The sequence below is a fragment of the Typopeltis vanoorti genome, chromosome 15 (assembly GCF_054136105.1).
Source record: "Typopeltis vanoorti isolate ZY-2024b chromosome 15, IOZ_Tvanoo_1.0, whole genome shotgun sequence".
In the NCBI taxonomy this organism is placed as follows: Eukaryota; Metazoa; Arthropoda; class Arachnida; order Uropygi; family Thelyphonidae; genus Typopeltis; species Typopeltis vanoorti.
Window position 1 is genome coordinate 40,443,983 of NC_143563.1, and position 107,929 is coordinate 40,551,911.

At 36.3% G+C, this 107,929-nt stretch overlaps 1 protein-coding gene across 5 annotated transcripts; it reads left to right on the forward strand.

Moving 5' to 3' along the window:
• Positions 1 to 28,213: 28,213 nt before the first annotated feature.
• On the forward strand, positions 28,214 to 83,012 carry LOC150098681 (uncharacterized). Of its 5 annotated transcripts, none has more exons than XM_090405176.1 (3): positions 28,214 to 28,272; positions 36,460 to 36,713; positions 80,061 to 82,568. In XM_090405176.1, exon 3 carries the CDS (start codon positions 80,268 to 80,270, stop codon positions 81,273 to 81,275), a length of 1,008 nt encoding a protein of 335 aa, XP_090261302.1. In that variant the 5' UTR covers positions 28,214 to 28,272; positions 36,460 to 36,713; positions 80,061 to 80,267; the 3' UTR covers positions 81,276 to 82,568. The 5 variants fall into 5 exon arrangements, 4 of the variants coding, with proteins under 4 accessions (XP_090261302.1, XP_090261301.1, XP_090261300.1 ...); XM_090405175.1 differs by lacking the exon at positions 28,214 to 28,272 and adding an exon at positions 28,381 to 28,598; XM_090405174.1 differs by lacking the exon at positions 28,214 to 28,272 and adding an exon at positions 28,623 to 29,115.
• Positions 83,013 to 107,929: the final 24,917 nt, after the last annotated feature.

The window sequence follows — 107,929 nt, forward strand, 5'->3', positions numbered from 1 at the left end:
GAACATAGAGGAGGGCATCAAAATTCAGCCCACTACAGTGTCTGACTATAGAAATCTAACCAAGGAGTTGGACACAAGAGGTATACAATACCATACCTTCACACTTACCTCGGAGAAAAATCTTAAAGTGGTACTCCGAGGAGTATCTGAAGACATTGAAACAGCTGAAATAGCTGATGACCTCAACATGCAAGATCTGCCTCCCATCAAAGTCAGTAGAATGTACAGATCTAACAAGACCCCTATGCCTCTAGTATTGGTAGAAATACACAACATCTATAAAGATATTTACAATTTGAAGACAATCTGTGGGCTCAAGATCTCACCAGAGCCACTTAGGAAGAGGGCCTCTTCTGGGCAATGCCATAGATGCCAAAAATTTGGTCATGGCCAGAAGTTGTGCAAAGCCCAATACAGATGTCTGAAATGTGGTGACACCCACCTGCTCCAAGCCAAAAACCACCCCGGCTAAGTGTGCTAATTGTGGTGGCCCCCACCCTGCAAATTACAGAGGATGTATATGCCACCCAAAAAACAGACAAACTGAGTTAATCAGTCAGTCTAGCTCACTGACAGAAACGAAAGCCCAAGTTCATCAGCCTCCTATTAGCTTGAACAAGATGACAGGTGTTCACCCACCATCAACTGAGCCCCCTAAGAAAATAAATCTTCAACACCAAATAAGAACATATGCTGATGTGGCCCGCCCCAAAAAAGCAATCCATGACCAGAATATGACAAATCCACATTCAAATATAACAGCCATCATCACCTCTTCTCTTGTAAATATGTTACAGGATTTCAGTAACGCAAATCCATCACTGAGCACTACAAAAAGTTTCTTGCAGCAAACACAGCTCATTTTATCTGCACTCTCCAATGCATAGGAAAAAATTTACCCCAGATTCTCTAATGATTATCTCATGGAATGCCAACGGCCTTAAAAATAAAATACTAGAAGTACAGGAATTCAATGACAGATATAATCCGGATATATTATTAATTAATGAAACTCACCTGAGACCTGCTGACAATCCTAAATTCAAAGGATATCAGCTCTACAGGAATGATAGACTGGATTACAGAGGTGGTGGCACAGCCATCCTCATCAAAAATCACATCAATCATCATTCTGTAGCCATTCCTACAACCACCAATCTCGAACTTACAGGTATCAATGTCATCACAAACTCTATCGGAAACATAAAAATATATTCTGCTTATAACCCACCATCAAAAACATTGCTGACCACAGATATGGATGCTATCCTCGGCATTAACCTGCCGGTTATTATTGCAGGAGATTTTAACGCAAAACATCACGCCTGGAGCAGTAGGTCTATAAATAGGAATGGCCGCATCCTCTATAACTACACAAGCTCAAATTGCGCAACTGTGGCTGGTCCCTCAGTGCCAACTCACCACAGTCCTACTGGCTCATCCGACGTCTTGGATATAGCTGCCCTTCAGAATGTTAACCTACAGTACTCCCTGGAATCATTGAATGAGTTATCATCAGACCACAATCCTATTCTGCTCCAACTGGGTTATCAGAGGGATCTTCCCCATTCGCCTCATACCTTCATTCCCTGGGAAAAACTATCCAAAATGCTTCCAAACTACATTGATCCCATCCCTCATATTAATTCCAAGGAAGAAATTGATTCTGCAGTCAATAAACTTACTGATCAAATCAACACAGCCACAGCATCTATCACCTCAAATTCAGTTGCCTTCAAGCCTAAACGACTACCAGATGACATAATGAACTTAATCAGGGAGAAAAATAAAGCAAGAAAAAGATACCACAACACCAGAGCACCCCAAGACAAGAAATATCTCAACAAAATGAACAGTGCAGTGAGAGATGCACTTAAAGTCCATAGAAACAAACTATGGGAAGATAAATTAGCCTCCATATCACCTGGTGATCAATCCGTTTGGAAGTTCCTGAGAAACATCAAAAACAAAAACAAATCTCTTCCTCCTCTCAAATCTGACCTGAACATTGTTTACACAGATGCAGAAAAAGCCAAAACTATAGCTAAAAATTTAGAAAAACAGTGTAGCCCTTCATACAATAATCTAAATTTCAATCATATTTACAAAGTCCACCGCCACGCATACACGTGTTAAAACGGCCTGATACCTGTACCAGCCAACTCACACCTACTTCCCCAGCTGAAATTTATGACATTATAAAGAATTTAAAGAATAAGAAAGCTCCAGGGCTTGACGACACATCCAACAAAGTTATTAAACTGCTACCCCGAAAGGCCATCGTATATCTCACAACAATAATAAATGCTATGTTCAGGTTTAAGTACTTCCCCTCTGCATGGAAGTTGGCAGACGTAGTTCCTATATACAAACCAGACAAGGATCCTCAGCAGCCTCAAAGTTATCGTCCCATAAGTCTGATATCTAATCTGGGCAAAATAGCAGAAAAAGCTATCCTTTCCAGAATTCAACTTTCAGTAAAAAAATTAAACATCCTTCCTTCAGAACAGTTTGGTTTTCGCCAATTTCACAGTACCACCCAACAAATTCACAGACTAATAGAATTCATTATCACAAGTTATAATTGGCATCAATACACCGGGGCAGTTTTTCTTGATTTAGAGAAGGCGTTTGACAAGTTATGGCACTTTGGACTACTATACAAGTTGATTTTAGCTGGCATTCCATCAGATCTAGTTCAAATTATAAAGTCATTTCTTAGTGACAGACGAATGCAAGTCAAACTAAATGATATATTATCTACCCAACGACGCATCTTGGCAGGAGTTCCTCAAGGGTCCCTTCTGGCACCGATACTTTTCACGATTTACATGGCGGACATTCCGCACAATCCAATGTCATCCATCATTGCCCTATACGCAGACGACACAGCTATACTAGCCAGATCTATTAAACCTCACCTTGTCACCAAGAAACTGCAAGAAAATCTGCAGAGATTAGAGCACTGGTTCTCGGAATGGAGACTGCAAGTAAACCCTCAGAAGAGTATTGCCATGCTCTTCACTAAAAACTCAATACTCCCCAAAGATGATATCTTCCTATTTAATACCAAGATTCCCTGGAAAGCAGAAGCCAAATATCTGGGTGTACTGCTGGACAGAAAACTAACTTTCAGTTCACATATAAAAGCCTCATGTTCAAAAGCATCAAGAGTCATTGCACAGCTTTACCCTCTTATCAATAGGAATAGCAAGCTGGATACCAAAATAAAACTGCTCCTTTATCAACTGTTGATTCGACCCATTATCACTTACGCATCCCCAGCCTGGAGTCACACCTCAAGTACAAATATCCTCAAACTACAGAAAGTGCAAAACAAATGTCTCCGCATGATATTAAACGCACCATGGTACGTCAGAAATGTCCAACTTCACCGGGATACAAATATCTCCTACATCTATTCTTCCCTGCAGTCTTCAGCAGTGAAGTTCTTCTCAGTGTCCTCTTCACATCCAAATGAATTAGTGCAACAAGCAGCAAATTATGATGAAACAGACTTCTCAAAATATAGGAGACCGAAGGCCATCCTACTTCCAAATGAAGATCTCTGAATCGCACCCACTCAGGCAGAGCTCTTAGCTCATAAACTTTTCCTCACACAGTAATCCTTATCAGATAGCAGGGAATAAAAAAGCATTTTGCTTCGCCCTTATAGTCAGCAACGTCTTGCGTCTTGCGTCATGCAGTCTTGGAACTCAGAGAAAAATTACTTTCTTACAACTGTATGCATATTAACAAATATATATATTTTGTGGGTTCTTTATACATAGTTGTTTACAGTACCATCATGATGTTGGTGATGTATTCATAGAGCCGAGCTGAATAGTGTATATTCATAAAAATGGATGAATAGATAGACAGGTTATTTAAAGAGTTCTACATGTACACACGCAACAACCCAGTTACAAAAGAAGTTCATAACAGACATCATTCTAGACCTAGTCAAGTTGTTTGACAAGAGCAACAACCATATGAGTGATATAAACAAGAAGGACCTCTGTAGTGGAATTCAATATAGTTACAGACCCTAAACCTGTTTCGCTTTTGTAAATATGGTAAGATATACACTTTTGAAATATATACCTTATATTTTAGTTTTTATTAGTTCTCCTGACTGGTTTGCCTTGTTGCAGAATGAAAAACCTCAGTTTCCAGCAGTAGACACTCTGTATTTGAGACTATAGTGGAATCCATGCTAATATTTATTGGTTGAAAAGCTTTCTAGTGATACAGATGTCAACTATTAATATATTCATATTAATAGTTATTTTATTATAATTATTTTAGTATGAGAGTAACTGGACAATAATTTCATAGTAAGTTATCTCTCTGTACTTAGCAGTATTATACATTTAAGCTGGTTTCCAGTTGTGCAGGATAAATAACATTCAAAGGGGGGGAAAAGCAGCCATCTCTCAAGCATAAAAGTTCCTGCATAGTGCCGCAGCCAAGGACATGACATTTGACCTGAAAGTGGGTTCAAATTTTATCTAAGATGGAAGGAACCCTTAACCATATCACCGTCAATATGGATAAAATACATCACTCCTCTAAACTTCGTATCCATCATATATTTCAATGTAATATCAATATAATATAATAAATGTAATTATAAATGTAATATAATGTCATGACTGGTTGGGTGGTTAATGAGAGCTTTTTGAAGTGAAAGTTGGGTTTGATGATCTGATATGAAAGTGCAGGGTTTTTCCTTCAGCCATTTGGATTTTATTTCCTACAAACTAGCTGAACAGAACATACACAATGACAGACATAATATAACTAAATTAATATGAATAACTTATGTGAAAATAAACATTTATTGGTATAAAATTTTCTATGTTCATGTAAGTGTTTTGTATTTAGTTATATTTATGTTGACTTATATTCCTATTGCGAAACTCAAATATAATACAAGCAACTGTCCGTAGCGCAATTGGAAAAATGATGGCATGTTTTGCCCTTTGATTGGACAAGGCATAAGTTCAGTTCTCATCATCACAAAAGGAATCTATATGAGAATTTTTCAATTGAAGGTGAGTTAGCTGATCTCATATGGAGGTGGCAGGATTTTTTCTCTTGGAAACTGGGGTTTCTCATCACATATACCGACAAATAGTACTAGTGGTGGTGGTGGTGGTGGGCAGTAGATGCCATTGGTGTAGGTGATAATGGTAGTGGCAGTTCATGGAGATGGAGAGTTGTAGAGTAGGTTCCCTACATTGATGAGTCTAGCCTTGTAGCTTTTGTGCTTTGGCCATAATTCTAACCAATTCTAAACTGCAGCACAATCCCTAGAACTAAGACTTGACAAACAAATTATGCAAAATCCTACATGCAACAATAACAACAAACTCAATCATTATCCCTCATTTATTAACATTAAGTCAATAGTACTTTCACAAAATGATCAATAGTGCTGTACATCTACCATGGTTGGAGAAGTTATTTATATTTATTAAATAAAAAGTATTCTGTTTGTCCAGTCTACAGTGAATCACCAGCTAGCTAAGTCTACTCACTATAGGCAAGTGTAATTGTCAAGACCTACTTAGAACATCAAAGAAATGCCATCAGGAGACCTTAAAATCTGCATTAGTCAAAATTCTCTTCATCAAATCTCTGTGGTAAAAATTCAGCAGTACTTGTGGTACTGGAATAATAAAAGGAACATTATTTGGATTTCATGGCAGAAGATAAAGCAAAAATATAATATATTTTTTATAGGAAACATTTTTATTTCTTAAAAAAAAAAAAAAAAAAAAGGCCAGCCATTTCTTTCCCAAAGAGATTAGGTGAGCCCATTTTCATACTAACTTTCTGTGTAAATTTATGGTCAATTTTGTTCAGTTATGGCAAAATCAGGAAAAGGATTCCTCTAGTTGACAACTAGAATTGCAATTATAACAGTTTTTCTTTGAGTTGCCTAGTGCTATGAATTATGCCATTTCCTCATGGCATCATGAAATATAAATTTCCATTATTTAAATTAAGGGGATATTAAATCCCACATCATTGTTTTAAAACCAAATTAGAAACTCAATGATTGGAATCAGAGCACGTAGTCCTAGTATGTAGTACAAACTCAGGCAGCTCGTAGCAAAGGTGGCAAAGTTCTGATCGCTATTCTTGGTATTTTCCATAATGTAAAAACACATTTCTTAGGAAATGTATGCTGTTATTACATTATGGTGGGAGGTCACTACCCAGACCGGTTTCAGCCTTATGAATAAGTAAAGCCGTCTCTAAAAATTCGGACGATCCCTAGGCCACTCAATTGTGGGCAAAAGACCGTCCATCTCAGCATTGGCTCCACTCAGTGATGGCCTTCCACCCACCACCACCACCACCACCACCTAGCAAAACCGCTCGTATTCCGAAGAAAAGCATTCACCGACAAAGCCCCTCACTGGGCTGTGCCGGAAAACACTTTCCCCGGAGACTCAAATTGCTCCCTTAAGGCAAAAACCTTAAGAGAGCGAACTCATATTAGCAATCTCACCGGTTTCAGCCTTATGAATAAGCAAAGCCATCCCTAAAAATTCGGACGATCCCTAGGCCACTCAATTCTTGACAAAAGACCGTCTTTCGTCCACAATTGAGTTCGCTGTCTTAAGGATTTTGCCTTATGGGAGCAATTTGAGTCTCCAGGGAAAGTGTTTTCTGGCATGGCCCAGTGAGGGGCTTTGTCGGTGAATGCTTTTCTGCCGAATATGAGTGGTTCTGCTCTGTGGTGGTGGTGGTGGTGGGTGGAAGGCCGTCACTGAGTGGAGCCAATGCTGAGATGGACGGCCTTTCGCCCACAGTTGAGTGGCCTAGGGATCGTCCGAATTTTTAGAGATGGCTTTACTTATTCATAAGGCTGAAACTGGTCTGGGTAGTGACCTCCCACCATAATGTAATAACAGCATACATTTCCTAGGAAATGTGTTTTTACATTATGGAAAATACCAAGAATAGCGATCAGAACTTTGCCACCTTTGCTACGAGCTGCCCGAGTTTGTACTACGTACTAGGACTACGTGCATTTACTCACGTTACTAGTCGCCGATACTTTTATAGTTTATTATACTATATTCGGCATGAAACTCTCTGATTCCAATCTTTGAGTTTCTAATTCGGTTTTAAAACAATGTGGGATTTAATATCCCCTTAATTTAAATAATGTATATATCGCCGAAATGAAGCCGACTGTCTCTTTATATTTAAGTATAAATTTCTATTTTCCTATTTTAAATGTTGATGTGAAAAAAAGAAAAATGCTACGAAAGAAGACAGCACTTTTTTTTTCTTTTTCTTTTTTTCTTTCTTTTTTGGCTTTGGATGGAAAAAACGCCAAGTGTTTGTTCTACACTAACCTGAAATCCTATCCATGATTTTGTTGATAACAGGACATTATAATCCCGAAGCTTGGAATGTTTGAACACAATATAATTCAATATCTATGATCCATGCTTTAAAAACATTAATCTTACCATTCTCCAATTTTGTGGGTTTATTTTTTTGAACTTTTTAAAACAATCAAAACAGTGCAATTAACATAAAATTATATCTTTTATTTTTTGCAACGATTTTAGTGCAACGTGTTTGGTGTGCTTCATTTATCGCTTCATTGATTTACAGAAGAATAACATAGTAATAGTTATTATTTTCAAAATTTTGTCACATTTCCAATGACTAATTGTGGGAAGTTACTCTATACACCGCAACCCACCATCTACAATACTTAATTTAATTCTCCATCTACACATTACGTTTATTGTAGTTATTATTATTATTATCATAAGAAACCATCATATAACAGGGTCATCTAGGAGGTCCCTTTTATCATACCATGCCTTAAACACATTCAAATTCTCTGCAGACGCCACACTCTCAGGCAAGGCATTCCAATCATTCACAATTCCATGCAAAAAAACCTGCTTCTCACTCCATTGCTCACAGCCACCTTATACAACTTTCAGGATCGCACTTCCCACTATTTTATGAAAAACCTCTTCAATGTAAATACAATAACAATCTTTACCAACTTGTACATCTATCGAAGTTGAAAGTTTATTTTCACTTGGTTAAACTATAATAAATTTAGTTTAATCCTTTATCCAAGTGTGAACAACCAAAGTTTGCGCCTGAAAATATCTTCAGGACTGAAAATGGTGTTGTACTGCCTTACTGGGGTAAGGTAGTACAACACCGGGAGGCTCGTAGCCAAGGTGGACCAAGCTAACAACACTCCTATCCCAGTATCTCCCGTAATGCAAAACACATCTCCTTGCGGATATGTATAATGTTGTGCATTATGGGATTGGCCACTACCCAGACTAGTTTCGATCTTTATTCAGGTCTCTTCAGTGGGAGCCAGGCCCAGAGGTGCAAATTCCAGGCAGAAGCAATAGCAAGGTCATCTTTACCTATAGCAGTTGCCAAAAGGTAGTACACCATCATATTCAGTCCTGAAGATATTTTCAGGTGCAAACTTTGTTTGCTCACACTTGGATAAAGGATTAAACTAAATTTATTATAGTCTAACCAAGTGAAAAATAAACTTTCAACATCTTTCTCTAAATCCAGAGTAATGTAATGAAAAAGGTGGCACACCTTTTGGCAACTCCTATAGGTAAAGATGACCTCACTATTGCTTCTGCCTGGTATCTGCACCTCTGGGCCTGGCTCCCACTGAAGAGACCTCAATAAAGGTCGAAACCAGTCTGGGTAGTGGCCAATCCCTTAATGCATAACATTATACATATCCGCAAGGAGTTGTGTTTTGCATTATGGGAGATACTGGGATAGGAGTTATGTTAGCTTGGTTCAGCTTTGCTACGAGTTTCCCGGTGTTGTACTACCTTACTCCAGTAAGTTCTGTTATTTTCACTGAAATATTAACACATTTCAGTGAATTGTACTAGCCAGTTATGCCTTTCAAACCGTGTACCAGGAAAGTTACACTTCCAAAGTCAAATCCCATGATCGGTTAATACTTAAAAGAACAAATATCTCTTCCTTGCTACTTATTTTATTATGCCACCTTGACTCTGTGTAATACTGAAATATACTAATGAAGAGGATATCATAGGTGTCACAACTGAAGAATAATGCATATCCGCAAGGAGTTGTGTTTTGCATTATGGGAGATACTGGGATAGGAGTTATGTTAGCTTGGTTCAGCTTTGCTACGAGTTTCCCGGTGTTGTACTACCTTACTCCAGTAAGTTCTGTTATTTTCACTGAAATATTAACACATTTCAGTGAATTGTACTAGCCAGTTATGCCTTTCAAACCGTGTACCAGGAAAGTTACACTTCTAAAGTCAAATCCCATGATCGGTTAATACTTAAAAGAACAAATATCTCTTCCTTGCTACTTATTTTATTATGCCACCTTGACTCTGTGTAATACTGAAATATACTAATGAAGAGGATATCATAGGTGTCACAACTGAAGAATAATGATTAAATGAAAGCCTCCTAACTATATAGTCCAGTTTGAATTTCTTCAGTGAAATTTAAAATTTTGGAAAAATTAAACTCATATACAGAATTTGGCAAGTGATGGCAAAATTCTCCTATAGATTACAGTATCATATTATCTGAATATTTAATACAGTTTGACATCCACAACTCTGAATTTCCGTTTTCCAACACCATTTACCTAGCTGGACAAGGTTTTCCTATAAGTAATAGCTTAACGCAAATCGTACAACTATGCCTTTCTTCCCACCTTTCAAGAGAAATATGAACTTCATCGCCCAGTGTGAAACTATGCCCTACTCCATTGGCGCACCTAAGGAGGAGGAGGGCATGGGGTCCTGCACCCCCCCTAAAAAAAAAGAAAAAGGAAAAACACTACAAAAATTTCCAAAAATATTTTCCTAATTAAAATTATTATTTTTTAAAAAATTTATGTTGTGTCTTATATTTCTATGCTACTTATGAATTAGCAATTACATAAAGTGGGAATACCCTATAGCACTTAGGAATCCTGGCCGCTGTGAACGCAAAGCGAATGAAGTAGTGCTCGGGCGCTACTTCGTTTGCCTGAGCCGGGCCAGAGGAGGTCACGGGTATCATGTATTGGCGATCACTGCAGATGCACAGTCATAGCTCGTATGCAATGCGTAGTGTGTATTCTCAAATCGTCTACTCAACTCGTCCCCCCCAAGATTAAATCTTTAGTGCTCCCCCCAAGATTAAATCTTGAATGCTCGACCCCCTCCAGGATTAAATCCTGTGTGCACCACTGTCCTACTCACTGAAGGTCTGAAGTGGATTGAGAAAGTTCACTTCAGTTTGAGCCCTACAGTAAGGTTTCTGGACTATGTAAAAGTAAACTAGAAAAATTAATGAAACTGATAAAAAATAGAAAAGAAATCCTTATACCAGTTATCAGAATTTCCGCCAACCTTTAATTATTTTATTTTTCTGTATGACCCACAGAAAAATAAAATAAAACAGCCGAAGGAAATACAAAGATATCCTTGGCAAATTGCACATTCCATATCACCCTGAATTAGCCTCAATGACCACCACTGTAACCTAACGCAGGATGGCCTACTTTTCAAGGTACCTCAGTCGAAAAGAAAAGCATCCTGCAGCGCCATTTCACATTCCTGCCACAAAGAATCTTTGACTCTTTTATGGGAGAGTTCAGAAATGAGAACGCAGAAGTAATGTAACCTTTAGGAGAGGATTAGATTATTTATGGTGCCATAAATGATGTTGAGAGCCTCCGTAGATTAGTCGGTATAGACTAATGCTTTTCTTCCCACCTTTGTCAGAAAGACCTGGGTCTGATTCGCACCCAAGATGTGAGGAATCTTTACCTGGTCTCTTTTGACTAATGGTGAGTTAGCCATCTCATGCTGGGATAGGGTTTTTTCACCCGGAAACTCAGTTTTTTTGTTCCCCAGAACAGCCAAACTGGTCCTGTGAATACACACATCTACTGATATGGGACACACCAGGAGGCATAGGGCTGACCACCTTATTCTGGAGACGGTTTCGAATCGTAATAGGCCATGCCTAATACGAAAATAACGGGCCACTGGGGCCTAATATACGTATAAACAGGAGGAAATGATGCTGAAATATTGCTTACTTTTAGATAATGAATTTCAGACTAGCTTGCTTAATGCCAATGCATATATTCATTATTATTAAATACTGTTCTCATTTTCCAGATATATCGTCATTATAGAGAGTAATATTTTTATCCTTTATATATATATATATATATATATATATATTATTAAGGTAGCAGGATAATAAGGTATATATATTAAGGTATTAAGGAAGCCTTAAGGTAGCAGCCCTACCATTGAACTATTCCATCGTCAGGCTAGTCCCCTGACATGGAGAACATAACCATGAGACATAACCAAAAAAGAAATTAAAAGGAACTATGAGAACTGAAAATTTTAATGTGATATACAGTGGAGTCGACAGAGACCAAAGAGCACAAGCAGGAGTCATGATTTGGATTCATAACTCCCTTTCAAAACAGTTAAAACATTATAAATTATGGAATGAAAGAATAATAGAAGCTAGAATAAAAATAGATAGAGGCTATTTAACAATAATTGGTTTATATGCCCCAGAAGAAGGAAGAGAACAGGATAATATTGATTTTTATAATCAGCTACAAAACATATATAATAAAATAAATAAAAATGATTACATAATTTTAGCAGGAGACTTAAATGCAAGAATTGGAAACACGAAAATTAATAATAATATAGGAATACATGGAGAACACACTCTAAACAGAAATGGTAAAAAATTGATTGACTTTGTAGTTTATAATAACCTAAAAATAATGAATTCCTTCTATAAACATAAAGACATACATAAATATAATTAGCCTGTGTAGCTCAGCGGATGTGGCGTTTGCATACCACCGCGCTAGGCCGCACGAAGGAAGTCTTGGTTTCGAGTCTAGTCGGCGACTAGAGGAAATTTTTCTAAGCCTTTTTTCGACCGGTTCCCGAGTTAGTCGATCTCTGGCACGGGCAAGCAGGCTTTTCCTCCCGGAAACTCGGGTTTTTCGTCCTGTAAACTCAAGAAAATCGACCGTAGAACCCACATTATTTCAGACATTAAATATATTGTGTTAGGGTTAGAGACCACGAGATGGCGGCACATTTGAGCCGTCTCTCTTCACTGCGTACCGCTTAATTAGTGATAGCCTTGGGCCATCTGTCTCTGATTGGGTACCAGTGGAGATTGAACTGCCCACTCAGTCTCCAAAAGTTAGATAGGGCTAAATGGCCTCGCCTACTCCCGTATATACGGGAATAAAAAGGCGTTAGCTGATAAATATAATTGGGCAGCAAGAGGATGGAAATCAATATTAGATTACTTCATATTAAATGAAAAGACATCAAAATTTTCACTAGATGTTGGAGTTCACATAGGATATGAAATAAGCAGTGACCACTTCCTTGTTAAAATAAAATTAAGATTACCACCTAAATGGCTACAAGTAACAAGAACAGAAAGAAAAATTGAAACATTTGTTTATAAAACTAAACTATTGAATGACACAAATGTACAATGGCTATATGAACAAAGAATTAACCAGTATCTAGATAAAATAAAACAAAATGAAGAAATAGAAATAGAATGGCTTAATATAAAAACGATACTAAATGCAGCAGCAAATGAAAGCTTAGGGAAGACCAAAAAAATTCAATAAAAGAAAAAAAACTGAAGATCTGGGATGATACAATCAAAGAAATAATCAAAAAGAAAAAAGAAGCCTATCACAAATGGTTAAGCAGTAAAAGATTAGAAGATGAAATAGAATATAAAAGAATAAGAGCCATAGCTAAAAGAGAAGTCAGAAAAAGACATAGAGAATCATGGAATAAATTTGTTTCTAATTTAGAACATGATTTATATAAAATAAGACCCAATATATATACGATTTTGAAACACCTAAATGCAGATACCAAAGAAAACATAAAATTAAACACTGAATTGAAATTAGAAGAATTTCTAAATTACTACACAGAACTGTGGACAGACAAATATTTTAAAAAAGACAACTGGCAAACAATTAACGAAAATGAAATAACTGAAGAAGAATTAGAAATCAGCCTGAAAGAAACGAGAAACGGAAAATCACCCGGAGAAGATAAGCTAGGTTCAGAACTATATAAATACGCAGGAACAAGATTCAAAGGAAGACTCTTATTATGTTTAAATAAAATTTACTCAACTGGTATCCCCCCAATAGAATGGAAAAAAGCAATTGTGATTCCTATCTTTAAGAAAGGTAATAGAGATGACCCTAAAAACTATAGAGGTATCAGTATACTAAATTCATGTTACAAAATATACAGCAGAATCTTAAATAACAAACTAATGAAATATTCCAAAAACTTTATTCTAGAGGTACAAAATGGATTTAGAAAAGGACGATCATGTATAGACCCAGCCTTCTGCCTAAAATTAATAATAGAGAAAAGAAGATAATATAATTTAGAAACACATATTGCATTTATTGACTTTGAAAAAGCATTTGACAAAGTTAAAAGAAACATGTTATTTAACATATTAAAAGAAAGACAAATACCAAATAATATCCTAAAAGCTGTCACAAGTATATATGAAAATAATCAAATACAAATAAGATTAAATCATGAGCTCTCATATACAAGAGAGATAAACCAAGGGGTCCGACAGGGATGTCCCCTCTCAGCAACTCTTTTTAATATCTACTTAAATGAAATAATAATAAAATGGAGTAAAAATTTACATCAAGGAATTAAACTTTCACCTACAGTTAACTTAAACACTCTCCTCTTTGCAGACGACCAAATAATAATTACAAATTCTGAAGATAACTTACAGAAAGCTATTTTAAATCTAAATGAGATATCCGAAGATTATGGTATGATATGATAGATACTGTGTGAATGTTGAATAGTTGTTCTTGACATGATGTTAGGGCCTCCCTCGATGAGTCTGTCGACTCCTGGAGTTTCCCGGAACAATAATAATAATATCAACGGAAAAATCAAAAACTATGGCCTTTAAAGGACAAGATCCAGCAAGAACTAAAATAGCATTAGATAACAAGATCTTAGAACAGGTGAATTCATTTAACTACCTAGGATGTATGATCACTTATGAAAATGAAAAAGATATAAACATAAAAATTGCAAAATATTTAAAAATGACAGGAGTAATTAACTCTATATTTAAACCAAACCTAGTTCAAAAACAAACCAGGCTAAATCCTTTCTTTTTTTTTCTTTTTTCTTTTATGTTAATCCAGACATTCTACAAACACTTGAAAGAATTACTGACAATTCGGCCAAGCATACCGGAAAAAAATAAAGAAAAACTCAAGAAAAAATTCTACAGGTTGAAACAACGGCAAAATATGGCGGCCAATCAGAGGACTTCCTCCCCAAGAAACAACATTGAACAACAAACAAGGGAGACAAGGAGCGACCAACCACCGACAAGCAAGAACCATGTGATTAACATATCAAGCCACACCCTGAACAACGGCGAACTCATGCTGCTGAATAGACTAAACTACTCAATAGCGCCTAAAAAGGTAAACAAACTGGATTTTATCTACCACATTGAAGGAGCCATCAGATCCTACCTAACAACATAGCAGACAAAATACGACTAGAAACCAGTAATGTCCTAAATACCAAGAAAACCATACAGAACAACCTGACTAAAACAGAATTAGCAGCAATTAAATCATTAAAAGCCAAACAAAACATAATAATAACGAAAGCTGATAAAGGCAGTGCCAGTGTTGTCCTTGACAGGTCAACATACATATTGCAAATGAACCAACTAGTAGCCGATAACAACACACATAAAATGGTAAATTATAACCCAACAAAAAGGATAAAGGACAAAACGGAAAAACTACTAAAGTCCGTCACTTCTTGGCCACCAGACACAGTTAAAAAACTCAAACCCCACTACGCCCACCCCCCCAGAATATATGGGGTTCCGAAAATACACAAACAAAATGTGCCCCATTCGACCAATAGTGGAAGGAATAGACAGTCCCAATTACCACCTAGCCAAGAAATTAGCGGCAACACTCAAGGAGTTGGTAGGTCATTCCCCCCTCCTACATAAAAAACACACAACACTTTATAAACAAAATCAAAAACATAACACTCGACAAAGACGACTTATTAGTCAGTTTTGACGTTTCTGCCCTTTTCACTAATGTCCCAATCAATGACACAATTCTCCTACTACAGAACAAATTTCCGCTCGACATTACGGCCCTCTTTGCCAACGTACTAAAGTCCGGTTACTTCGTGTGGCAAAACAAACTCTACCTACAAAAGGAAGGTACAGCCATGGGCTCACCATTATCCCCCCCAATCGCGAACTTCTACATGGAAACCTTTGAGCAAAGAGCTCTTGATTCCGCCACGCTTCGACCGACAATCTGGTTCAGATACGTTGACGACGTGTTCGCGATCTGGCCGCACGGGCGACAAACGCTAAACACATTCCTCAGCCACCTAAACAAACAACACGAACGCATACAATTTACCATCGAAATCGAAAACCAAAATTCGCTCCCTGTCCTAGACACACTAGTTACACGTCTTCCTTCAGGCAATCTATCTTTCACGGTCTACCGAAAACCTACACACACGGGCCAATACATACATGCGAACTCATACCACCACCCAGCACAAAAATATGGAGTCATAAACACCCTTAAAAATAGAGCCACAACTATTTGCTCTAACCAGCAAGCCCTGAAACAAGAACTAAAAATCATTAGTGACACATTCATAAACAATGGCTGTAACAAAAATACTGTCAATAAAATACTCTATAAAACCACAACAAAAACGAATCTAGATTACAGTAAAACCATAGCCATCCCATACATTAAAGGGTTATCAGAAAAAATCAACAGAATCCTACAACATTATAACCTCAATGCCACCTTCAAACCACCCACTAAACTTAAAACCATATTCAGCTCCACTAAGGATCCTCTCCTCCCATTAGCACATCCTGGAGTCTATTGTATCCGCTGCACCTGTAACGTACCGTACATTGGTGAAACAGGACGGACAATCCCTATACGCAAGAAAGAACACATTAGACACATTAAATATAACCATTATGGTGAAGCAGGCGTCTCAGACCATACACTTAACACCTTACACCAAATCAACTGGAAAAGCACCTGCTCCTTACACCGCACAAAAACATGGTACGAAAGAAAATTTAAAGAATCCTGCGAAATCCTGATAAACCATCCAAATATCAACAATAAAGATGGTATGAAAATTCCAAGGATCTGGATGGCACACATTCAGCCAACCTAATATGAAAGATTCAATATAAGTCAGGACTCTAGCCGATCCGCTAGTATTAGAAACCATTCCACTCCAACTGGCTGGAATGACGTTAATATATGTATATAGGAGACAACACAAATAATAGGACTCTAGCGTTGATGTATAATTTTTTTTTTTTTCACCAGAGGTCAGGCCAACAATTGTGGTAGCGGTTAGTCAGTGTCTTTAACGAACCAGTATGATTGTAGTATAGCTTGTTTCCTGTGTATATTTGTACGCTCCAGAAGATGACCTTGACATAAAGGTCGAAACGTCGAATTGTAAAATTTTAGTAATATTAAACTAAAGTTTTTATTCAAACACGGTAGTTGTCTCCATAATTTCCAAAAATGCATGGAAACCAGGCTAAAAGTATACAATACCTTAGCCCTACCGGTCTTAATATATGGAAGCGAAATCTGGACAATAAAACAAAAAGACAAACAAAGATTAACAACAGCAGAAATGAAGTTTATGAGAAAAACTGCAAAGTATACCCTATTTGATCACAAAAGAAACGAAGATATTATGAAAGAATTAAACCAAGAACCAGTAATTGAAAAAATTAAAAAATATAAACACGTTCAAAGAATGAAAACAGAAAGATTACCAAAACAAGCATTAAAGTACAAGCGATTAGGAAAAAGAAAACCAGGACGTCCTCTTAAACGATTCAACTATGACTTCTAAGGCCGGAACATACTAGGCCTAAATCCTTGATACGTATGATGATGATGATATATATATATATATACATACATATGAATATGAAGTCTTTTGTAGCTATATTCGAATTTTATTGCCTTGATTTTTTTGCCACTGAGTAGCTCGATTTAATTCAGGTCTTCCAATTTTCTTCTTGTTATTCAAACAATTGCGCACCTGTCTAAGCCAATATATATATATATATATATATATATATATATAATCAGCTAACGCCATTTTATTCCCGTATACGGGAGTAGCTATCAATATATATATATATATATATATATATTGATATATATATATATATATGACAATAAGATTAAAGAAAAAACTAAAGAAAAATGCATAAGGCAGCTAAGAAAACTTCTTAAGTTAATGCTTAATGCTGGAAATTTGATAAAAGCAATTAACACCTTGGTCATACCTGTTTTGAGATATTCAGCAGGCATTGTTGAACGAACCCAGCTAGAGTTGGAGGATTTAGACAGAAAAACTCGAAAATTAATGACAGTCCACTATGGAACTGAAATAATGGTGACTCGCAGTGACATTGATATTCCCTACCTAGGAGGCAAAAAATGTGGCAAAGGATTACTACAAGTTAAGCAAGTTGTTGAAGAAAAAAACGAAATCTGGATGATTATCTGCAGCAAACAACGGAAAACTTTCTAATTGAGGGAAGGAAAGAGGGTATATTTAAACCCATGGAGATAAAATTGGAGTACAACACCAACCAAGTAAATGAGAACTGAAAGATTGAAAAATAAGACATTGCATGGAAAGTACCTTCACAGCACTGACAGCAAATTGACCTGGAAATGGCTGAAAAATGGAGCACTAAACAAATAAACAGAGTGGGTAATTTTCATAAATTGCCATCCTTTGGCCTACCAGTCACCTTCTGTAGTTGGGTAGCCAGCTTTCTCTCTGATCATTGACTTCACATGACATTGTCGCTACTCCCACAATTCAAGCTTAGCCATCAATGCAGAAGTGCCTCAGGGCTCTATTTTTTCACTAGCACTTTTCCTCCAATACATTAATGACCTATTAGTAACCACTAATCTGATTCACAGTTAATGGTAGAACACACCATGCATCTCACTATTTGACAAACCATGTAATCAGACGTCCGAAGCTTCAAGATCATCTACGACTAGCGTCTTACTCACAGATTTCCATACCCATGCACATCAAAGAACAAGTGAACTTTTTAAAAAGTGACAACCAACAAACAGTATAAAGAAAAAATTAAAAAAAAATCAGCTAATGCCTAAGAAAAAATTTACAATTCATAAAATCATGGAAAATAAAATTCCCTAATACTGTCCAAATAAAATATCCAATTACATAACATTTCTTGCATATTAAGAAAGGAAAAATATAATTATTAATTTTGAAATAGGGAAACACGAGAAAAAAAGCCTAGAAATTCTTAAAATTTTGAGATCATTAGCTCTTTCAAAAGTAACGAAACATGGACCTGATTCATAAAGATCAACACAGACGGCTCCAAAAATCCAAATGGCAATTCCGGTAGTGGTGTATTCATCTATAACTCTCGAAATATAGAACTAAAAATAACCAACAGCATTGAATGCAACTCATACCATGGAGAATTAATAGCCATTAACACCATTTGGATAAACAAAACCCAAAGGAATTTATTTTACACAGGGTTCTTAGCAGCCCTTCAAACTATTTAAGAACTGCTACACTGGCCTCCAAGAAATCCTTATAGACATATCAAAAAACATAAACAAGCTACATAAGGATTGTGAAATAATTTGTCAATGGATTCCATTGCATGTGGGATAATATTGTTGTTGAATGGTGCGATACAAAGGGCAAAACAGCAGCTAGAGCGTATGAGCAAAAGTCGACTGAATGAACCAGCCAATAATAAAAAGTATGACAGGAAAAATAGACGTATGAGTGTGAACATGAACAAAATTAAGGATAGAGTGCTGTATGGAGACTCGTTAGTACGAAGTGTGATAGTAGAGGATTTGACAAAATCGTACTAACCTGGTGCGACCATAAAGGATGTAACTGAGTCTATTAGAGAGCAAAAGGAAAGGGTGAAAGAAATGATTGTTGTGGCAGGTACGAATGATTTGAAAGGAGACAAAATGGAAATGATAGAAGACCTGAATGAATTGTTTGAGGTAGCAAAAGAAAAGAGTGAGAGAGTTAGAAGGATTAGTCTTTTGCCACGGTATGACAATGAAATGTTTAAAAGGAGGGCCATAATTGCGAATGACTTTATGCGTGGGTTATGTATGACGAGTGGTGTGGAATTTGTGGACGTGTGAAGTGAGTTCGATGGGCGTAAGGATCTATATAAGATGGATGGCTTGCATTTGAATGGTTATGGTGTAAGAAGACTTGAGAAAATGTTGCTGAATGTGGTGGATGTGCAAATTCAGGGAAACTAGATTTATTAAGGGGGGGGGGAGTAGATATACAGTCCTTAGGGAGGCAGTTGAATGTAAGAATGAATATAATATGCCCGAGCAAATAAGGACAACAAATCAGAGTGGGATAGTTAATATAAGGCATCAAGATAGGGTTGGGGCTAATGGGGGTCTTAAATTCATATACACTAATGCTAGGAGTATTAGGAACAAGAAGGAAGAGTTTTTGGCCATGGTTGGCACTTCCAGACCACAGGTTATTGGTATTAGTGAAACATGGCTGACTGTAGATGATATAGCTAGTGGGATTGAATGTGATGTGTATAGTGTGTTCAGGAATGACAGGGAGAATAAAATGGGGGGGAGGAGTATTGTTGATGATAGCTGATGAGCTCCAGCCAAGGAGAATAGAAGTTGAATTGCAGGATAGAGAAAAGAACACATTTAAGGTCATTTGGTGTGAGATTGTGGCTAGCAGAACTAAATATACAATTGGGTGCTGCTATAGACCAGCTGATGGAAAAGATGGTGGAGATAGTATGCAGAAGCTAATAGAAGAAATGAGTGGAAGGAGGGTGATTATTAAGGGAGATTTCAACTATGGTCGCATTGATTGGAGTGAGGAGAGGACACACGGGAGGAAAGGAATTGGATTTTATGTGGTTATTAAGGGATAACTATCTGCGATAGCATGTAATCGAAAATACTAGGGGTCAGAGAGTGCTTGACCTAGTAATTACATCTGAGGATTTGGCTGTAACAAATATGACCACATTGCCACCAATCGGTGAGAGTGATCATGGGGTCTTGACTTGGGAAGTGGCTAAAGGTGTAGAATTTTCAGTTAAGACAGGGTACATGTGGAATTATCGGGCTGGAAAGTATGACAAGCTTAGGAGTTTGATTGGTTCGGTGCCATGGCATGTACAACTGCAAGGACTAGAAGTCGATAGTGCATGGGAGGTAGTTAAGAAATGTTTGCATGAAGCAATGGCTGACTGTATACCTAGAGTCCGAATAATAAATCAACTAGGGGTTAAAAGGATGAATAACACCATTAAGCTTGAGCTGCAAAAAAAGAAAGAACTATGGAGGGAATTTAAGGAGAAAGGTGACCGGCAGGCACACGAACGGTATAAAGCGCAGACCAGAAGGGTAACGAGTGTAGTAAGAAAATCAAAAAAGGATTATGAAAGAACATTGGCCATACGGGCTAAAGAGAATCCTAAACAGTTTTTTAGATATGTAGCAAGTAAAAGGAAAAACATGGCAGAATGATTTTAAAGAATGCCGATGGTAGGGAGGTAACTGAATCAGTTGATATAGTTGAGTTACTGAGTGAGCACTTTGCAAGAATATATCTTCCAGGTGGTGACATTGCAGAAACGAATGTACCCGTAGATTATACGGGAATTGTGGTGAATGAAGTGGAGGTGAGTAGTCTATTGCATAACCTCAATGTCAATACATCTGTGGGATTGGATGGTATAGCAGCTCGTGTTGTACGAGAAGCAGCTAAAGAATTGTCAGTATCCTTGACCATTTTGTTTAATTTGAGTCTCGGGTCTGGGTTAGTTCCGAGGGGGTGGAAAGAGGAGGATATAGTTCCACTGCATAAAGGTGGTTCCAAGACTGCTGTTGTAAATTGACCGATTAGCATATCAGGAATCATTGTCAAGGTCTTAGAGAAATTAGTCAAGAAAAGAATACAGGATTGGATAGATGAAAATGGGATATTATATGGGGGCCAACATTGCTTTGTGAAGGGTAGATCATTCCTCAGTAACTTGCTCACGTTTTATAACATGGTGACGGCTGAACTGGATAGAGATAATGGGTTTACAGTAATAATACTGGACCTTGCCAAGGCTTTTGATAGGGTACCACATAGAACCCTAATCAGTAAACTGGAGTAGATGGGGATAGATATAGGGTTGGTGAGATAGATAGGAGGGTGGTTGAAGGAGAGATGCCAGAGACTGGTTTATTCAGCAGTGGAGTCTAAAAGACCGCTTGTGACTAGTGGAGTGCCACAGGGCTCTGTTCTTGGACCACTACTTTTCAATTTCTTCATCAATGATATAGGAAAGGATTTGAGAGGAAGTGTTGACTTGTTTGCTGATGATGCAAAGTTGGGTAGAGCAATTATGAGTGCACAGGATGTCAAAATTTTACAGGAAGATTTGGATAGTTTGGAGGACTGGGCTAGGAAAAATGGATGTCAATTTAATCTGCCAAAGTGTAAGGTTATGTACTTTCGGGTGAAAAGAATAGCAGCAGTATATCGCATTGGTGGAACCGTACTCCAGGATATTGATGAGGCTAGGGATTTGGGAGTGTTGGTGGATAGGGAATTGAAGTTTAGGGGGAACATTGCAAAAGTGACAAATACAGCTCACCAAATCACTTGGCTTCTGAAAAATACTTAAACATGCAGAGACAAACAAGCTGTTGTTCCTCTGTATCGAGCCTTGATAAGACCCCATCTGCACTACTGTGCCCAGTTATGGGCACCAGGGTTTCTTCGTGATGGGGAGGAAGTGGAGAGGATCCAGAGACGAGTGACCAAGATGATAGCAGGTCTGTGGAATGAACCTTATGAGAATAGGTTGAAAATATGTGGGTTGCAGAAATTGGTAGATAGGCTAAGGAGGGGTGATATGATTGAGACAGTCAAATTACTGAAGGGTTTCTATAAGATTGATCTAGAAGATATTTTTGAAAATATGACTGGTGGTGGGAGGACTAGGGGCCATGAATGGAAGCTGTGCAAGAGCGTGGTTGACAAGGATGTTAGAGCTAGGTTTTTTACTTGAAGAGTGGTGAATGAGTGGAATAAGCTTCCAGAGTCTGTTGTGTGTGCTACTACCGTGAATGAGTTCAAGGCAGGGTATGCTAGATACTGTGTGAATGTCGAATAGTTGTTCTTGACATGATGTTAGGGCCTTTCTCGATGAGTCTGTCGACTCCTTGGAGTTTCCCGGAATAATAATAATAATAATAATAATAATAATAATAATAATAATAATAATAATAATAATAATAATAATAATAATATGGAGATGGATCTGCAGATGAAGTAGCAGAAATGACTTCAATATCAAGTGCTACCACAGATTTTAATTTTTTAAAAACTACTCAAAAAGGAAACGTAAAAATAATGATTTTCCAGGACATGACTCACCACTGGTATTCAGCAGAAAATCCACGCGCTACCATCAACTCCAAGTATAATTGCTGTGCCATTAACATGGTCTCTACACCATCTACAAAACCCGTAACATCAAGGAAACATCACCAATGCATTTAATAACCTGTATGAATATTTCTGAATGTAAACTTTATAATTACCCAGAAAGGATTCTTTATAAAATACATGAATTTGATCTTTATAATCTGGTGTAATAATACCATGGGGTAATTAAAAGAATGGTGAGAGGATAATCAGATCATCTTCAATGCCACCAAAATGCAGAATTGCTCTTTTTTTCTTACAAAAGCGTTCTTATTACCTATCCTTAATCATTAGGTCATGGAATTGAATTATTTTGCTTTTCTTTATCGAAAGAGCTGTTAATATCGAGGTAGTGAAGTAATGGATTGAGAATTGTGAGTTTTGGGTAGTCAGAAGGACTTTTGTACGTTATCATGTACAAAAGTCCTTTTTGCAGATGAGTTTCGAAGAGCTGGACATTTTATGTTAGTGCTTTTATCCTAAAAATACAGAGTTTTTCGAAAATATTGGCCAAACTACAACTGCACGTGAGCGTTTCTTTTTTTTTACGTTTTTTTAAATTTTATTTTATGCTTCTGACACTTCACATTGACAGACATGGAAAAACAAATAGATGAGATGATATTTGAGGAAGTGGATCATGAATTCTTCAGAGACTAGGTGAGCTGCTTAATAATAACTGGCAAGGAAAGGTGAAACTTTATGACACATTTCCCCCGCAAGCATCACAGGTGATGATGCCGATAAAATGGAGGAACAGTTTAACTCGATGATCTCTACTCCCTCAGATTTCGAAGACGTCCCCGCACGCAAGAAGCGCAAAACAACCGCGAAACCACCCAAAGATAAAGAAATGGAAGGCCCAGTTTCGGACTCCACTGTTTCTCCCAAGAAAACGTGTCTCTGATCATACTAAAAGAAAAACACCAATGGTTAGCTCTATGATCTACTATGTCCTGTTTACAAATTGATTATACGAAGGCCAAAAATGTGGATGAGGGTATCAAGATACAACCCGCCACGGTGACAGATTATAGAAAATTAACAAAGGAAATGGACGTTGGAGGTATTTAATTCCATAACCTCTCACTCAGTTCAGAAAAAATTTTTAAAGTGGTCCACCGTGGCGTCTCTGAAGACATTAATCCAGAAGAGATATCTGCTGATCTTAACTTACAGGATCTGCCTCCTCTAAAGGTTAGCAGAATGTATAGATCTGACAAGACTCCCATGCCATTTGTCCTTGTAAAGATCCACAACATATACAAAAATATTTACAAATTAAAATCAATCTGCAATCACACCAGAGTCTCTCTGGAAAAAGGCATCTTCTGGGCAATGCCACAGGCGCCAAAAGTTTGGCCACACCCAGAAACTGTGTAAAGCTGAGTTTATATGTGTGAAATGTGTGGAATAGCACCAATCCAATATCTGTTCGCAGTCGAAAACCACCCGCACTAAATGTGGCAACTGCGGTGGCACTCATCCAGCCAAATCAATCCAGCCAAATATAAGGGATGTACTGAACACCCGATGAACAGACAGCTAAACAGTCTTCCTCCTCTAGAACACGCATACCAGAGGCCCCTACACCACAGCTGGAGGCTCAGCGGCCACAACCAGAGGCCTTCAAGAAAGAGTATACCAAAGGCAAACAAGAAGTTATGCAGATGTAGCCTGTTCAAATATGTTCATACCAGAACAGAATCAGCAGACAGCACCTACAGACCTGATCGCTGTTATTACTTCATTTCTAGCAAACATGCTACAAAACTTCAGCATATCAAACCCTTTAGCAACCTCCACTAAAAGATTCCTACGCGAAACACAGGCCACCCTCACAGCACTTATAGATGAATAGAAACAAACTAATTTCAGCCTCTCTTCAGATCGTTGCATGAAATGCAAATGGCCTCAGAAACAAAATTTTAGAGCTCCAAGACCCGTAGATATCAGCCAGATGTTATTCTAATAAGCGAGATACATCTAAAACCGTCCGACAGCCCCAAAATCAGGGGATATCTCCTATACAGAACCAATCGGATAAACAATAGAGGCAGCGCACTGCCATCTACATCAAAATTATATCAAACACCATTCTGTAAAAAGCCCTCCAACCACTAACCTTGAGGTCACAGGGGTGGAAGAATTTACGAGCTCGGCTGGCAGACTGAAAATCTACTCAGCTTACAACCCACCATTAAAAACTCTACAACACTCTGATCTAAATGCCATCTTAGGCGTTAGAGAGTCCATCATTATTGCCAGAGACTTGAACTCCAAGCACCTTGCCTGGAATAGATTTCATAATAGCCATGCACCACAAGACAAAGTACTTAACAGACTAAATGGGGTAGTGAGAGATACACTCAAAGTTTACAGAGATCAATTATGGGAAGAAAAATTAGACTCTATCTCACCTACTGATTTCTTTATCTGGGGGACTACTGAGGAATATCAGAAACAAAGACAGATCTCTTCCCCCTATACTTTCTGACCAGGACTTTGTTCGCACAGACACAGACAAAGCAGAAGCCATTGCAAAAAATTTAGAAGAGCAGTGTAAACCTTCATATGATAGTTTAGACTACAGTCACTTGTATAAAATTCACAGACAGGTCACACACTCATTAAAATCCCCCCGATACCGGTGATGACCATATTGCACCCACATCACCTGCTGAAATATACGATATCATAAAAAAATTAAAGAACAGAAAAAGCTCCTGGTCCAGATGGCATCACAAATGAAATTATCAAGTTGCTGCTCTGAAAAGCTGTAGTGCATCTCACCATAATCATAAACGCAAACTTAAGGTTTCACTATTGTCCTACTACATGGAAACGGGCTGATGTAACTATACATAAGCCAGGCAAGGACCTACACCTGCCTCAAAATTATCGTACAATCAGTCTCATCTCCAACCTGGTAAGGTTGCACAGAAAGTCATCCTCTCACAACTTCAAGCTTCAGTAAATGAACTAAAGATCCTGCCTAAAGAACAATTTGGTTTTAGGCAATACTATAGTACTACCCAACAAATCCTCAGGTTGAGAGGATCCAGAGGCGAGTGACCAAGATGATGTGGAATGAACCTTATGAGAACAGGTTGAAGATTTGTGGGTTATAAAAATTGGTTGATAGGCGGAAAAGGGGTGTATGATTGAGACATTCGAATTACTGAAGGGTTCCTATAGGATTAATACAGAAGATATTTTTGAGAACAGGATTGGTGGTGGGAGGACTAGGGGCCATATATGGAAGTTGGGCAAGAGTGTGGTTAGCAGAGGTGTTAGAACTAGATATTTTACTTGGAGAGTGGTGAATGAGTGGAATAAGTTGCCAGAATCTGCTGTGGGTACTATGACTGTGAATGAGTTCAAGGCGAGGTATGATAGATATTGTGTGAATGTCGAATAGTTGCTCTTGACATGATGTTAGGGCCTCCCTCGATGAGTCTGTCGACTCCTTGGAGTTGCCCGCGATGATGATGATGATAATAATAATAATAATAATAATAATAATAATAATAATAATAATAATAATAATAATAATAATCCAGATCTCTTCGCCCACACCTTGTTACGAAAAGCTTCAAGAAAACCTTCTAAAGTTAGAGAAATGGTTCTCCAAATGAACACTTCTAGTAAATCTCGAAAAGGGCTCAGCCATTCTCCTCACGAAAAGATCGATATCTCCTGCAGGAGACGTCTTACTATTCAATACTAAAACCGCTTGGCAGACAGAAACAAAATATCTTGGTGTCGTATTCGATAAAAAAAAAAATAACTTTAACCAGCAAATTAAGACTATTTGCGCAAAGGCATCTAAAACCATTGCCCAGATCTATCCCCCTAATCAACAGGGCAAGCTAAACATCAGAAACAAATTGATTTTATACTAGCTGCTGATTAGTCCCATAGTCACTTTCGCTTCTCCAACCTGGAGCCATACCTCCAACACTAATATCCTCAAACTGCAACGTGTTCAAAATAAGTGCTTACAAATGATTGGAAACGCTCCATGGTTCGTCAGAACCAAGCAACTTCATCGAGATACAAATATTCCCTATATTTTCTCTTTCCTGCAATCGTTAGCAACAAAGTTTTTCCTAAAAACGTCCATAAACCCCAACGATCTAGTTCAGCAAGTTATATCCTACGATGCAACGGATACATTTAAACATAAAAGACCAAAACCCATTTTAATATCCTGTATCGATACATAATCTCCATGCCCATTCAGAGCAAGCAAAAGTTTTCACAAAATTCACAATGAGGGGAAAAAATTTTCCCCCATTGTAGCCGTAACGGATAACGGGGAATATGAAAATCATCTTCCTTCACCCCTAAAGTCATTAATGTCAAATGTCAAATCCTTAATCACTATAATGCAGTAATCACCAAACAGGTCTAATATATACCTGCGTCCTCTCATAGCATCAACGACTTCATGCATCTAAAAAAGGAAACGTTTCTTTCTGCTCAAGATTCTATTTTTCATTCATCTGGCTACTAATTATACCGAGCTCAACTGGATTCACCCATCATATAAATATTACTCTCGTGTTTCGTATTGTGAACTTAAAACCCCATAATTATTCTCGATATTCTCCAGAGAAGAGCAACGTGGCTCATCGATGATCCCTCCTTACAGACTCTCTATCCCACAGATGCAATGTTTCAGATCTGTATATAAGCAATTCCATGGCCATTGCTCCACTGAACTCTCAAACTTCTGCCACTGCTAATTTGGCCTGCTAAAGCAACTGAAACATCAGCTCATCATCATCCCTATGTAGTTCAACTGCATACACACTACAGCTTTTTCCTCCTTACATTATTCATTTCATCTATTTCTGTGTTGTCAAATACCTTTCCTTGTGAAGAATTCCCAACCAGTATAACCTGCAACTCTACCAGAATATTAATAAATATCTTCTTTCTCAAATCCCACCTGTATTTCCCATGCAGTACTGATGTGGTTATAGGTTCTTTGGTGTCTCAAGTACGGGATGGTCTATAAAAATAGAACAAATAAGTAATAAGTAAATATATAAATAATTTGTTTGGAGGACTGCGTAACTCTTTGGAAGTCACGCTTGCATCGTCAGCACTAGGCCGCCTGAAGATAGATAAGATTATCAACCATAGAACTTGCACTCTCGGGCAGTACTGTATAATGTTAGTGAGTACCAGTGGTAGAGGTTGTCCGCCGCACTCCCTTCCTGGATGACAGTTAAATCTCTAATAGCTTTTGGCGGGTCATCGGTCTTCTAAAGTTACGGCTGAAACGGACTCGCTTCTACCATTTTGGAATAAAATGTGTTAGCATATATATTTATTTATGGTCTGTACTAATTCTAGTTCCAATCTTAAATTTGTTTTGGTCACCCACGATGATAGATTGAACTTCATGGAGATGTCAGTGTACTTTGAAAATATTACAATAACATTTTAGGATTAGTGGCATGAGAGGGCGATACTTTCCGCTTTTCTGAAATTCATGTGTTATTGTGTTTTAGTTTCATTGTCATTAGGTAGTTTTTTTTTTTCTTTCGTTATTATATTGTGTGTGTAGTATATATATATATATATATATCCCCCCCTTTTTTTTTTTTCGTTTGTTAAAGCACTCTTAAGTAAATTTATGTCAGCTGACTAACAAAATGCATTTTTTGTTAGTCAGCTGACATAACAAAATGCTTTAAAAAAAAAAAAAAAAAAAAAAAGCTGTTTTTATTCTTCTTATTCCTGGAATAAGAATGATGATTCGGCATCACTAATTGTAACATATCATTAAAAAAAAAAATGTGGTCTGAGTTGGGGAGTTTGAGCAAGCATTTTTGTTTTCTTTTTTTTTGTGGTGAGTAGCATTATATATAATTTGTCCAGCCATATATATAAGATATTAAAACAGTTGTACTATCCAATAATATGCAGATAAATATTATTAGCCAAGAAATTATATTTTTTAATCCTTTATCCAAGTATAAGCAAACACTTGGATAAAGGATTAAAGCACGATGCAAGTGTAAACAAAGTTTGTGCATGTAGTACTTCACAACTACGTTACTTGTATATATATAGAGGCTGATGACTTCACATCATTTGCTTTAATGTCCCATAATGCAAATTACACTTCCTTTTGGAAGTGCATAAATAATGCATTTTGGTAGGATCGATGCGTTTACCGTGATCACTTTCGACCTTTCTTGGACTCAGTGGGAGCAAGACTGATGAAAGATACCAAGGTAACATAACATAACATCATTGGCCAGAAGGGTGAAGCAAGATGCTTTTATTCCCCGTTGTCTGATAAAAAAAAATGTGGTCTGAGTTGGGGAGTTTGAGCAAGCATTTTTGTTTTCTTTTTTTTTGTGGTGAGTAGCATTATATATAATTTGTCCAGCCATATATATAAGATATTAAAACAGTTGTACTATCCAATAATATGCAGATAAATATTATTAGCCAAGAAATTATATTTTTTAATCCTTTATCCAAGTATAAGCAAACACTTGGATAAAGGATTAAAGCACGATGCAAGTGTAAACAAAGTTTGTGCATGTAGTACTTCACAACTACGTTACTTGTATATATATAGAGGCTGATGACTTCACATCATTTGCTTTAATGTCCCATAATGCAAATTACACTTCCTTTTGGAAGTGCATAAATAATGCATTTTGGTAGGATCGATGCGTTTACCGTGATCACTTTCGACCTTTCTTGGACTCAGTGGGAGCAAGACTGATGAAAGATACCAAGGTAACATAACATAACATCATTGGCCAGAAGGGTGAAGCAAGATGCTTTTATTCCCCGTTGTCTGATAAGGAGGATGAATTGAAGGATAGATTTATGAGCTGAGAGCTCACCCTGGGGGGCACGGAGATTAGTCATTGTTGCAAGTATTTAGGATGGCTTTTGGCCTCTTGTATTTGAAGAGGTCAGTCTCTTCATAGTTTGCTGCTTGTTTAACTAGATCGTTGGGGTGTGTAGAGATCTTTGAGAAAAACTTTTCTGCTGTAGATAATAGGAAGGAGTAGATGTAAGGGATGTTTGTATCTCTATGCAGTTGCACGTTCCTTACAAACCACGGTGCGTCCAATATCATGCGTAAACACCTATTTTGCACTCTCTGCAGACTGAGGATGTTGGAGTTGGATGTGTGGCTCCAGGCTGGAGAGGCATATGTCAACATTGGGCGGATCGTCAACAGGTAGAGGAGCACTTTGATTCTGGTATTCAGTCTACTTTTTCTATTTATTAGAGGGTAAAGTTGTGCAATAGTTTTAGATGCTTTCGTACATAAGGCTTTGGTGTGTGGGTTGAACGTTAATCTTTTGTCCAGAATTACTCCAAGATATTTTGTTTCTGTTTGCCAGGGGATTTTGGTGTTGAAAAGATAAAGGTCCCCCATGGGAGTTGCCATTCTTCTGGTGAAAAGTATTGCTACACTCTTCTGGGGATTCACTTGTAATCTCCATTTGGAGAACCAATGTTCTAGTTGTAGTAGGTTTTCTTGCAACTTTTTAGTGACAAGATGAGGTCATTGAGATCTGGCAAGAACTGCTGTGTCGTCCGCATAAAGTGCTAAGATGGATGACATTGGGTTGTGCGGGATGTCTGCCAAATATATTGAGAATAAGATCGGAGCTAATAGGGAACCTTGAGGAACTCCCGCAGAGATCCGTCGCTGACTTGAAACTGTACCATTTATTTTGACTTGTGTCTGTCCTGGAGGTAAGATTTAATTAGGTGGACGATACTTGATGGTATACCTGCTGAAATGAGTTTGTGTAGTAATCCCAAGTGCCATATTTTGTCAAAAGCTTTCGCTATGTCAAGGAAGACTGCTCCGGTGTGCTGGTGCCAATTGTATCCGGTGGTGATATACTCAATTATCCTATAAATTTGTTGAGTAGTACTGTGATGTTGTCTGAATCCAAATTATTCCTTAGGAATGATATTTAACTCATTTACTGAGGCGTGGAGTTTAGAGAGAATGATTTTTTCAGCAATTTTGCCTAAGTTTGAGATTAGGCTGATGGGTCGATAGCTTTCAGGCCGGTGTGGATCTTTACCTGGTTTATGCACTGGGACTACATCTGCGACTTTCCAATAGCTGGGGAAATAGTTAAATCGGAACATGGCGTTGATTATGGTGGTGAGATGTACAACAGCTCTTCGGGGCAGCAGTTTTATTACTCTATTTGTTATGCCATCTGGGCCAGGGGCTTTTTTATTCTTTAGCTTCTTTAGAATTTCATAGATTTCCGCTGGTGAGGTGTTTGGAGGTATGTTGTTGCAGGTATCACTGACTTTCAGTGCATGTCTGACATGGAGGTGAATTTTATAGACATGTTTGAAGTCCAAGTTGTCATATGTAGGGCTGCATTGTTTTTTTAATGCAGAAGCCATATATTTCTTATATACAAGCAGCAAAAATGTGTATAATCTTATTATAAAATAGTCTGGATCTGAGATGCAGAATTTTTTTTTGTTACTTTTAATTGGAAAGTAAATGATAAATGCAAAGAAATTATATTCTTTTTTTAATCCTTTAACTAAGCATAAGCAAAGAGTGTTTGCATGTGAAGCATTGTCATGACTTGGCTACTGGTATATAGAAGCTGATGACTTCACATAGTTTCCTTTGTATCCCATAATGCTAAGCTCACTTCCTTTCTTCTGCATTAATTCAACTTAGGTATCTTCCCTGGATCTGGCTCCCATTGATTTGACCCTAGTAAAAGTCAAAACCAATCTGGGTAGGGATTCTCCCATAATGCATGTCATTATGCATTTCCAAAAGGAAGTGTGCTTTATATAGGTTACTAAGGCATTAATGTGAAGTTCCTCTATATGCAAGTAGCCAGTTGTGAGGATATTTCATATGCTCTGTTTAATTAAGATTGGAATAAAGGATTAAACCAGAATATCATTTCTTGACAAGTAGAATATACTTTCTACCCAAGCAAAAGAAGAAGAAGAAAAAAAACTTTCATCTTTCTCTGATCCACCGTAATTTAATATTATTATTATTATGGAACACCTCCAGGGAGTCCAAAAACTTATTGAGGGAGGGCACCTGCTCTACAACTTTCCGTCTCCACCAACTGCAATTACCTTCATCATCTACACCAATGCCATCTACCGCTGACCACCACCACTAGTATTTTCACAGACAATCACAAACATCCATGCCCACAGCAGGATTCGAATCCACAGCCTTTTGACTGGAGAGCGGATACTCTAATCACTTGGCCAATCAGGCTGGCTTAATAATAAGGTTATATACCTTTTTGCCACTTGTATGTGAGAACTGTATGACTTCTTAATCAAATTAACTTTGGTATCTTCCCTGCATTTGGCTAAAAATGATGAAATGATGAAATGAAAACCAATCTGAGTAGTGACCCTCCCTCAATGCATTGCATTATGTATTTCCAGAGAGAATTGTGCTTTTATTCTTCAGCTTCTATATACAAGTAACCTAGTCATGAAAATACTTCATATACAAACTTTCTTTTCTTACACTTGGATAAAGGATTATACAATTTTTGCATAAAATGTTGAGCCCTGAACAATATAGTGCTGTAATTTCTTGGCAAGTATAATTTATTTGCTAGTGTACAGTATGCTTTACATTGACTATGTTAAAGCATAAGCTGCCAAACATCCCTTTAAAGTTCAAATGTACTGAAAACATGCTTCTCATTTTTCCTCTTTTATTCCATCTTACTCTGCTCTCTGAAATGGCCTTCTTCACAAAGGGTTTCCCAACAATCATAGCCTTCAACTTTTCAAGAAAAATGTCCATAGGTTCCATTTTTCTGCTACATGTGGCCCTCATGGGCTGTAGGATCTACACATCTTGTGTGTACAGATTGACCTTGAAATCTATCCAGTAAAGGCATTCTGTAATAATTTTTTTTTTATTGGCAACATAATGTTACATTTCAGAGCGTGTGAGTTAGGAGATTCTTGGTAAGTGATAACCATTTTCAGTGTTTTCTTAAGAACTTTAGTTTCTGGAAATCCTCGCATATATCTTGCATGTGATTTTTTAACCTTTAATTTTGGGAAATAAAAGTGTGAGTTATATTTGAGTAAATATGGTATATGTGGAAGTACAAAGCAGGTAATTATGACAAGCTTAGGAGACAACTTGGAACTGTAGCATAGAATAACGAGTTGAGTGGTAAGGAAATAAATGCTGCTTGGGAATGACAAAGAAATACATAGCAGTATGTGAAACAAAATGTGAATATATTCTGAAGGTCAGAAGGTTGAATAAGGTAGGTGTAAAATGGATGAATGAGTGACTTAAGCATAAAATCTGGAAAAAGGCACTTTGTAGGCAGTACAAGATGAATAATGTAATAATCCGTTACATGAAGAGTATAAAAGATAAGCCAGGAGAGTGACTCAGTAAAGACAACAAAAGTGCAGTGTGAGCAGAAATGAACAAATCAGGCAAAGAAATACCATAAAGAGTTTTTTAGATATGTGGCAAGTAGAAAGAACTATTATTATGGTAAGATGATGTTAATGGATGAAAATGGTAGAATGGTAACCTGCAGAAGACATTGTTGAGGTATTCAGTGATCAATTTATAAGGGCATGTCATCCTCATTAGGATTAAATCATGAGAAACTTAATTGCGAGTGAGTGAGCAGGAGGTATTTAAGGAAATAAATAATCTTGATGCCAATAAGGCGATAGGATTTGATTACATGTTACGACATGTCTTAAGAGCATGGTGTCCCCTGTCTGTGACTTCTCACCTGCTCCTCTTTTTCCTCCACGTAGCCTCCCAGACTCAACCCTGTTTTATTCCTGACCATTCCATTCCTATACTGACCATCTACATATTGCATCCATTACCACTTCCAAAATCAACTATTCTTGCACCATATCCCCCCCCCCGCCCGACCACCCTCATTACCCTGCGTAACTTGCTTTCCTGTTGTCACACACTCTTCTCCATTAACAACCACATAAGTCTCACCTAGTCCACTCTTCTGCTTATTCACATCATCTTTGACTTCCATTGACACCTGGTTTGCATCATCAATGCCTGCACAGCATCTATATCCTTCCAACTAAACTCCTCTTTCATTGCTATAGCTGCCAGATGTCCCCTTCCAAAACTATTCAGATGCAGTTCATTGTTCTTATACAGCCTTCATTTGTCCCACACATTCACAAACTACACTCCTTTGTCTTCACATGTTTCCAGTAATATTCCATTCAAGATCTTTGCTCTCTGCTGCAACTCATCATTTTCACACCTGGGCAACACACAAACTACCCTTCCTACGACACTGTTGTCTTTCACTCTCCTCCATAATCTGCTGATATCCAATCTCACGTTTTTCCAATGCCCAATCAAAATCATTCGTTCCAACTACAACTACTAACTCCCTCGTTTACTTCTCATATCTAGTACCTCACTGTTCATTCTCTTGTTCACCTTTATGCCATACCAATCACTAGATGTTTTTCCTTCAACTGGAACTCACACATTGTCCAAATACAGTAATTAGCATAAGTGCACTGTTTCTTTCATCACCTCTACCTTGGAATGCTCTTCATCAATCATCAGTTTATTCATGTTGCCCTTTATTTTTTAACACACTTATCATATGTGTTTATTTCACTTTCACTTCATTCTTACTATATGCTCTCTGACATGTGCACTCTCACACCCTTGTCACTGTTATTCACAACACTGCTGACTTGCTTCCATCTTGATAATATTTCTGGCATTTTTTCAGAACTTTGCTTGTTTCATCATATCCCTTTGCCATTACTCTCCACTCTCAAACTTTTCACCTTCACCAAAGAATGCATCTCACATTTGCTAAATCCCATGCTCATTCATTTATCTTTATTTTAAACTTTTTGAACAAAGGCTTCTTTGCCAGTAATGTACTACTCAAAAGCCATTATGCAACAATGACTGCTACAAATATACATGTACAGTGGAGTTTTTTTGGGGATGTAGGGCACCTTTATTAACAGTAACATGATGTATGGATGCAATATCATTTTAACTTTCAACTTTTCTTACTAGCAAAAAATGCATATCAGCACCTATTCTATCCCAATGGCTTTAACAGGCCTTTAAGGCTCACAACCTTCCAAGCATGCTTGGATTTTGTAACCGAAATACGAGGATAGAATGGTCACTCCTATGCCTCGAGGTATTCTTGGCTGTATCCCTGTGTGTTCAAGGGGCCGGTTTGCCTGCTTGCGGGATGAAAAACACCAGATAAACTGGCGGAAAAAACCCTACTGCCCGCGCCCAAGACCGGCTAACTTGGCTATGGCTGAGGAAGATCCTTCAGCTCCTCACGTCTCCGACGGGAATCGAACCTAGGACACTCCTTCCCCAGGCATATGGTTGCGAAGCGCAAAGCCACTAGGCTAACCGCGCGGATTCAGCACCTATTGTTTTAGTAAAAAAAAATGGCTGTGTATATTGTGTATGTATATATATGATGATTTGTTGTATTAACTCGGAATTGGGATATGTTCATACTTTTATATACTGACTGAGATCCGAGAATTAGAACAAACAATTAAATTTATTAAATACGCAACATGTTTCATCAGAGTGGCTGACTTCTTCAGGCGTGAGAGAACATAGAAAGCCTATAAAAAACACTATAAAGAAATACTGAGTCACTATAAATTCGACTATAAACCACAGCTAACTTTGAACTGGAGCTGTAGTTCTGTGTTAAAGTTCTATTGTTAGACACCTGTACGCGTGTGGCTTCACGAGTGCGCCAATATCTGACAGCAGAGCTGAATGAGTCCAGTAAGTTGTAGCTGAGGTTACTGTTTATATGGAGAGGGTCCATGACAATTTCGTTAGACTCGACTATGCAGCGTTCTACCTCGTCATGTCATATGTAAAGGTTTGAAGTTGTTGTCCAGTTTATCTCATGTTGGTGGCCTTCATTATTTGTGTTTACTGAAAACAGGACATAGCTTGAGAGGGCACTAGCTCTGGTTCTTTTGTAAGCAATGTCTCTTCGGTGTTCTTCGAGACGTAGGAGGATGGATTTTTCCATTTGGATATAGTATGGTTTTCCGCAGTCACATGTGATTTTGTACACACCTGGGAATTATAAATTATTCGACTATAAACCACAATGCCTGTGGTTTATAGTCGAATTTATAGTTTTATAGTGACTCAATGTTTCTTTATAGTGTTTTTTATTGGCTTTCTATTTTCTCTCACACATGGAGAAGTCGGCCACTTCGATGAAACATGTTGCGTATTTAATAAATTTAATTGTTTGTTCTAATTCTCGGATCTCAGTCAGTATATAAAAGTATGAATACACACACACACACACACACACACACACACACACACACACACACACACACACACAGTATATTAAGTATACACTCTGCTTATTTATTTGACATCTATATCACACCAACACATACTCAAATAAGACTAAATATTATAAAGTAAATATAAACTTAATAATAATTATACAAAGAACTTATCTTTTCGCATTACAGATCACACAAGTCACAATGGCTTTGTTAATGAATGGACATATGGGATGTAATTTCATTATCTGTGAAGCAAGTAGCAGTGGATATTTATTTAAAGATGTATATTTTTAATGTTTAAATGTTTACATGTATCACTTCAGATAATAAATAAATAGAATATTCATTTTTTTAAGCATTTGCAAAGTGAAAAGTGGTCCATTTTACAGAAATGGAATTGAATGAGCTTCCAGCATTGATTAAATATTTCTGCATAAAGAATATGACACCAGATGAAATCAAAAAAGAGCTTGATGACTCATTAGAATTTTCTCCTACATATACTATGATTAAGAAGTGGTGTGATGAGTTTGAATCAGAAAAGAATCTATGTAAAGAAGACGACCATCAATCAGTAACACCAGCGACCACTGAAACCACAGAAATTCCTGTAAAATCAAGTGATGATTAGTGAAGTTGTATTTTCTTTAATTAAATATTATTTCAAAAAGAAAGCAATAAAGATATAATAAATATTATTGTTAACAGATTATAAAATTCAATTCACAAATGATGTGAATGGTGTTCACATACTTATTTATATTTATATATATGAACATGAAAAGCATTATTCCTTATAAATAAATGTACCAAGAAATTATATACTTGGTTTAATCCTTTATCCAAGTGTAAGCAAACAAAGAGTTTGTGCCTAAAATATTTTCAGGACTGGGGCAACTCTTGGTAAAGTTGGTATGACTTCACATCACTTGCCTTAGTTGCTTACACGTGGATTAAGGATTAAACCAAGTAAATAATTTCTTCGTATCTTTAATTTATAGTATAACTAAGTAAAAAAACTTCCAACAACCTTTCTCTAATCCAGAGTAATTTAATAATATGGTGTGACACCTTTTGGTAACTGGTATAGGAAAATATGACTTCTGTATTACTTCAGCCTTAGTATCACCTCTGGGTCTGGCTCTCACTGAAGAGACCTCAATAAAGATCGGAACTGATTGGTGACTTGATTCTGGGGATGCAGAGTTTCTGCCCACTGTAATAGATGGAAATGCTGTAGCCAGTGAAGTTTTAACTGAGGCTTGGCTGTTGCTGTTACCCCTCAGATGAGATATGACCAGATCTGCTCAGTGATGGGATGGGCCTGCCAATGGGTGGAGCCAACACAGAGTTCTTCTTCTTAGTGACAGGGTGAGCCTGTTGTTGAGTGAAAAGATCCTTTGGGTCACTCATTGTTGGGAGAATTACGAGTTTTTGGAGAGGTAACCCCACACATAATACAGGGAAACTGGTCTGGGCAGTGATCCTTCCCATAATGCATAGTATTATACATGTCCACAAGGAGATGTGCTTTGCATTATGGGATACTAAGGCAAGTGATGCATAGTCATCACCTTTACCATGAACATGAAAGAAAATGGCTTTATTTTTCATATTACTAATGCATGGAAACTACTAGAAATGAATGGAAAGCATTGTGTAAGGAAATTTTCTGTTTGAGGAGATAACAAAAAGTGCTTTATAGCTTTTGAAATATGTTGGAAGTTTTTTCCACTTGGTTAGACTATAAATTATATGTTTAGTTTAATCCTTTATCCAAGTGTTGGATAAAGGATTAAACTAAACATGAAATATTATTATTACTAGTTTGGTCTGATAAATGATGCAACCCAAATATTCTTTTTCTAGGAGAGTATACGCCAAATAATGAACGAAAGCAATTCTAATATTCTTCTATAAACTTTTTCCAGAGCAAGGTAGAGACAGAGAGAGATCAACGTGGTCTTTGTATTTGCAACTTTAACACACCAAAACTGCAAACAGTTTAAAAACAAATATTTTTATACAGTCATTATTCATCACCTGGCAACTTTTGCAGAATTAAAACATTCACATCAGGGCGATTGTAGCTCTCTCTCTCTCACCATGAACCTAACCGTCTGGTGAAGCGGATGGAATTATCACGGCACACCACAATTTCATTCATGCGTTTCGTCGGATGTGCCACTTTTTGTGACAGTTTCTTCGATTGTAACTAATCCTGCATAAGAAGGGAGGGAGAATAGCAAATATAAGGAAGAGAGAGAATCAGCATGAATAAAAGTGCTTACAGTATTGTAAAATGGATTATAAATAATTTACATCTGTGATATTATATGTGTGCTTGTGCTATAAATATATGGGGGTTGGAGTGAAGAGCACATATTCCTATAAACTCTAGGCTGAGCATAATTTAAAAAAACAACTTATGAATAGATGGAAAGGGATTTGTTTGCGAAATAAGAACTAATAAGAAACCAACTGTATACATTGCTAGCTCAGTAAATAACAATAGGGAGGGGACTTATCCTATGATCTAATAATGCTGATTAGGTGATTCATGTGGGTTGACCTGAGGAGAAATTCATCTTGTATAATTTATTATGCTTAGGTGTATTTCTTTCCCTTTTTTAATAAATTTCACTATTCAGTTTTTACTCCCTATGTGTATACTGTCCAAAGACTGGAAGCAGCTATCCCTATATAGTGAACTGTAAAAACTCGATGTAGCTTTACATCGATTTTTTACATAGGTCAAGTCCCATGAGAACTGTAAATAACCTCGTTTGTTTCTATGTATATTTTGCAAAATATTAATGTAGTTAACCCTGTGGGAAGTGAATGTATTTATCGTCAAAAACAAAGGCAATGCTTTCCCAGGGGAACTTTGTATATGTATATAGTTATATGTAAGAGATCAGGAAAAGTTGTTTACTAGTTTTGTATATAAGAGTTGCTTACTGCGCTAACACATTTAAAGATGCTATCTAAGAGTACCGCTAGGTTTAGAGAAGTTTCTGCGGCCCCGAAAGGAAAAGCAAAGTATCAAAGAGGTCCGCTAGTTTTAGAGACAAGTTTCTGTGCCCGGCAAAATACGATCTAAAGATTGCACGGAGGAAAACAAAGAGCTGGTTAAACTAAAAAGAAGATAAAAGAGTCATTCCAAATTCTTTGGGGTCTTGTGGTGCAAGGTCGCAAAATAAAAGGGACTGAGCCAAGCATAAGGGGCTTCCCGGTTCCAGTTGCTGCCAAAGAGGAGCTTCCAGCAGGCCAGAGAGACAGGGCTTCCAGACGTTGCCAAAGAAGGAAAGGCTTCCAGGCACCAGAGAGAGGGATCCCGGTTGAGAGTTGGCAGCAAGTTCAGTTTCTTGGAGGCGGCAGTTTGAGCAATTGGGGACAGCAGTTGTACCTGGCAAAATACGATCTAAAGATTGCACGTAGGAAAACAAAGAGCTGGTTAAACTAAAAAGAAGATAAAAGAGTCATGCCAAATTCTTTGGGGTTTACTACCCTTAGTGCAAGGTTGCAAAATAAAAGGGACTGAGCCAAGCATAAGGGGCTTCCCGGTTCCAGTTGCCACCAAAGAGGAGCTTCCAGACGTTGCCGAAGAAGGAAAGGCTTCCAGACGCCAGAGAGAGGGATCCCGGTTGAGAGTTGGGGGCAAGTTCAGTTTCTTGGAGGCAGCAGTTTGAGCAATTGGGGACGGTAGTCGTCCAGGCATTTTCGGCGAGCCAAAGCAGAGGAGAAAAGGTGATATAAAATACCCGAGGCAGCTTCCCTCAGAAGTTTTCTTTTTGTCGTGGGAGAACAACCCTTTGCCGAAGCTGAATGAGTACTGCAGTCCACAGCCCGCTATTTTCCCGATGAGATATTACTAAAGTCGGACCCTCCTGAGGAAGCTCAAGATCTGAGATGAAAGAATTGCCTTAGAACTTTTTGAGCAAGACTTTTGACTGAATGTGTGATACAGAGCCTTTGTAAGTTGGGAATTCTAATCAGTAAATTGCAGCATATGGGAATGGACATAGGGTTGGTGAGATGGATAGGAGGGTGGTTGACGGAGAGATATCAGAGAGTGGTTTACTCAGGAGTAGAATCCACAAGACGGCCTGTGACTAGTGGTGTACCACAAGGATCTGTTCTTGGACTACTGCTGTTTAATTTGTTCATAAATGATATAGGAAAGAATCTGAGAGGAACAGTTCATTTGTTTGCGGATGATGCGAAGTTGGGTAGGGCAATAGTGAATGCAGATGACGTCAAAATTTTGCAGGATGATTTGGATAGATTGGAGGTCTGGGCTAGGGAGAATGGATGTCAATTTAATGTGGCAAAATGTAAGGTTATGCATTTTGGGGTGAAAAGATGGGAGGCAGTTTACTGCATTGGTGGAACCGTGCTCCAGGAAATTGATGAGGCACAAGATTTAGGAGTGTTGGTGGATAAGGAATTGAAATTTAGGGGACATTGCAAAAGTGGCCAAATCAGCTCATCAAATCACTTGGTTGCTGAAGAATACGTTGACAAGCAGAGACAAGCAGGTTATTGTTCCTCTGTATCGAGCCTTGATAAGACATCATCTCGACTACTGTGCTCAGATTTGGTCACCTAGGTTTCTTCTTGATGGGGAGGAGGTGGAGAGGATCCAGAGGCGAGTGACCAAGATGATAGCAGGTCTGTGGAATGAACCGTATGAGAACAGGTTGAGGATTTGTGGGTTGCAAAAATTGGTTGATAGGCGGAGGAGGGGAGATATGATTGAGACATTCAAATTACTGAAGGGTTTCTATAAAATTAATTCAGAAGATATTTTTGAGAACAGGGCTGGTTGTGGGAGGACTAGGGGACATCCATGGAAACTGGGCAAAAGTGTGGTTAGTAAAGGTGTTAGAGCTGGGTTCTTTACTTTTAGAGTAGTGAATGAGTGGAATGCGCTCCCTGAGTCTGTGGTGGATGCTGTGACAGTGAATGAGTTTAAGGCGAGGTATGATAGATACTGTATGAATGTCGAATAGTTGTGATGAAAATGATTTGGGGCCTCCCTCGATGAGTCTAATGACTCCCTGGAGTTGCCCGTAATAATAATAATAATAAAAGTTCCATACTTTTTGTACAATTCTTCTTATAGTGCGTTATAGAAAGACATAAGAATTTGGTTAATAGCAGTAAGAAGTGTGTCATTAAGAGAATTGATTGGTATGTTGGAAGTTGATATAAAAATTGTAAAGATAACTTAGCAGAGAGTTAGCTAACCTCTTTGCAAGTAAACTAGAAGTTTAATAAGTTGAATTTTGCAAGCGGAGAGTAAATAAGATTGTGAGTTCTCTTCCTTCTTCTTCCTATCATGGAATATAGGCCATGTGGCCTGTTCCGGTCTCATGCCATCTCTTTCTTGGTCTTCCGATTCTTCTTTTTCCACTTATTTTGTATCTGTATAATATTTTTGGTAGTCTGCTGTTGTCCATTCGATTTAAATGTTCTAGCCATTTTTGTTTTACTGTCTTATGTAGTAATTAATTGGTTTGATTTTTAAGGATTGTAAGATTTCTTCATTTGTTTTGTGGTCCCACTTGGTATATCCAGCTGTTTTTCTGAGGAACTTCATTTCTGCTGTTTGAATTCGTTTTTCATCTTTCCTTTTCATGGTCCATGTTTCACTTCCGTATAGTAGAGTTGGTTTTGACAAGACATTATATAGTCTGATTCTAGTGTATTTTTGTACCAGGGATGGCTTAAATATACTATTTATTATGCCATTTACTTTGACAAAGTTTGATATTTTAGTGTCTGTCTTTTTCTTCTTCATATGATAGATCACATCCCAAGTATCTGAAAGTGTTTACTTGTTCTAGTATTTTATCATCTATCACTATTTTACTTCTTATTGGGTTTTCTCCTTTGAATGCCATTATTTTTGTTTTTTCTTTGGATATTGTCATATTATATTGCTTTGAGATATCATTTAATGATTTTAATGATCTTTATAAGTCATCTTCTGATGTAGCTAATACTATTTGATCATCTGCAAATAGTAGTGTATCTATCTTCATTTGCAGGGTCATTTGTATACCAAATGGGTTATGCTGTTTCCAGATTGTTAATATTTCATTTATATATATATATTGAAAAGCAGAGGTGAGAGGGTACATCCTTGTCGTACTCCTCTTGATATATCTTTCCATTCTGAGATGTGTTCTAATTTAACTGCTATTTTATTTCATGTATATATTTCTTGAATAGATTGTAAAAGTTGGTTTGGTATGTTTAAATTAGTTAATATTTTAAACAATTTTTGTCGACTAATTTTGTCAAACGCTTTTTCATAATCAATAAACGCCACATATGTTTCTTTTTGAAATTCTCTTCTCTTTTCTATTAATAATTTTAAAGTAAAAATTGGATCTATGCAGGATCGGTCTTTTCGGAAGCCATTTTGTTCTTCTAGTAATTTGTTTTCTACAATGCTGCTTAGTTTCTCTTTTAATATTCCTGCATATATTTTATATCCTGTATTCAGCAGGCTAATTCCCCTATAATTATTACAATTGTCTTTATTTCCTTTTTTATAGATTGGGATGACCGGTGCTTTTTTCCAAGAGTTAGGGGTTTTTCCGGACATCCAAACCATATTAAAAAATTTCAAAAGTCTTTCATTAAATTTTTCACCTGCATTTTTGTATAGTTCTATATTTATATTGTCTTCTCCTGGCGTTTTCTTATCTTTCATCTTCTTTATTATATTTTTCAGTTCTAACATTGTGATATTTTCTATTAGGTCATTCTTTGTCTTATAAAATTTTAATTCATTGTTCTCATCTGTCCAGAGATTTTGGAAATAGGTCACCCATTTTTCTAAATCTATTGTTTGTATTTTTATCTTTTCTTTTATTTCTTTATTCATGTATTTATTACTTTATAGGTTTTGGGTTGTGGCTTAAATAAATCCTTTTCTAGTTCTGTTATGAAATTGTTCCATCTTTCTTTATGTTTTTTCCTTACTTCTCGTTTTGCAATTGCACTATTTCTTTTATACTCTATTTCTGCTTCTATTGTTTTGGAATTTAGCCATTTCTGGTAACTGTCCTTTTTGGTTTTTATTATATTTTCTATTTCTTTGTTCCAGTCTCATAGGCCTCTTTTTCTAATCCATTTGTGCTTTATTCCTAAGGTTTCTGTTGCTGCTTTTGTGAGAATTTGTTTCAAATTTTCCCATTCATCTTCTATGTCACTTGATTCATGTGTGGTTTCTGTTTTTAAGTTTGTGCATTTTTGATATTGTAGTCTAACTTGAGGATCCTGTAATGAAGAAATTTTGTAGCTCGGCTGATAAGAATTTTCAATTCTATGTGTTTTTAGCCACTTTGGTTTAAAACGAATTTTTGCTTATACCATATAATGATCAAAGTTTAATTCAAAGCCTCGATATGCTCTTACATCTAAAATTAACTCTGCTAATTTAAAATTTGTGATAACGTAGTCAATTACTGATTTGTATCCTCTGGCTGACCAAGTATATTTATGTATTTCCTTGTGTTTAAACATTGAATTCATTATTCTCATATTATTATAAATGACAAAATCGCGCAATCTGCGACCATTTTGATTACATGTATCTTCGCCAAATTTACCTATGTTTGTTTTGTATTTTTTGTTTCCTATTCTGGCATTTAAATCTCCTGCTAGCAGTAAATAGTCAGTTTTGTTTGTTTTATCTATGGCAATCTGTAATTCTTTATAAAATATATTATTGTCTTCTTCTTTTCCCTCTTCTGGTGCATATGCACCAATTATTGTTATGTGGCCTCTTAATGTCTTGAGTCTAATTTCTAGTAGTCTTTCATTCAAATAGATGTAATATACAATATTGTTCTTTAGGGATTTATGTACCATAATCATTATACCTGCTTTTACTCTTTCTTCTCTTTTTACCCCACTGTAGATTTGTATATAGTTGTTTGTTTCTTTTGTACCTTTTTGTTTTTTCTTTGTTTCTGTTACTATACATATCTTTATGTTAGCTTGGTTTAGTTGTTTATCAAGTTCTTCTTTGTGTGCAATGCTTCTCACATTCCATGTTGCAATCTTCATCATGTGTTCCTTTTACCAATTTCGTTTACCGTTTCCTGGGTTGTGGTCTTTTCCCTGACAGTCCATCCGGCTTTTCTTTGCATGAAACTTGGAAGTATTTTGAATTTCCCCAGGACAGGTTACGAACCTGTCGCTGGGTAAGTCCAGTGGTAGGGCTGCTACCTAATGCCTCTGGACAGGCAGATCTAACAGCATTTACTCTGTTAGGGTGTTAAGGTTATACCGCCATACTCGGTCGCCAGTGCCTCGTTTGTACTTTTAGAACAGGATGGACCATGGGAAGGTGAGGTTGACATTTGAGTGGGAGAGGCTATGTATTGCGCTTCACCACCCCTTCCACCCCAAGATTGTGAGTTAAAGAAGTTAATTTTTGTTAAAGTAAAAAGGTTCTAATTTATGCTAAAGATTTTATAAATGGATAGAGAAAGCAAACTCCCTATTGTTTAATTCATGTATAATTGATAAATAAATGTGTTTTAATTATTTGTTAAAAGAGTGCTGCCTGATCTTTTATTTTACAACTGCACTGTTCTTAAATAAATCGGACTTGTGAGCAGGAAATAATTAAAGGCAATAAAAACGTTTAGTTACTTATGAACCATGACTGTTAAAGTAAACATTGATAAAAGAAACTTTGCTCATGAGAGGGAAGGAAATCTACCGAAAGTTTTATTTAGTCTTATGCCAATTAAATGATATATCGGTGGCACAGTTTGACAAATTTCCAGTATTCATAGACATTCAACTAGTAAATATGGAAGGTGGATAATCATAGTACGCAGTAGAGTAAATGAGAAAGGATAAGAGAGAAAAAGCGCATTAGAGTAAAGCTATAAAGAATTAGGAATAGAATAAAGATATAAAAATAAAGTTATTACATATATAAGAAAAATAATATAAACAATACGTTTACAATAGTGCAGACAGCAGAAGATATTACAGAACGACATGCCCTCCCCAACAGCTGCTATACTTCAGATGCAAGAAAAACAAGTAGCTTTATTGTATCACTGAATAAGGTACAGAGACATTTGCATTCTGTGTCATATATTTGTCAGCAAATAGTGCAATGAGAGACAACTGGGATAAAACAGCACTACCTAATGAAACATATGTTCCTCTCGCCCCACAGAAACTATGCTCCATAGACTCAAACAAAACCATTTGTTATACCACTAAACACAGTATCTAACTAAAAACAATTCTCCAATTTTTCAGTTACATGAAATAAGTGTTTGTTCAATTGCATTTGAAATTTTTCATGTCATTAAGATAGATTACAAGTGCGAGCTTCAAATAAAATTGCACTGAAAGAGTTGTAACATATGGAGATAGCAGAGTTTGTCCTTCTCGAAAATTGTTTTTCATCTCACAAAACTGACCTGGTCAGAGAATACCACAGTTCACAGATATGCAGACTATGAGAGAGGATTAATTAAACTGTCAGAGCATTAATTATATGTCTATAAAGTCCAAGTTACTTGGTCACAGCAGTTCATTGAGCCTAATATGTATGAGGAAGATGATAACATGTCTGCATTCATTTTTAAAAAATTACGGAAACAACTACCATGTCATAGTAATACTTCAGTATGATATTAACCAAAATAATCAATTGACATTTTGACTTTCATATTAAGGTCATTATCTGGAGTATACACGTATACAAAGAAATAAGCTATGTTCCAATCTACATAGTATGCTAAAGTCAAGTTTTTTGGTCAACTGTCAACACTACTGGCCTAACCTCTGCTGAAAGGAAAAAAAAAACCTACTATACCAAAGCTAGAGTCCTGTTATTTGTTAGAAATCATTTAGAGATATATTAAGCTCAATATTATTCACACATAAATTGAAACAAAAACAGTACTGATGATACTGAGGTTTTACTGTAACATGTGATAGTTGTTTCCATATTTTGTTTAAAAATTATTATTATAATTATTATTACGGGCGACTCCAGGGAGTCAGACTCATCGAGGGAGGCCCTAAATATCATGTCCACACAACTATACGACATTCTCACAGTATCTATCATACCTTGCCTTGAACTCGCTCATCGTCATAGCACCCACAACAGACTCTGGCAGCTTATTCCACTCATTTACCATTCTAAAAGTAAAGAACTCAGCTCTAACACCTCTGCTAACCATACTCTTGCCCAGCTTCCATAGGTGTCCCCTAGTTCTCCCACCACCAGTCCTGATCTCAAAAATATCCTCTGAATTAATCCTATAGGAACCCTTTAGCAATTTGAATGTCTCAATCATATCTCCCCTTTTCCACCTATCAACTAATTTATGCAACCCACAAATCTTCAACCTGTTCTCATATGGTTCATTCCATAGATCCGCTATTATCATAGTCACTCGCCTCTGGATCCTCTCCACCTCCTCCCCATCAGGAAGGAACCTAGGTGACCAAATCTGGGCACAGTAGTCGAGATGAGGTCTTATCAAGGCTTGGTACTGCTCGTCAAGGTATTTTTCAACAACCAAGTGAGTTGATGAGCTGATTTAGCTACTTTTGCAGTGTTCCCCCTAAACTTCATCTCTCTATCCACCAACACTCCCAAGTCCCTGGCCTCATCAATCTCCTGGAGTACAGTTCCACCAATGTGGTATACTGCTGCTAATCTTTTCACCCCAAAATGCATAACCTTACATTTTGTCACATTAAATTGATCCATTCTCCTTAGCCCAGAACTCCAATCTATCCTAGTCGTCCTGCAAGATTTTGACATCTTCTGCATTCACTATCGCCCTACCCAACTTTGCATCATCAGCGAACAAATGAACTGTTCCTCATAGATCCTTCCCTATATCGTTAATGAACAAATTAAACAGCAGTGGTCCAAGAACAGAACACTGTGGCACACCACTAGTGACAGGCGTCTTTTGGACTCTACTCCTGAATTAACTACTCTCTGATATCTCTCCATCAACCACCCACCTATCCATCTCACCAACCCTATATCCATTCCCATATGTTGTAGTTTACGGATTAGAATTCCATGTGGTATCCTGTCAAACGCCTTTGCCATGTCCAGCAGTATCACTGTAAACCCATTACCCTTATCCAGTTCAGCCGTCACTGTGTTATAAAACTTGAGCAAGTTACTGAGGCATGATCTACCCTTCACAAAGCCATGCTGTACCCTGTACAGTATCTCATTGTCATCAATCCATTCCTGTATTTTTCCCTTGACTACTTTCTCCAAGACCTTGCCGACTCCTGATATGCTGATCGGTCGGTAATTTGCAACAGTAGTCTTGGATCCTCCTTTATGCAGTGGAACTATTTTCCCCTCTTTCCACACCTTCAGGACTAAACCAGACCCGAGACTTAGATTAAACAACATGGTCAAGGGCACTAATAATTCTTTAGCTGCTTCACGTAAGACCTGTGCCGCTATACCATCCAATCCCACAGATGTATTCACATTAAGGTTCTGTAATAGACTATTCACCTCTACTTCATTCATCACAATTCCCGTATAAACTAATGGTTCTTTCATTTTTTCAATGTCACCACATGGATGATATACTTTTGCAAAGTGCTTGCTCGTTCAGTAACTCCACTATATCGACTGTTTCGGTGACCTCCTTACCATCGTCATTCCTTAAAATTATTTTGCCGTGTGCAGTTTTTTCTTGCTTGCAGCATATTGAAAGAACTGCTTGGGATTCTCTTTAGCTTGCATTGCTAGTTTCATTTCATAATCCGCTTTTGCTTTTTTTACCACACTTGTTACCCTTCGGGCCTGCACTTTATACCGTTCGTGTGCCTGCAGGTCACTCCTTTCTTTAAATTCCCTCCACAGTTGTTTATTTTTTTTTTTGCAGCTCAAGCTTAATGGTGTTATTCATCCACTTAACCCCTACTTGTTTTACTGTTCGGACCCTAATGAATGCACATAACCCTGTAAGTATGACAGAAAGGATACCATGTCTGAAGAGACTAAATAAAGGATGTAAAAAATTACCAGGAGCATGTTTCACGTAAATTGGAACTAACTATAACCTTTGTAAGCTGCTTTATAGCACCATTCTGGCTATGAGTAGAACTGATTTTCACAAACCAAATTTAACTTTTTTTCTTTTCTTTCTTTTTTTTTTTAAATTTTGCACATTACCACAACAATATTGCAAAGTAGGATTCAGTTAAACTTTTCAGATATACTTTTTAAAATGCAGCAACCTCTAACCTAAGAAATTTTGTTTAAGAGAAGATATTTGCTTGAATGTGATTACCATGATGAGTTTTGTGAAGGTTCTGAATAATGATGACATCATGAGCGAAATGCTTAATGCAGCATTGGACCAGTCATGATGCTACTACCTTAGTCACTCATTTCTGTATCATTTCTAGTGTTTCCACATTATGATGGGAACTAGATTTACAAATTTGAGCACCATATTCATGTGTGTTAGGAACAGTGCTTGTTACAGTGACATAATCCTCATATATTTACCTCTAGGTATGCTTCTTATCAGAGCTGAAACATGTCAAAAAACCTTCAGCATTTGTCCTTTTAACTTTGGGCCACTGTTCATTTATTACCTCTAGATCACAAATCACAATACACCTCATGAAATAGTTCCACATTTACATGACATTGTCCTATATTTGTGCTTCAAGGTGCACACCTTGCACTCATCATCAAATTCCTGATATACCCTCTTCAGGGGAATGTAGAGAATCTTATGATAGTAGTACAGGAAAAGTTACATCATTAATAACTTCCTATCAACAGTTTTTATCCAGATTAGCCTGTTATCTGTCAACATTTCAATATTATCAGATCTTATATTTCTGTCTTCTAAGGCACTTTTTACTGTATCCATCTACTTATATCTTGGTCTTCCTCTGGGTCCTTTTCCTGACATCCTGGCAAAGAGCACTTGTTTAGATAAGATTTTTTCTGCCATTCTGTTTAAGTGACCATATCACCTGATATGGTCACTTAGTCACCTGAGATAGCTCTGCTAACACATTTCTAAATGCTAACAATGTCAAGTTCTTTCCTGATATCCTTTTTTAATATGATACTGCCATTGATGCCATCTGTTCAGTCCCCTAATCTTTCTCAGGACTTGCATATGAGATTTAACTCATAGTCATTTAACTAATGACTAGGAGTTAAATCTTAGATTTATGAGTTAAAATTGGTTTGAGCACTCTTGTAAACAGCTAGTTTAGTGTTTTGACTAATCTCTCTTTCTTTCCATATAAATTTATTTAGTTGACTTCCTACCACACCAGCTTTGCTATTTCTGCTGTCTATTTTCAAATTTAATTTGCCATGTTCGCTAAAATTGTGCCTAAATAGCTGAAATGTTTTACTTATTCTCTTGGTTCTCCATCCAGGATGCAGTTGAAGTTTTTAATGCTTCTGCCTATTTTCATTGTTTTTAATGCTGATTTTCATATTAAATTTATTACAGTTGGTCAGAGAATCCTGACCAACTGTAATAAACTGTAAAACTTCAATTAATTTAGGAGTATAATGTCATCTGCATAACGTAAAGAGTTGAGATTAATATCTCCAATTCTGATATCAGGTTTAATACCACTTTCTTTCATAATGTGATTCATATAAATGAAGAATAACATTGGAGATAATGTATATCCTTGTTGCACAACATCAAACCATCTTCCTGTATCTCCTTCAAATCTAACTGCCGATTTACTACTCAAATAATGACTATGTATTGCTTGATATAATGTCTCATTTACACTATAAAGTGGAGCATTTTGAAGAGCTTTCCTCTTGGCACATTGTTATATGCCTTTCCCAGATCAACAAAACTTAAATTCAATTCCTTGTTATATTCCCAAGATTTCTCAACTGTTTGTCTTAAAGTTATAATCTGATGTTAACAATCTTTTGGCTTGAATCCAGCTTGTTCTTTCTCAAGCTTCCCTTCCATAAGTTTTCTTAGTCATTACAGAGGTATTTCCTTGCAAAGGAAATACCTCTGTAATTCTTACATTCAGTTTTATTTCCCTTTTTATAGATGGGTATTATAAGAACTTTGTTCCAATCCTCTGGAAATCATCCCTCTAACCAGGACTTCTGAATTATGCAGTGTGGCCAACTGTAAAATTTTTATACCTCACATGTTATCATTTGTTGTCAAATATCATTTACTCCAGCTGCCTTTCACCATTTCAGGTTTGTGATAGCTTTTCTACTTCAACTACAGAATATATTTCAGATGGCATTCCTGTTGAGTGTTTTCTACCACCATGCTATCACTGCTTGTTTTATTTAGCAATCTTTCAATTAATTACTTCATACATCAAGAATATATCTTCAGTTTTCATGTCCTTTTTATCACCCTAATTCTTTTTGCAATACTCTTTCCACCATTTCTGAGCTTTTACGATATCCTCCAGAATATTTTACCATCTTCCTGATATTTATTTTCTATTTTCTTAACAAAGTCTTCCAAAGTTTTGTTTAGCTAGTTTTATACAATGTTTAGCTTTCTTACATTTGTCTCTGTATTCTCTAAGAGTACAAGCTGACTTTCTTTTTGCCAGGAACTTTCAATATGCATTCTTCTTTTCTTTCACTGCCTCTTTAACTTCCAGTGTCCACCATGGAGTTCTGATTTTTCTATCATTGTAGAGATTTCCTCACCACATTACTCTGGCTGAATCAGTCAGAGTTTTCTTTAGGCTTTGCCACTGTATCTTCAAGGTTTTGTCCTTGTTTTGAAACTTCAGTTTTTTTTAGAATAATGTTTGTGTATTTGAGCCTACAGTTCACATCTGATAGCTGTTCAACTTTGATTCATTTCAAAACTTTTTTACACACCCTTTTCAATATGAAGTTGAACTTTATTCTGCTCAACACTAAATGCTGATCACCCCCTATTTCAGATCCTCAATACTGTTGTGAACCAGTGGGAAAATATCACTGTTGACAATAACATATTCAAATGAGACTTTTCTTATTCCTTCTCCCTATGTGAATTTATGTACAATTTTATGTTGGAACTAAAATGGACTGGTTAATACTAACATAAAGTATTAGTAATAACTAGTCCATGTACTGAGCAGAAATCTAGCAGGTGCTTATCATTATTATTAGTTAGTGTGCACCTTCCACTTAATAATATGAAAGTTGTAATCCAATATGCTTGTCTCAACCAAAAGTCTATTTAAATCTAGTAACAAGTTAATAGCATCACTCTTTATAACTCTTCCCAATTGCTTTATCAGACAACTGAATAATCCCTCTCAATTTATATGAAAAACGTTGACAATTAAGTAGTTAGTGGCTAAGAACAGAACATTGGCATCACATGCACAAGATTTGAATGGGAATGATTCTAAGAGGTTAGCTTTTATGTTTGATTAATGTTACAATTATTTTGTTGTAAATCTTTAAATCTGTCAGAGTAAACATGCAATAACAGACATACTACAATAGGTCTTGTGAATATAATTACTTTTGCTATAAATGCCAGCGAACACAAAGATACTATCTAGATGTTTAACACCAGATTCCCATGGAACCAAAGACACATTGCAGGAGGTACACACCATCAGGCATAAAGCTCATTGCTTTTTGCTTTAAATTCATTTGCTGCATTCACCACACTCCCAGCAATGCATTCTGCTCACCAGCTAATATCCATGCAATGACCCTGCTTACTTCTTTGCTCACACCATAATTATGTGAATTCCAAAGGTGTTTTTTTTTTCTCTCCTTTCTTTCTCCCATTCAATCAAAAAATTTCTTTCACATTTACCTAGTAACAACCTTTTATAACTTTTATTTTAATCATATCCCTTCCCCTCCTCTTTATGGAATGTTGCAAATTGCATTTCTCTTAATGAGTATTCATAACCTACATTCATTCCAAAGTCCAGTTACCAGCTTAATTAATCTTCTTTGGACTCTTTCTAATATGTCATCACCTTAAAACCAGGTGACTAAATCTGTGCACGATAACCCATATGAGACCTGATCAAAACCTTATACAATGAAACAATAACCTTATGTATGCAATAGCCTTATTGCAAGTGTGATGATTTCACAACTTGCACAGTGTGACTCATGAACTTCAAGTCCTACACCATGATCCCTTCTCTACTTCTAAATGTCCCTCTTTGTTGAGGAAATTTATAAGGAGGTAGAGAAGAGAAGAGATTTGGGATCTTGCATCCCATTGTTGTCTACCAAGTTTCAGAATCTTGCATCTTGTAACATTGAACCATTTCACTCACATGCACACTCATACAATCTATTCAAGTCATTCCATAAGATCACAGCTGTTTGACTAATCATCATTCTCCTCAGTTTTGAATCAACATAAATTATTAAAAATAAACCATGATTTATAATTTATTGCTTCTTAAAAATTGAACAAATAGTGCTATATCTCCAGTTAAACCTGTCCCAGTATACTAAACAATGGCCCCGAAACAGATCCTGTTGCACATTACTGGTAACGTTCCTCTTTTGTTGCTGCATACCACACCCCATACATAACTTATACTTGTCTGCCAGCCAGTAACCTAACAAACTCACTAGTATACTAATCCCATCTGTTCCAATTTAGTTACTAACTTGGGTATCTATCAAAAGACTTTACAAAATCAGAATAAGCCAGTGCTTTTCCAATGCAACTGTCACTTTGTTATGGTATATAAATAACCTCATAAAATATCTTTCTCTCTAAGGAACTTATGCTGACAATCACAGGGAGTACTGTAGTTATCAATCCAACTCTCACCAACCTCTCCAACACCTTAACTGCAACTCCAGATATAGAGATTACCCTATAATTTAAAGTTCCGATCTTATTACCACATTTGTGAAGTGGGACAATTTTACCTTTGTGCAATAGCACAGGTCCTAAAGAAGTGGGACCTGTGGTATTGCAAGACTTGTTAAATAGGTATGCGAATGCTGACACTAACTCCCTGAGACTTCCTCTTAAGATGTGCAGCTATAGGTCCAGTTATATAACCTTGTTGACATCAAGTTTACTTAACTCCTTGCTCTCTCACCAGTAAGTTGTCTCCCACACCCTCTACATTTGAAATTCTCGTGATTTTAACTCTGATCAGGATGAAACTGTGATGAATTCGTCACTGAATACCTGGACTATGTTCTCTGCAGCAGTTACCAATATACTATTTCATTCATTAACATAATCTTACCATGATCATGCTTCAAATTGACAAATATCAAAAAAATTGGATTAGGAATTTTCTTAGTCTGATTTGTTAATTTCTGCTCAAGCACACTTGCTGTCCCTTACTGAGTCACCTTACTAGCCACTCCTTTATATTCTTTTTACAACTGAATATTATCGTTATTCATCTTGTGCTGTCTCTGCAGTTCATTCTTCCAAATTTCATGCTTAAGTCCTACGGCTATAGTTGACATCCACCATATTTAGCCTTTTAATATTGGGAATACTTTCACACATTACATTAAAGCTGTTTAATATGTCTTGGTCAGTTCCCAAGCAGCATTTTCCTCCTTTCTGCTTAACTCTTCATTTCATGCTAAGTACATATAGTTCCAAGCTGTCTCCTAAATATTTTGATAAGCAGCCTTATAATTTCACATATATGCTTTTCTCACAGAAGTCTTCATATGGTAGGCCAACAAGATAATCAGTTCATGATCACTGTTATGATCATGATAGCTGGAGGGAAATGCAACACTCCAGTCATAATCAGGTCTGATGAAATGGCGAGATCTACGATTTCTTGATCCTTGACCTCTTTCTTTTACATATTCCCTAAGAGTGGTTTCACAAGAGATTCATTTTTCCTTATTCCCAAGATGAGAAACCTTTCCAATTTGCTTCTGCATTTCATCACTTCCCTCCACATTCTCTGGCCTATAGCAACATTCAACTAAACATTTCTTCCTCTCAATCCACATTATACCATACTACCTGTAATCCACTGCTAGTAACTCCTGTCATCACCTTATGCAGACATAATTCCCCCTGCTACGATCTGATATGTAAGAGATGATGGGTGAAGTTGCATTAACCGTTTGTCTTGGTGAAGACATGAAAGGACAAATGCAGTGTCATTCTGTGGCTAGGCAGTACATCCAGTATACTGCTGTCTTCAGCTTCTATTCAAGAACAATGTTGCCACAGAATGACACTGCATTTGTCCATATTGATTGCTCTTTAGTGGAGAAGCTTTACAATGAGTTAGCATCTGCTCGGTCTAAAGTGTTATCAAGTCACTTGCTGCTGAATCTCCTTTCGGATCTGCCCTTGAATGGGAATAATTATGGGCTTTCAAAATCAGGAAAGATTAGAACACACTTAAGATGTCATACTAATGAAAAACCATTCGAGTGTAGTATCTGCGGTATGAAATTTAAGAGAGCATCACATCTTAAAATACACTTGAGAAATCATTCTAATGAAAAACCCCAGGATTGTACAATCTGTCAAATGAAATTTCTGCACCTAAGAAATCTTAACACGCATTTAAGAATTCACTCTAATGAGAAATCCTTCGTATGTCCATTCTGTGAAAAGAAATTTTCTCAATCAGGAATTCTTAAAAGGCACAAGAATTCCCACTAATGAGAAACCATTCATGTGTTCAATCTGTGAAAAGAATTTTTCTCAATCAGGACATCTAAAAAGCCACCTAAGATCTCATACTAATGAAAAACCATTTGAGTGTACAGTATGCGGTAAGAAATTTAAATAGGCATCAATTTTTAAGGAACACCTGAAAATTCATACTAATGAAAGACCATATAATTATACCATCTGCGAAAAGAAATTTATCTCTCAGGAAGTCTTAAAAAACACATAAGAATTCATACCAATGAAAAAGCCTTTCGAATGTTCCATCTGTGAAAAGAAATTTTTTTGTTCATCAAATCTTAAAATTCACATAATTCACACAAATCCTCTCCCACTCAAATGTCAACCTCACCTTCCCATGGTCCATCCTGTTCTAAAAGTACAAACGTGGCACTGGCGACCGAGTATGGGCGGTATAACCTTAACACCCTAACAGAGTAAATGCTGTTAGATCTGCCTGTCCAGAGGCGACAGGTAGCAGCCCCTACCACTGGACTTACCCAGCGACAGGTTAGTAACCAGCACTGGGGAAATTCAAAATACTTTCAAGTTTCATGCAAAGAAAAGCCAGATGGACTGTCAGGTATAATAATATGAGAATAATGAATTCAGTGTTTAAACACAAGGAAATACATAAATATAATTTGCCAGCCAGAGGATACAAATCAGTAATTGACTACATTATCACAAATTTTAAATTAGCAGTGTTAATTTTAGACGTAAGAGCATATCGAGGCTTTGAATTAAACTCTGATCATTATATGGTATCAGCAAAAATTCGTTTTAAACCAAAGTGGCTAAAAACACATAGAATCGAAAATTCTTACCAGCCAAGCTACAAAATTTCTTCATTAAAGGATCCTCAAGTTAGACAACAATATCAGAAATGCACAAACTTAAAAACAGAAACCACACATGAATCAAGTGACATAGAAGATGAATGGGAAAATTTGAAACAAATTCTCAAAAAGCAGCGGCAGAAACCTTAGGAATAAAGCACAAATGGATTAGAAAAAGAGGATTACAAGACTGGAACAAAGAAATAGAAAATGTAATAAAAACCAAAGAGGACTTACCAGAAATGGTTAAATTCCAAAACAAAACAAAAAAAAAGAAATCAACTAACGCCTTTTACCTTAATAGGGGTAGGCGAGGCCTTTATACCCTATCTAGCTTTTGGAGACTGAGTGGGCAGTTCAATCTCCACCGGTAGCCAATCAGAGATAGCTTGCCCTTGTCTATCACTATAGCAGCCACCAATGAAGAGGCTGGCAAACAAGTGCTGCCATCTCTTGGTACCTAACCCTAACAAGATATGTCACTGTCTGAAATAATGTGGGTACTACGGTCGATTTTCTTGAGTTTACGGGACGAAAAACCCGAGTTTCCGGGAGGAAAAACCTGCTTACCTGTGCCAGAAATCGACTAACTCGGGAACCGGTCGAAGATAGGCTTAGAAAAAGTTCCTGTTCCTCCAGTCAGACTAGACTAGAACCTAGGTCTAACTTCAAGCGACCAAGCACAGAGGATGCAAGCGCCACTTCCACTGAGCTACACAGGCCTATATTCCAAAACAATAGAAGCAGAAATAGAGTATAAAAGAAATAGTGCAATTGCAAAACAAGAAATAAGAAAAAAACATAGAGAAAGATGGAACAATTTCGTAACAGAACTATAAAAGGATTTATTTAAGCCACAACCCAAAACCTATAAAGTAATAAAATACATGAATAAAGAAATAAAAGAAAAGATAAAAATACAAAGAATAGATTTAGAAAAATCGGTGACTTATATTTCCAAAATCTCTGGACAGATGAGAACAACGAATTAAAATTTTATAAGACAAAGAATGACCTAACAGAAAATATCACAATGTTAGAACTGAAAAATATAATAAAGAAGAAGAAAATAGGAAAACACCAGGAGAAGACAATATAAATATAGAACTATACAAAAATGCAGGTGAAAAATTTAATGAAAGACTTCTGAAATTTTTTAATATGGTCTGGATGTCCGAATTAACCCCTAACTCTTGGAAAAAAGCACTGGTTATCCCTATCTATAAAAAAGGAAATAAAGGCAATTGCAATAATTATAGGGCAATTAGCCTGCTGAATCTAGGTTATAAAATATATGCAGGAATATTAAAAGAGAAACTAAGCAGCATTGTAGAAGACAAATTACTAGAAGAACGAAAAGGCTGATCTATGCAGGATCAGCCTTTTCGTTTCCGAAAAGGCTGATTCTGCATAGATCCAATTTTTACTTCAAAATTATTAATAGAAAAGAGAAGAGAATTTCAAAAAGAAACACACGTGGCCTTTATTGATTATGAAAAAGCCTTTGACAAAATTAGTAGACAAAAACTGTTTAAAATATTAACTGATTTAAACATACCAAACCAACTTTTACAATCTATTCAAGAAATATATACAGTTAAATTAGAACACATCTCAGAATGGAAAGATATATCAAGAGGAGTACCTTTGACAAGGATGTACCCTCTCACCTCTGCTTTTCAATATATATATAAATGAAATATTAACAATCTGGAAATAGCATAACCCATTTGGTATACAAATGATCCCGCAAATGAAGATAGATACACCACTAGATCAAATAGTATTAGCTACATCAGAAGATGGCTTACAAAGATCACTAAAATCATTAAATTATATCTCAAAGCAATATAATATGACAACGTCTAAAGAAAAAACAAAAATAATGGCATTCAAAGGAGAAAACCCAATAAGAAGTAAAATAGTGATAGATAATAAAATACCAAGCTAACACATAGCATAGAACAAGTAAACACTTTCAGATACTTGGGATGTGATCTATCATACGAAGAAGAAAAAGACATAGACACTAAAATATCAAACTTTGTCAAAGTAAATGGCATAATAAATAATATATTTAAGCCATCCCTAGTACAAAAACATACTAGAATCAGATTATATAATGTCTTGTCAAAACCAAACTCTACTATACGGAAGCCAAACATGGACCATGAAAAGGAAAGATGAAAAACGAATTCAAACAGCAGAAATAAAGTTTCTCAGAAAAACAGCTGGATATACCAAGTGGCACCACAAAACAAATGAAGAAATCTTACAATCCCTGAAAATAAAGCAATTAATTACTACCTAAGACAGTATAAACAAAAATGGCTAGAACATTTAAATCGAATGGATAACAACAGACTACCAAAAATATTATGCAGATAAAAAATAAGTGGGAAAAGAAGATTCGGAAGACCAAGAAGGAGATGGCATGAGACCGGAACAGGCCACTTGGCCTAAATTCCATGTTAGAAAGAAGAAGGAAGAAGATTATTATTATTATTACTGATACCTCCAAGGAGTCCGAAGACTCATCATTAGAAGACAACTATCTCAACCACTACACCGAACCTCTACTACGAATCATCTCCATCAACGCCATCTACCGTCCACATCCACCACAATTAGGCAAATTCTTTATCCATCGATGTTTTCATTTTATTTATGTTATTTTATTTACAGACAAAAATATTTGTGGACGATAGATGGCGATGTTCATACACAGTGGACAGTTCCGTGTAGGATTAAGTGGTAGAAACTTGGCCATATAGATTGAAGTCTCCTACCGCTTTTGAAGTGTTGCATAAAAATACTTTAAATTCAGATTCGTTTAGTATATGTAAACATGCATATACAGACCACAGCATTCCAGGGTATCAAACGTGTCCACTAGCGATTATCATTTGATGTTCGAGAATATATTCAAAACTATACAGTATATCAGATTCCAATACTTGTGAGTTTGAGTATTTGAATCTGGTATGAGTATTATTATTATGTGACACCTCCAGGGAGTCCAAAGATTCATCCACGGAGAGTGTGCCAACAGCATCGAACGATTGATCTCCTTCCAACTACTAACCGCGCTCCAACTTGCTTAACTTTTTATTTTATTATTATTATTATTATTTTTTTTTTTTTTTTTTGCGTGAGCCATCAGTAGCAGAGGCTCGGCCAATCGCCCAACCTTTCAGTATTATTATTTGACACCCCCAGGGAGTCCAAAGACTTATCGAGGGAGAGTGTGCCAACAGCATCGAACGATTGGTATGAGTAAGTATCTTTGATGGTTTGCTTTTCAAATATTTTATTATTATTAAAAAAAAAGAAAAGAAACATTCTGAATATATTCTCGAGGGCCAGATGAACATTAGCAAATTGATTTGGTATTGGAGAAGTGGTAGAAAGCAAAATGAAGAAATGGGTGAACATAAAAATTACACTCTGTAGAGGCAGCATGGTTTTGTGAAGTAATTTATTATTATTGGCTGCTCCATGGAGTCTTCTGACTCATTGTGAAGGTCCTAAACATGCCAAGAGCTATCCAACATTTGTGCAGTAACTTAGATACTTTGCTTTGACCTCATTCGCAGTCATAGCAACCACAACAGATTCTGGCAACCTATTCCACTCGTTCACCACCTCCAAGCAAAAAATCTAGTCCTTACATCTCTTCTGACTACACTCTTGCTCATTTTCCAAGGATGGCCTCCAGTTCTTCCATCACCAGACCTGTTCTGAAAAATTTCCTCTGTATTAATCTTGTAAAAACCCTTAAGTAATATGTATGTCTCAATCATATCACCCATTTTCCACCAATTTCTGAAACCCACAAATCTTCAAACTCCATAAGGTTCATTCCATAGACCTGCTACCATCCTGGTTGCTCGCCTCTAGATCCTGCCCTCATCGCCAAGTGACCTGATCTGCATGCAGTAGTCAAGATGGGATCTTACCAAGGCTTGAGGTAATAACCTGCTTGTCACCTAGGAAGGTGATGAGCATGGCAAAGAAAAAAGAATGTGAGAGGAGTTTGGTCAGTCATGTCCAAGATAATCCAAGAGAATTCTGCTATGTGGCAAGCAAGAGGTAGAATAATTATGGAAGGATAACACTGGTGGAAGTTTATGGTAACAAAGTGACCACAGCAAAAGATGTAGTAGTTATTTAGTGAGCACTTTATCAGTGGATATCATGCTGGAGCAAATGATGCTGTGCAATATACAGAAAGGAGACATATCAGTGGAATTACAGGTGAAAGAAACAGATTTGTGTCAAGATTGGATTAGATGTTAATATGGCTGTGAGAATGCATAATATATCACCTTGTATTTTTAAGAAATGTGCAAGAGTTAGCTATGCCCTTGACTTGGTTATTTAATCAAAGTCTTGCAGTGGGAAAGGTTACTATAGAGTGGAAAGAAAGCAAAATAGTACCACTACATAAGCAAGGAATGGAACACAGGATTCAGTTGATGGACAAATGATTCTCTATGATTGTCAGCATGGGTTTGTGAAGGACAGGCTATATTTTACAAATGTGCTGGATAAAGGAGATTCATAATACAGCAGTATTCTTATACTTTATAAAGGCATTTGATAAATTATCTCATGACAATTTTGTGTATAACCTGCAGAAGATGGGATTGAAGAACCGGCTTTTTGACAAGTTTTGCATGATGGAGCAGTATCTCAGAAAAGTAAAGTAAAGTAAGTGGCATGCCTCAGGGTGCTGGTCTTAAGCTTCTACTTTTTAATTTATTTGTTAATGATATTTCATGTAGATTGACTCGTAATCTTCAAACGTTTCCTCATGATGCAGAACTGGGAAAATTATCAGGCATATTGCTGATGTTAATTGTTAACCTGCTGATGTTAAATGCAAGGTGTTGCACTTTGGGGTGCAGAGATATAAGGTCACATATTGTATTAGTTGAGCTGTGCTTCAAGAGTTGGATGAGATTTGGGATCTTGGGGGGTGATGGTAAACAGTGGACAAGTTCCAGGAATGTATTGCAAGTGTTGCAAAAATGTACATTTTATTGCTACTGTGATACGTTTTTACATGCAGGGATAAAGAGGTGGTAGTGCTTCTATATAGGGTATTGGTCAGACCACGTATGAACTGTTGTGTTCAAATTTAGTTGCCTAGTTTCATTGTGATATGGAGAGACTAGAGATTCAGAGATGAATGACCAAAGTCTAGGACTCTGAAGTTATGCAGAATGGTTGAGGGAATGTAGATTACAGAGTTTGGTAGATAAGAAAAAAAAGAGGCGATATGATAAAGACTGAAGTTAGTTAATGGGTTTTACCAGATTAATACAGCAGGGATTGTAAAAAATAAAAAAAAAGTAGAGGGTAAGATGAAAAGAACAAGAAGCTTTCCCTGGAAGTTGTGTAAAGATTTGGTGAAGAAGGACTTGAGAAGTAGATCTTTAACATGGGGAGTGGAATGCCAAAGTGCATTGTGAATGATGTCAAGGTTCAGTCTAATATGCTTGATGCTAGTTAAGTTGGCCTCCCATGATGAATTTACTAACTCTATGGAGGTTACTGTAATAATGATGATAATACTTTAAATCTCTAAAAGTTTCCCAGTGTAGTAACAATGGGAAAATAGGAATGGAAGTAGAAACTAGCACTGCAGTTCAAAGAATGAGTTAGCCAATCTCATATGGAGTTACCAAGTGTTTTTTTTTTCTCCCAGAAACTTGGGTTTTTCATCCTATCTACAGGCAAATTGGCCTTGAGAACATGCAGTTTACAGACAAAAATACTAGTGGTGGGCAGTAGGTGATGATGGTAGTAGCAGTTCTGTGTAGTTGATGGGCTAAATGGCAGAGATAGTGTTGTATAGAATAGAGTGCCTTCCTTGGAGGTGTCATGTAATAATAATTATGACCCTGTTGGACAAGACATGATTGTGGAAGAATGACCTTGCTGGTTTGAAAAGGTAGTTTTATTATTATTAAACCTCGAAGGAGTCAAGGACTCATTGAGACAAGCTGTACATCACCCACCTCAGTTATCATACCTTTTCTTAAACTCATTCATACTAGATGTACTCACAACTTTAACAGACAAACTTTTTTACTCATGGTTCTGCGAGACAAAAACCTACCTCTTACCCCTTTCTAAATTGCACACAAACTTAACTTCTATGGATGCCCCCCTTATCCTCTTCCCACCTTTATATATAATAAAAAATTAAAAAAAAAAAAAACCAATATCCTGTAATGCTTTCTCAAAAGTTTGTCCTCTATCATAACCCCTTTTTCTTCTATCTAGTGTCTGCAGTCCACATAATCTCAATCTATCCTCATAATCTACATTCCATAATCCCTATGCCATCTTTGTAACTTTTCTCTGCAGACTTTCCACATCTTCTTTATCCCTTTGGAACCCAGAAGACCAAATGTGCACAGAATAGTGCAGTCATATCAGGACTTTGTAATCAGGAAAAATGACCTCCATATCCTTATGTATCAGTGTTCATTTCAATGAACCTCTCAGTTGTGTTTGCAATTTTTGTTATGTGACTGTTGGACTTCCACTTTCTGTCCACCATAGCTCCAAGATCTCTAGCCTCGTCTGCTACTCCAAGCATAATCCCTCCAATATACCATGTTGTTGGATATCGTATCATATCATACAAAAATACATAAGTTTACACTTAATAACATTTGATTGATTACCATTATCATTTGTCTACACTTCCTTTTTTAGATACATTTTCTTAGATAACACCTAATTCCCTAGATTTGCAACCATGTAGTAATATTAGATGAAATGAAAAAAAATTGGTAGAAATGCAATATAAACTCCAGAGAGCAAGTTAACAGTTAGTTTAAAAGTTAATAAATGCAAAACCATTTCATTTTTATCATCAGAGGATTGCAAACAGCTAAAATATAGAAGTAGAATCATTTATTAGCAGAGAAAAAAAAACAAAAAATACAGAGAGATAATTAAGCTTAGAAATATGTTTAATGAAGATGTATTACATAGAGAGATAATTAAGCTTAGAAATATGTTAATGAAGATGTATTACATAGCTTAAAACAGAAAAGAATTAACATGTTCATATTACTAGCTTTTGCATGTCTCACATGCAAAAGCTAGTAATATGAACATGTTAATTGTTTTCTGTTTTAAGCTATGTAATACATTTTCATTAAACATATTTCTAAGCTTAATAAATACCACTCCACCATCTGTATTCATCTAAGTCAGTACTCATTTACAGCCATATTTGTATCAATTTGCTGGTAAGACATGGTCTTACCAGTAGACTGATACAAAGACCCAAATGATGATGATCAAGAAAAGCATATTAGGCATAAATCTCTAAGTCAAAAGAGAGTGCCAAGTGAATCTTACAGTAAACAGGTGGGATTGAGGCTGACAAACTTAAAAAAAGTCCTTTTATCCCTCCATGATATATTTTGTCCACACAATCTATGGAAAAAATGTATCATCGAGTGATGGCCATTGGAGAAAAAGAGGAAAGGATGAATTTATACTGACATTATTTATGGGCTATGTGGTTGACAGTAGTAATAGGTGATGGAAACACAAAAGAAATAGGAAGATCTTGGTCTTGCAGTGAACTAAAAGAGTTGATGAAGAATATAGTGGATTCAATTTCAGTGATATTAAGATTTGTATTTCTTCATAATGAGGCACATTATCAGGAAACATAACAAAGTAGAACAGACAGCAACTAAAATTGCTTCCCTAATGTGAAAAGCACTGACATGGAGTGAAGAAAGCGTCATATCTTTGAAAAGGAATTGGATTACACCGATTACATAGATTGTCATCTGCTTATCTGGGAGAACAGGATCATTTATTTTATTTATTATTTTTTTATGTGAATTCCAGCTACTAAAGGTTGTGAACCTATCATGAAGTAGTACTATGGATTAAGTAAATAAAATAAGTAAATAAACCAGTAAATCTTGTGTAGACAGAAATGAAAGGGGGATTATCTGGGATCAAGGGAAAACAGTTGGATTTGAAGAAGATTCTAAGATGAATAAGGAGAAAAATAAATTATTATTATTATGGCTGAGTTAAGTATGGAGCAGTTACATCTAATAAGTGGTATCAGTGAAACTTGTTATTGATCCAGGAATGAGCTATTACGTTTGTATACAAATACTAGAAATATAAGAAACAAAACAAATGAAATAGTTGCATTGACTAAGTTTGTTCACCCAAAAAAAATGTTGGAATAAGTGAGACATGGTTGGATGAGAATGGCATCCTGATAGTTGGATGCATTTTGTGAAGATAGAAAGGGTAAAAAAAAAAGGGGGGGTGCTATTGATGATAGAGAAAGAGTTATGTCCATACAAGGTAGAGATGTGAGAGGGAAATAGTGGCAGTGGTGTTGAGGCAATATGATGTGAAATAGAGGTAAATAGAATGAAATACTTCATTGGATGTTGTTGTTATAGACCTGGTAATGTGGATGGTAGTGACCATGAAATGTGTAATCAAATTAGTGAAGCAAATTAGAAAAGGGTGATCATCATGGATAATTTTAATTATGGCAATATAGCCTGATATGATGAGAAATGGAAGTAAAGAAAATAAGTTAAAGTTTTTGAGGGACTACTACCTCGGGCAGTATGTAACAGAGGGTACACGTGGATTGAGTGTCTTGGATTTGATCATCTCATCAAAGGATGTTATCATAAATGAGGTGGTCAGATCTCTCTTGTTGGTGAGAATGATCATGAAGTGATTACCTAGGTGGTTGCATGCAGTGTGTGAGTACTTCTGTGAGGAAAGGGTGTATGTGAAACTACAAGACTGGTGATTATGAGATGCTCAGGAGACAGGTTGCAGGTGTAGCATGGAATGAGGAGTTGGCTGGAAAGGAGATCAGTGCTGCTTGGGTGATATTCAAGAACTATCTAGTAGGAGCAATGTCTAAATACATTCCAAGGGTCAGAAGGTTAAATAAGGTACGTGCGAAATGGATGAATGAAGAGATTAAGCATGCAACACAGAGGGAAAAAGGATTATGTAGGCAACATAAGAGGAGTGTAATAATTAATTCCATGAAGATTACAAAGAACAGGCAAGGAGGGTGACTTGTTTGGTAACTGTAGCAAAAGTGAAGTATGAGGAGCAGTTAGCTAATGAAGCCAAAAAAAAACCAAAAAAACTCCTAGGGAGACTTTGATATGTAACCAACAAAAAAAAGAATGATTATAGAAGGATTACATAGATTGGAGACAATGGTATAAGAACAACTGCTGTAGAGGATATAGTTGAGATATTTAATAAACAGTTCATAAAGGTCTTTCATCCTTGTGAATGTGACATCATGGAGAATTTGAGAGCAGTTGGTGATGAGGAGGAGAGACTGACTATAAGTGACCAAGAGGTATATGGGGAATTGAGCAAACTTGATGTTAATAAGGCTGTGTGATTTGATAATATATCACCATGTATTTTGAAGGAATGTGCCAGGGAGTTGGCATCTTCCTTGACATATTTGTTTAATACGAGTCTTGCATTGGGTAAAGTTCCAAAGAAGTAGAAGAAAGGCAAGATTGTACTGCTTACCTCCTTAGGTGATAGAATTCAAGCATTCAATTATAGGCATATCTGTGTATCGATTGTGGTTAAAGTGTTGGAGAAGTTGGTGAGATCCAGTATCCAGAATTGGGTTGACAACAGTGATATTATCTTTGATTAACAGCATGGATTTGCTAAAGGGAGGTCATGTTTTAGTAATCTACTTATTACAATAAGGTGATGGCTTCATTGGACAAAGGAGATGATTACACAGTAGTACTTCCATTTTGCAAAAGCTTTTGATAGATTACTGCATGATAATTTGGAAGTCAAAATAGAGCGGATGGGGTTGGATATTAGACTAGTGCATTGGATTGGAGAATGGTTATCTGATAGGTATCTGCAAGTTGTGTATTGGGGAACAATATCCCTGAAGAGGAAAGTCACTAGTGGTGTGTTTCAGAGCCATTGCTGTTTAACCTGTTTGTGTTAATGATATTGCATAAGATTTTGATGGGATATTTAGTTGTTTGCAGTTGATGCAAAGTTGGGATGATCTTTTAGGAGTAGAGCAGATTTCTGGCTTTACAAGAAGACTTGAATAGGTTAAGTGAATGGGCCTGGGAGTGGGGCCCATTCAGTTAATTTCAAAACCTTACATTGCAAAATGTAAGGTTTTGAAATTTGAGAAAAGATGGGATGTATTATTGGAAGTGAAGGAAATAAGGGATCTTGGGATAATAGTGGGTAAGAATCTAAAATTTAGAGAACACATTGACAAAATTGTAATGACAATGCAACCAAGTTGGTAAGGGGTTGTTATGGGATCACTGTTGAAAAGATTTCTCATAAAATGGTGGGAGATCAGGGGAGAACAAGAGGTCATCATTTCATTGGAAGCTATGTAAGGAAGGTGTGAACAAGGGAGCGAGATGCAGGTTTTTTTGCATGCAGAGTTGTGAATGATTGGAATGTCTTGCCTAGAGTGTGGTGTCTGCACATAGTTTGAATGATTATTATGTGTATATGACAAAGGGACCTCCTAGATGAGTCTTTGACTCCATGGATTCTTAGGATAATAATAATAATCTGCTCTAGTGGCCAAACATGGAATGTTTTCAAGCTATTTGTGGTCTCCTAAAAGCAAGATAATGGTCTCTCATTGAGTAAACAAAATACAGGTATCGCTCAATTAACGCGGTTAATTAATCTCTCGATGTCACCACGTATATCAAAATCATGTTAATCAAATCTAATAATCAATGGCAAAAAGTACAATTCGTCCCTGATCGATTACTGTACTAATAGTTCATTTTATATGGTACTCTTTTAGGAAAGATGAAAAATGAATTAAAAGTAAATGTTTAATTAATACTTGTACCTACATTAGTTACTGCAATTTTTTTTTAATCAAAAGAAGTTATAAAGAGTTGTTTGAACAGTTTTAGTTTTTTCTTATCGGCATAAATTCTACGATAACAAGCAAAACGACTCTTCAGACCTTGGCAAACAAACGTTCTTCGAATAACATCCGGATCCATGTCCATTACTTGCTGCTTAAGCGATTCTAAACTGCGAAATATTCCATCCAGTCTTTGACTGTTATTTCCTTTGGAACCTCATCTTCACATTCCATTTGTTCATTGTCTTCATATGTGCGTTGTTCAATTTCAAGAAGGTCATCACTGAAATCTTTTGAATTTGAATCTAATAATTCTTTAACATCTTCTGCGTCAACATCATCAAAACCGAGGTCTTCACCAATTGCAATGATTTCTTTTACCACGTTGTTCACAGGATTTTGAAAACAACCTAAGTCATTAGCATATTCTGGCAGAAGGTTTTTTCAAACAGCTTTCATGCAACTAGAAGACACTTGCTCCCATGAGTCACAAATGTTCTCAATTGCGTGTTTAATGTTAAATTTTTTCCAAAATTCGTGGAGCGTAATCGCATTTTCTCCCGTTGTTGTTTCTGCTGCCTTTGAGAATGTCTTTTTTAAGAAAATAGGCTTTGAAAGTTGCAGTGACGCCCATGTCCATGGGTTGTAGCAATGATGTCGTATTTGGTGGGAAAAATAAAACTTTCACATTCTCACACAGATCATTAAGAGAATTTGGATGACCAGGTGTGTTGTCTAAAGGTAAAAGAGTTTTGAAAGCTAAGTTATTTCTTTTGCAATAAGTTTCAATTGCCGAGCAAAAATAAGACTTAAACCAATCTTCAAATAGACTTTGGTTAACCCAAGCCTTCTGATTCGCCTGCCAAATTACAGATAAAGAGTTCTTGTTACATCCTTTTAAAGCCCTTGGGTTCTGAGTTCGATAGACAAGCAGCGGCTTCAATTTAAAATCTCCATTAGCATTCCCTCCAAGCATAACAGTTAAGTGATCTTTTGATACTTTATAGTCATGCTGCGCTGCTTTTTTTTATATATAAAAGTTCTAGATGGCATTTTTATTCAATAGAGTCCAGTTTCATCTACATTGAAAATTTGGTGGTAATCGTAATCATTTTCTTCGATAATTTTCTGCAGCTCAGCAGGAAATGTGGATGCAGCATCTTCATCGGCACTCGCAGCTTCACCTGTTATTTTCACATTCTTTAGTCCAGCTCTAGATTTAAAATTTTCAAGCCAGCCTTTGCTAGCTGTGAATTTTGAATTGTCTTCTTTATATTTAGTCTCTTTAAGTCTTGAAAAACAAGTTTAGAGCTTTGGCCGTGATATTGCAGGCACTGACTGGAATTCTCTTTTGATTGCAGCCTTCCAGCCAAATAATCAACAGATCTTCCATTTCAACCATTATAGTACGTTGGTTATGTGTGCATTTGCATATTTGCAGATGTAGATGCCACTTTACCTTGCTCACAATGCTCATCAGCTTTTGATAAAATAGTCCATATTGTAGATTCGTTAAAACCAAATTCGCATCCAATGTTACTTTTACTTTCACCACGTTTAAATCTTTTAATTATATCAAGTTTTGTATCTAAGGTTACCTTCCTCTTCTTTTTTTCACGTAGTGACCCGGTTGTGGGATTCTTCGACATGATCAATGGGCTGTAAAATTTACGAAGAATGTAATTTGTGAATACATACAACAGAACAACTGGAGCTTGTAATGCACCCACTCTTAATGCTAGCAGCGAAGTAACTGGCTGGCACTCAGCGTCATGGCGTGATTTTCATGGTTTTCACCCATTGTTGTTTCAACTGTCTTTGAGAATCTTTTTAAGAAAATAGGCTTTGAAAGTTGCAATCACTCCCATGTTATTAGGTTAGGTTGTAACAATGATGTTGTATTTGGTGGGAAAAATAAAACTTTCACATTCTCACACAGATCATTAAAAGAATTTTGATGACCACAAGGCTAGCAGCCTCATGGCATGAGCATGATTTTGCGTGGTAAATTTAAAGGTGCGTTAATCAAAACTCTTGCCGCGTATATCAAGGGATTGCCACAATTAATTTCGCTGCGATAATCAAATGCGCATTAATCAAGGGGTACCTGTACATCTACCACCTAAAGGCATTCTCATAAATATAGGCATGCTGTGCTATTCTGTAAGACTGATTTCCATTGATTTGCTTCAGACTGCCATAGGTTTCAAATCCTACTGTGAGCAACTCCTCCTGCTTTCAGTCGTAGAGTCATATTTGATATGGATGATTCCTAAAGAATGGACTGGATTACATCTCATCTAGATAATAACGCACAGATTTAGTCATCTGCCTATCTGAGAGAACAGGATCATTTATATTTTACTTATTGTTTTTTTATTCCACACATTAAAGGTTGCTAAACCTGTAGATTAGTGCTGTGTGTGTGTGTGAGCAATTCTGTTTATCAGAAATGAAGTTTGGTGATGGCAGTGTAATGATGTATATGTATGTTGGGATTATGAGTGATATATATGTGTAGTTGCAGTGCATAAATGACTGTCGGGTTCTACATTAGTAATATGAATAGTTGGGCTTGTTTAATATTGTGATAATTTTATGGTACATCTTTTATACCCACCAACATACAAACCACTTCACAATCAATCACAATCAATTGTGATTGATTGTGATCAATCAATCACAATTGATTGATCACAACTGATCAATCAATTGTGATCAGTTGATTGATCACAATCAATCAACTAACAATTACCACTGAAGTGGTAATTGTTAGTTGATTGATTTTGATTAACAGCTGAAGCAACTAAAACTGTGAGGCCAATGTATTATGTCTGTTAATTGCATGTTTTCTAATGGCCAGTTTGCCTGTTTTGTGGAATATAAAAAAAAACCCTACTTTCTGAGAATAAAATCTCTGCTACTCCATATGAGACCTTCAATTGAAAAACCCTGATGAAGGTTCTATATGTGTAGATGGAATTTGAATACAGTGATTGTAAACATGTGGTTTGAAGAGACTGTTATCCACAGAATTATTCACAGAAGGTCTGTGGGATGAAGTGGAATGCAGTGTATAAATACTCTAGGGATGATTCTAGGTCTCACTGAATCTGGAAACATTTAGCACATTTACAAGGGGGGGGGAGAAGTTCTGATAAACATCTAGACCAAAAATGATATTAAAGCAACTGATATAACCACAAGAAAGAACATATCTTAAAATCCTTTAATACCCATTTTTCCTCAAATTGTAATAATTTATTCCTTTTCATTTAGGATATATAAGAAGACATGTCACAAGTTTTGAAGAAATTCAAAGACACGGAGGTGTGGGCTATCATCAAGTTTTTGGTGCTGCAAGAAAAGTCCACAAATGAGATTTACCAAACTTTGTGTGAGACTTTAGGGGACTGTGTCCCAGCATAACTAACAACTGCTAGATGGGTGGCCCAGTTTTAAAACGGGCATCCTGAGACAACAGATGCTCTCAAGTCAGGAAGACCTTCCACAGTGATCACACAAGTAAACATCGATGCTGTGTATGACATGATCCTTGATGATAAACAAATACCAGCCAAAAATATTGCAAAGACTCTGGAGATATCCAGGGAATGAGTTGGAGTCATTATCTACCAAAATTTGGACATGCCAAAGCTCTCAGCAAAGTGAGTCCCCAAATGTTTGAATGCTGAACAAAAGAGAAAATGTGTGCTGTCATCTCAAGGGATTTTTGGTCAATTTGAGAAATGAGGTACCAATATTTTGGCTTGTATTGTGACTATTGATTAAACATGACTTCATCACTTTGACCCAGAGACCAAACAACAGTCAATGGAGTGGAGACACAAAGGTTCTCCACAGCCAAAGGAGTTCCAAACCCAAAAGTCAGTAGGGAAGGTTCTTGCCATTGTCTTTTGGGATATGGATGGCATAACCCATACCAACTACCTCAGAAAAGGTGAAACTGTTACAGCAGCAGTTTATTCAATAGCTCTGAAGGAAATGAAGGAGGTACTGAATGTGAATGAAAAATACCATGGGGAAACTGAGCAGTTGCATGTTGCTTTTACAGGACAACACACCTGCTCACACTGCTCATGAAACTCAGCAGACTATACACAACTTGGGCTTTCAGTTTCTGTGTCACCCACCCTATTTGCCACAACTGGCCCCTTCTGACTATTTCCTACTTCCAAATTTAAAGAAACACTTGAAAGGAACAAAATTTACCACAGATGATGAAATCATATTTGCAGCTGAGGACTGGTTTGTGCAACAAGAGAAAGACTTTTTCTCTTGGAGGATTGCAAATGATGCAGGTGCATTGTATCAAGTGTATAACACATTCATGGGGAATGTGTAGAATAGTGTGTAAGTTATGTGGTTCTACCTCAATTCCTTCATGGTGATTTTCACTTTTCAGCACACCCTTGTAAAGTTTAAATTTATTCTTGCTTGTAGCATTTGCAGTACACAGACAAATACTCCACTCACCACATTTTGTGTAAAACTTCTGCTTGTTGTCCTCTTCACTATCCATTACACAAATTCTGAGAATGATCACTTGTTCTTTCTCTCCCACTGTATGTACAGGTATCCCTCGATTAACATGGTTAATTAATCCCTCGATGTTACCGTGTATATCAAAATCGTGTTAATCAAATCTAATAATCAGTGGTAAATATTACAATTCGTCCACAATCGATTACTGTATTAATAATGCATTTTATATGCTACTCTTTTAGGAAAGATAAAAATTGAATGCAAAGTAAATGTTTAATAAATACTTGTATCTACATTATTTACTGCAATTTTTTATCAAAAGAAGTTATCAAGAGTCGTTTGAACAGTTTTAGTTTTTTCCTTATCAGCATAAATTCTACGGTAACAAGCAAAATGATTATGACTCCTCAGACCTCGGCAAACAAGCAATAAAACATAAAGAAAAAACACTGCAAATATAATACACAATGGTACAAATTAAGTGGATATTGAATCGAACATTATTTCATAGCCGACTTCTAAGGCCGGAACAAGCCATGCTAGGCCTAAATCCTTGATACGCATGATGATGATATAGAAACTATAAGAGTTTCGTGCCGAATATATAGAAACTAAACGTTTCGGCAGATGCAAGCATAAACAACCTTATGGGCAACTCATAGTAATGGTAAACTCCAGATCACTTTCCTTAGTATTTTCCATCATGTAAAGCACATCTCCTAGAGGACATGTATGATAAATAAGTGTCTTTGTCTCTCTATTTAAGTAATACATGATGGTTTATTTATTTTTAGTCACAATCTAGAAATTATTGAACAAAGAATAAAAAAAAAAAATTAAACCATACTATACTGACATCGGAGGTCGCAGTATCTCTCAGATACAATTTACTATCAAATATCACAAACCTTTACATAACATGTGTTAAACCAAACTGACAGCAAAAAACAGTGCGGAATATCACTCGTAACATATGAATGCACAGCTATTCATGACCTCCGAGCTATACACTGAATTTGTGTAAGAATATTTATATTAAACATTTTGCATGTATCTGTCAGATCAGCTGCGAGCTCTGAAGGGTTAAAGGCGCGTTAATCAAAACTCTTGCTGTGTATATCAAGGGATTGCCGCCATTAATTTCGCTGTGTTAATCAAATTCCGCGTTAAGCAAGGGATACATGTATAATCTTTTCTGTATTAATCCTGTTAAATCTTTCTATCCATGTAAGCATCTAAATGAAATCTCCTCTTTTCTGCCCATCACAGTTGAAAATGCAAACTCTGCAGTTTGCATTTTCTCATCCTTTCTTAACCTTCTCTAGAGTTTCTTCATCATTGTTGTGATAAACCAGGCAGCTAAATTTGCAAAAAGTAATCCATATATAGTTTGATGAAGGCATAATTTGTACACAATCTTCTTATCTTTACTTGCTGTGTGCAAAATTAGAATTGAGAGAGACAAAAAAAAAAAAGCTTCACATACTGAAAAATATCAGTGTGAATAGAACATTGCTACTGGATGGTATATCAGTCTGTGTGCTATGAGAATGTGCAAGAGAACTGACTTAATTGTTTAAGTCTTGGCTCTGGCAAGGTTCCAAGGGAGTGAAAAGAGGGGAAGATAGTTTCATTACATAAAGTTGGCTCCAAGAAAGATTGAGCAAATTACAGGCCAGTTAGAATTTCAGTTGTGGGCAAAGCATTCAAAAAGTTGAATACACTTGAATAAAGGATGAAATAAAAAATATAATTTCTTGGCATCTTTAATTTATTATTATTATTATTACTATGGGCGACTCCAAGGCGTCCTTAGACTCATCGAGGCCCTAAACATCATATCCACACAACTATTCGACATTCTCACAGTATCTATCATACCTTGCCTCGAACTCATTCACTATTATTCCACTCATTTACTACTCTAAAAGTAAAGAACCCAGCTCTAACACCCTTACTAACCACACTCTTACCCAGCTTCCATAGATGTCCCCTAGTCCTCCCACCACCAGTCCTGATCTCAAAAATATCCTCTGAATTAATCCTATAGAAACCCTTCAGCAATTTCAATGTCTCAATCATATCTCCTGTTTTCCACCTATCAACCAATTTCTGCAACCCACAAATCTTCATCATGTTCTCATAAGATTCATTCCATAGACCTGCTATCATCTTGGTCACTCGCCCTGGATCCTTTCCACCTCCTCCCCATCAAGAAGAAACCTAGGTGACCAAAGCTGAGCACAGCAGTTTAGATGAGATCCTATCAAGGCTCGGTACAGAGGAACAATAACTTGCTTATCTCTGCTCGTCAAAGTATTCTTCGCAACCAAGTGATTTGATGAGCTGATTTAGCCACTTTTGCAATGTGCCCCTAAACTTCATCTCCCTATCCACCAACACTCCCAAGTCCCTGGCCTCATCAATCTTCTTGAGTACAGTCCCACCAATGTGGTATACTGCTGCTAATCTTTTCACCCCAAAATGCATAACCTTACATTTTGTCACATTAAATTGACATTCATTCTCCTTAGCCCAGATCTCCAATCTATCCAAATCATCTTGCAAGATTTTGACATCATCTGCATTCACTATTGCCCTACCCTGCTTTGCATCATCAGCAACAAATGAACTGTTCCTCATAGATTCTTCCCTATATCATTAATGAACAAATTAAACAGCAGTGGTCCAAGAACAGAACACTGTGGCACACCACTAGTCACAGGCCGTCTTTTGGACTCTACTGCTGAATAAACTACTCTCTGATATCTCTCCATCAACCACCCTCCTATTCATCTCACCAACCCTTTATCCATTCCCATATGTTGTAGTTTACGGATTAGAATTCCATGTGGTATCCTGTCAAAGGCCTTAGCCAGGTCCAGCAGTATCACTGTAAACCCATCACCCTTATCCAGTTCAGCCATCACTGTGTTATAAAACCTGAGCAAGTTACTGAGGCATGATCTACCCTTCACAAAGCCATGCTGTCCCCCATACAGTATCTCATTTTCATCAATCCATTCCTGTTTTTTTCCCTTGACTACTTTCTCCAAGACCTTGACAACGACTCCTGATATGCTGATCGGTCAGTAATTTGCAACGGTAGTCTTGGATCCTCCTTTATGCAGTGGAACTATTTTCCCCTCTTTCAACCCCCCTTGGGACTGACCCAGACCCGAAGCTCAAATTAAACAAAATGGTCAAGGGCACTGACAATTCTTTAGCCGCTTCACGTACGACATGAGCTGGTATACCATCCAATCCCACAGATGTATTGATATTGAGGTTCTGTAATAGACTATTCACCTCCACTTCATTCACCACAATTCCCGTATAGACTAATGGTTCCTTCATCCTTTCAATGTCACCACCTGGATGATATACTCTTGCAAAGTGCTCACTCAGTATTCCACCATATTGACTGATTCAGTGACCTCCTTGCCATCGGCATTCCTTAAAATCATTCTGCCGTGTACAGTTTTTCTTTTACTTGCAGCATATTGAAAGAACTGTTTGGGATTCTCTTTAGTTTGCATAGCTAGTTTCCTTTCATAATCCGCTTTTGCTTTTCTTACCACACTCGCTACCCTTCTGGCCTGCGCTTTATACCGTTTTATATCATATAACCAAGTGAAAAAACGTTCAACATCTAGACCTCCATGGAGTTAAAAAAAGATTCTGCACCATCACACATACAGAACTCATCAAGCTGTGCTTTAAACTCATTCAACGTGTCCATATTCGCCACACTATCTGGCCATGCATTCCACTCATGAACCACTCTCCATGCAGTGGTTCCTTACACCCTCCTTATATGGCTTCCAGAGATGATGATATTATGTGTCACTTTCAAGGAGTCCAAAGACTCATTGAGGGAGGACACTTACACTTGTTATATATGTATCTTATTATATTTGTCTAAACTCTCTTTCTATTAATTATTTCCTTAATTCTAGCTTTTATAGTATTCTGTCCTTCTTAAGCCTGCTACTACTACAATCTGCTTTAGCTAAATTCTATCCCTTCTGTGGCTGCTCCTTCTATTGGATATGTGTGCAAATCTCAGCGAACAACTCTGGTTTGAGCCAAATTTTTTCGGATGCAAATCTGGAATTAACTCCTTTTTAGAATTAAGAAAAATTTGTTTGTTACAGCTGCACCATCTTATTTCCTATACAAGAGAAGTCTCCTTGTCAGAGAGTTAACAACCAGACTAACCTATGACTCTGGAATTTAGCTATTAATATACCCAACTTCAAACTCTTAATGAACTTGTTCTTAATACAGTCGTGGATAATCCCCCCATGTTTGAATTCGTACAGGTCCTAATCTTAATGATCGGTGCATTGATTTCAGAGATCAGGCAATTTTACAAGGTAAAGAAAACAGGATTGATTATTCATTCTGTAGTACGTTACACAATTATCAAAATTACACTTAACTAAGCTGAGTTACACTTGCATATAACGCTATTTAACCAGACAAAATCTCACCACAATCAATTCCTCATTAAAAAGACAATTTCAATTTAAGATATCCTACTCTCATTCATTTAACACATTATGCAAGAGATTATCCCATTCTAAGGCAGTTAGACTGCGACATGCCTCAACAATTCAATATCAAACTCTACTACAACACACCTCTAGAATTACAACAATTAGCTAGTGGATTTCATACTAGAGTTCTGCTACCAGTTAACAAGTCCTATCACATAATATACCAGCACTTTTCTACACTCTAGCTTTGTTCAGAATACAATGGAACTAGAAAGGTTTTACATTACTGATCATTTAGATCACACTAGCGTCTCCACTCGAACAATTTGCTGAATTCACATGGCTAGTCTTTTCATTCTACGGTCCATTATCTTCAGATACAACCAACTAGTGATTCCTTTCATGGATCACTTTCTTGCTGATGTGTGCAAAACTGCTCTTCCTAGATAGGTCCTTGTGGTTCAGCACGAAACTTCGGTTCTCGCTGACAGTCTAGCTGTACCATTGTTATGCCTGGACTGGAACACTACCTCACCGCATAGCCGCTGACCATTGTTCTTCCTGGCCACTCAAACGACTTCCACCGGTGCCCAAAAGCCAAAAGGAGAAGAAGCAAAAAAAAAAAAAAAGCCCCAAGTTCGCACCGCACAACTTATATCCTCGCGTAGCTGCTCTCCCTACTATGCCACCTATTCCTCATGGCACCTAAGCCTTTTGCATTCGGTACTATCTTCTCCTCGTTACGTTTTCACCACGGATATCTTGCATGGACCTCGCACACGCTACTGTCTCGGGTCACGTCTTTAAGCCGATTATTTAATTTTGAACTTTGATCTAACCTTTCCTGTTCCATTACAATTCTCACTAAATTTCAATTTTTGTCTTTCATTCACAGGACATTTAACAATAAAAAAATTTTTTTGAAGTATTTACAAAACAAATGACTAATTTAATACGTTATAATGAAACTGTAAATACGTTATTTACACTTTCATTTATAACCATATACAAGTACTTCTTTGGGAAATTATAGTATCCTGGTTAAATCTCGAATGAAATGTTTTATGATAAATTAAACCTTTCATTTAAGATTTAGCACTCTACAGCTCTTCGTCTCCACTACTCAATCCACCAACTACAGAAAGAACAAGTGATTATTCTCAGAATTTGTGTAATGGTGTGGTGAAGAGGACAACAAACAGATGTTTTACACAGAGAGCGGTAAGTGAAGTATTTGACCATGTGCTGCAAAAATGCTAGGAGCAAGAATGAATTTAAACTTTATGATATCTTATTGTTCTATTCCTTTTCCCCATTCTGTAAATACGTTATTTACACTTTCATTTATAACCATATACAAGTACTTCTTTGGGAAATTATAGTATCCTAGTTAAATCTCGAATGAAATGTTTTATGATAAATTAAACCTTTCATTTAAGATTTAGCACTCTACAGCTCTTCGTCTCCACTACTCAATCCACCAACTACAGCAAACCACATCATCTACATCAACTCCATCTACTGTCCCTCCAACCACCACCATCAGTATTTTTCATAGACAATCACAAACATCCATGCCCATGGTGGGATTTGAGCCTGCAGCATTTTTGCTGGAGAGTGAATATGCTAACCACTTGGCCAAGCAGACCAGCATTGATGGGAAAAAATAGAGGAGATTTTATTTAGATGCTTAATTTGATAAGAGGATTTTACAGGATTAATACAGAAAGGATTATACATAGAGTGGGAGAGAAAGAACAAGTGATTATTCTCAGAATTTGTGTAATGGTGTGGTGAAGAGGACAACAAACAGATGTTTTACACAGAGAGTGATAAGTGAAGTATTTGACCATGTGCTGCAAAAATGCTAGGAGCAAGAATGAATTTAAACTTTATGATATCTTATTCTATTCCTTTTCCCCATTCTGTGAATAACTTCTTCACATTAACCTAATAATAATCTCTTACGAACTTATATGTCTCAATCATATCCTCTCTCTCTCTTTATCCTATTCATGAAGCTTTTGCAAATTGCATTTTTTCAATCTGTTTTTACATCCAATATTCAAAAGATCAGTTACCATTGTAGTCAATCTTCTTTGGATCCTTTCAAATGTACAGGGTGTCTCAAAAAATGTATGCACACTTCAACAGCTGATAACTCACTCAATTTTCGTGATTTTGCAGGTTTAATGGAATTGAAATAATGGGCTGAAACCTGACTAAGTTTTGAGGAAAGAAAATTTATCCTAAAATGCTACTGGAAGTATGAAAATGTAGTGGAAGTGCAAAGACAGTTTAGAAGAGAATTTCAACAAGATTCACCTACGAGACTTACTCTCACTCAAATTAGAGATAAATTTCAAGAAGATAGGGCTATTCAAAATGTCCATAAGCAACATTCAGAAAGACCACAAACAGCGACGAGGTCTGCTACAGAAGAAAAGTTGATTGAAACATTTCATCAAAGTTCAAGAAAATCTGTGTGACAAGCATCTCACGAGATAGGAGTATCAAAATCAGGTGTTCATCGCATGTTGAAGTGCAGTCATTGGAGAAGTTACATTCCAAGAATAGTACACACTCTCAATGAAGATGATCCTGATAGGAGAATGCAGTTTTGTGAGTGGTACTTGGAAAAATGTGAAGTGGACGCACAATTTCCAAGACGATTTGTGTGGAGTGATGAGACCACATTTAAATTAAATGGGTCAATTAACTGGCACAACTGCACTTACTGGCACCTAAGAATCCGTATGTTATGGAGGAACATCATGTAAATTTACCAGGAGTGACGGTGTGATGCGGCTTATCAGCACACGGATTAATTGGACCATTCTTTTTCGACGATACTGTAACTGGTGCCAATTACTTGAACTTGCTGCATGAAGCTGTCATGCCACGTATTCAAGAGGACTTTGAGGATGAGGACTTTTATTTTCAACAAGATGGAGCCCTTACAATACCATCGAGATGTGAGGGCCAATCTTGATGAGACTCTACCCAACAGATGGATTGGAAGAAGAGGTTCTTGGGAATATCACCCCATGTTCACCAGACCTCACACCAATGGAGTTCTTCTTATGGGGATTTATCACGGATAAAGTTTACACTTCAAAACTGGGAACAGTCGATGACTTGAAAGCAGCAATCGAAAGAAAAGCTACAAGATGAAATGATTCTCGGTGTTTGCAATTCCATTGCTGCACATTATCAGCGGTGCCTGGACCAGGACGGTCATCAGTTTGAATACAGACGTTGAGGAATGAAAAGTAGATTTATTTAGTCTACTTTACAATGAGAAAGTTAACTGTATTATAATAAATACCAACTTTATGATCATTCAAAGTGTGTATACATTTTTTGAGACACCCTGTCTTAAAAGCATTAAAATCATCAGCATTAAAATCAAATGATCAAATATGTGCACAGTAATTGATATGGGGCTTGATCAAGGCCTTATAAAATGGAACTATAACCTCTTTATTTATGCATGTCAAGGTCCTTCACATCATTGTCATAATCCAATTTGATAGCTTCTTGACTTGTGCAGTGTGACTGACTCCTGAGTTTCAGCTCCTTCAATCACCACTCCCAAATTTCTCATCTCCTCTACCTTCAAAATTTTCCCTTTGCATCATATATTGTTGCCTAACAGTTTCATAAAACCTTATCAGATAGTGATTTTGCTATCATTGTCTGCTATGATAATCGATATGGGGCCTGATCAAGGTCCTTCACATCATTGTCATAATCCAATTTGATAGCTTCTTGACATGTGCAGTGTAACTGACTCCTGAGTTTCAACTCCTTCCATCACCACTCCCAGATTTCTCATCTCCTCTATGTTCAAAATTTTCCCTTTGCATCATATATTTTTGCCTACCAGTTTCATAAAACCTTAGCAGATAGTGATTTTGTTATTATTGTCTGCTATACAATCATAGCACAATATTATGAAATACACATCTTGTGAAATATGCTGTTCTGTTTTTGGTCTTACATCAGCTAGCCCCCCCCCCCCAAGCCATTCCATGTACTACCATGTTTTACCTTTATCCTCTGTAGATATAATCTGCTATCATTTATAATGTTCCTTCCCATTTTTTCCCTTTTTCCTTGGAAGATTCTGTATCCCTTAGTTTCTATACCATCTAGATGTAATCTTCAATTAACAAATTTTTGGATATGCTAGTTATCTTTTGGCACACTGATTCAGTCATTGTCAAGAACTTATCCCTTTTCCATTTTCTCCTCATTGTTTTCAGCCTGTTTACTCATAGTTAAAGATCCTCATGATATTTATATGTGATTCTATTATATTAACTGTTATGGGAAACAATTTTTCCGAGTTACATATTTCTGCTATGTATGGCATTTTCCAAAATCACAAAACCATGTACTTAAATAATACAAACATGTTTTATAGATGATACTCAAGTTTTTTAATTTTTTTTCTAATATATTTTTCTCCATTTGTTTCAGGATCTGAAAGAAGTTCAGTTATTATAAGTGAGTATTAAACAAAATTCAAATATGTGACAGGTGTGTTTTTTCTTATAATTGGTTAAAATGGATAGAAAATGGTCTGCCAGCAAATTATAAAAAGTCTGCTGATTATAAAAAGTATATCACATTGTTGACATCTGGTAAGACACCAAGTCAGTGAATTTAGTTGCACTAAAGATTTGAATGAAAATGTTCCCTTGTTCTATGTGTGAAAAGGTATTTTCAAGCACTGATGTTCTCATTGATCATTCAAAGGTTCACAATCAGAAGAAATCATATCTTTGTGCAACATGTGGAAAGACATTTTCTTGTTCAACTCACCTTGAAAATCATTCAAGAGTTCATTCAAATGAAAGACCATTTACATGTACAGTGTGTGGGAAAGCATTTTCCGAATCAAGTTCTCTGAAGAGACATATTGTAATTCATGCTCAAGAGAAGCCATTTCCTTGTGAAACTTGTAGCAAAGCATTTGCACGTCCCATTGATCTCAAAACTCACTCTAAGGTTCATTCTCTCGAGAAACCATTTCTTTGTACAACATGTGGGAAAACATTTTTATGCTCCAGCCATCTGAAAACTCATTTAAGGGTTCATACACGTGAAAAACCTTACCATTGTACAACATGTGGAAGGGCATTTTCTGAATCAGGTTCTCTAAAAAGGCACTTTGTCTGTCATATTCAGGAGAAACCATTTCATTGTTTAACATGTGGGAAAGCATTTGTACGTTTCATTGATCTCAAAACTCACTCAAAAGTTCATGCACAGGAGAAACCATTCCTGTGTTCAACATGTGGTAAAACATTTTTATGTTCCAGCCATCTTAAAACTCACTTACGGGTTCATACACGTGAGAAACCCTATATTTGTACGTGTGGGAAGGCATTTTCAGAATCAGGTTCTCTAAAGAGACATTCTGTACTTCATGCTCAAGTAAAACCATTTTATTGTGAAGTATGTGGAAAAGCATTTGCACGCCCAATAGATCTTAAAACTCATGCAAAATATCATTCCAAGGAGAAGTCATTTCTTTGTCCAACATGTGGAAAGGCATTTTCTTCTTCTAGCTCACTTAAAGCTCACTTAAGGGTTCATACTTTAGAAAAACCTTATAATTGTATAACATGTAGAAAGGCATTTTCGAGTTCTAGCAATCTGAAAAGACATTTATTGGTTCATACTCAATAGAAACTTGTTTTATATAACATGCTGTTTTAAATTTAGTTATCTTAAGAGATGTTAAGTTAATTCTTATCAGATCTCTATTGTAATGCCTTGGATAAAGTTATCAGAAAATCCTAGCTTCTGTTTATATATGAGAAATGTCTCAGTAACTCTATTTTAAGATATTGTTTCACAATATCTTAAAATATCAAAACTAAGTTATCTGCCCTTAACTTTGGAACACTAAATGGTTTTAAAAATGTGAAAAATAACGACTTGTATTTTTTGGTGCTTCTGTCAGCTTTTTTAGTTAAAATTTCTTGTACTTTCAGATGTCATCTAATCATTGTATGGCATTTTGTTTTCTAGAGGTTTTCAGGTGTTTATTAAAACGTCACGATGTGTTTTACAGTTTTATCTTTTTACATTAGTCTGCCAGTCCTATAATTATTGGCAACATCTTGGAATTTGTAAATAATTATTATTCCCTCCTGATGGCTGCCAGAAGCAATTTGCCAATATTGCTTTGGGTCAGCCATCCTGACCAGGATGGCTGACTTCCACTGTGTAGCTCAGTGGAAGTTGTGCTCGCATTATTCGAAGTGAAACAGGTTCAAGTCTCGTTGCCAACTGGCAGAACATTTTCTAAGCCTATCTTTTGCCAGCCTGGCTGGCCGAGTGGTCAGCGTATCTGTTCCCCAGCCAAAAGGTGGTGGATTCAAATCTCACCGTGAGCATTGATGTTTGTGATTGTCTGTGGAAATACTAGTGGTGGTGGTCTGTGATAGATGGCATCGGTGTAGTTGTGGTCAGTTGGTGGATTGTGGTCAATCCACAATGACTCCCTATAGGTGACAAATAATAATAATGTCACCATCCTAATAATGAAAGCAGCATCTGGGGGGGATTGGATTTATTCATTATAATTTTCTAGGTGTGATGAAATTTTAAAGAAGTCATTAAAAGAACCTTTTCACTGATAATTTTGAAATTTGTTTTGAAAAATATTTGCCATTACATTCTGCATAAACTATGTTGCCATTTCAAGTTTAAATGCAAGCTTTTTTAAATTCCACCAAGAAGTCACCATCTTTTAGATGTTAATTGTTACTTTCTAAAAGGAAAATGCTCCATATGTATTTCGCAGCATCTATGCATCAAGTATAGTTAATGCTATGTATTTCAAATAAAGGACAAAAATGTATATGGGAGAATATGCAAAAAATTAAAATTTCTGATTTTAAATATTATTTGAAAGAAAAATGAATTCTGAATTTAAAAACAAAATGTTTATTGTTAACACATCTTTTCAATTTTTACTAGTAATTTTGACAAGTGTTTCCCAAGGTGTTCTGCTACATCAGTGTTCTGGATTTATATTTGGAAAAAATAAAATAAAGTGAACGATCATCCATCTTGCTTATCAGATCTGCTCACTAGAGTGAGTGAGTGAAATATTTGACTGGCAGTATGTAATTTGCAACCATCCATCTCATCACTGGTACCAAATTGAAGATAGCAATAAGGGAAGCTTCAGGGTATAGTACTCAATGATCTAGCAACTTATGAAACTGTATTAGAATGCATATCAAAAGCCATCATAACCATTTTAAATCTTATTATATCAGTCCTGATAATGTCTGACTCATGTTATGTAGTTACACAATTCTGTTATATTTTTGGTTATTTAATGAAATTGTTAGAAATGAAATATATTCTTGCATGTTAATTCTGCATGTGTTAATAAACTCTTGAACAGTCTCTTGGGATTATTTTGTTTTTAAAGTGTAAATTATTTTAAAATTATTTATATCAAATGTGGAATTATTGTAACACTTCACAAGCAACTTCTTGCATGTCAATTTTCTCTTCTGATTTAAAAAGAGAGAAAGAAAAACCTTCCAAGGCAAATTTTGGCATGTTTTTCATGGGCACTTCCAATTCCAAAAAGTGTTTATAGAATAAGGATTTCTGTTAATGAAGCAAAATACTGCCTGAAAGTCTACAACTTGGCTACAAACTTTATTAAAAGGAGGAAATATTCATCTTTGTTTTTGCCAGCCAACTCAGGCGAGTGGTTAGCATATTGTTTTGTGAATATTATTAGGTGGATATGAATTTCATTGCCTGATGTGAGAACACTGCACTGCTTATTGGAGGCTGGAAGTGGCTTGAAAATGCTATATATGTGTTCTCTAGGACATGGTTTGAATTAAGTAAATAGTACAAAAAAGTATAAAATTAATAAAAACAGGAAAAAAAAACTTTATCTCACCCATGATACTAATGCACTAGTTGTTTACAACCATTAATTTTTTTAATGTAACACAGTTAACAAGAAAAGAAAAAAAGAGTAAAAATTTTAAGTTTCTAAAGTGATCAAAAACTTATAAAACCTCAAATTTTATCACAATCACCATTGTAGTACATTAAAATGTAGTACAGAAAAACACTTTTCTGAAGAGCTGACATCTCTTTCATTAATGTATTTAAAATCCATAAACAAAAGCATTAACACAAAAGAAATATATGAACTCCTGGACATACATTTTTATTAAGGGATAATATCAAAGTAACTCATGTTAAATGTTTGTATTTTGGTAAGGATTCAATAAATTTTAAATGTATTATCAAACATAGAACTAAAGTGCTAATGTTTGATCACTGAGCAGATGAGCCAGATTATCTAACCCATAATTCACCCATTGTCCTAAATAATAATAAGAAAATGCCTTTTATTCCTTTCATTTTATATAGGCAGTAGGCAAGGCCTTTTAACCCTGTGTAGCTTTTGGAGACTGAGTGGGCAGTTCATCTCCACCAGTAACCAATCAGAGATAGCTAGTCCATAACTGTCACTAATTTTATACAAATGCAGGAGTATCCACAATAAAGGAGAGGAATTGGTGGCACTGATAGTATCAGCCTGGCCAAAGATTATTGGGATCACTGGGACATGGTTGACAGAAGAGGATATAATAAGTGGAATAGAAGTAGCAGTGTAGTATTTTTTGGCAAGATAGGAAGGGAAAGCATGTGGTGGAGTACTGCTTATGATAAGTGACGACTTATGTCCTCTGAGAGTGGAGACTCTGGAAGGCACTGTGAGGCAGAGGTGGGCAAGACAGGATATTTAGTGGGGTGTTGCTACAAACCAAGGAGCACAGAGGGTTGGGACTAGGAGATGTTTAGACAGTTGAGCTTGGCAAGTGCAAGAAGAATTATTGTTATGGGAGATTTTAACTACAGCAGTATAAATTGGGGAGAGGAAGATGCATATAGCAATAAGGGAATGGAATTTCTAGAATTCTTGAGGGACAAATGTCTTAGGCAACATGTGATAGAGGGAACAAGAGATTCGAGAGTTTTGGATTTGGTCATAGCATCAGAAGAGTTGATAATAACTGAGATGACATCTCTCCCACCAGTTGGATAGAGTGACCATGTAGATTTCACTTGGGAGATGAATAGACATGCAGGAGTATCAAAGAGACAGGAACGTATGTGGAATTATAAGGCACATGATTATAATTGTCTTAGATATCAACTTGGGGAAGTTTCATGGAGGAAGGAATTCGAAGGCTGGGATATCATTAGTGCTTGGGAAATTGTGAAGGAATAGTTGGCAACAATAGTAAGCTGTAATCTACAAGTGAAAGGAGGACACAATTTGGTGTAAAGTGGATGACAAACAATATAAAACAGGAACTGTATATGAAAAATAGGCTATGGAAAAGATATAAGGAGACAGGTGAAGGGAAGATGCATGAAGAATATAAGACATAGGCCAGGAGAGTGACTAGTATGGTAAGGAAGGTGAAACTGGAATATGAGCAGAGACTGATCCAAAGAAAATCCTAGGGAATTTTTAGCTATGTGGCCAGTAGGAGGAGAAATGATTGTGGAAGAATGACATTGTGGGATAGAAATGGGAATAGAGTGACTAATGCAGAGGACATAGTGGAATTGTTCAATGAACACTATTGGAGTATTTCATCCTGGAGGAGTAAATTTTAATACTAGAGGGATAGAGCAAGTTTGACATTTAGAGGTGCAGGAGGAGTGTGTGTTCCGCATACTGAGTACTCTGGATGGCAGTAAAGCTGTGGGCTGGATGCTATTTCACAATGAGTATTGATAGAATGTGCTAAAGAACTGACAGCTCCTTTGACCTGGCTTTTCAATGAAAGTTTGGATATGAGAGGGATGCCCAGGGAATGGAAGGAAAGTAAGATAGTGCCATTGCATAATGGCAGTAGCAGACTGTCTAATTATAGGCCAGTTTTTGTGTCATCAGTAGTTGTTAAGATCTTGGAGAAATTAGTGAGGGACCGTATACAGGATTGGGCAGATGAGAGTAATGTTATCTGTAAGAGTCAACATGAATTCGTTAAGGGGTGCTCCTGTTTTAGTAATATGCTAGCCTTTTATAATATTAAGGGATAATATTACAAGAGCAGTAGATGAGGGCAAAGACATATACTGCCATTTTCTTGGATTAGCAAAGGCATTCGACAGGGTCCCACATGATAAGCTGATATTTAAGTTGCAGCACATGGGTTTGGATGTCAGGTTGGTGAACTGAATTCAGGATTGGCTGTCTGATAGGTATCAGAGAGTTGTGTGTGGTGAGGCAGTTTCAATTAGGTAGAAGGTTACAAGTGGGGTCCCACAGGGTTCAGTACTGGGATCTATATTGTTTAACCTTTATATCAATGACATTGTCAGTGGATTTCAGGGAGATATTCAGTTGTTTGCAGATGATGTGAAGCTGGGTAGATTTATTAGTAATAGTGCAGATGTGGCAGCCCTGCAAAAGGATTTGATTAAGCTAGACAGATGGGTAAATTAATCAGCGGGTGTCGGTTGAGGTTTGGGACACTTCATACTCTCTTGGAGGATTTTTTTAGCTATGTGGAATTTTTTAGGTATGTGGCCTTTTCAGGATTGTACAATGTTAGTTATGAGGATTGGCTGAGGGAATATGGACTGCAGATTTGGGTAGATAGAAGAAGGAGAGGTAATATGTGTTGAGAAGTGGTTACAGGTTCGACACTGGGGAGTTCTTTTGCTTTGTTAAGCAGCAGGAAGGAGTGATGACAAGGAGCCATCCCTGGAAGTTACGAAAGGAGGTTATGAGCAAGAGGGGTGAGGAGTGGTTTCTTTGCATGGAGAGTGGTTGAACTGTGGAATGCATTGCCTGATAGAGTGATTTCAGTTGACACTGGGGAGTTCTTTCACTTTGTTGAACAGTAGGAAGGAGCCATCCCTGGAAGTTACGAAAGGAAGCTATGAGCAAGAGGGTGAGGAGTGGTTTCTTTGTATAGAGGGTTTTTGAACCATGGAATGCATTGCCTGATAGAGTGGTGAAAGCGAGAATGGACAATGAGTTTAAGGAGTGGTATGATAGGCTTTGTGTTTCCTAGGAGGGACCTCCCACGATGAGTCTTTTGACTCCATGGAGGTCTGAATAATAATAATAATAATTATAGGTGGTAGCTGATGAAGAGTGCTCCCATTTCTTGATACCTAACGTTAACAGGATTTGTTACAGTCTGAAATAATGCGAGTTCTATTGTTGACTTCTTGAGTTTATAATATGAAAAAACCCAAGTTTCTGGGAGAAAAGACCCAATTGCCCATTCCAGAGATCGACTAACTCAGGAATCAGTCGAAGCAAAGCTTAGAAAATGTTCCTGCAGTTGCCAACTAGACTTGAACTATAAGTCTTATCTTCAGGTGGTCTAGCGCAGTGGATGCAAGTGCCACTTCACCTTCCTAGTAGAATCCTACAATACTAATTTACTACAAGTATATACTCTTTTGTACATTATCTACATTATCCCCTCTGTTATTCATTATCTATATGGATCACATTATGAAGGAAAGTGGTATTAAACATGATATCAAAATTGGAGATCAGCTCTTTGCTTTATGCGGATGATGTTATACTTCTAAATAAATCCACTACAAGTCTGCAAGATTCTCTGACTAAATTGAATAGCTGTTGTAATAGATATGGTATGAAGGTCAGCAATAAAAAGACAAAGATAATGAAAATAGGCAGAATCATTGAAAATGTCAACTGTGTTGTGAATGGAGAACCTGTGGAACAAGTAAAACATTTCAGCTACTTAGGCACGATTTTTACTGAAGATGGTAAATTAAATATAGAAATAGACAACAGAATCGGCAAAGCTGGTATGGTGGGAAGTCAATTGAATAAATTCATATGGAATAAGAGAGAAATTAGTCGGAACACTAAATTAGCTGTATACAAACCAGTTTTAGCTTATGAATCTGAGAGCTGGGTCAGAAGTAAAACACTTGACCAAAGACTAGAGACCGCAGATATGAGAGTCCTGAGAAAGATTATAGGCGTGAACAGATGGCATCAATGGCAATATCATATTAAAAACGAGGATATTAGGAAAGAACTTGACATTGTCAGCATGCAGGAATGCGTTAGCAGAGCTAATCTCAGGTGGTATGGTCACCTAAACAGAATGGGCGAGGAAAGATTAGCAAAACAAGTGTTCTCTGCCAGTTTGGCAGGAAAGCGACCCAGAGGAAGACCAAGATATAGGTGGATTGATACTGTACAAAGTGCCTTAGACGATAGAAATATAAGATCTGATAATGTTGGAGTCTTGACAAGTAACAGACTGATTTGGAGGAAAATTGTAGATAGGAAGTTAGTAATGATATAATTTTTTCATGTAGTACTATCATATCCTGTACACCCCTTGTGGGTACATGGCAGGAATTTGATGATGATGATGATATACTCTTTTGTGTGTAGGATTGTCATTAAAATAATTCCTTTCAGTTCATTTCAGTTCTAAGATTCTTTAAATGTCAAAATGAAATGATATAGCTATAATCGTTTTCTCTCTCTCTCTCTTACAATCTATTAATATCCATGCTGAAAATTTTTTTTTTTTATTGACTTATTCTCAGTCGGCCCCATGAACACACATTATTACAGTCAAAAATACATACTTAATCCCTCATTAGGAGGGCTCAATCAGTCTTAAGGGGCAGTCAAGGATTGGGGAAATCCCACACAAATAAACGAGAAAAAAAATTAATATATGGCAACTATTTAATATACTTCATCTCATTTATCTAAAGATCCTTTTTTCTTAATATCCATTCCTTAGAGATTACAGAATCTATAATATGCAGCATGACAAATTCCTGTAATTCACTATAAAACTGTATACTGTTTTACCTATAGACTAGTAGCTACATTAAAGTAAACCCCCCATGTAGCAATGTCTTAATCTAGATGCTGCCATTGTTCATAACATTTCTGGAACTTGTCTTCTGGAATTGTTTTTATTACTGTCACCTGTCCTTTTCTGAAAATTTGTCCTTTCAAGTCATTCTTCAGTTTTGGATCGGCCAAAAGTTTCAAGGAAACAAGTATGGTGAATACAGAAGATAGTCCAATTTTGTGATTGATTTTTTATCCAGACTAGCAGACAGTTGTTATATCATATGCATAGGCATTGCTGTGATGGATTGATTCAGTTGTTTGGCCAGAGTTCGGGTTCCTCCTTATAAAGAATTTCACATAACCGTGCCAGCCATTCTAACAGTGTTGGTTCACTGTTTGTCCTTGTTTAATGAATTTAATGAAAGTGACCTATGCCTTTACACATACATGCAAGTCTCAGTTTGTGTTCATAACATTCATGGCTTTTCCATTTTCGGTGAACACAATGTTTTCTTTCTGGGTTATACTGAAAGCATCAAGTTTCATCACCAGTAATAACTATCAAAAACAGCCAATTGTAAAGATCAGATATCAGGCTTCTTCAGCATTTTATCTTAATTCAAAATTTGCTGAACCATTTTTACAGGAATTTTTTTCTCATTTTCACATTGCCCACCAAAATCTCCCTAACTGTTTCTCTGTGTAAACTTAATTCTTCTGTCATTAACTATATGCTTAATTGCCTGCCACACTCCTCACATTTTCATGTATTTGATAAGTTTATATTCACCCCACTCTGTCCTCTTTCACATTTTCCTGTCTGTCTTTAAACCTCTTATGCCACTAATACATGCTGGACTGTTTGCATATGCATGTTCACTAATCCAGGAGATCCTAAGATAGTCTGGATCGCCAAGTCTTTAGCATTACCCACATGAGTAATGCTAAAGAGTTGGTAATCACCTCCACGTGGTGCATCCACCATAAGCAACAAATATGTGTGTGTGAACTCTATCACAACCTCTCAACTACTGTCTTGATTGATATAGCTCACAGCAATAGCATAGACATGTCCAAATATGCAGTTACAGCGTTCTTAATTTGCCATACATGAGATAGTTTACAATTGGCTGTTTTTGATAGTTATTACTAGTGATGAAACTTGATGCTTTCAGTATGACCCAGAAAGAGAATGCAATGGAAATATTACAAGGTCGTTACAGGAATTTGTCATGCTTTGTGTGTGAGTAAAGATTCTGAGTAAGAGCCTATTGATATTTTTGAGTAGTTGAAGTCATGGTCCTTGGGGAATGCCTGGGTTAATTAGCCTATCTTATTAGAAAATAGGGATAGGTGAAAAGAAAGAAGAGGAGGAGAAGCAGGTTTGATGAGTTGCAGTTGAATGGATGTTTAGTAGCTACTGCTTGTGCTACTATCTGCGCATAAGTGATGGATGCCCATTTAGCAGAATAACAATGATGTATCAATAGAAAAGATGAGGCAAAAGCAGACTGTGAGAGTGGTTTAAATTAGATTTTATGTATACATATTTCAACTCTATACATGAGAGGTTGCAAATTAAGAGAAGTTTCAAAACTAATCGCAGTGAAAAGTGATCTAGGAGATTGAAGAAATCTGCTGATGTGTTGCTTGAACAGGTAGGATTATCGTTGGGAAAGGATACTATTGTGAAGAACAGAAGGCTAGAATCAAAGGAGAATGAGAAGATGGTTATGTAAGTTTGTAGCTGAACTAGGTAAGGATGTTGACCAGAAGCTGCTTTTGTTTTTACATGTTTAAAGGAAAGTGGATGAATGGTGTTGTCTATTTCTTTGGAGCATTGCCCATGAATTACCTACATCTTGCTGGCATCTTTGGGCAAGTGGTAAGCATATTCACTCTCCAGCCAAAAGGCTGTGGGTTCAAATCCTGCCATGGGCATGGATGTTTGTGGTTGTCTGTGAAAGATGCTATATATCTAAAATAAAACCAATTAAAGACTGTAACAAATTATTAGCTAAAAATATCCATATCAGGATCTTGTAGAGATTTACTAGTAGCATTTATTTGTTGTAAAATTTTGTCCCACACAACTGTTAAAATTGCTGTTTCTCTGTTGTCAAAATGATCAACCAATGATGAGCTCTAATTTAGAAAAAGAATTTTCACGAGGAGAAATGGATACTTCAAGTAATGCCTCTTTAATTTGTTTATATCCATGGTTTCAAAGCAATATAGAATCAGCTCTTGTGGACCACCTTGTTTCACTTAATCTTTTAACTGTTAAAGATTTTTTTTCCCTTAAATGTTTAAGAAGTATATTCCATCTTCTTGTTGAAGATGAAAAGCAATTATATACGTTTTAAATAAAACAAAAATACCGAACTGCTTCCACACAAGATTCCACGGCATAGTTGCGAATTCAATTTCAATGGATCAAAACTTCATCTGCATTCTACTTTTTATCATGCAATTACCCCTTCACTGTTAATCCCTGAATGGCAAATTTAGAGCCCTTAATGGATAATTGTGGTGGAACAACCTTTGACTTTACATGTACTGTGTTATTTGGAATTTCCTTTACTGTCGTATAATATTTGATTTTTTCCCCTGCACAATTATTGTCTTTTCCCCAAAATAAAAACGAATTTCACATGTCCGAAAATAATCAATCCTGAAATGACCAGAGATCAGCTTTTGCAATGAATCTACAGGGTGACCATAAAATAACTTTCCATCTTTGAAGGTATCTATAGAAGAAACCAATAAATGGAATGAGACCAAATTTTATATTGACACTGTCGAGATGAATTCCGCGAAAAAAAACATTTAGTTCCAGAAGTCGCCGATAGGGGAAATTTAGGCGCTGGCAGAGCCTAAGCAGTCAAATATTTGCAGTAAACGTAGGTAAAAAGGCTTATGCAAATTTTACTGTGCATATGTGACAGCAGCGCCACCAATTACACTTAAAAAGGGTTGGGAATGTTCAGGCAGTTATTCGAATGAGTGACGAATTGTGCTTGATATGTGTCCTACCTTGCCTCAGCATGCTTTACTTGTTAAGTTGTTTTAACTTAAACATTGCAATGCCGTAGCGGCTCTTCGGAAATTTAGAAGGCTTCATAACCTGCGTACAGGTCCTATGTCAGCTGTAGCGCTGAGAGCTATGATTAAGAAGTTTGAAGAAACTGGATCACTAGGGGTTAGACCTGGCAGAGGACAGAAAGCAGTGCAAGAAGAGACAGTAACAGACATTGCTACTGCGGTGTTCGACAACACAGGGACCAGTATTGGTACTATATAAGTGACGCGGCTGTCGCTTACACCATTGAAATGTTATTATTCCATTTTATTTGCCTTGAATGTAAGCATCAGCTTGTTTTCGGCTCCGCCAGCGCCAAAATTTCCCCTATCGGCGACTTATGGTATTAATTTTTTTTCGCGGAAATCATCTTCCCATGCCTTCAAAAGTCTGAATATAAAATTTGGTCGCATTCTGTTTATTGGTTTCAGCTACAGATGCCTCCAAAGAGGGAAAGTTATTTTATGGCCACCCTGTATTTAGTAATAGTAAATTTGCTGTCTTTTATTCTTCAAATCAGTGTCACAGAACAAGAAAACTTCATGTTCTTTCACTTTACTGACAATATAGAATTTTTTTTTCATGAATTTTCAAATGTTTGTTTCATTTAAAATATTGTGTCAAATATATTTATATTGTTTGAATAACATTTATTGAAATAAATATGACATTTTGCTTTCTTTCCTTGCAAAATACCGTTATGTGGATCGTAACATTTCAATTTTAGGAACGATTTTTTCTTTCTTTTTTTTTTTTTTTTGTGAACAACAAATGATGTTAAACTGCATTACTCGGGTTTTCCGATTGTGAGTCTTTTAATATCAAAAATGTATAACCAATGGTATTTTATCAGGGACTCTTCACCTTTGTCTTTTGCTTAAAACTGCAACAGATTTTTTTTTTTTTTTTTAGGATCCGCATTACTATAATATCCAGTGTAATAACCACTGTAGATATGCTGAAAATATAACATGAAGGATATCCTATAAAAAATAATTCAAAATTTGTCATTTTGAAGATTTTCTACTGCTATCACCCTTTTCCTTTCCTGTAACTCAATTACATAACTATTTTAAATTTCTACTGGTTTCACAGCTTTCAGACAGTATTCAAAATCTGTTACTTCAATTTACCGTTTTGACAAAATAATAAAATAAAATAAAGCAATAATATTGTTGTGCCGTTGAAGCTTCTATTTCTGTACTATTTCTTTGCAATCTGAAATCAGTTGTTCAGCAGTCTGCTGAAATTTCAGTAATGTTATTTTTGTTATTTATTTATTTTTTAATTCTAAATATTCCTATGTCTTCGAAATACTCCATAATAATCTTAGCTGGAGGAAAAGCTAAACTTAGATTACTCTCATTGCTATTGAGAAAGACAAGAGAGAAAGTTACCCCAGAAATCACACTAAATTGCCTAGCTGTTCAGAAGCAGAATACATCAAGAATGTCTTGTTTCGTTTTCCATTGTTGATTACAGACATCCTAACACAGAAATACTGACATATCTTTTACAGGCTGATGCAACAGTTATACCAAAATTATTATTTAATTTAAAGTGATTAGTTTCATTTTTATTATCGAAAAATTATAAATAATTTTAAAATTATTTAAAATTTAAAATTTAATTTTTTAAAAAAAATTTAAAATTTAAAAATTATAAAAAATTATATGACACAATGAAAAAGGAAAAGTTGGTCCTTGTTGGGGATCTAAATAGCAGAGTAGGAAATGACTGTGAGACATACAAAAATATTTTGGGAAAATTTGGAGAAAAGAGCAAAGCTAATAATAATGGCAAATATCTGTTGGATTTCTGCTCAGGACATGGACTGGTTATTACTAACACCATGTTCCAACATAAAAATGTGCACAAATTCACATGGAGAGAAGAGGCTAGGAATAAGAAAAGTCTCATTGACTATGTTATTATTGATAGTGATGTTTTCTCCCTGGTGCAGGACACCAGAGTGTACAGAGGATTTGAAATTGGAAGTGATCACTATTTAGTCTTGAGCAGGATAAAATTGAATTTCATATTGAAAAGAATAACATGTAAGAAAGTTTTAAAGCGAATAAAAGTTGAGCAGCTCTCAGATGTGAACTGTAGACTAAAATACAGAAATATTATTGAAAAGAAAATGAAAGAGTTTGAGAACAGGAATCAAACCTTGGAGATTCAGTGGCAAACTCTGAAGGAAACATTGATTGATTCTGCCAGAGAGGCATGTGGTGAGGTTGTGTGCAAGGATAAAAAAATCAGAACTCCCTGGTGGACACTGGAAGTTAAAGAGGCAGTGAAGGAAAAGAAGAAAGCATATCAAAAGTTCCTGGCAAATAAGTCAGCTTTTACTCTTACAGAATACAGAGACAAATGTAAGAAAGCTAAACAGTGTGTAAAACTAGCTAAACAAAAGTCATGGGAGGACTTTGGCAAGAATATAGAAAATAAATATCAAGAAGGTGGCAAAATATTCTGGAGGTTGTTGAAGAAGCTGAGGAATGGAGGAAAGAGTGCTGTAAAAGGAATTAGAGATGATAAAGGTGAAATGAAAACAGGAGAAAAAGATATCCTTGAAGTATGGAGTAATTACTTTGAAAAACTGCTAAATGAAACAAGCAGTGATCACAGCACAGTGATAAAAAACACTGACCAGGAATGCAGTCAGGAATACATATCCATACTTGAAGTAGAAAAAGCCATCAAAGGCTTGAAATGTGGAAAGGCAGCAGGAGTAGATGATATTCGACCAGAAATGCTGAAGTATGGTGGTATAAGAGTCTTACAGTGGCTGCACTGCATAGTTCAGAAAGCCTGGGCAGAGGGACGAATTCCTGATAATTGGAGTAGAGCTCTCATAGTACCCATATATAAAAAGGGAAATAAAACTGAATGCGAGAATTACAGAGGTATTTCCCTACTGAGTGTTCCTGGCAAGATCTATGCAAGTATACTTGAGAAACGGTTGAGAAGAATTGTGGAAGAAAAGCTTGGTGAAGAACAAGCTGGATTCAGGCCAGATAGAGGCTGTCAGGATCAGATCTTCACTTTACGACAAATAGTCGAGAAAACATGGGAATATAACAAAGATCTGTATTTAAGTTTTGTCGATTTGGAAAAGGCATACGACAAGGTGCCAAGAGAGAAGCTATTCAATACGCTGCAGTTATATGGTGTCAATGGGGCATTATATCAAGCAATAATTAGTCTTTATTTGAGTTGTGAGTCAGCAGTTAGAATTGAAGGAAGTACAGGAAGATGGTTTAATGTTAAATCTGGTGTGAGACAAGGATGTACATTATCCCCTCTGTTATTCATTATCTATATGGATCACATTATGAAGGAATGTGGTATTAAACCTGATATCAAAATTGGAGATGTTAATGTCAGCTCTTTGCTTTATGCAGATGATGTTATGCTTCTAAATAAATCCGCTACAAGTCTGCAAGATTCTCTGACTAAATTGAATAGCTGTTGTAATAGATATGGTATGAAGGTCAGCAATAAAAAGACAAAGACAATGAAAATAGGCAGAATCATTGAAAATGTCAACTGTGTTGTGAATGGAGAACCTGTGGAACAAGTAAAACATTTCAGCTACTTAGGCACAATTTTTACTGAAGATGGTAAACTAAATATAGAAATAGACAACAGAATCAGCAAAGCTGGTATCGTGGGAAGTCAATTGAATAAATTCATATGGAATAAGAAAGAAATTAGTCGGAACACTAAATTAGCTGTATACAAGACAGTGTTCAAACCAATTTTAACTTATGGATCTGAGAGCTGGGTCAGAAGTAAAACACTTGACCAAAGACTAGAGACCGCAGATATGAGAGTCCTGAGAAAGATTAGAGGCGTGAACAGATGGCATCAATGGCAATATCATATTAAAAATGAGGATATTAGGAAAGAATTTGACATTGTCAGCATCCAGGAATGCGTTAGCAGAGCTAATCTCAGATGGTATGGTCACTTAAATAGAATGGGAGAGGAAAGATTAGCAAAACAAGTGTTCTCTGCCAGGTTGGCAGGAAAACGACCCAGAGGAAGACCAAGATATAGGTGGATTGATACTGTACAAAGTGCCTTAGACGATAGAAATATAAGATCTGATAATGTTGGAGTCTTGACAAGTAACAGACTGATTTGGAGGAAAATTGTAGATAGGAAGTTAGTAATGATGTAATTTTTTCATGTAGTACTGTCATATCCTGTACACCCCTTGAGGGTACATGGCAGGAATTTGATGATGATGATGAAATTATAAATAATTTGATAAAATTATATTGAAAAAAAAATTTGAATTATTTTTTTAAAAAAAATGCATACATATGTATTACAATTTTTTTTTGGGGGGGGGGGAATGGTTATAGACCTATTCCTCTCTGCTCAAGTAAGTCTGTAAGCTAACGAAAATTATTGAGAAAGTGAGAAATGACAATTCCCGTAGATGCACTAAAAAGTCCCTAACAATAGCCGAATACACACCGAAATTTATTTTATTTTATTATTATATTTTTTTACCTTTCTGATTGCTTGACAAACGTTCAAAGCATTTTATTCTGATATTGCTTGTTAGATCCTGAATGAAAGAATCTTGCAAAGAAATCATTCATTCAGAATCTAACATACTAAACTGCACAGACAAAGAGAAATACCTGCACATCAACTGAAATTAAAGTGAAACTTCTTCACATATGTATAAAATTGCATTAATTATGTACCATGTATTTAATCTATTGTGATCATGTTAAGATCAAATTAGAGAATATCTTAAAAGAGTAATAATTTAACTTATTTTAAGCCTCACTTAAGCTATATAGAATAACTGAGTCACCAGGTAGATATTAAGTGACAATTCATAGAAGATATACAAATACACGTGTCTATCATATCGCCGGGGCCAATAGCCACGCGGAAGTAACGTTGACGCGAATTCCGTGAATACAAGAGCATAACAACAAAGGGGAGAGCAAGGGATGAACCCAAATGGAGAAAAGATATAGATCGTGTTCAAAAGGGGTGCTCGAAAGGAGAATATAAGAGGATGAGCGCCGTATCGGCTCTCTCTGGTCTTTTCGTTTTCCTGGTTCGGAAGTTAGGCGGTGGTTCGAGTGAGGGGGATGAAACGTCAGTGCTATGATGTCGGACGGCGAGTTTTCCTGAGAATGCTGTAGGATTCCATGCAGAGCTGAAAGTGAGATTTCCAGCCCTAGAATCGAGCCCTCGCAGAGAAGTCCCATCGAGAGGAATAGAGATGTTTCCTGAGATGCGAAAATCGAGTCCGTGATCGGCAGTAATTATGAAGATAGCGTAGCCCCTACGCTGGCGTAAGGACAACCAATAAACAAGAGGTAGCCAGACGTACACGTGATGCTGAAAGACCTCGGGAAAAAGTTCAGTAAAATAGAACTGCACTATTTTGTGTTTAGAATTCCATAGAAGAGAGAAAATTATTTGTGAATGTAATTTATGAACATTATTCTAAAGAACTTTGTGGACAGACCCTAATTAGATAGTAAAACCTTTTTCTTTTGGAATAAGAAGGATTGTTTGGATTTTGTCTTTTGTGTTGTATGTGATTGAATTGACATAATGAGATTAGGATTGTAGATTTATAGCAACTGAATAACATTAGAATGTTTGTCATGTAATCTTATGAATAGCTTGCAGAAGGGGATTTTAGCTTAACATACCATTTGCAACCTTTTCCAGTTACTGTGTTTACATGCTTTATAACCCTTGATTTAATTTAGAGTATGTTAATCTCTTAACTCCAGCTTCCTTATTTAGCATTGAAACAAAAATTGAATGTATGAATTTGTTTAGTGTATTTTGCTTTGATATTTCAATAAACATGTTTTATTTACCTAAACCTGAGTCATGCCTGATTACAATTACGATTTACCACGTATAAAAATAGAACCTATTTTGGCGGGAAGGAATTAGAATGTGTAGATAATTATAGATTTAGGACACGACTGCAGTCTGAATCTATACAGCCGTGTTAAAATAAATCATTGTGTAAGAACGCCTCAGAATCTAGTATCTCTTTGAGCAAGGATCTTTGCTGCTATAGGATACTGGCTGGCGCCGTATAATAGAAATTTGCCAGTATCCGAAGAGGACACAATCCTAGATGTAAGTATATTAGGCCCGATATCTGAAGAAGTAAATTAGCGATTGAAAGATAGAAAGAAAAAATGTAAATAAGAAAAGCAACGACTTAACATGCTTCTTTTGTAGGGTGAAACTGTTTTTTAAACATTCATTTCCCCAATAATATAAATGGTGAGCCTGTGTAGCTCAGTGGATGTGGCGTTTTGCATACCACCGCACTTGGTCGCACGAAGGAAGACTTGGTTTCGAGTCTAGTCGGCGACTAGAGGAAATTTTTCTAAGTCTTTTTTCGACCGGTTCCCGAGTTAGTCGATCTCTGGCACGGGCAAGCGGGTTTTTTCTCCCGGAAACTCTGGTTTTTCGTCCCGTAAATTCAAGAAAATCGACCATAGAACCCACATTATTTCAGACATTAAATATATTGTGTTAGGGACCACGAGATGGCGGCACATTTGAGTGGTCTCTCTTCACTGTGTACTGCTTAATTAGTGATAGCCTTGGGCCATCTATCTCTGATTGGTACCAGTGGAGATTGAACTGCCCACTCAATCTCCAAAAATTAGATAGGGCTAAATGGCCCCGCATACGGGAATAAAAAGGCGTTAGCTGATTTTTTTTTCTTTTATAATATAAATGAAAAAATATACAAAATTTGCTAATTTCTAACAATTTAATTTCAGTATCGGAATATTAAACGTTCTCTGTTAACTTTGGGAAAATAACGAAAGTGCACATTTGTTATCTAGCAGTATTTTGTGTGTGTGTGTGTGTGGTGATAATATTGGGAGGGGAAGTTAGCCATTAAAGGCGAATTAATTATGTTATGAAAATTTTGGAAATAAAATTTCATTTTAATTCATGCACCTACAGATGTTTTCAAAGATAAACTGTAGGGAAAATATCGCTACTTCAAAACTGCCGCATAATATCGAAATTAGCCAAAAATATGTACATAACAGTTGACAAATCGAAATAATCGAAATCGTTATAAAAATTTTGTATTGTATAATATGATGCAAGATTTATATATGATTCTCTATAAAGCAAAATTTAAAAGTGTGAGCCTTCGTGCAATCTCTGAACTAACCTTTGAACTAAGATTATGAATAAAAAAAGAAAACTTAATTTGGAACAGATGGAAGCTATATTCATTTTTAGATTCGGATTTTCATGAATTTAAAAAATAATTGTTTGACAAAAATAATTATCTTCAGTGAAGTTCTGGGAGATTTTTAAAAGGTATTGGCGATTAAAATAATTAGCAAAAAAATTGATAGTGACATTGATCTTCCAAAGTGATACAATATGAAGTGAAGAAAATATAAACGGATTTCTTATTTTGCCCTGGTATTAAAAACTATAATTATACGATAAAAACAAGCAGCAAAAAAATTAATATAACTCAGGTATTTAGTCTGATATAATTTAGATTCCGGTTACCGAGCAAACGGCAAGAAACTGCGTTTCTTGCTGTAGGCAACTGAACGTAGCTGCTACGTACGCCAGGTAATCTAGTTAAGTGTTCTTTTCAGTGTGAAGAATTATTGCCCCTTCTAATGGACATGATAGTTAAACTGTACTTCTTATCCATGTTCTTTCAACAGGTGGACAGAATATTATCCAGGTTTGCTGGACGTGTATATACGTCCAGCAAAGAAATGGTATGCTTACGTACATGAATTTTACGGAATACAGGAGTTCCTTTAGTTTTATATTCTAAGGAAAGAATAATGTATTTGAAATGGAAGCAGAGGCCTCACAATTTTTTTTATTTCCGCCTTCTAGGTTTTATATTATGAATTTAATATTTAAAAATAAATATTTTATTTTGCAACTATAACTAAGCTGTTGTTTATTGTTCTTTGTGAGGAGAAAGGTTTTAAAATGTGGCCCCATAGACAGTGAGGCCCCAGCTTGCGCCTAATGGTAAATGCGGCCCTGATGATAAGCCTGAACAGCCACCAGTTATTGTTAGATTTATAGATCTCCAAAATTGAAATATTTCTGTATGTGAACGTGTTTTTAGAATTTCTCCAGTAGATGGCGCGACTGGAGGATTCTACACATTTTTAATAAACTGCATATGAAAACTAAATGAACACAAAAAACTTGGGGAGTCAGGAATATTACAACGATGCAGACATGCTGGGAAATGTATCCGGAAATAGAATATTACCACGGGGGGAATTACATTTCGTTATTTTCTTCTTCTGTTCTTTTTAAACTTAGTATTAAACGATACAGCAAAAATCTCTTTTGACGGAATTTAATTATTCGGTTACTTTTGATAAATGTATTGAGAACACATTTACTAAACATCGATTTGATACACTCGACTTGACTTTCACATGTCGTATTCGACATCATGCCACTAAAAACTCAACAAGAAACATCATACAGTACTCTTTTAGAAATTGCTGAAAGATATTGAATTTAGAAAGAATGCCAAAGATATACTATCGAATAATCGCCTTTTAAATTTATTACTCAGAACAAATTTGGCATGTTTTTTAAGTACAATAAACGTGATAAGAAAAATGATGAAGACCAGAGTTCAGTGTATAATGTCGTTGAAAGTATTGAATGGAATGATAAATATGAGCAAAAACAAAGATGATGTTTAATTATAATATATTATTGATACCAAACAAATTGTAGAATCTTTTGATATCGAAGCATCTTATAAAACGTAGAAATCGTAGAAAAAGGAAGGAGAAGATCCACTTCAACTATGAATTCTAGAATCAATTTATCTATGATCCAAAAGTAAATTTCAAATTTGATTTCTTTTTTCCTATATCTTTTTCAAAGGTCTGTTATACCAAAAGAATAATATCATGGCCTTTTCAGCCTTCTACATGATATTATTTGCAGAGTTACGATGAACGTGAAGTAATGCAAATACATATATAATGTATATAAAAATTTATAATTGTACTTGGGTGATCTTTGACTCCATGAGGTCTTGTTTAATAATAATAATAAACACACACTACAAAAAGAACGCATGGTCTTGCAGTCTTTGTAGACAAATATTAATAGTAAAACGAGCCATATTGAAGAGCTTAGTGATTTAGCATTGCATTATCATATGATACAGCCTTCGAAACAATTTAGTTGGGGAATGGTCTGTCCTAATCAATCTTCTCCAATCAACTTTAAGCGATGTTATTGTGAAGTGCAAAGGAGAAACAGCAGCAAATATACGACCTGGTATTCACATAAAATCACAGAAATGGACGGCTCAGTGCTAAAAAAAAAAAAAAAAATCGCCTGTCCTTATTGGAAAAACTCGCTAGAGAATTCAGAAAAGCCTAAGCAAGCAGATTCAGCACCAAAACTGTTGTCAGAAGCTGAAGAACATGGGTTTTCATATTTGTGCATTATCTCAAAAGCCTAATCAGCAAGGGTAGTGATATAATATAGAATGGAATGGTGTAAAGCTCGCCACTAATGGACTGTGGAGCTGTCGAAATGCATACTCATGAGAGATGAATCACACTTCACAACCTGGAAAACCTGCGGACGAGTCCGAATTTGGTGGACGCCAGTAGAAAGCTCCTAGCCTGAATGTGTTATGTCAACTGTAAAGTTTGCTGGAAGATTCATCATGGTGTAGGGTAATTTTTCAAGGATCGGGCTGGGGCCGCAAGTTCTGCTAACTGGTATTCTTAATCGTACAGCCTATAAAGGCACTCTATGTACTCTCATGCCTTTCTACTTTATAGCAACAATTCTGTGAAGACACTTTCCTAAATCAATACTAATTTCCATCGGCAATACTCCATATCCCATCCCAAGCGATATCTGTGCTGGTGTAGTTTGATGAAACAAGTTTGAATAAATTAACAAGCCTGCTTAGAACCCTGATCTCAACTTCATCGAACACCTGGGGATAAATTGGAATCCCACGGCGATTTTAAGCCACGACGAATCGTCCGACATCATTGACAGAGCTCACTAATATTCTTCTGGAATTACGGAAGAAAAGAACCTGAGCAATGCATCAAAATATAGTCAAAAGCTTTCCCAGAAGATTAAACACAGTTATAACGTCAATAAGTAGACAAACCCAAATTAAAGTTTTTCATATTACAGCAAGAGTAGCGATTAGCAAGTGTCTGGATATATTTGATAAGATACTGTAGAAAAGAAGGTAATATCCTTCTTTTCTACAGTAAAGAAGGTAAGCGCCTCCGTAGCGCAATTGGAAGAACGACGGTACATTGCGCCCTTTGATTGGAATAGGCCTAAGTTCGATTCTCGTCGCGACGGGAGGAATCTTCATCTGAACGATTTCCATCGAAGGTGATTTAGCCGATCTCATACGGAGGTAGCAGGGTTTTTTCTCCCGGAAACTCGGGTTTTTCATTTCGCATACAGACAAATCGGCCCTTCAAAACACACGCAATTTACAGACAAAAAATACTAGTTGTGGTGGTCGGTAGATGGCGTTGATGGAGATGATTCGTAGTAGAGGTTCGGTGTAGTGGTTGAGACAGCTGTAGGTGTCCTCCCGCGATGAGTCTTCGGACTCCTTGGAGGGGGTCAGGAATAATAATAATAATAATAATAATAATAATAATAATAATAATAATATCGATGTATTAGGAACTAGAAACGATGAGTTGTTTTCTAAAACCCAGAAACCAGCACATATATGTATATATATATATATATATATATATTTAAAAATCAGCTAACGCCTTTTATTCCCTACTAGGGAGTAGGCGAGGCCTTTATACCTTTATCTAGCTTTTGGAGACTGAGTGGGAGGTTCAATCTCCGCTAGTAGCCAATCAGAGATAGCTAGCCCATGTCTATCACTAATTATAGCAGCCACCGATGAAGAGGCTAGCAAACAAGTGCTGCCATCTCTTGCACCTAACCCTAACAAGATATGTCACTGTCTGAAAATAATGTGGGTACCACGGTCAATTTTCTTGTTTTTACGGGACGAAAAACCCGAGTTTCCGGGAGGAAAACCCGCTTGCCCATGCCAGAGATCGACTAACTCATGAACCAGTCGAAGATAGGCCTAGAAAAAGTTTCGCCAGTCATCGACTAGAATAGAACCTAGGTCTAACTTCGAGCGGTCAAGCGCAGAGGACGCAAGCGCAACTTCCACTGAGCTATACAGGCCTTCCATATATTATAATATACGTTACAATATTTTAACGGGAGTAAGCAAATTATTGCTGCAAATCTGGGGCAAACGCTGGTCTTGAAATTCATGCTTGCTCTTGTTATCATTCAGGGAATGAGAGGTGTGATTGAAGTGGAATTGAAGATGGAATAATGAATTACTGTCCATTTAAAATTATGTATAGGTAACTCTCGTATAACGTGGATGTTAGGTTCCGCAGAAATTCCGCGTTATATAAATCGCGTTATGTGAGTCTCAAATCACATAGAAAAAGTACAGCTATGTTCTGAAATCGTTTTTTTTTTAAATTATATAAACAACAATGACATATCCAATAAAAATATATTTTTATTTAATTCAGGTAATTCATGTAAGTTAAGAAAACATATAAACTATGAAACAAATACATAGTATAAAAGTATAAAAATTACTTAATTGCACATAATGCATAAATGTTTTAGGCAACATAAAATAAAATAAAATAAAGTGCAATTTTAATCTTTCATAGCATGAGGATTTGAGGATTGGTTAACAAACACTGGTTTTGTCATGTTATCACCTGATGCATTACTACAAAGTAGAGTAATTCTATCTTTGGAAACTTTGAATCCAGAAGTTGATCGTTCATTTTTCGAAATATAGGTGCGTTTTTGCACTTTTTTCCAATATAACCCGGATTCATTCACATTGAACACCTGGTCTACACTATAAATGTTTATAAACTTTGAGAGTTTTTTGTTTAATAAGTATTTCCATCCAAAGGAATTTTCTTTTGAGGTGCAATCTTCTATCGAAATCACTAGATTTTCCCATTAGAATATCGCATACAAGAGCAACGCGCTTTGCACTTATCGTTGACCCAACATTAAACACTTTCTCGGATTTTGTGTTCATTTTGTTTGATTGTTCGAATTTTTGATTCTTTTAAATTCAAAGTCCCAGCAAAAACTCCTGCATTTTTCTCCATTTTTCACCGATCCAAGATTTCGAATATTTTTCTTAGAGAGAAATTATTTTTTTTTCAATGTTGGTTTCTCCCTTTCGTTGCAATTCGTGGCCATTACTATAAAAATAATTTTTTACACAAAAAATTATGCAAGCATTACATATTGTATGTAACCCACCAGAAAATAAAGTGCTCAGCTTGAGATGAACACATTTATTATTTTTAATGCACTTTCCTGGCAGAAACGAGGACAATTTTCAACAATAAACGTTTTATACGGTAAACAATTGAGGTAACATGCATTACAGTGTATTTCCCCTAATATAAATTAGCTACCTATAATTACATGCGGTATACAGGCAGACACAAATTTAACGAAGATAAAATTTTATTTTTAAGTTGCGCGGTGAAAAACATATGAAAAGCTAAAGGGTTACTACAATTTGTAGACTGTGTTTTTATCCGAACCGTGTTGTATAAGTACCGTGTTCAACAAGGGTTACTACAATTTTAGACGGCGTTATATCGTAAACCCCGTTGTATAAGTACCGCGTTATACGAGGGTTACCTGTATTTAGAAATTTATGTACATTTAATTATACAAACACAACATTTATTTTACAAATGATATTCTATCTTTTTCAATTTAGCTACTTGAATACAAATTCTACCCTACAGTTCTTCTTTATGAACTGGTCAAAACATCGTCATAAAAAGTTGGTTGTAACTTAATTTACGCAAGTAACACGCACACTTGTAAAGGTTGGCTGAAGCTCACCAGCTAGAGCTACTTTGACCGTGTTTAAGCAACAGGGTGAGATGACGTGGAGGGAGCGGAAATGACTATGCGCGCGTATGACATTACAGTGCTGAAGCGAGGACCTGGATGCTCTCACAACCGAGCAAGCCAAGGTAGCTTGACTAGCGTCAGCCTTCGATACACAACGCAAAGCTCAATTATTGCCACGCAAGCTTAAAATGTCTTCTATCTACAAAAATAAAAGCCTAAATAGAATGCTTATAAATGCATGTATTTATTATCAAATAAATATTATTTCTTTCTCAATTAATGAGCTTGCAGCAAGCATAGAAAATTCGACTATGCTGCAAATATACTGAACAAATCATCAACGTGAATGGAATATGCCCAGTATATTTACAATAATAATTTATCGAATACTTTCAGGATATATAATTAACAACAGTGGCAGTTGAGAACCTACGTTTACAATTAAAAGTATCATACTCAGTGAATATTTCTACACAGTTCGAGACATTGGACCAAGTGACTATCGAAATGGTCATAATGAATTTTTATGTTTTTATATTATTACGTCCTGAATATGAAAATTTCAATTGCGTATTCTCTTATGCACAATAAAAACTGACTTTCATAATTGACATACAACGACTTTGCGTTTGTTATTGAGAAATGATGTCGTAAATTAAAAAAAAAAATACTTGAGGAAAGAGCATCTTTTTTTTAATTTACACAAATGTACCGCTAGGATTAGCACACTCTGTATTCGAATACACAGTTCGAACATCGCGCTATCTACAAAAGTGAACGATCTACAATATAATTTATTTGAAATGAGCTGACATTCTCACAATACCGTCTAATAGCTTAATTTATCCTTTCCCTTTCCTCCAAAAGCAAAGAAATTCGAAATGCAATTCTCTAGTGACCTGTACAGTAACGCGAATGTACTTGCCTTAATACACTAAACACGTCGTAATTCCATTCATTCTTGCTTTCTCATCTCATTCATTCCATTGACTTCACCAACTGAATTCTTCCAACGAGTAATTATTATTTTGTAATTATTATTATTATTATTACTCTGTTATTATTTTTCCTCGCCTCTTTTCCTCTAATACATCAGATATTAATGGAATATACTCGATTAATATCTCCTTTGGATGGGAAATGGTTTGTTATTTCATAGGTTGGTCGATTGATAGAGCCCCTCCTACTAATGGCTCACACAAAAAGTTAAGCAAGTTTGAGCGCGGTTAGTAGTTGTAAGGGATTCAATCGTTCTATGCTGTTGGCACACTCTCCCTCGATGAGTCTTTAGACTCCCTGGAGTTGTCACATAATAATAATAATAATGATAATAATATATGTATAGCAACCATTATCTATGACGTCATATAACACAAGAATGGAAGTCAAATTTGTTACGTGTGTTTGTTAATAACTGGTTTCAAGTTGGGGAGATTGTTTTATATGAATTGTCAAACAAAGTAATCAATTCTTGATTACAAAGTAATCAATTCTTGATTACAAAGTAATCAAGAACGTCACGAATAACAGTACTATACATTTCAAAAGAGTAGTATTAGATATTACCTTTACTTATATTTTGTTCGTGCCAAACATACTGCAAAGACCTGCACACTATACCGGTTTAGAATACCACAATAAAGTCGTTCTACCAGTAGGATACTAGATAGCATAAGATATCAAGCATCATAGTGCTATGAGCGTTCGAAGTAACCAGAGAGTAATCGTACTGCCTCTCTTAACTCTGCATGATGATCCTATTGATAATCCGAATAGAATGTATGACATTGTACTGGAGCTTTTCTTCAGTTATTATTCCACAAGTGGTGAATTTCCCAGATATTAAAGAAGAAAAAAAAAAGAACACCGGTAATTCTCTTCGTTTATTTTCTTATACATGGAATTAAGGAATAGGATTTGCAAACTTTCCTGTGCGTAATTATTTATTATTATTTTTTTTTATACTGCGATGTACACATACGGGAAAAACTGAATTGGAAACCTTTATGCAGATGTACGTAAACGTCACATGCGAATCGTATATGCAAAATCTTTGGTCACGTGCATCACCTTGTGTTCTGGACAATTATTTAATTGTGCTACTTGTCAGTAATCATGAATAGTGTTGATCACAATGGGAAAAACAAAGGATATTTCGGAGTTCAATAAAGGGTTTATCCTGGGTGTCCGTTTGGCTAGAGCAACGATTTTGAAAACAGCAGAGGTGATTGGTTTCTCAAAGGTGAGGTATTCTGGGTGTGTAATCAGTGGAAAAATAACCAACGTTGTTTGCCTAAGAGGCGTAATCGTGAACCTAAAACAGTCTGTCAGGAACTCTGATCTAGATATTCTGCTGTAGAGACTAAAATTGGAACTTTTTAGTGAACTTCCGATCTTGAATAAGTGGGAGAATGGTCTCATATTAGGCAATGAAATTCATCTACCACCAAAAGACAATAACATGCATTCATTCCCACTATTGGAGTTTAACGAAATATAGTTCTAGAATACCTTCTATAGAAACAACCACCCAAAAGTAAATTCAAAACACTAAAACACTAACGTTTACCAAAATTAATAGAATGAATACAAACATAAATGATGTGCTCACTGTCTTTGAAACGTCCGATTGAGAACTTTCACTCACCTCAACAAGTATACACTTTTATTATCATGATGATTATTTTGAATCCTATTCAAGAAAGTTAGTCTTCAGTCCACTAATATTACTAATGTTGGTGTGTTCTGTCAAGCCTACTCTAGAGATGAAGCAATGAACTTTTTTCTAAAGCCACTTCAGGCATTCAGTCCCTCCCCTAACATTGGTGTGATAGGGGTCAAGAGTACAAATGGAAGATCCTACATACATAATGTAAAAATATTTAAAAATGATAAATGAAGTTAAGAAATTGTTAAATAAAATCATTTCTATCACCCAGGAACCTTAGCATATATACATACATATTCTTCGCAAAGATAAAATTGTAGACAGTTTTTCAGTTGGTTATAAAATAAATAAAAAATGCCTGAAATCATAGTTTAGTTCAATCCTTTATCCAAGTGCAAGCAAAGTGTGTATGTAAAGTTTCTTCAAGACTAGGCTACTTGTATATAGAAGCTACATGAAGTCATTGGATGAAAGATTAGACAAGAGTATAATTTTTTGCCATAAGAACGAAAATCCAAAAATATATGTAAATTCATGGTTTTTATATAGCTGAAATTAGGTAAAATATCAAACATAACAAATAAAAAAAATTAACTAACTCATTTTTATTCCATTATAGGGAGTAGTTAAGGTCTTTTTAAAACCTTATCTAGCTTTTGGAGACTGAGTAAATAGTTCAATCTCCACTGGTAGCAATC

Excerpts from the sequence above, each read along its gene's own strand:
- LOC150098681 (XM_090405176.1), top strand. The coding sequence starts at position 80,268 with ATGAAAATGTTCCCTTGTTCTATGTGTGAAAAGGTATTTTCAAGCACT.